At 42.3% G+C, this 144179-nt stretch overlaps 1 long non-coding RNA gene across 1 annotated transcript; it reads right to left on the bottom strand.

Moving 5' to 3' along the window:
• Nucleotides 1–24728: 24728 nt before the first annotated feature.
• Nucleotides 24729–93483, bottom strand: LOC145540904 (uncharacterized). Its single transcript, XR_014078625.1, has 6 exons — nucleotides 93374–93483; nucleotides 91808–91900; nucleotides 88194–88352; nucleotides 87547–87669; nucleotides 74437–74522; nucleotides 24729–25060 (listed from the first exon to the last, which is right to left on the bottom strand). It is a non-coding gene; the product is annotated as an uncharacterized LOC145540904 (long non-coding RNA).
• Nucleotides 93484–144179: the final 50696 nt, after the last annotated feature.

Below are 144179 nucleotides of genomic sequence, written 5' to 3' on the forward strand. Positions count from 1 at the left end.
AATGGCTGTCACTTAGTAGGGTTATTCATGAACATCCCTCTCCTGACTTCTGGCCCTGCTCCCCAGTCATTCCTGACAAGCCTCAGGCATGGTCAGTAAAAGGGTTTGCTGGCAAATCTGAACAGCCATCCTGGCCGACTGGATGACTGACTTCACAGAGTTGGAAAAGTCACTGGAACCTCCAGAGCATGCAACATAGCCACAGAGAAGGCTGAGCTTGCCATCTGTCAACATCTCAAGACCCACTCCTTGCCCCCTCCCCCAAGCCTTGTGCTAATAATGGCAAATATAATGAATTCTGTGATGACCTAGAGGGGTGGGATGCAGGGGTGGGAGGGAAGTTCAAGAGAGAGGGTACATATATTTAGAGTTAAGACTGATGCGTTGTCGTACAGCAGAAACCAACACAACATTGTAAAGAAATTAAAATAATAAAGACAAATACATTCCCACTTTCATCTGAATATGGCATTTCCACTGGGTCATCATCCCAGTGTGTCACCTTGCTCTGAGGATAAAATTTAGATCTTTGTCTCTGAAACTTACCATTAATTCATCTGTCTGTCAACACTAAAAGAAAGGGGACACAGAGAGGCCTTCTATAAAGAAAACATTTGCACTTCCTCCTCTCCCTGTCTTCCCAATTTTTCTTTCCCTTCTCCTGTCACCTTTTTTATCTTCCTCTGGGGAGATAATTTCCCCTCCAGGCAGTTGCCATTAGCTCCCAGGCAGTTGTGAGGATCAGCCAGCTACTGGTCTGTGAACTGGCTGATTCACAGTAGAACCGGGGCTTCCTCCTCGCTCCCATAGGCCTCCAAAACCTCCTCTCTGGACCTGGTTGTCACTGAAGTCCAGGGGAAGCTTTGTGTGCTGACAGACAACAGTAGTAATTCCCCAAATGTCTGCTACTGCACCCCACCCCACTACACACACAGGCACCACTTCCTTTGGGCCAGCTAATCCACTAGACACTCTGTGAAGTCTCCATATAATCCTCTAAACCACTCTAGGGCCAGGAGAAAAGATCCCACCCGACACCCCTCCACAGGTGAGACCCCAGGGAAGAGACTTGGTCTTTCAGGGAGGGCAGAGTAAGGATGCTGGTCCTGAGAGCTGGGGCTTTGGCAGGGGTGCTCATGCCTCCAATATCTCCCTCTCCTCACAAGGACCTTGGGATCTGCCTGGGATGTCAAATCGATGATGTATAATGACCCGCGCTCTCGGACTTCCAAAGAGCCCTCCCCTGGCCTCTGGCAAGGAGAGAGCGCTGCCTCTTCTGTAAGAGGGAGTGGGGGTTAACAAAAGACAATGGCAGCTCTCCTCAGAAAGAGGGAGTCAGATGGAGCCCCTAAGAGCGTGCTAAGAGTTAACACAAAACAAGGGCAGCTCTCCTCAAGAAGATGGAGCCAGATGGAACCCCTGAAAGCAAGTTACTGCTTAAAAATCCAGTGTCAAATGACAGTGTAGCCAGCAATCTGAGCAGTAATTGGCATTAAGAGAGGCTTGGAACTGCAAACCAGTGATTTTCAGTTGATATAAAAAAAGGTAATTGACATTAAGTGCTGTTTGGAGCGGCAAACTAGTGATTTGCAAATGACATTCAGTAAGAAATCATTTACGTCTATTGACATTAAATAGGCGTGAGCTCACAGCACTTGGGCAAAGGAGCAGGGGCTAGAAGGAGCTGGGAGACCATTATGATCACAGAGGCTTCACCCTCAGCGCCCCTTCCTGCGTAGTTGCTCTGTTCCAGGAAGGGTCTATCGGGGACCAGACGGTGATCCCCACATTACAACCCCTTCCCTCCTCACCCATCTCTTCTCAGATGAATTCTGTCACTTCCCCGAGGAGAAAATGCCTCTCCTAGTGGGGAAAATGCCTTCCCCACCAGGCGCCACCCCCACCCCACCGCTGCTCCCTCGGCTTGGAGGCTCCCGCGTGTCACGTGGCGCCGCCCGCCCCAGGAAGCCTCAGGCTTCAGGACCTCGCTCCCGCTCCACCACATCACCCCCTCCAGCTGCCTGGCGACCCTCCAGACGGAGACCCGAGGCCAGGCACACCGCAGTGTGATGAACCAGCGCGTCTGCTGTTCTGGTTGAGGGAGTTCATAAAAGAAAGGGAACAAACGCGCTGTAAATAATCTGGGAACGGAAGGACTTGCCCAGTGACGGTGGGAAGCAGCAGCCTACCCGCCTCCCTCCCACCCCCAACTCGACCCCGACTCCGACCCCGACCCCAACTCTGGCCCCTGAGGGCTGATGTTGTTGCTGACCTTCTGCACAGGCAGAGCAAGAGGCACCAGAGCTGTGATTGCTGGCTGCGGCTGAAGCTGCAGGGAGGAAGCCCCCGTGCTACCCCACCCCCAGCACTGCCTGGGGAAGGCTGCCTTGCTGGTGAGGCTATTCCTGATCTGTTCTGTAATAGATGAAAGTGAGCCTCATAGCTCCCAGAGCTCGATTCTCAGGACATCTGACAGTGCTGGAGCGTACATGGCTTCTGCAGTGCCTGCAACTATACCCTGGATGCATATTAATAGTCACATGATAAATGGGGACTTACATGGCTGGATGGAGTATACCTTAAGTGAAATAAGCACAGAAAAAATGAAGCCTGGGTCCTTCTGTACCTGCAAACCAGCACACTTTATACTTCAGAACAGCCCCTGTTAAACTTGAGACCGTGGACCGTACTGTAAAATAAGTTCTCAGCCCCTTCCTGGGAATCTATGGAGCCTCTCCCACCAGGCACCTGCCTGAGCAGGTTTTGGAAGGAAGGGGTGAGGAGGTAGACAGCTTTTTCTGGCTGCACCACTAAGAAGAGAGAGGGGACACCACTGAGCTGGATCTTGTCTCCAGAATCAGTGTGTAAATAAAACATGACCCCTTTTCAAAAACAAGAAACATGCACACGGGAATGTGCCTCTTCTTCTTGGGAACCTGAATTTCCCAAACAGTGCTCTTTTGGAATCGGTTGAAATTACAGGAAAGGAAAATCAAAATCCCCTTGGTCCAGGGCAAAAATGGAAAAGAAACCTAGGTGGAGTAAACTATAACCCTTATCTCCCTTTCTTTCTTCCCAGGGGCACATATCACCTGGGCCCAGGGTACCAGCTAGCCCATCACTGGCTCAGGTCCTGCCTCCAAGCTAGAGACCTAAAAACCAGAAGGAGGCCCTGGCAGTGACCGACAAAGAGGTAAAGGGCCAGGACCATAGTAGGGCCAAGGGGTGCAGAAGGACCCGCATCAGGTGCATTGTAGAGGTCAGAATTGGAAATGAAATATAGGGAGGAAGATGAAAAATTAAGAAAAAAGGTGAAAAAATGAAAAGGAAAACAGTCATCTTCCTCAAGAAAAATATGAGTTAAGGTCAGGAACAGCAGACTATTAAAACCTCTTTTAAAAGTACCAAGTAATTCAACTGAAATAGTAATAAAGTGAGAGGCACAGTCTTGGAGTGAAAAGAAGCAGAATGATCACTGCTGGCAAAAGATATGCCTTTATGCATGGAAGATCAAAGAGAATTGACGGGAAACCACAGACTCAGCCAAAGACTTGAATTAAGTGGCTGGTTAAACGATAAATATACACAATTGCTTATAAATTGAGTGTTCTTTTAAACAATAGTAAAATTAGAAATGGAATAAAACATATGAAAAACAGAAGCCATGCACAGCAGCAAACCAACCCATAACATGTCTAGAGATAACCTTAAAAATAATGTGCCAGCCTGTCTGAAGAATGCCATGCATGCATGCATGCTAAGTCACTTCAGTGGTATCCAACTATTCACAACCTTATGGACCATAACCCACCAGGCTCCTCTGTCCAGGGGATTCTCCAGGCAAGAATACTGGAGTGGGTTGCTGTGCCCTCCTCCAGGGAATCTTCCCAATCCAGATATCAAACCTGAGTCTGTTACGCATCTCCTGCATTGGCAGGTGGGTTCTTTACCACTAGCGCCACCTGGGAAGCCATTAAGAATGCCCTAACATCCTGCTAAGGACAGAAATGGTTTGAGTAGGTGTGCAAACCCACCTTGATCCAGGACTGTAAAACTGAATACTATAGACATGTCAATTTTCCTTAAATTAGCAAGTTAAAGCCAAATTAAAACTTTTATGGGTTTCTTAAAAATTGATTTTCTTGAGCTAGACAAAGTAATTCACTTGGATAATTAACATTAAAGAAAATATGAAGAAAAAGAAGGACTTGCCTAATTAAAACATTTTATAAAATTAAAGTAATGATATAATTTTTATTATTTTAGGAGAAAATTTTTATTATTTTTGAGAAGAATAATATAATATGTATTATCAGGTTGGAGAAGAATTCTATAAACATATCACTATAACAAAATAAAACAAAAATATAGCAGAATTTATTAAATAATGGCTTTATCATTTCATATGAGGAGCTAAAGATAGACCATTTAACACATGATGTTGCAAGTGAAATGAATGTGAAAGTCACTCAATCGTGTCCTAATCTTTGCAACCTCATGGACTATACAGTCCATGAAATTCTCCAAGCCAGAATAGTGGAGTGGGTAGCCTTTCCCTTCTCCAGGGGATCTTCCCAACCCAGGGATCGAACCCAGGTCTCCCACATTGCAGGAGGATTCTTTACCAACTGAACTATGTTAGGAGCACCAAAAACCATTTTTTAAAACACAAAGTTGGAACTTCCCTCCAGTTGCTTATTACAACAATACTAATCACAGATTTACAATGAAAATAAAAATAGAGGGAGGCATGGTGAGAGAAGAGAAAAGGGAAATAAAGACACTAGATATACTAAAACTATATGGACTTTAGTTTAAAATGTTGGAGTTGGGAAGGTCTTCTTTAAAATAACACCTAGGTATCACCTTGCACAGGACCAAGTCCCAGAAGATACTTGATAGAGATTGGACTCAATTCCAGCCTAGTATCCCTTGCTTCCCTAGGTGGGTCTCTGGAATGCCTCAATTTCAGATCAACAGGATGTCTAGAGATTTCGGCAGATTTGATAGGCATCGAATGCCATTCTGAAGAGTCTTGCCTTTAGTGTGAGCACCCAGGCCAGGGAGCTGGGACATTGAAAGGGCATGGGCAGTCCAGATGCAGATTATTCTGATGGCCACAGTCTGGGGGGACTGTGTGTGTGTGTGTGTGTGTGTGTGTGTGCGCGCACACGCGCACACACACATAAGGATGAAAGATGTATAAATGGAGAGAGATTGACAAATTTCTCCAGGTTAGAGCTAAGGCAGAGAATAGCAGGTCCTGAAAATACTCAAATCTATGGATGTGATAGGACTCTGTGGATAGTATCATATGATGCCCTAAAGCCCTCAACAAAAACTCCCTGTACTTTACATGGCCAGAAAGCAGAGAATCACCATATGCAAGGGGCTCCTTAAGTGTGGTCAAAGGGCATGTCACTGGTAAACACATAGGTGGAGGAGTGGACAGTTTTCCTGATCATACCACATAACCTGGGAGTATAGAGCCCCAAGAAAGACTGAGGTTGAATTTCCTGCCTTCCTGGCAGAGATTGAGTAGATCTGAATTTGATTAAAGCAAATAAAGAAATGTGACATCTCTTTTTGCATCCCAGAGACTGGGAGTAAGATCCTTAGCGTCTATAGATGTATCACAATTTATTTGACCACTTTACCATTGATATCTTTAGCTGTCTCATTTTTCTCCATCAGAAATAATTATTTTACACAATTTTATTCATAAAGCTTTTCATTTCTGATTAATTATTTAAACCAAATTCCTAGAGGTATAATTACTAGATCAAAGGCACAAAGTTCTGAGGTCATAAGTGTGGGTCTCTGAAAGCTATAGAATTAATGTGCTTCTAAGAGGAGACAGGGGCTTCCCTTGTGGATGAGCTGGTAAAGAATCTGCCTGCAATGCGAGAGACTTGGGTTCGATCCTGGGTTGGGAAGATCCCCTGGAGAAGGGAAAGGCTACCCACTCCAGTATTCCCTGATAACTCAGTTGGTAAAGAATCTGCCTGCAATGCAGGAGACCTCGATTTGATTCCTGGGTCAGGAAGATCTGCTAGAAAAGGGAAAGGCTACCCACTCCAGTATTCTGGCCTGGAGATTTCCATGGACTTGTATAGTCCATGGGGTTGCAAAGAGTCAGATATGACTGAGTGACTTTCACTTTCACTTTCAAGAGGAGACAGAAGAGAGCTCATCCCTTCCACCTCCACCTCCAACAAGGTCTCATCAAAAGGCCATGTGTGAACATAGTAAGAGGTGACCATCTTTAAAACTTCCTACAAGCTAATCAAACTCTGGTACTGGCCTAAGATTAGACATATAGATCAGTAGGAAAGTATTTAGAGTCCAGAAATAAGCCATTACATTTATGGTCAATTGAATTTTGACAAGGATGCCAAGACACTTCAATGGGGAGCAAATAACCTTTTCAACAAATGATGCTGGATTTTCTGGATGCCCATATGCAAAAGAATGAAGTTGGACTTCCTCCTCATAGCATCCACAAAATCTAACTCTAATGCATCCTTTACTTAAGGATAAGAGCTAAAACTATAAAACTCTTAAAAGAAAACATAGGAGCAAATCTTCATGACCTTGAGTTAAGCAAAGCATTCTTAGATGACACCAAAAGCACAAGTAACAAAAGAAGGAAAGTAGAGAAGTTGAACTTCGTCAAAATCGAAAACTTTTGTGATTTAAAAGATACTACCAAGAAAGTAAAAAGATAATCCTCCACAGAATAAGAGGAGCATTTTGCAAATAATTTATCTGATGAAGGACTTTTATCTAAAATATATAAAGAACACTTACTATTGAATTAGAGATGATAAGTGACCCAATTAAAATATGGGATAAGGACCATACTTTATAATACATAAAAGGACAATTCTCCAAAGATGTTCAAATGACCAATAGCACATAAAAACATGTTCCAAAGCACCAACTATCATGGAAATGCAAATCATAACTAAAATTTGATACCACTTTATTCACACCAGGATGGCTATAATGATAGTGTTCTTAAAAGAAAAAATAACAACTGCTGAAAAGGATGTGAAGAAATTGGAATTCTCATATATCACTGGTGAGAAGGTAAAATGTTTCAGCCACTATGGAAAACAGTGTGGCACTTCCTAAAAATGCTGAATATAGAAATTCCACTCCTGGCTATATACCCAGATCCAAATAGGTCCACACAAAAACTTGTATACCAATGTTCATAATAGCATTACTCATAATTGCCAAAGTGTGGAAACAACCCAAATGCATAGCAAATGATGAATGGATAAATAAAATGTGATATATCCATACAGTAAAATAGTATCTGATCATTAAAAAGGAGTGAAATATTTATACATTCAGTTCAGCTCAGTTCAGTTGTTCAGTCATGTCTGACTCTTTGCAGCCAGGCTTCCCTGTCCATTGCCAACTCCCAGAGCTTGCTCAAACTCATGTCCATCGAGTCAGTGATGCCATCCAACCATCTCATCTTCAGTCATCCCCTTCTCTGCCCCCGTCAATCTTTCCCAGCATCAGGGTCTTTTCCAGTGAGTCAATTCTTCACATCAGGTGGCCAAAGTATTCGAGCTTCAGCTTCAGCATACGTCCTTCCAATGAATATTCAAAACTGATTTCCTTCAGGAGTGACTGGTTTGAACTTCTTGCAGTCCAAGGGGCTCTCAAGAGTCTTTTCCAACACCACAGCTAAAAAGCATCAATTCTTCAGAGCTCAGCTTTCTTTATAGCTCAACTTGCACATTCATACATGACTACTGGAAAAACCATAGCTTTAACTAGATGGACCTTTGTTGGCAAAGTAATGTCCTTGTTTTTTAATATGCTGTCTAGGTTGGTCATAGCTTTTCTTCCAAGGAGAAAGCATCTTTGAATTTCATGGCTGCAGTCACCATCTGCAGTGATTTTGAAACCCAAGAAAATAAAGTCAGCCACTTTACAAAGTCAGTTTCCATTGTTACCTCATCTATTTGCTTTGAAGTGATGGGACCAGATGCCACAATCTTTGTTTTTTGAATGTTGAGTTTTAAGCCAGCTTTTTCACTCTCCTCTTTCACCTTCATCAATAGACTCTTTAGTTCTTCTTCACTTTCTGTCATAAGGGTGATGTCATCTGCATATCTGAGGTTATTAATATTTCTCCTGGCAACCTTGATTCCAGCTTGTGCTTCATCCAGCCTGGCATTTTGCATGAAGTACTCTGCATATGGAGAAGGAAATGGCAACCAACTCCAGTATTCTTGCTTGGAGAATTCCATGGACAGAGGAGCCTGGTGGGCTATAGTCTATGGAGTCTCAAAGAGTCAGCCACAACTGAGCAACTGAACACACACACTCTGCATATAAGTTAAATAAGCAGGGTGACAGTATACAGCCTCAATATACTCCTTTCCCAATTTGGAACCAGTCCATTGTTCCATGTCTGGTTCTAAGTGTTGCTTCTTGACCTGCATACAGACTTCTCAAGAGGCAGGTAAGGTTGTCTGGTATTCCCATCTCTTTCAGAATTTTCCACAGTTTGTTGTGATCCACACAAAGGCTTTAGTGTAGTCAATGAAGCAGAAGTAGATGTTTTTCTGAAACTGTTTTGCTTTTCCTATCATCCAATGGATGTCCATAATTTAATATCTTGTTCCTCTGCTACAACGCTGATGAACCTTAAAATGAAAGAAACCAGGAACAAGCAACCATGTATTATATAATTTTGTTTATATAAAATATCCTAAAGAGATTAATCTATAGAGACAAAAAGTAGGTTATTGGTTGCCTAGGACTCAGGGAGGAAGGAAATGGAGAATAAATCCTGATGGGTATGAAATTTCTCTTTGAGCTGATAAAAATGTTTTAATATGCTTTTGATGATAGTTACCCAGCTGTGTGAAAGTATCAAAACTATTGAATTGTACTTTTATGTGCACAAATTGTATGGTGTATGAATTATATATCAATAAGACTGTTATTTTTTTAATGAGATAGGCATGCGATGGCCAGCTATTCAGTTCTTCACCCATGCACAAATAGGATTTTTTTTCTACTGTGCAATATCTATTTACATTATGTCAGTGAACTAATTTGTCTTAATATGTTTGAAATTATTCAGATATAACATATATAAAGGCAACAATTAAGCTGTAAAAGCAAGGACTCTACAGTCTATATAATTTAAAAGAAAATACACAACAAAAAAACTCATTGACTTCACTGTATTTCACCAGCACTGAGTAACTTTTTCATTGTTGTTGTCTAAACCACTGTCATTCTACTATTTAAAAAAATAATAATAACTTGTTTTTTAAATTTTTGTAATTTTTTAGTAGTGAATGAAAACATTTCTTCCAAGTGTCTATTAATAGGTTGTTTAAATGTCTTTTTCCCAATTTGAAATGCTGCCACCATAGATGTTTTCTCATTTCTTTGTATTAATAGCTTCACTCTTACCGTATTTTTAATTTTGCTTCTTGTTTTTAAAATCTTAATAACTCAACATAAAGATTATTTTTGTATGTAACTTCAAGTAAACTTAATTTTAACAACTGTGTGATAGCCTTTTAGTGGCTGTAAAGTGATTCACTGATTTCCTTGATGCTGAAAATTTAGATTATTTCTTTGCTTTCTCATACATTCGCTCACATACATGCACACACAACGGCAATACCAATAAAACCCTTGGTGTGAAACCATGTCAAAATTTAGGTTATTTATGTGGAAAGATGTCTAGAAATAGAAATGCTGTTTGTTAAAATGTGAGCCATCTTTTGGTACTTGACAAAACTTTACAAAGTCTTTATGAAAGACTTATATTAATCTACATTCATTCCTCTATTTCTCCAGAACTTTGAGTGCTTTTGTGTATTATCTGCTAAAAGGAAAAACCTATACCTGCTTTTAATGCTCAAGAAAACTAGCTATTCTGAAAAACTTTCTGCCGAAGAGGCTGCACCACTCTGTTCAGCATGACCACTGGACGGCTTGTGTTTTCACACCGTGTCTTTGGTTGGTTTAGAATCTGCACACATGCTCTTCACACTACATTGCATTGACCCCAAATTTAACAGCATGTTACCTGGAAACCACCAGTCCAAGGACACAGTGTGCTGTCTTGTGGGGTGCTGTTTCTGGACACCCACAGCAGATATTCTAAACAGGAGTATATATTCCCAATGGTACTTTGGGCTGGATGCATAATATGTCCTGGTATTGCCAGTTCCTGATCTGCATGTTTTATACAAATTGAAAGTTAGAGACAAGGGATCTCCTTCCAGATTATTCTTAAATCTGTACTTGACATTTTCTGCCACATCCCCCACAGTGATCTTCACATGTCAAGGAACAGGAAGAGAAAGAAAAATTCAACCACACATTTCACTGCAGGACACCCTTGTATGGGCCCTGGAGACTGGGTCAAAGCAACGTCAGTAAAAAGGAAACAGCCTGTTTCCCAGAAAGTATCCTGGGGGAGAGCTGCTCACCCCATTTTCTGCAAATTAGAGTGATGTTGCCTGCAAATGTGCTAGAGAGCATCTTCAAATGAAAGAGCAGCACAGCTGAACACCATGCACAGCTTAATTGAAAGAGTATTTTGGGAGGAGAGCACCATATGCTTTATATTTGCACCTAGACTATAAATATCCCAGTAACAACTTGAGTCCATAAGTACTATATTCAGAATGCTTGGCTGGAAATATCTTTCACTACTCACAGTCATCTGTTTACCAGTGTGATTGTTCATTGCCCTCCCCGTTGTACAGAATTATCCTCACGATCAGGGTCATGTTGGGAAACAAGTGGGTGCCCACAGATCCAGGAATGGCTGGGTGGCCTATCTTCTGCACGCTGTGCTCTGAAACTGGCTCTCAGACCACCTCAAGCCTGAAAGGGACAGATGGCACTTCTTTAGCTAAATCTTGGGAAGAAAGACATGGAATCTTTAACAAAACTTTAAAAAGACTTCAGTAAAAGAAGAGCCCTGTGCATTTGCAAAATCAACCTTTATCCAGCGTGTTCCATGTGACAAGAACTTTTTATTTCTCATTTTCACCACAAATTTCTGTTGCTGATATTACCTGTATTCCACCAATAGGAAAGCCAAGGCTTGGCAATCACACTAATCACCGTGTGATCAGTCAGGGTTCTAACCAGAAGTTTACTAATACCAAGCCTTACTATAACTAGGGAAAAACAGACAGCCCCAAAGCACTACCATCTCTATGTGCCAAAGGATTAGAAATGACCACTTCGGCTTTCTGAAAGCTGAGCAAGCACATTTACACAGTGAGTTAACATGCACACTCTTATTTTCCACTTAGCATTCTCCAAAAAAATATTTAGAAAAAGTGTTAGTGTCTCCATTTGCCAGGCAAGAGAAGTGATGCTCAGAGAGGGAAAGTGAGGGGACAGGGGCAAATGAGTTGCATGACCTGAATTTTGCTTTCCCAATATCATACTGTCCTATCCTAGGACACAGTGTGATAGCAGTGGGATAGTTCTCCCCTATAGCTGAGCATCTTAAGACCAGGCCCACTGTCCTCCACATTCTCTCCTACCCTGCCTGACTACTCTCTAACAATCTCAGCAGGGAGTTTCTCTGATAAAGAGCCTCTCTCTTCTCATGTCCCAACCCAACCATTCCTCAGAGTCCAAAATGTCCCAGGATGAGTTAAAATGGCAAATCTGGAAAGCTAACATCAGGAAGCTTGAAAGATGCTGATTGACATCAGCCAAAATCAAGGGGAAATGGATAGATATCCTTAGGAAATTTTAGGAAGCAAAAATGTTGGGATGGTTGATAATATGTGCCTGTTGAGAATGAAAGCCCACCATGGGCCTGGCAATCCTGCAGTCTTACCAAGAGTGCCTGGCTGCCTGGCAGGTCAGTCTGTATGATGAGAGATTTCTGAGGCACCTAAGCAGGTTAAAGTAGCCATGGAATGACCTATCATGCAACTACTGTCTGCTGCAACGTTTGCTATTTGCTCAGAAAGCCACAGGCTTTTGGCCAAGGTTCCTCAGCTGCACTAACCACAAACTCACTATGTGTGTGGCATGGATCTGTGCCCATTACAGCCTCTGTGTGCTTGGGGACAAAGAACATAGCATAACTATGCTGACACAATGGCTACTGCTATTACTGTAATAGTCTTTCATCTCTGGTCCAAGTGTCTGGTTTTTCTGTTAGTGTTCATGCAACTAACCTGTTAGCTTGTAAGTGAGATAGAACCTCAGACCTTCACAAGGAGCAACCCTCCCAACTACACTCTGTATCTTTTGAAAGAGCCCAGAGGACATTCCTATCACTGAGGCTAATTGGAGAGGAGAGAATTAGAGTCCTTGGAAGGCTCTGTCTTGGTTCTTCTCTGCAGAACAGGAACAGATAGGAGGGGGGCCAAGGAGTAGGTCCCTGATTTAAATGGAGTTGGCAAGATGCAAGCATGGCAGGGCCACATGGGAGCACAGATATGTCAGAGGCAAGGAAGGCATGAGACTGTAATAAGTAACGGGATTTGTAGGGGCATCAGGAAGGTCTGCCTCTAAGTTAATCAATCTATTTGGATCCAAATAGATCCATTAGCCAATAAGTTTGCATAAAACTTATTTTTATAAGTTTTAATGCCCTCCAGGTTCATTTAAAAAGAGTCACAATTGAACCCCAATCAAAGTTATAGCTCTTAACTCAAATCTCAGACCTGAGCCCACTTCTCACCCACTCTCAGATGTGAGTTGGTAACCCATCCCTAGTCCTGAGTCTGCTCACCCACCTCTGCAGCCCTGAGTCTGTCACCTAACTCCAGACCTGAGTCTGTCACCCACCCCTAGACCCAAGTCTGTTACCTACATGCCAAAATCAGTTTACTGCTCATCCATGTCCCAGAACTGAGTCTTCTAAGTGGGCATTTAGAAAACAGTATAGTTATCACCAGGAGGCAAGGTCAATATGAACTGTATGCCAGCCTCTTCTCTCATTCATCTTTATAGTGTCACTGTGCTGGTACATGTCCATTCATTCCTTCTGTCTCTATGTGCAGAAATTCTTGCAGTTTCTGGAACTACAGAGGCAAACAAATCATCCTTTCTCCTACAGGAGTCATAATTCTAGTTGGAAATTAAAAAATTAGAATTATCAGATTTATGGTAGGGATAATTACACTTACCACAGGGCCTGTAGCCTGCTAAATACTGAAGACTCTAGGACTGGGCCACATCAGGCCAAATTACAGGGAAGAAGCACAGCCCCAACCATCAGCAGAAAATTGGAATAAAATTGACTGTGCATGGAAGTACCCACCAAAGCAAGACCCAGCTTTCCCACAGCCAATATTTCTCATCAGGGAGCTTGCAAAAGCCTCTTATGCTTATCCATTAGAGGGCAGACAGAATGAAAACCACAATCACAGAAAACTAACCAAAATGATCACATGGATCATAGCCTTCTATAATCCAATGAAACTAGGAGTCATGCCATGTAGGGCTACAAAAGATGGACGGGTCATGGTGGAAAGTTTTAACAAAACATGGTCCTCTGGAGAAGAGAACAGCAAACCACTTCAGCATTTTTGCCTTGAGAACCCCATAAGCAGTATGAAAAGGCAAAAAGATACCACACTGAAAGATGAATTCTCCAGGTCATTAAGTGTCAAATATGCTACTGGGGAAGAGGAGAGAAATAGCTCCAGAAGGAATGATGAGGCTGAGCCAAAGCGGAAATGATGCCCAGTTGTGTATCTGCCTGGTGATGAAAGTAATGTCTGGTGCTGTAAAGAACAATATTGCATAGGAATCTGGAATGTTAGCTCCATGAACCAAAGTAAATTGGAAGTGGTCAACAAGAGATGGCAAGAGTGAACATTGACATTTTAGGAATCAGTGAACTAAAATTGATAGGGATAGGCAAATTTAATTCAAATGACCATTATATCTACTACTGTGGGCAAGAATTCCATAGAAAAATGGGGTAGCCTTCATAATCAACAAAGGAGTCCAAACTGTGATATTTGGGTGCAACCTCAAAAATGATAGAATTACCTCATTTCATTTCCAAGGCAAACCATTCAACATCACAGCAATCCAAGTCTATGCTCTAATGCCAAAGAAGATGAAGCTGAATAGTTTTATGTATACCTATAAGACCTTCTAGAACTAACACCAAAAGAAAATATCCTTTTCATCATAGAGGACTAGACTACAATGGCAGGAAGTCAAGGGATACCTGGGTTAACAGGCAAGTTTGGCCTTGGAAAATGAAGCAGGGCAAAGGCTAACAGAGTTTTGCCAAGAGAATGAACAGATCATAGTAAACACCCTCTTTCAACAACACAAAAAATGACTCTGCACATGGACATCACCAGATGGTCAATACTGAAATTAGACTGATAACATTCTTTGTAGCTAAAGGTGAAGAAGCTCTATGCAGTCAGCAAAAACAAGACCGGGAGCTGACTGAGGCTCAGATCATGAACTCCTTATTGCAAAATTCAGACTTAAAATGAAGAAAGTAGGGAAAACCATTAGGCCATTTAGGTATGACCTAAATCCCTTATGATTGTACAGTGGAAGTGACAAATATATTCAAAGGATTAGATCTCATAGAGTGCCTGAATAACTAGGGACAGAGGTTTGTGACATTGTACAGGAGGCAGTGGTCAAAAGCATCCCCAAGAAACAGAAATGCAACAAAGCAAAGTGGTTGTCTGAAGAGGCCTTACAAATATCTGAGAAAAGAAGAGTGAAAGGCAAAGGAGAAAGGGAAAGATATACCCATCTGAATGCAGAACTCCAAAGAACAGCAAGGAGAGATAAGAAAGCCTTCCTAAGTGCACAAGGCAAAGAAATAGAGGAAAACACTAGAATGGGAAAGACTAGAGATCTCTTCAAGAAAATTAGAGATACCAAGGGAACATTTCATGAAAAGATGGGCACAATAAAGGAGAGAAACAGTATGGACCTAACAGAAGCAGAAGATATTAAGAAGAGGTGGCAAGAATACACAGAAGAACTATACAAAAAAGATCTTAATGACTTGGATAACCATGATGGTGTTATCACTCGCTTAGAGCCAGACATCCTGGAGTGAAGTCAAGTAGGTCTTAGGAAGCCTGACTATAAACAAAGTTAGTGGAGATGATGGAATTCTTTTTGAGCTATTTCAAATCCTACAAGATGATGCTGTGAAAGTGCTGCACACAACATACCAGAAAATTTGGAAAACTCAGCAGTGGCCACAGGACAGGAAAAGGTCAGTTTTCATTCCAACCCAAAGAAAGGCAATGGCAAAGAATGCTCAAACTACTGCTCAAATGGGCACATGCTAGCAAGGTAATGCTCAAAATCCTCCAAGCTCAGCTTCAACATTCTGTGAACCAGATGTACAAGCTGGATTTAGAAAAGGCAGAGGAACCAGAGATCAAATTGCCAACATCCAGTTGATCTTAGAAAAAGCAAGGGAATTCCAGAAATACATCTGTTTCATTGACTTCACTAAAACCTTTGACTGTGTGGATCACAAACCGTGGAATGTTCTTAATGAGATGGAAATACCAGACCACCTGTCTTCTGAGAAATCGGTATGCAGGTCAAGAAGCAACAGTTAGAACCAGATGTGAAACAATGGACTGGATCAAAATTAGAAAAGGAGTACGTCAAGGCTGTATATTGTCACCCTGTTTATTTAACTTGTGTGCAGAGCACATCATGCAAAATGCCAGGCTAGATAAAGCACAAACTGGAATCAAGATTGCTCAGAGAAATGTCAGTAACCTCAGATATGCAAATGACATCACCCTTATGGCAGAAAGTGAAGAGGAACGAAAGAACGTATTGATGAAGGTGAAAAAGGAGAGTGAAAAATCTGGCTTAAAACTCAACATTCAAAAAACAAAGATCATGGCATCCAGTTCCATCACTTCATGGCAAATAGATGGGGAAACTATGGAAACAGTGACAAACTTTATTTTTCTTGGGCTCCAAAATCACTGCAGTTTTTGAGTGCAACCTTGAAACTTGAAGACACTTGTTCCTTGGAAGAAAAGCTATCACCAACCTAGAGAGCACATCAGCAACCAGAGACATTACTTGCTGACAAAGGTCCACCCAGTCAAGGCTATGGTGTTTCCAGTGGTCATTTATGGATGTCAGATTTGGACCATAAAGAAGGCTGAGCACCGAAGAATTGATCCTTTCAAACTGTGGTGCTGGACAGGACTCTTGAGAGTCCATTGGACAGCAAGGAGATCAAATCAGTTAATCCTAAAAGAAATCAACCCTGAATATTCATTGGAAAGTTTGATGCTGAAGCTGAAGCTGCAGTACTTTGGCCACCTGGTGTGAAGAGTTAACTTTTTGAAAAAAAACCTTGATGTTGGGAAAGATTGAGGGCAGGAGGAGAAGGGGGTGACAGAGGATGAGATGGTTGGATAGCATCATCAAGTCAATGGCCATGTATTTGAGCAAACTCCAGGAGATAGTAAAGGACAGGGAAGACTGGCATGCTGCTGTCCATGGGGTCACAATGAGTCAGATATGACTGAGGAACTGAACAGCAACATAAAATTAGAATTATTTGCCATTGGCTTTGTCTTGGTATTTCAAAATTTTGGCAAAAGCTTCAAGTTGAGGCAATGGGTTATAAGTATTCCTATATTCCAGTTATATGTTAGGTACTGCTGATCCTGGTCTTCTTGACTCATCACTCATCTCTAACTTGAAAGAGTCCATGTGGGCATACTTCTTTGAAGATTATAGAAAGAGAGGATTTTTTGGTCTGCCTCTACCTCAAGCCAGGTCAAATGAGAGCCCCTCTTTCAAAGAATTGTTTTAGTGTTTGGGGCTCCCCAGTACAGGAACACTGAATTCAGGATGAGTGCTGAGATCAAATCTTGTGCATCCCATACTGTCTTAGGAGAGAGCCCCCAACAGTCCTTGTGAGAGGGTGTCAGTTCTCCCCTGGACTGTGGGAGAGTACACAGCTGGAATAAAGGCAGGAGGCAGTGACTGGGCACTTCTATTAGGGTCAAGTGGGAAAAGAATGCAGGAATTTTCTTGGCCTCATTCTTAGTGAGGTTGGTGAGGATCAGAGTGGTCTGGGTTCCACCTGTGTTAACCACCCCCTGCCAAGAGGGTTGCAGCCTAAGGTGAGAAGATTCCTGGACAGGGTTCTGCTTTAGGGCATGGGAAGTGCAGAGAGCCCTGCCAGTAGTTTTGAAAGAACCTTTTTATTCGTGAGCCCCATGAAGGACCAAAGCTGCTTCCTAAGACCAAGGGCTTTGGCAAGAAAGAACTCCGCAGAGAGCCAACCAAGTCAAAAGCCTTCCATTTCTTTACTTCTGATCCCTCTGAGCTGCCCCCAACCCTAAAAGAACTATAAAGAGGTGAGGGCAAGGAGAAGGTAAAGACAAAGAATTATACAGATGGCACATTAACTGTGCACTGCTAAGCCTCACCCCAGGTCAGCCTATAGGAATGAGGGATGAGGCTTTAAGTTTGTCGTGTGATCACAATTTCAATTTAAGCTCAACCAAATGGCTTCCTTCCTCAAAGTCATCAGAAATTTATAGAATGTGAAATGCCAGTGAGTGGTAAGGAAGGGAGGAGTTATGTGTTTGAGGGCCAGTAGGAGAGAATGAAACTCTTTCTTAGCTGCCATCTAGCAAATGTAGTTCATTGAGTAAACCAGTGTTGCAGAAAATATAATGTCATATAATATGAAATGATTGAGATGGCACAATGCCAGATATATCTAGTGCTTTGAACCAGTCAAAAGCAGGATAAGGGAGAGTGGAGCATGGTGGGGAAGGGGAGGAGGGGGCTCCAGGCAGAGACTCTCTGCAAACCTGAATGAGGGAGCCTGCCATCAAGAAGACCAAGAGAAGAGTTCTCCATGCTAAGCATCTTTTGAATCCACTCTCTCTCCAGAACTACTCTCATTTAAGTCACCTTCATTGCCAACCTGGACAACAGGCAGGACTTCCCAATTGGCTTCCCTGGTTACCATCTTGCAATCCATCCTCTACCCTGCTGTGATCCTTCAGAAACCAGCCTGTGCATGCACACCTCTACTTAAACCCTTCAGAAGCCTCCATTCAACCTTAGAATAAAATCTCTAAATCACTGGTGAGGTGTCAGTGGTCCCCAAGTATTCTCCCCTGGACTGACTTCCTCTTGACCTCCTTCTTACTTCTTCTCTGTTCCCTGCTCTGGTCAAATATCTTTCAGGTTCTTGAAAAGCCCAAGCTCTCTTTTACTTTCAAGACTTTGCTCATCCTTCATTTAAGTATAGGACAATTTTTCCACCATCTTCACAAAGCCAACTATTTCTCATCCTCCAGAACTTGTCTGAAGACATCAATACATCAGAGAAGTCTTCCTGGGCCATTGGACAAAGGTATTTGTTCCTATGGCATCATGCAAAACTTTCTCACTCTTTATTGCAATTGCATCTCTAGGACCTGAGTCCCTGGCACCACTGGTTCCTCAGGCTAGGGGCAGTGTTTACCTGGTCACCTGCTCATCTTCTGGTGGCCAACATACAGCAACACTTACAGAATATTTGTTGAACAAATCACTGAGTAAAGAGATGGATGTAAACCATCAGAGACAGGGACACACCCAGGTGAAGACTCCAGGTAAGAAGATTCACAGGCTGAGGAGAGAGTCTCTACTTGGTGATCAGGAAAAGAGCCCCCATTTCCTTGTGGTTACCACAGTCAGTGGGGGTCAGGGCCTCTACCACATGGCCTCTTTGAGCTCTGCTTCATCATGACATGGAGGGTGAATGTCAGTCCCCACTTCTCCTCAGAAGGGCCCAGGACAGCGCCTTAGTGACAGAGACAGGCACCCTTGGAGCTCTGCCTGGGCCAAGATGAGGCGTGAGTAGCAGGAGGGCTGCTGAGGGGCCTGGATTTAAAGTAGAGGTACACAGATTGAGACTTTTCCTGGATTGGCCTCCTTTGCCATTTTTGAGCTTGTTTGAGCATTAATTTTGAGAATTAAAGGACCTAGATATCTTAAGTCATGTAATCAGTGTATAAGAAATTGAACCAAACTGTCAAGTATCAAAAGTAAACTCTTAACCTGGTGTAAAGATGACCAGAACTAGTCCTTGGACTTATAGTGCTGACTCTGACTCCCAGCTGCAATTCCTAACATCAGCCTCAGTTTTGCCAATGAAAACGCACTAAGTTCTACAAGACCCCAAGAAGTTCAAGAAGGATGAGTGACTTTTGGTTTCTATTCTAACATGTAGAGTCTGGAGATCATCACTCTTGTCCTTAAAACAAATAAAAGCTAGGCAAAGTAAAAATTAACAACTTTTTAAAGAATCATCACAGAGCCAAGGTTGCAAGACTGTCACTCCAAAATATTTGGGAACAGGTACGTCCAGGAAGAAAGAACTGAGATCATCTTATCCAAATGGAGCAAAATCTACTGGAGTCATAAAGTGGTGGGAACACTAAAAGGGTAATTTTGATGAATTACTGGAGGCTGGGTGTGGACTAACATGAAAGGGAGAAATTTCTAGGGGCCACAGTCTTAAAGATGACCCTATTTACTTTCGGCCTTTATATTTGGAGACCCTACTATGTTCTCATGGTGAAGATCCTAGAAAGACTCATCTCCTAACTTTGGCAGGGGGAAGAAAAGAGTAACTATAATGAAATATGCCCAGAGCCTTCTTCATAACAAAGGTCTACTATCCAGGAGACCACATTAGATAAGACCATATCATTATCTCAGTTGGGAAAAGGAAATTTCTGCCACTTAACCTTCTCCAGCTTCTTGCATCATCTAAGGAAGGGTGAGGAACATAGCCCACAGGACTAAGGGTTTCAAGAATATAAATTGTAAACACTGTATCCAATGAAAAGACAAGGGTGAAGGTGGGGAGAAAGGGGTAAAATGTGTTCCAAAGTAATATACTAATTACTTCAAAGACACAGGCTCACCCAAGAAAAATAGATGACTTGAATAACTAGCTACCAAAATTTGAATCAACTATTTAAAACCTTCACAAAAAAAAAGTAGCAAGTCCAGGTGTATTCACTGATGAATTCTGAAAATATTTAGGAAGAAATAATACTAATTCCTCACACTATCTTCCAGATAGAGAAACAGAAGAAATACTTGGTCATCTATGAGACTCAGTACAGTTCAGTCACTCAGCCGAGACCAACCCTTTGTGACCCATGGACTGTAGCACGCCAGGCTTCCCTGTCCATCACCATCTCCCTGAGCTTGCTCAAATTCATGTCCATCGAATCGGTAAAGCCGTCCAACCATCTCATCCTCTGTAGTCCCCTTCTCCTGCCTTCAATCTTTCCCAGCATCAGGGTCTTTTCCAGTGGTCATTTCTTCACATCAAGTGGTCAAATATTGGAGCTTCAGCTTCAGCATCAGTCCTTCCAATGAATATTCAGGACTGATTACCTTTAGGATTGACTGGCTTAATCTCCTTGAAGTCTAAGGAACTCTCAAGAGTATTCTCCAACACTACAGTTCAAAAGCATCAATACTTTGGTGCTCAGCTTTCTTTATGGCCCAACTCTCACATCCATAATGACTACTGGAGAAACCATAGCTTTGACTAGATGGATCTTTGTTGGCAAAGTAAAGTCTCTACTTTTTAATACACTATCTAGGTTTGTTACAGTTTTTCTTCCAAGGAGCAAGCATCTCTTAATTTCATGGCTGTAGTCACCATCTGCAGTGATTTTGGATCCCAAAAAAATACAGTCTCTCACTGTCTTTATTGTTTTCATATCTATTTGCCATGGGGTAATGGGACCGAATGCCAAGATCTTCGTTTTTTGAATGTTGAGTTTTAAACCAGCTTTTTCACTCTGGCTTTTTAGTTCCTCTTCACTTTCTGCCATAAGTGTGGTGTCATCTACATATCTGAGGTTATTGATATTTCTCCCGTCAATCTGGATTCCAGCTTGTGCTTCATCCAGTCCAGCATTTTGCATGATGTACTCTATATAGAAGTTAAATAAGCAAGGTGGCAATATACAACCTCGACATATTCATTTCCCAATTGGGAACCAGTCCCGTTGTTCCATGTCCTGTTCTAACTGTGGCTTCTTGACCTGCATACAGATTTCTCAGGAGGCAGATAAAGTGGCCCAGTATTCCCATCTCTTTAAGACTTTTCCACAGTTTTTTGTGATCCACACAGTCAAAGGCTTTGGCATAGTCAATGAAGCAGAAGTAGAGGTTTTTCTGGAACTCTCTTGCTTTCTCCATGATCCAACAGATATTGGCAGTTTGATCTCTGGTTCCTCTGCCCCTTCTAAATCCAGCTTGAACATCTGGAAGTCCTCAGTTCACGTACTGTTGAAGCCTTGCTTGGACAATTTTGAGCACTACCTTGCCAGCGTGTGAGATGAGTGCAATTGTGCAGTAGTTTGAACATTCTTTGGCATTGCTTTTCTTTGGGATTGGAATAAAAACTGACCTTTTCCAGTACTGTGGCCACTGCTGAGTTTTCCTAATTTACCGCATATTGATTGTAGCACTTTAACAGCATCATCTTTTAGGATTTGAAATAGCTGAACAAGAATTCCATGACCTCCCCTAGTTTTATTCGTACAGATGCTTCCTAAGGCATCACATTCCAGGATATGACTTCACATTCCAGGATGTCTGGCTCTAGGTGAGTGATCACACTATTGTGGTTACCTGGTTCATTAAGATCTTTTTCGTATAGTTCTTTTGTGTATTCTTGCCACCTCTTCTTAATATCTTCTGCTTCTGTTAGGTCCATACCATTTCTGTCCTTTATTGAGCCCATCTTTGCATGAAATGTTCCCTTGTTATCTCTAATTTTCTTGAAGAGATCTCTACTCTTTCCCATTCTGCTGTTTCCTTCTATTTCTTTGCATTGATCACTGAGGAAGGCTGTCTTATCTGTTCTTGCTATTCTTCGGAACTCTGCATTCAGATGGGTGTATCTTTCCTCTTCTGCTTTTCCTTTTGCTTCTCTTCTTTTCTCCGCTACTTGTGAGGCCTCCTCAGACAACCATTTTGCCTTTTTGTATTTCTCTTTCTTGGGGATGGTCTATCTCCTATACAATGTCACGAACCTCCACTCATAGCTCTTCAGGCACTCTATCAGATCAAATCCCTTAAATCTATTTATCACTTCCATTATATAATCATAAAGGATTTGATTTAGGTCATACCTGAATGGTCTAGTATTTTTCCCTACTTTCTTCAATTTAAGTCTGAATTTGGCAATAATGAGTTCATGATCTGAGTCATAGCTCCCAGTCTTGTTTTGGCTGACTGTGTAGACCTTCCCCATCTTCAGCTCAAAGATTATAATCAATCTGATTTTGGTATTGACTGTCTGGTGATGTCCGTGTTTAGAGTCATCTCTTGTGTTGTTGGAAGAGGGTGTTTGCTATGACCAGTGTGTTCTCTTGGCAAAATTCTGTTAGCCTTTGCCCTGCCTCATTTTGTAATCCAAGGCCAGACTTGCCTGTTACTCCTGGTATCTCTTAACTTCCTACATTTGCATTCCTGTCCCTTATGATGAACAGGACATCTTTCTTTGGTGTTAGTTCTAAAAGGTCTTTTAGGTCATCATAGAACTCTTCAACTTGAACTTCTTCGGCATTAGTGGTTGGGGCATAGACTTGGATTATTGTGATTTTGAATGGTTTGCCTTGGAAAAGAACAGAGATCATTATGTCATTTTTGAGATTGCACCAAAATACTGAATTTTGGACTATTTTGTTGACCATGAGGTCTACTCCATTTCTTCTAAGGGATTTTTGCCCACACTAGTAGATATAATGGTCATCTGAATTAAATTTTCCCATTCCCATCCACTTTGTTACTCTGCTTATTTAACTTATATGCAGAGTACACCATGAGAAACACTGGGTTGGAGGAAGCACAAGCTAGAATCAAGACCGGGAGAATTATCAACAACCTCAGATATGCAGATGACACCACCTTTATGGCAGAAAGTGAAGAACTAAAGAGCGTCTTGATGAAGGTGAAAGAGGAGAGTGAAAAAGTTGGTTTAAAGCTCAACATTCAGAAAACTAAGATCATGGTATCCGGTCCCATCACTTCATGGCAAATAGATGGGGAAACAATGGAAACAGTGGCTGACTTTATTTGGGGAGGCTCCAAAATCACTGCAGATGGTGACTGCAGCGATGAAGTTAAAAGACGCTTACTCCTGGAAGAAGAGTTATGACCAATCTAGATAGCGTATTAAAAAGCAGAGACATTATTTTGCCAACAAAAGTCCATCTCATCAAGGCTCTGGTTTTTCCAGTAGTCATGTATGGATGTGAGAGTTGGATGGTGAAGAAAGCTGAGCGCCAAAGAATTGATGCTTTTGAACAGTGGTGTTGGAGAAGACTCTTGAGAGTCCCTTGGACTGCAAAAAGATCCAACCAGTCAATCCTAAAGATCAGTCCTGAGTATACATTGGAGGGACTGATGTTGAAGCTGAAACGCCAATACTTTGGCCACTTGATGTGAAGAACTGACTCATTGGAGAAGACCCTGATGCTGGGAAAGATTGAAGGCAGGAGGAGAAGGGGATGGCAAAGGATGAGATGGTTGGATGACATCACCGACTCAATGAACATGAGTTTGAGTAAACTCAAGGAGTTGGTGATAGACAGGGAGGCCTGGCATGCTGCTGCCCATGGGATGGCAGAGTCGAACAGGACTGAGTGACTGAGCTGAACTGAACTGAATCCGTTTTATTCACTGATTCCTAAAATGTCAGAGTTCACCTTTGTCATCTACTGTTTGACCACTTCCATGTTAGATTCATGGACCTAACATTTCAGGTTCCTACGTAGTATTGTTCTTTACAGCACTGGATTTTACCTCCATCACCAGTCACATCCACAACTGGGAGTTGTTTTCACTTTGGCTCCATCTCTTCATTCTTTCTGGAGTTATTTTCCACTCTTCTCCAGTTGCATATTGGGCACCTACCAACCTGGGGGATTCATCTTTCAGTGTCATATCTTTTTGCCTTTTCATACTATTTATGGGGTTCCAAAGGCAAGAATACTGAAGTTGTTTGCCATTCCCTTCTCCAGCAGACCACATTTTGTCAGAACTCCACCATGACCCATCCATCTTAGGTGGCCCTACACGGCATGGCTCATAGTTTCATTGAGTTAGACAAGGCTGTGATCCATGCGATCAATTTGGTTAGTTCTTTGGATTGTGGTTTTCATTCTGTCTGCCCTCTGATAGATAAATATAAGAGGCTTATGTAAGGTTCCTAATGGGAGATACTGACTTGGGGGAATCTGAGTCTTGTTCTGATGGGCGGGGCCATGCTCAGTAAATTTTTAATCCAGTTGTCTGTTCATGGGTGGGGCTGTGAGGCTAGCACTATCCTAATATGAAAAACAGAAAATGACTTAACAAGAAAAAAAAATTAAAATCACATCTCTCATTTATTTGCAAATAAACTTAAACATCCTCCACAAAATATTAGCAAATAAAATGCAATCATGAATAAAGTTTGTAAACCATAACCAAGTGAGATTTATTTTAGGTTTGCAAGGCTGGTTCAACATTCAAAAGTTAGTTAATGTAATTTACCATATCTCAGTCTAAAGGAGAAAAGTAATATAATCATTGAATGACAGCCATAGACAAAAGTCAGCATGCATGATTAAAAAAAAAAAAAAAACCCTGTGGAGAAAACCAAGATAACAGATGATTAGATGGACATGGAGTACATCTCTCTTCAAGGATGCATTAGAAATACATCTATAGATACATCAGTTCTCACAGAACACTGAATGAATACTTGTAGGGGTCCTTGACTTCAAATCCATGGAAATTGGTTGGAACAGAAGAGAAGTATTAGAAGCTATTGGAGGAGGGTGAAGCAGATGATCTGTGACAGTTTGAATAGAATGAGAAACACACAGACAATCTGTACCATGACCATATGTGCCCCAGACTGGGACACGGGTCCACTGGTGTGCACAGGGCTCAGAGCTGGAGCACGGAGATTGGAGAGTAATCCTGGGATGAGGACTGCTGTTGACTGCAGGGAGATGGCCTGAGGGGAAGAAAGAAGGAAATCTGAAAGAGAGAATGCCTTTGGAGAGAAACCAGGTGGCAATGGAAGCAGGGTGCTACTGCTGAGTCATGCGCAGTGAGTGGAACCACCACTATAGCCCCTTTCTCCCCTCATGCTGGCCCTGACAGTTGTGTAATAGAGAAGGACCAGCCAGGGCTGCCCTTTGAGTGCCTGCTGTGCCAAGCAATAGAGAAGGACCAGTAAGGGAGATCCTTTGAGTGCCAGCTGCCAAAGCCTTAAAAAAATATTTAATAGAGCCATATCTTATGCACCCATGGATGCTGGCTTCCCTGAATACTCGGCACTGCTGAAGTCTCTGTGATACAAGCAGCCATGCCAACTCCATGCCCAGTCCTCAACAGGGATGTCCCAAGTCCTTCAGGGCAACCCCAAGAGCAGACTTCTGTGGGTAGTCCACACTCAGAGATTGGAATATAACCACCTTGAGCTCCAGAGGCAGAGCAACTAAAGAAGAGCAACTCAAAAACGTTTCCATGAGCTGCACAACCTGAAGATTAAATCTACACAATCAACTAGGTATACTCTATGTCTGTGGAATATATAAAAAAAAACAATGAGTGTTTCCACAAAAGGAAATGCTCTAGCTCTGGCAGATATGGACACTGGAGGCAAGCACACACGGGAGCAGGGCCAGATTAGAGTCTGAGCTGCCTCTACAGCATGTTCAGACCAACCTTCCTCAGTATTGGAGGGCCTCCTAGGAATTTAGAGGTGGGTTCACAGCTATGCAAAGGATGCTAACAGCTGAGACATTAGGAAAACATTTTTTATTATTTTTCTGTTCTGTTGTTGGCTTTGATCTTTCTTTTTTCTTTGTTATTGTGGTTGTTGTTTTTATTATTATTAGGCATTGGGGTTTTTTTAAATCATATTTTTTATTTCTTTTATATATTTCTACTTCTATGTTGACTTTATGCCATTCTCTTTCTTTCTTTTTTTTTTTGGTTCTTTTGTTGTTGTTTTAATTTACATACACAGATCTTTTTTCATGTTTCTGTTTAAACTTAGATTTTCTCCTTTTTTTTTTATTTACTATTTTTGTCTGTCTTGTTTTCCATGCTTTATTCCCCAGTTGGCACTCTACTTGGTTTTGTTTTCTGTTTTGTGCTTTAGTTAACTTTGTTTTTAATTGGTTGGTTTCATTTTTGGTTTCATTTGTTCATCAGGTTATTCTCCTGTAATTTCTTTTTTTTAAGTCTGTATTGGTTTCTCCTGGGTGTGTGTGTTCCTTTTTTGGGGGGGGTTGTTTCCAGTTATCTGATATTTCTTTTACCATCTGTCTGGGTATGATTTTCTGCTTTTGTTTTGGGAGGGTTTTATTGTTATGACAGTAAAGTCTAAGGTTAACAGCTGAACTTTCAGCAGAAACTCTGCAGGCTGGAAGGGAATGCAGAATAAATTTAAAGTAATGAAAAGGAAAAATCTACAACCAAGATTACTCTACCCAGCAAGGATCTCATTCAGAATCAATGGAGGGGATAGAAAGAGACATTTGATACAGGTAAAAAATCAAAACAAAGTCAAAGTTGTAAATCTCATATTAGACAGAATAGACTTTAAGGACTACTACAAGAGACAAGGTAGGAGACTACATAATGATCAAGAGTTCAGTCCAAGATACAACAATCATAAATATTAATGCACCAGACAGAGGTGAACCTCAATACATAAAGCTAATGCAAATAGACATAAAAGGGGAAACTAACAGTAACACAATTTTAAAACCCCCTTATACCAATGGATAGATCATCCAGACAGAAAATTAACAAGGAAATGAATGTCTTAAATGACACATTGGAACAAATGGACCTAGTTGATATTTAAAGTCCATTTCAACCAAAAGGAACAGAATACACCTTCTCCTCAAGTATGTGTAGAACATTCTTCAGGATAGATCACTTTTTGGGTCACAAATCAAGCCTTGGTAAGTTTAAGAAAATTTAAACTGCAACAACGCTGAGATTAGATAACAGTTCAGTTCAGTCGCTCAGTCGTGTCCGACTCTTTGCGACCCCATGAATCACAGCACGCCAGGCCTCCCTGTCCATCACCAACTCCCGGAGTCTACCCAAACCCACGTCCATCGAGTTGGTGATGCCATCCAACCATCTCATCCTCTGTCATCCCCTTCTCCTTCTGCCCCCAATCCTTCCCAGCATTAGGGTCATTTCCAATGAGTCAACTCTTCGCATGAGGTGGCCAAAGTATTGGAGTTTCAGCTTCAACATCAGTCCTTCCAATGAACACCCAGGACTAATCTCCTTTAGGATGGACTGGTTGGATCTTCTTGCAGTCCAAGGAACTCTCAAGAGTCTTCTCCAACACCACAGTTCAAAAGCATCAATTCTTCGGCACTCAGCTTTCTTTATACTCCAACTCTCACATCCATACATGACCACTGGAAAAACCATAGCCTTGACTAGACGGATTTTTGTTGCCAAAGCAATGTCTCTGCTTTTAAATATGCTATCTAGGGTGGTCATAACCTCCCTTCCAAGGAGTAAGAGTCTTCTAATTTCGTGGCTGCAATCACCATCAGGAGTGATTTTGGAGCCCCCCAAAAATAAAATCTGACACTGTTTCCACTGTTTCCCAATCTATTTCCCATGAAGTGATGGGACCAAATGCCATGATCTTAGTGTTCTGAACGTTGAGCTTTAAGCCAACTTTTTCACTCTTCTCTTTCACTTTCATCAAGAGGCTCTTTAGTTCTTCTTCACTTTCTGCCATAAGGGTGGTGTCATCTGCATATCTGAGGTTATTGATATTTCTCCCAGCAATCTTGATTCCAGCTTGTGCTTCTTCCAGCCCAGCGTTTCTCATGATGTACTCTGCATATAAGTTAAATAAGCAGGGTGACAATATACAGCCTTGACGGACTCCTTTTCCTATTTGGAACCAGTCTGTTGTTCCATGTCCAGTTCTAACTGCTGCTTCCTGACCTGCATACAGGTTTCTCAAGAGACAGGTCAGATGGTCTGGTATTCCCATCTCTTTCAGAATTTTCCACAGTTTATTGTGATCCACACAGTCCAAGGCTTTGGCATAGTCAATAAAGCAGAAATAGATGTTTTTCTGGAATTCTCTTGCTTTTTCGATGATCCATCAGATGTTGGCAATTTGACCTCTGGTTCCTCTGCCTTTTCTAAATCCAGCTTGAACATCTTGAAGTTCACGGTTCACGTATTGCTGAAGCCTGGCTTGGAAAATTTTGAGCATTACTTTTCTAATGTGTGAGATGAGTGCAAATGTGCTGTAGTTCGAGCATTCTTTGGCATTGCCTTTCTTTAGGATTGTAATGAAAACTGACTTTTTCCAGTCCTGTTGCCACTGCTGAGTTTTCCAGATTTGCTGCCATATTGAGTGCAGACTTTCACAGCATCATCTTTTAGGGTTTGAAATAGCTTAACTGGAATTCCATCATCTCCACTAGCTTTGTTCGTAGTGATGCTTTCTAAGGCCCACTTGACTTCACATTCCAGAATGTCTGGCTCTAGGTGAGTGATCACAGCATCATGATTATCTGGGTCGTGAAGATCTTTTTTGTACAGTTACGGGGGGGGGGGAAACCTAAAAATCACAAATGTATGGAGGCTAAACAATACTGTTCTAAAAAACCAAATAATTACTGAAAAAATCAAAAAGGAAATTAAAAAATACCAAGAAACAAATGATAATAATTACACAGCAACCCAAAGCCTATGGGATGGACTGAAAGCATTCTAAGATGGAATTTTATAGCAATACAATCTTAGCTCAAGAAATGAGAAAAACTCAAATATATAATCTAATCTTATACCTAAAGCAGCTAGAAAAAAGAAAAAAAACATCCAAGGTTAGTAAAGGGAAAGAAATCATAAAGATCAAAGCAGAAATAAATGAAAAAGAGATGAAGGAAATCAAAGCAAAGATCTATAAAAGTAAAAGTTGGTTCTTTGAGAAGATTAACAAAATTGATAAACCATTATCCATACTCATCATGGAAAAAAGGAAGAAGATGAAAACCAGTAAAATTAGAAATGAGAAAGGAAAAGTTATACCAGATAATACAGAATAACACAGGATCATAAGAGACTCTTATGAATAACTATACGCCAATTAAATGGACAACCTGGAGAAATGAACTAATTCTTAGAAAAATACAACCTTTCAAGTCAGAACCAGAAAGAAATCGAAAATATGAGGAAAACAATAACAAACACTGAAATCAAAACTGTGAATAAAAATTTTACAAAAAATAAAACCACATGGCCAGATGGCTTCATAGGCGAATTCTATTAAATGTTTAGAGAAGAAGTAACATCTCAAATTCTTTCAAGAAAATTCAGAGGAAGGAAGACTCCAAAACTCATTCTATGAGGCTACCATCACCCTGATACCAAAACTAGACAAAGATACCTCAAAAAAAAAAAAAAAAAGAAAAGAAAAGAAAATATAGGCCAATATCACTGATGAACTTAGAGGCAAAAATCCTCAATAAAATACTAGCACACAGAATCCAACAACACATTAAAAGGATTATGTATCATGATAAGTGGAATTAATCCCAGGGATTCAAAGATTCTTCAATATACACAGATTGAAAAATATGTTACACCATAATAACAAACAGAAAGATAAAATCCATATGATTATCTCAATAGATGTATAAAAATCTTTTGACAAAATTTACAATAAAAACTCTACAGAAACCGGGCATAGAAGGAACCTATCCCAGCATAATAAAGGCCTTATAAGACAAATCCATGGCAAACATTGTTCTCAATGATGAAACACTGAAAGCTTTCCTCTAAGATCAAGAACAAGACAAGGGTGTCCATTCTCACTATTATTATTTAATATAATTCTGAAAGTCCTAGCCTTGGCTATTAGAGAAGAAAAAGAAATAAAAGAAATCAAGATTGGAAAAGAAGAAGTAAAACTCTCACTGTTTGCAGATCATATGATACTATATACATGGAAAAACCTACAGATGCCACCAGAAAATTACCACAGCTAATCGATGAATTTAGTAAAGCCACAGGATACAAAATCAATACACAAAAATCCCTTGCATTCTTACACATAAACAATGAAAAACCAGAAAGAGAAATTAAAGAAATAATCCCATTCACCATCACAACAAAAAGAATAAAATACCTAGGAATAAACCTATCTAAGGAGACAAAAGACATATATGCAGAAAACTGTAAGACACTGATGAAAGAAATCAAAGACAACACCAACAGATGGAGAGATATATCATGTTCTTGCACTGGAAGAATCAGTATTGTAAAAATGACTATACTATCCAAAGTAATCTACAGATTCAACACCATCCCTATCAAATTATCAATGATCTTTATCACAGAACTAGAGCAAAGATATTTACAATTTGTATAGAAACACAAAAGACCTCAAATAGCCAAAGCAATCTTCAGAAAGAAAAACAGAGCTTTGGGAATCAGACTTCCTGACTTCAGACTATACTACAAAGCTACAATTTCAAGAAAGTATGGTACTAGCACAAAAAAGACATAGGGATCAATGGAAAAGGTAAAAAGCCAAGAGATAGACCCATGCATCTATGGGCACCTTATCTTTGACAAAGGAGGCAAGAATATACAACGGAGAAAAGGCAGCCTCTTCAATGAATGGTGCTAGTAAACCTTGACAACCACATGTAAAAAAAATGAAATTAGAACACTTCCTAACACCACACACAAAACTAAATTCAAAATGGATGAAAGACCTAAACTATGGGCCAGAAACTATAAAACTCTTAAGGGAAAACATACGCAGAACACTCTTTGGTATAAATCACAGCAAGATCCTCTTTGACCTACCTCCTGGAGCAATGGAAAACAAACAAAAATAAATAACTTAGAGCTAATTAAACTTAAAAGCTTTTTACACAACAAAGGAAACTATAAACAAGGTAAAAAGACAACTTTCAGATTGGGAGAATATAACTGCAAATGAAGCAACTGACAAAGGACTAACCTCTAAAATACACAAGCAGTTCATCCAAATATTAAAATAGCAGAAAAAAAAACAAAACAATCAAAAAAAATGGGCAGAAGATCTAAACAGACATTTCTCTAAAGACATACAGATGGCCAACAAACACATGAAAAGATACTCAACATCGCTCATTATTAGAGAAATGCAAATCAAAATAACAATGAGCTATCACCTCACACCGAACCAAATATCCATCATCAAAATATCTACAAGCAATAAATGCTGGAGAGGATGTGGAGAAAAGCAAACCCTCTGTATAGGTCTGTATAGTCAAAGCTATGGTTTTTTTAGTAGTCACATACGGATGTGAGAGTTGGACCGTAAAGAGGGCTGAGCACCAAAGAACTGATGCTTTCAATTTGTGGTGCTGGGGAAGACTCTTGAGAGTCCCTTGGACAGCAAAGACATCAAACCAGTCTATCCTAAAGGAAATCAACCCTGAATATTCATTGGAAGGACTGATGTTGAAACTGAAGCTCCAATATTTTGGCCACCTGATGTGGAGAGCAGACTCACTGAAAAAGACCCTGCTGCTGGGAAAGATTGAGGGCAAGAGGAGAAGGGGGCAGCCAAGGATGAGATGGTTGGATGGCATCACTGACTCAATGGACATGAATTTGGGCAAACTCCTGGAGATAGTGAAGGACAGGGAAGACTGGTGTGCTGCAGTCCAAGGAGTTGTAAAGAGTCAGACACAACTTAGCGATTGAACAGTAATAACAACTTGAACTGTTGGTGGGAATGTAAACTGATACAGCCACTATGGATAACAGTATGGAGATTCTGTCAAAAAAAAAAAAAAAAACTAGGAGCAAATCTACTATATGACCCAGCAATTCCACTACTGCATATACCCTGAGAAAGTTCAGTTCAGTCACTCAGTCATGTCACACCGACCACAATTCAGAAAAACATATGTACCCCATTCATTGCAGCAGTACTTACAATAACAGGATATGGAAGCAACCTAAGTGTCCATCAGCAGATAAATGGACAAGGAAGTTGTGGTACATATATACAATGGAATATTACTCAGCCATTAAAAGGGAATGGATTTGTGTCAGTTGAAGTAAGGTGGATGAACATAGAGCCTGTTATACAGAGTGAAGTAAGTCAGAAAGAGGAAAACGAATATCATATATTAACACATATATATGGAATCTAGAAAAAATTATCCTTATGAACCTATTCACAGGGCAGGAATAGAGGTACAGACATAGAGAACAGACTTGTGGTCACAGCAAGGGAATAAAAGGATGAGACAAATTAAAAGAGTAGTATTTTGCCAGATGTAAAAAAGATAGCTAGCAGGAAGTAGCTCTACAGCACAGGGAACTCAGCTCAGTGCTCTGTGATGACCTAGAGGTATTGGATGGGGGGAGGGGTAAGGAGGTTCAATAAAGAGGGGATAATATGTATATTCATAACTGATTCACGTCATTGTGTAGCAGAAACTAACACAACATTGTAAACCAATTAGCCTCCATTAGAAATTAATTTTAAAAAATTAAAATTTTAAAAACCATAAGAAAGCTAGTAATAGAACGAAACTCATTGACATGATAAATAACATTCACCGAAAAAGTACTATAGCCAACATCATAGGTAACCGCACTCTAAGATTAAGAACAAATCTCACCAATCTTATTCAACATCACACAGAAATCCTAGCTAGTGCAATAAGACTAAAGATAAGAATAATGATGAAGAGGAGGAGAAGGAAATAGTAAGAAAGAAGAAAAGGGAAAGAGGGGAAAAGGGAGGAAGAGAGGGAGAAGAGGTATATTGATTAAAAAGGAAAAGAGAAAAGCATCTTTATTCACAAATGACATTACTATCAACACAGAAATTCCCAAAGAATCTACAAAAATATTACTTAAACTAGTAAGTCAGTATAGCAAGATCACAAAATATAAAGTCAATATAAAAAACCAATTGCTTCCCTTTGAATAATCAATGAATAATGGAAGTTTGAAAAAAAATTTTAATGCCATTTAAAATAACACCTAAAAGCAAGATATTTAGATATAAATATACAAAGATTCCAAGGCAAACCATTCAATATCACAGTAATCCAAGTCTATGCCCCGACCAGGAACGCCGAAGAAGCTGAAGTTGAACGGTTCTATGAAGACCTACAAGACCTTCTAGAACTAACACCCAAAAAAGATGTCCTTTTCATTATAGGGGACTGGAATGCAAAAGTAGGAAGTCAAGAAACACCTGGTGTAACAGGCAAATTTGGCCTCGGAGTACAGAATGAAGCAGGGCAAAGGCTAATAGAGTTTTGCCAAGAGAACGCATTGATCATAGCAAACACCCTCTTCCAACAACACAAGAGAAGACTCTACACGTGGACATCACCAGATGGTCAACACCAAAATCAGATTGATTATATTCTTTGCAGCCAAAGATGGAGAAGCTCTATACGGGCAGCAAAAACAAGACCAGGAGCAGACTGTGGCTCAGATCATGAACTGCTTATTGCCAAACTCAGACTTAAATTGAAGAAAGTAGGGAAAACCACTAGTCCATTCAGGTATGACCTAGATCAAATCCCTTATGAGTATACAGTAGAAGTGACAAATAGATTTAAGGGACTAGATCTGATAGACAAAGTGCCTGATGAACTATGGACAGAGGTTCGTGACATTGTATAGGAGACAGGGATCAAGACAATCCCCATAGAAAAGAAATGCAAAAAAGCAAAATGGCTCTCTGAGGAGGCCTTACAGATAGCTGGGAAGAGAAGAGAAGCGAAAAGCAAAGGAGAAAAGGAAAGATATTCCCATCTGAATGCAGAGTTGCAAAGAATCGCAAGGAGAGATTAGAAAGCCTTCCTCAGCGATCAGTGCAAAGAAATAAAGGAAAACAACAGATTGGGAAAGACTAGAGATCTCTTCAAGAAAATTAGAGATACCAAAGGAATATTTCATGCAAAGATAGGCTCGATAAAGGACAGAAATGGTATGGACCTAACAGAAGCAGAAGATATTAAGAAGAGGTGGCAAGAATACACAGAAGAACTGTACAAAAAAGATCTTCATGACTGAGATAATCACGATGGTGTGATCACTCACCTAGAGACAGACATCCTGGAATATGAAGTCAAGTGGGCCTAAGAAAGCATCACTACAAACAAAGCTGGTGGAGGTGATGGAATTCCAGTTGAGCGGTTTCAAATCCTCAAAAATGGTACTGTGAAAGTGCAGCACTTGACATGCCAGCAAATTGGAAAACTCAGCAGTGGCCACAGGACTGGAAAAGGTCAGTTTTCGTCCCAATCTCAAAGAAAGGCAATGCCAAAGAATGCTCAAACTACCGCACAATTGCACTCATCTCACATGCTAGTAAAATAATGCTCGAAAAAGCAAGAGAGTTCCAGAAAAACATCTATTTCTGCTTTATTGACTCTGCCAAAGCCTTTGACTGTGTGGATCACAATAAACTGTGGAAAATTCTGAAAGAGATGGGAATACCAGACCATCTGACCTGTCTCTTGAGAAACCTGTATGCAGATCAAGAAGCAACAGTTAGAACTGGACATAGAACAACAGATTGGTTCCAAATAGGAAAAGGAGTACGTCAAGGCTGTATATTGTGTCCCTGCTTATTTAATTTATATGCAGAGTACATTATGAGAAATGCTGGGCTGGAAGAAACACAAGCTGAAATCAAGATTGCCGGGAGAAATATCAATAACCTCAGATATGCAGATGACACCACCCTTATGGCAGAAAGTGAAGAAGAACTAAAGAGCCTCTTGATGAAAGTGAAAGAGGAGAGTGAAAAAGTTGGCTTAAAGCTCAACGTTCAGAAAACTAAGATCATGGCATCTGGTCCCACTTCATGGGAAATAGATGGGGAAACAGTGGAAACAGTGTCAAACTTTATTTTTGGGGGCTCCAAAATCACTGCTGATGGTGATTGCAGCCATGAAATTAAAAGACCCTTACCCCTTGGAAGAAAGGTTATGGCCAACCTAGATAGCATATTTAAAAGCAGAAACATTGCTTTGCTAACAAAAGTTCATCTAGTCAAGGCTATGGTTTTTCCAGTGGTCATGTATAGATGTGAGAGTTGGATGGTGAAGAAAGCTGAGCACCGCAGAATTGATGCTTTTGAACTGTGGTGTTGGAGAAGACTTTTGAGAGTCCCTTGGACTGCAAGGATATCCAATCAATCCATCCTAAAGGAGATCAATCCTGGGTGTTCATTGGAAGGACTGATGTTGAAGCTGAAACTCCAATACTTTGGCCACCTCATGTGAAGAGTTGACTCATTGGAAAAGACCCTAATGCTGGGTAGGACTGGGGGCAAGAGGAGAAGGGGACGACCGAGGATGAGATGGTTGGATGGCATCACCGACTCGATGGACATGAAGTTGGGTAGACTCCAGGAGTTGGTGATGGACAGAGAGGCCTGGCGTGCTGCAATTCATGGGGTTGCAAAGAGTCAGACACGACTGAGCGACTGAACTGAACTGAACTGATGCAAAGATTCAGGCTTCCCTGGGAGCTCAGGTGGTAAAGAATCCACCTGCAATGAGAAGACCCCAGTTTGATTCCTAGGTTGGGAAGATTCCCTGGAAAGGGATAAACTACCCACTCCAGTATTCTAGGGCTTCCCTGGTGGCTCCAACAGTAAAGAATCCACCTGCAATTCAGGAGACCTGGGTTTGATCCCTGGTCCTGTGTTGGGAAGATCCCCTGGAGGAGAGCATGGCAACCCACTCCAGTAGTCTTGCCTGGAAAATCCCCATGGACAGAAGAGCCTGACAGGCTACAGTCCATAGGGTCTCAAAAAGTCAGACACTACTGCACTACAAAACATAGCACATGCACAGACTCTATATGGGGAAAACTATAAACACTGATGAAAGAAGTATAAAATATGTAAATAAATGGTTATTTCATGTTCATTGATTTTAAGATTCAATGCTGACATCAAGTCTTCCGAATTTCATATATAGATTCCATATAATCCCATTAGCTATTTGTAGATATCCACAAACTAATTCTAAAACTTATATAGAAGTCCAAAAGACCTGAAATATACATCACAATATGGAGAAGATTAAATTGGAGAATTTTATATTACCTGATTTCAAGATATACAATAAAGGTAAGGTAATCAAGACAATGTATTATTGGTGAAAGAAATACATAGATCAATGGAATAGAATTAGAAGCCCAAAAAAGACCCACAAAAATGTAGTCAACTGATCATTTACAAAGGCACAAAGGTCATTGAGAGAAGACAATCTTTTCAAAACTACTACTCAAAAATTTAGATGTCCATATGCAAAAAAAAAAAAAAAAAAAAGAACCTTGACAAAGACCTTACACTTCCACAAAGAATAACTAAAAATGGATCATAGAAATAAATATAAATGAAAACTTATAAAACTTCTAGAGTAAAACACAATAGAGAATCAACATGACACTGGGTTTAGAGATAAGTTTTTGATATAACATCCTACATGATCCACAAAAGAAAGAAAATGATAAGCTGGGCTTCATTAAAATTAAAAGCTATACAAAAATTTTAAATTTCTGTTTTATGAATACACTTAAGAGAAGAAAAATACAAGTCACAGACTGGGAAAAATTTTTGCAAAGCACATATAATGAAGGACTTGTATTTATAATGTTCAATGAACTGTTAAAGCTTAACAATAGGAAAGCAAATACCCAATTAATAAATAGACAAAATACCTAAGCAGACATCTCATAAAGAAGGTGTACAGACAACAAACAAGTATGTAAAAAGGTGTTCAAAGTCATTTATCCTAAGCAAAATCCACTTCAAAACAACAATGAGGTATCATTACATGCCTACTAGGATGGCCAAAGTCAAACACTATTAATACCAATTGCTTCTGAAGATGTAGAGCAATAGCAACTCTCATTTCATTGCTTCTGAAAATGCAAAATGGCCCTGTTACTTTAGAAGACAGTTTGTCACTTTCTTACAAACTGTACATAATCTTTCATATGGTCCAGCAATCTCACTTCTAGATATTTACCCAAATGATTTGAAAACTTATGTCCACACAAAAACCTACATGGGATATTACAAGAGCTTTTCATAATCTCCAAAAACTTGAAGAAACCAAAATATCATTCAATAAAATGAGTGGGTAAAAAAGAGTGAGTACATTCATATACTGCAAAATTATTGAGCACTAAAAGAGCATAAACTGTCAAGTCACATAAAGCCATGAGTGAATCTTAAATGAATATTGCAAAATAAAAACAGCCAAGCTGAAAATGGCACATTCTGTATGGTTCAATTTATATAACATTATGGAAAAGGTAAAACTGTATATACAAAATTATAAACAGAGAAGTGTTTGCTAGGAGTTCAGCAGGGGTAGAGCAGAGTGTTGAATAGGTAAAGTACAACCGATTTTGGGGGTGGTAAAGCTAGTCTGCTTGATGTGATGGTAGATACATGACACTATGCATTCATCGAAATCCATGGAATTTTTCAATATAAACAGTAAACTTTAATGACTGCAAAATTTTTAAAAATTGTTTAGGTCAGTGGACACAAATTAATGCATTATGTTATGAAAGAATCCAATTGTAGTACAAATGTATGAGACCACCTCATGAAAGTGGTTTCCTCCTCATGAAGGTAAAAAAGGTGTTGATCTAAGTAACTCTGGAAATGAGAATGGTCTGTGAGATCAAAGGCAGAAAGAACTGTACAAAAGCACTGTACTCTAGATGATGAAGCTGTTTTCTTAAAAACTAAGTATCAATAAATGGATAGTGTATGGTGGAAACCAGGTTTCTCACTTCTGGAGCTGGAAAGTATGGCGTAGCAAGGGGAGAGAGCTAGAATGATTCATATAATAAAGTATTAAAGATAGAGACATTAATATGATCTCATATCTATCTTAACATACAGATATATATATCAAAAATATATAGATGTGTATATATACAAAAGTGTGGTGTATATAAGCATGCTCCACACTATTTTTGTGACTTATCTGTAAATCTAAAACTATTATTAAGGTAAATAATTTAGTGAGAGAAAAAAGGACTAAAGTCCCCACCCCCAGAGCATTTCCTCTCAATTATTTTCCAGTATTAAACAAAGTTTTATAGTATTAACACAGCAGCAGGACAGAACTGCTAATGCATATAAGTTCAGGAATGTTTATCTAGGAAATGAGATTTCCTGGAGCCAAGAACCTGGTGTCCAGACTCGCTCCATATCCCAACCCTGCTCTTGCCCACCATAAAAGGCTTACTTTTCCTTTGGCTTAAAGCTGAGTCTGCTGTTACAGTGCTCCTAACACAAAAATCTCAAGCTGCTGGAAAAGATCACAGAAGACAGCGTGAGGCATAAAGTTTCTTGGCTTGAGTGACTGTGATCCCATAGAATGGTTTGAAATCTTTGAGAAGCTGCCTCACTTCTTTGAGGGTGATTTGCTCATCTGAGAACCAATGAAAAAGAGACTTAAATTGCTGGGTAGTTGTGATGATGAAATGAAAGAACAAGCATAAAAGTAACCAGCACAACATAGATACTGAACACTGTCATTATTATCCAAAAACTCATCATAACTAATGCTGAGGGGCCAGGAAACACACTGAGGGGGCCACACGGTGTTGTTGTAAGATGGAGGCTATCATGTACAGTCTTTGTGCTCCATGACCAAGGTCATAGTGAAGAAGGATCCTGCTTCTGTGCTGTCCTCTGTCCTCTGGGATCTAGTGGGTGGGGACTGGCTATGGAACCAAGTAAGAGAGGAGAAGTCACCTTGTAAAACAGGGGTTTAGGGCCAGTATCAACCTATCCTAGTTTCCACCTGTAGTACTCAGAGTCCTCAAAAGACAGAGAGAGATTTTAAAGAGTTGACGTATGGGATTGTGGAGGCTGGCAAGTGCAAAATCTGCTCCGGTAGGCAGGCAAGCTGGAGACCAGGTGAATAGTTGATGTTGCAGTTTAATTCTAAAGGCAATGAGCCACAATATCACTCATTATTAGAGAAATGCAAATCAAAACCACAATGAGGTACCATTTCACACCAGTCAGAATGGCTGCTATCCAAAAGTCTACAAGCAATAAATGCTGGAGAGGGTGTGGAGAAAAGGGAACCCTCTTACACTGTTGGTGGGAATGCAAACTAGTACAGCCACTATGGAGAACAGTGTGGAGATTCCTTAAAAAACTGGGAATAGAACTGCCATATGACCCAGAAATCCCACTGCTGGCCATACACACCGAGGAAACCAGAATTGAAAGAGACGCGTGTACCCCAATGTTCATCGCAGCACTGTTTACAATAGCCAGGATATGGAAGCAACCTAGATGTCCATCAGCATACGAATGGACAAGGAAGCTGTGGTACATATACACAATGGAATATTACTCAGCCATTAAAAAAATACATTTGATTCGGTTCTATTGAGATGGATGAAACTGGAGCCCATTATACAGAGTGAAGTAAGCCAGAAAGAAAAACACCAATACAGTATACTAATGCATATATATGGAATTTGAAAGATGGTAACAATAACCCTATATGCGAGACAGAATAAGAGACACAGATGCATAGAACAGTCTTATGGACTCTGAGGGAGAAGGTGAGGGTGGGACGTTCTGGGACAATAGCATTGAAACATGTATATTATCATATGCGAACCAGAACACCATTCCATGTTCGATGCATGAGACAAATGCTCAGGGCTGGGGCAATGGGATGACCCAGAGGGATGGGATGGGGAGGGAGGTGGGAAGGGCGTTCAGGATGGGGAACACATGTAAACCCAAGGCTGATTCATGTCAATGTATGGCAAAAACTACCACAATATTGTAAAGTAGTTAGCCCCCAACTAAAATAAATAAATTTATTTAAAAAATTATAAATAAATAAATAAATAAAGGCAGTGAGCCAAAAGAACTTTTTCTTACTCAAGGAAGGTCTCACTATTTGCCTTTAAGGCCTTCAACTGATTCGACAAGGCCCACCACATTACAAAGAGTCAGTCATTTTGCTCAAAGTCCACCAATTGAAATGTTAATATCATCTAAAAAACACCCTCACAGCAACATCTAGACACATTAGACCAGATGTTTGGCTGTCATGGAACATCCAAGCAGACATAAAGTTAACTATGACACAGTTGCCAGGTTAGCTCCCCACTGAGTATCCAGAAGGAAAAAGGATGAGCCAGAAGACCGGCAGCCATGTCCTCCTCTGGGGGGCTTAGTTTATTGTCTCAGAATGCATAAAAGTAAGTTTAAAATAAGAGCTACAAAATAAGTTTGAATTATTATTAGAGATGTCACCTTTGAGCTCCAAAGAAAGTCACTAGAGATGGAAGGGAGAGGATCCCAGGCCCCTGGGAATCATGTCACAGCCTGTGTAGAGCCTGGGTCTGCAGATGCCTGCCCAGGGCAAGGATCCCGCCTGCTGTAGTGGACAGATCTGAGCAGAAGTAAGCATCTTTGGGATTTCTCCTCTCAGACTTCAGGGTGTATCTGTCTTAATAATACAAAGATGTTCTAGGCAGGCAGTAAAAAAATGCCAGATGACTGGAAGGAGAAACATGCAGAAGAATGAACTAAAAAAGGAGCCTTGGTAATCCCAGTAAAATAGGGACTGAAGCTGAAATCCACTCTCCACGCTTCTACACCCATCATTTGCTTCAAACACATAGAAATGATAAACAAAAATTGGCACACTTGGACAAGCTTAAGCATGGCTCACAAATGGGTATGAAGCACAGCATCAATGCTGAACCTGCATCAAAGTGACCTGCACACAGGAATGTAAGGCCATCTCTTAGAGTGGAGTTCTGACACCCTTGCATGGTAGGAAGCATCACATCTGGCATAGAGCAGGGCCTGAGTTTCCAGGATGCATCTGGCCACAAGGAAAGGGAAACAGGAGCTGCGGGGCCCCAGGGCACATGCACATTCATGAGGTAATTGATGCCTTACCCTATGACCTGTGATGCCCCTCTCTGGGTTGGTGGGGGCGTAGGATTTATTCTAAGAATCAGAGACCACATTCTTATAATCTTCAACCTTCTAAAGAGAGTAAAAGAAGTTCAAGGCAGAAAGAGAGACATGGGAGTGGGATAAGGGTGTGGGGCAAAGGCCTGGAAGAGTCAGAAATATGCAAGGTAGGAATACGCAAACAATCTACTCTCTCAGGAGGCAGCCTGGGCAGAACATAGATCCCAAGGTGTGTGATGGGGATGCTACCAACACCCACGTTGGAGCCTGAATTTCTCCTGTAAATAAAAAAGGCTTTTTTATTGCTCATCATTTATTTTTAACATCCTCAGAGTCTAGAATGTTGCTGCCTGGAATATAGTAGGCATTCAGTATTTGTGAAATAGAAGGAAAGAAGGAAATAAGGAAGGCATGAACGAACAAACAAATGAACTAATGAATGAGGAGAGAGAGAAAGAAAAAGAAAAAAGAAAGGAAGAAAAGAAAGAGGGAGAAAGAGAAGGAGGGAGGGGCTGATTTGAGTCCCCTCCTGGAAGCTTCCAGGATTCCATCAGCTATTCCCACTTTACTCACCTCCTAAAGGTTGCTACTGAGCATCTGCCACATCTGACTGTGAGGAAACCTACAGGCACAGTGGTTACAGGCTCCAGCCCTGGTGTACTGGCTCCCCACACCCAGTTGAATGGACAAGTCACTCAATCTCCCTGAACCTTAGTTTATTCACCTAGAACATGAGAAAATGACAGAGTTGCCAGAAAGTAAAATAGGATAATATGTGGCTTTAAAAAGGCTTAAAAGTTAAAGATTATGAATCCCCTTCTGCCCTCCTCCATGAAATCACGAGCATCTTATGATGAGTGCCCAAGTTCTACCCAGATCTGAGAATCTAAGACCTGGCACAGAAGAGAACATAGATGTAGCAGGTGTTTGATGAATGAATATCTGAAGGTGCAGCTGACTAGAGGAGGGTCTCTACAGCTGATTAACTGACTCCTGCACACATGAGGAAACCCAGAGACCACCCACCCCCTCCCATAGGAGGCTCCAGAGATACAGTTTTACGTAGAGACAGTCAATAAGTCAGCTCTATCCAAGAATCCCAGACAGAACTAAGGAAGCCAGGTTATTAGATACAGACTCTTTCCTCCTTGCAGAGAGGTTGCTGCCCTGCATGTGGGCCACTGAGGCCTGTCATGTGCCTGGAGATGCTTGGTGTGGATCTGGAGCACATCAGGCTTAGCAACCTTAAACAGAATCTCTCAGAGACTTAACTAGCTGTGGGTGGCTAGTGTGGACAGAGAACACTCCCTCCATCGCAGTCTTATTGATAAAAACTTATTGATAAACACACTCAAGGACACAGTTCAGGAGGTGGCAATCCCTGGAAGACTTGTTTACCCTAGGACCAAACAAAAGACCTAAAACAATGGAAGGATGAGTTGGGACTGATAGTAGGCTTACTCTGGAACTGAAACAGGAGGGAAGCAAACAGGGAACAATCTTAAAAGAGTAACACAGCCATGAGGATATGATATAAACTAGTTAGAACCTACTGGGTCCAAGATGGCAGAACTTTCAACTTCCAGTTGAACTTGAGTCTCCAAACTGTGGAAATTTCTTAAAGAGATGGGAATACCAGATCACCCGACCTGTTTCCTGAGAAATCTGTATGTAGGTCAAGAAGCAACAGTTAGAACTGGACATGGAACAACAGACTGGTTCCAAATTGGGAAAGGACTACGTCATGGCTGTACATCGTCACCCTGTTTATTTAACTTATATGCAGAGTACATCATGAGAAATGCCAGGCTGGAGGAAGCACAAGATGGAATCAAGATTTCCGGGAGAAATATCAATAACCTCAGATATGCAGATGACACCACCCTTATGGCAGAAAGCGAAGAGGAACTAAAGGGCCTTTTGATGAAAGTGAAAGAGGAGAGTGAAAAAGTTGGCTTAAAGCTCAACATTCGGAAAACTAAGATCATGGCATCCAGTCCCATCACTTCATGGAAAATAGATGGGGAAGCAATAGAAACAGTGACAGATTTTACTTTTCTGGGCTCAAAAATCACTGCAGATGGTGACTGCAGCCATGAAATTAAAAGATGCTTGCTTCTTGGAAGAAAAGCTATGTTCAACCTAGATAGCATATTAAAAAGCAGAGACATTACTTTGCTAACAAAGGTCCATCTAATCAAAGCTGTGGTTTTTCGAGTAGTCATGTATGGATGTGAGAGTTGGACTATAAAGAAAGCTGAGTGCCAAAGAATTGATGTTTTTGAACTGTGGTGTTGGAGAAGACTCTTGAGAGTCCCTTGGACTGCAAGGAGTTCCAACCAGTCCATCCTAAAGGAAATCAGTCCTGAATATTCATTGTAAGGACTGATGCTAAAGCTAAAGCCCCAATAATTTGGCCACCTGATTGAAAGTACTAACTCATTGGAAAAGACCCTGATGCTGGGAAAGATTGAAGGCAGAAGGAGAAGGGGATGACAGAGGATGAGATGGTTGGATGGCATCACGTACTCTATGGACATGAGTTTGAGTAAGCTCCGGGAGTTGGTGATTGACAGGGAAGCCTGCTGTGCTGCATTCCATGGGGCCACAAAGAGCTGGACACAACTGAGTGACTGAACTGAATTGAACTGATACGTTCATTGTAATACATCAGCTAAATGATACACCCACAGGCACCAAGACAGTTCTGAGGCCAACCATAAAAAGCCAAAACATAGGGGTGGCCCAGTTCCTGAAAATTTCCACCTCTTCCACAAAATATTTGGAATAACATTCCCACTCATTAGCCCATACACTTATCCAGTGCATAAAAACTAACAATATCACACTTCCGCACTCTGTCTGAAGAGTGTGTTTCCCCCAAGGCCTCTGTCACCTTTTTGGATAGACTATATTCTGTCTATGGAATGTGTATCTTTCTAAATAAATCTACTTCTTAACTATAACTTTTTGTCTCTCACTGAATCTTTTTGTGCTGAGCCATAAAGAATCCTCTGAGCTTCAGTAACTCCTAAGACCAGGTGTGTGATATCAATTAAAAGACTGGATTCAAGTTCCAAACTGGGTTGTGTAGTTTCTGCATGAGTCCTATATTTGGTTCATATGCATTTATTCTCCTCATTAAGCACTGTGAGAGCCATTAGCCCATCTGACCAAGGGGTCTGCCACTGTCTGTCATAGTCAGGATTTGCCCCTTGTATGATCTGATTCACATGGATCCCAGTTGTACTCAGTCATGTCTGACTCTCTGCGACCCCATGGACTGTAGCCTGCCAAGCTCTTCTGTCCATGGAGTTCTCCAGGCAAGAATACTTGAGTGGGTAGCCATTCCCTTCTCCAGGGCATCTTCCAAACCCAGGGATCGAACCCAGGTCTTCTGCATTGCAGGCAGATTCTTTACCAGCTGAGCCACCAGGGAAGCCCCAGGTCAAGTTTAAGGAGTCCACAAAAGAGCCCAGCAGTGAAGACACTAGCTTTTCACAGTGTCCAGATGAAGACACAACAGAGGGATGACAGAGTCCCTTGATGTCTGATATCCCCAGAAAGCCCCCTGCCCTGTCCTGGCCAGACTCTACTCCAGTCACTGAATTCAAGAGACCCTGGGGCCATAGCAGCAGCTTTGGGACAAGAAATATCAGGGCCACAAGACTGTCAATCCCACCTAGTCCCCTTGAAGGAGCAGAGATGCCTGGGGGCCTGATAGAGATGGTTGTGGTGGGGAAGGGATGCACAGGGAGGCTTCTGCTCATGCAGAATAGCATGAGGCAGCTATATTCAGTTCAAGGAAGCTGAGTACACGTCTGTGGGCAGTGGTTATGACATTCTATTGCCATTTAATACTAATTCTAACCACTACCACTTGCTTTATTTTCTTTTCTTTTTCCTCCCTTGTACTTAGACATTTTTTCTTTCTACAGTCACTAAACTTTTCTAATTATAGAAAATGGGAAACAAACCACATCCCACAGTTGGAGATGCATTTTGTTCATAATTAATTAGAACTAATTGATTAGATACATTTCCTAATGTGCGGTTTTATGGTCAGGTTGATATATAACCCCAATCCACCCTAGCACAACTCCCTGGGTCCAGAGGAGATACTGCTCATAGCGAACCATGAACAAGGGTGTCGGGCAGCCTTGCCACAGCAGCCAGGACTGCAGCGGTGACCCTTGCCTCGCCCAGTCTGACCCCTTCCTGCCTGCCCCACTCTGGCAAAAGGACCCAAGGCTGCAGCTCCCACTTCTATTCCTTCATTCAGTGAACCCTATCTGCCTCTGGCATTGGCATTCTGAAGCAGACATCATGGCCTCCACAGGGTCAGGGTCTGATTAAGGAGATGACAAAGTCAGCAAATAAACACAAAGATGTGCTGAAACAGGGGGGACTCCAACCAAATCCCTGAACCTCCAGGGCCATCCCCTCCAGCACTGCCCAGATTTTTCCAGCCTCTTCTGTGGCTGATTCTGCTGTCCTCTCTTCATAGACAGCACATAGCTAGACAGGCATCTAACCATTCCCCTTAAGTTGCTTCTGCAGAAGAGAAAACAGCTGCCACCTGAGGTGGGTTTGACCTTCGGAGATGAAGCCAGAGGAAGCCCCTGACCTGTTGCAGCACAGGGGACAGTCTGTACAGCTTTGGCTTTCAAACTCCAGATAGGTTGGATTGGTTTGTTTTTCACCAAAGGAGACTGTTCTTTCACATCATATTTGTCTTATATTTTTTTTTTTTGACTTCCTCTTAGAAATGAGGAAACAGAAGCAGACAGGATTTGGCCCTCACTAGTGGCCCCAGAACAAGCTGTGTCACCTCCTGGATCTATACTTGCTGACCCCAGTCCACCGCTAGCTCTAGTCCTTGTGGGACTGCCTTTCCCTATGGCCGCCTTCTAGAGGGCTGGAGAGTGTTCTGGAGAAGTCCGCCCCAGCCCCCACTCTTCCTCATCCTCCCTGAAGTCAGAAGGCCAGCAAAAGTTTCCTTTTTCTCTCTGTAAATGTCAGGCCAATCTTTTACTCAAATACAGTAGAAGTGATTGTAGAACCAAAATAAATGAGTGTTTATATCAGTTTCAGTTGAGAAACTGGCTGAAACAATAAAGGATTCATAGTCTTTCAAAATGCAAAGGCCTGTGGGAAGAGGGGGTTTCCACGCTGAACCAAATCTCTGCTTCTCAGCTCTCTCCCTTACCTCCCCCAGCCCTCCTGTGCTGGCTGTTTGCCCAGGCTGGCTTTCTTCCTGGTCATAAGAGAGTCACCAGCATACTGGGCCTAGAATAGCCTTCCCTCTACCACCAAACTCAAGTCCCAATGCTGACCCTGCCCATTCAGGTCGGTGGGCAAGGGAACACCTTGTGAGGTTGACTTGGGCCTGGGAGAGTAGACACATGGCCAGGGTGGAGAGGGGTAGGGTTACAGGAAGAAAGCCACCACATACACTACACCACTACCTTGGCTGATTTTCTGTGATTTTATAAAGGCTGACTTAAAAAATAATAATAATAAAAAATTTTTAAAAAGGCTGACTTATTTTCCTGATTATGCCTGCATGTGTGGTAAGTCACTTTAGTCATGCTTGACTCTGCAACCCCATGGACTGTAGCCCACCAGGATTCTCCAAGCAAGAATATTGGAGTGGGTTGCCATGCTCTCCTCCAGCAGATCCTCCCAACCAAGGTATCAAACCTGTGTCTCTTACATCTCCTGCACTGGCAGGCAGGTTCTTTACCACTAGTGCCACCTGGGCCCACCAACCCCCTATATCAAGAGGTTACTGCCATATAAATACTTGTGCATTTTCTCCCTTTCTTTTTAGGTTGAAATTTGATCCCCAGGATTCTTTCTCCCTTTTCCAACAGTAGTCCCAATTTTTAGCAGGAGGTGTCCCTCCTCCCAGTTTCCCTAGTGATTCCATGATAAAGAATCTGCTTGCCAATGCAGGAGACACAGGTTGGATCCCCGGGTTGGGAAGACTGCCTGGACTAAGAAATGGCAACCCACTCCAGTATTTTTGCCTGGAAAATTCCATGGACAGAGGAGCCTAGCAGGCTACCTTTCACAGGCTCGCAAAAAGTCATACATGACTGAGCCACTGAGTACCAACACACATCCCTCCGTCAATGGGTCCATGTGTGGGTGCGGCTTCCCCCAGGCTACAAGCAAAAGCCACAGGCCCAGCTCAGGGGCAGGGGGACAGCCTTCTCAGGGGTGGTCATGTGACCCCTGCCCCATCCGGTCAGAAAGAGCTTCCAAGGGGCCTTGCCTTGCTGAAGGAAGTCAGGAAAATTTTCACTGTTTGCTTCCCTGTGAACCCTAGGAACTACTTTCAACCAGAGTCCTACCTTGGATCAGAATCAAAACAGAAGTAACACTGAGGGGTGTAAACATAGGAACAGATCCTGATCACTTTTTGGGGGCCCTGTACAAAGCTGTTCCTGAGCACAGTGCACCCCCAAAGGTGTGGGCCCAAAGTCTCCTTGCCTCTGCTAATCGGGCTGTATTTTCCACCAGGTGCATAAATTCTAGCATATCTTTTCAACATGTAGATGTTGGTCATATATTATTAACGTAAATCTACCCTCATCCCTAATTATTTCCTTAGACTATTTTCCCAGGCTTGAAACCGTTAAGTCATGTGCTTTATTTTCAAGGCTTTTGTATACATATTGTCAAACTGCCCTCCAGAAGTGTTGGACTATTTATTCGCTCACACAGTGTGGGAGTGATTTTCTCACCACTTAATCAATAGGTAAAGATGATGTTTTGAAAGGCTTTTTACTTTGGTAAGTGAGCTAATTTCACATTCAAATATATGTATCATGTCTACTTTACAATCAGACTCATAGCCCCGGGGCACACTGCAAGGCTCATTCTTACCCAGGTGTCCAGTGGTGGTGTGGGCCTTGGGAGCTACACCCATCTGGCTCCTCCCTGTGCCAACTGCAGACCTACCTAAAGTGGAAATGTGCCACTTGAGGATGCTCAGCAACAGCTAAACCCCACTTATGAGACCAGTTGAGTGACTGAGTGCACTCCAGGTGCAGAACTGGAGATCAAAGGATCATTGATTTACCCCAAGCACTTATCTGGGGTGAGAGCAGTGACCACAGGCCAATCTCATGGGGGATCCAGAGTGAGCAGCAGCACTCAGCTTCTGGAGAGAGTGGCGTGCCTCATGGGGCCCAGGACCCGCGTGGGCGTGCCATGGTATACAGGTAAAGAGGCAGCAGCCACACTAGCAGAGGACCTGCTGCTTCACAGTGGGCCCTGCTGTGGTCCTGACGTCCAGCCTCCCTCATCCCAGCCCATGTGCCAGACCTCGTTCTCCAGTACTCATGGTGATTCTGTGAGTTCCCCAGATTTTTAAAATAAATCCCTTTCCTGATTAAATAACCAGCCTATTTCTTTTGCCTATGATCAAGAGCCCTGACTGGTATGGTTACAGAATCTCTCAAAATGTAGGTTTCCAAATCTTGAAGTGGGCAAGCCACAGCCCATCTGAGGAAAAGCCTGATGGCAGGTCCTGCTGAACAGACAGAGCCTGGGGAGGGAAAGAAGGAGGCAAAAAAGAAGGACTGACAGACTGTGAGAGGGTAGTGAAAGTCCCCTCCTTCCAGATTCTGCATCAGTTTCACTCCCTCATGGAAGGCTTCAGGACTCCAACTGATCCAAGCCCCAGTTTTTTCCCTTGATAACAAATTCAAAATTTGAATGTAACTAGAGGTTTCTCAACTATTCAAAAGTAGAATGTTCCTGTGAAATCTTTCACAAGCTGAAATGGAGAAAAGCAAAGCAGCAGTTACCTTAGGACACATCTTGCTGACAAAGTGAATCGAGATAAACACAGAGGCTCACAGACATAGTTCTAAGCTGTGGGTGCTTGATGCTGAGATGCTGAGTGTAGTTCCAGGGAAGGAGTTTGGTGGAATCACTCTTGCTGCTCCTTGAGGAGTACTGCCTATATGACAGTTGCCTGCAAAGCCAGTGCTGTTTTTCACTTTTGCCTTTTATTTTTGTAAAAGCAAACTTCCTCTTCAGATTTTGTTTTAGTTAACAAAAACAGGTACTGATGTGATGTGGATTTTTCACAAAAGTGAAGTGGCATAAATTGATTTTTTGAAAAGTGGGGATACCTGTATTTACTTGTTAAAATATTTGTTCTATGTCTGGTCCCCACAAGGATGACATGTCAGCAATGATAATAATCAGGTTCACTCCTGATAATAACGTCGGATAATAACATCCGTTCACTCTTGTGTTGCAGTATCTGGAGTGGTGCTCAGTGAAGATATGTTAATGAATATTGTAATGCAGATTCCTGATTCCTTCAAAAAGAGTTTGTTGTCATTTTGAGTCTCTTTTGTTATCACCCACCTCTTGTTACTTGAAAAGTGAATTTTGTTCTATTCCCCCCATATCTCATTACCTTGAATTTCATTGGATGAAATGACCTTTCTCTTGATCTCAAGTGGCCTCAGCCTGAAGAGGTTTGAAGCAGGGTTTCAGTTCCCAGTCAGAGACTGAGGTCAGGTTGTGGCAGTGAGAGTGCTGAACCCTAACTGCTAGACCAGCAGTCAGTGACATGGCCCTGGCCCTTCGGCTTTGAAGAAAGGATAAAGACAGAAAGTAGTGAAACAAGTAAAGTATTAATTAGGAGGCAAAATAGTACATTATGTGTGGATAAATACACAGGCAAACTAAGAGAGTCACACCATTGTAGTAGTTTGAATCACTTTTATGGAGCATTTGTTCCATGTTTCCTTTGGCCTATCATTTTGATTTGCCTGGTTCTGAGTCCATATTTATTTTATCTTAAGGTCTTCCTCCTATGTGCACATGCATCCCTCAGCCAAGATGGATTCCAGTGAAAAGGCCAATGGGTAGCTTTAACATCACTCCCATTTGACCTCCAAGGAACTTTCTAGTCAAGAAGGTCTCTTTGACATCAAGAATGAGAAATACGTGGTCTCTTGTCTTTTATTTAGGCAGGGCTCAGCCTCCTCTCTAGATTTTCCTGCTGTTGCTATGTTGGAATTTCTGTTCACAGGGAATGAACTCCAATGCTCACCCTCGGAGGGGTGGCATCTATCTCCTGCTCACTCACTTTGAGCAATCTAGTTCTTCCATTGCCCCTCCCATTCCTTTAATTACTGTGGTTATATAATAGATCAGGTCCCAACGCTTTAGTAAAATAATTGATGTTCTCTCTGTTCACAGCTTGCAGGAGACTGACTGCCACTGCATCATGTATGAAACATGCCAGAGCTCCAGTGCACGTTCGCATAATCTTGGGAATGCATCTGTTTCTTCATAACAAACCACCCCAAAGACAATAATGAACTTTCATTTGGCCACGGGGACATTTGTCTCTGTTACCCCCTAGTATAAGCCATCAGTTGATGGGGACTCAGAGGCTGGGCTGGAACCCCTGAAGTCCCACTGTGTCCCATATGTTGTGGTCAGAGCAGCCCAAATGGGGTTGGAGCTGGAGCATGGAAAGTGGCCTCCCACGTGGCTCCTTAGCTTTCTCACACTGTGGTAACTGGGTCTTTGGTGAGCTGCCCAAGGCAAAGACTGTCCTATATCACCTCATAGGACCTATCCAAGGAAATTCAATAGTGTCACTGTGGCCATAGGCCCTCTAGGTCCACGAGGAAGGGGATCTGCGTCACTGTAGGGAGCACATCTGGGGGGGGGGAATACATCAAGGATCTATAGGATACACTTACTTCCTGCCACACAGGTTGTCACCCTAGGATGGGAAGGGCTAGGAGCCAGCAGTAGGTGCACAGGTAGAACTGGACAGACATGATTCTTGTCATATTAGATTACATTTGGCCACCTGACCTTAGATGTACTTTTCAGTTGTGTTACATAAAAGTCTTAAGATCTCTGTTGGTGTCCAGAGACACCAATTCTCTGCTTGGAGAGTTATACCAAAACGTAATGACTTGAAACAACATACAGTTATTATCTCATGGCTTCCATGGGTGAATAATCTGGGCACAGCCCAGCTGGGTACACCTCAGGGTCTGTCACAGGCTACAGTCAGGGGCTGCAGTCCCATCTCAAGGTGGGACGGGGAAGGCTGCTTCTAAAACCACTCATCTGACTTGGTCCTCATTGGCTATAGAGCCGAGGGCCTCACTCTCTTGCTGGCTGCTAGACAGAGGCCACCCTCAGCTCCTTCCACATAGAACTTTCCAGGAGGGCAACTTGCTTCATAAAGTGTAAAAGCCTAGAGGCATAAAGAGAATACCATCCTGGTCAGAGATATGCCCTCTTTTCTCCATATGCTAAGGGTTAGAATTGAGTCTGGGTCCAGTTCACTTGCCAGGGAGAGTGGACCACTAGGGGCCTTGTCAGACACTGCCCACCACAGGGTCCCAAGAAGCTTTTCCCATCCCTGACCAGGTATCCTCAATGCATACTTCAATTGATGATGAAATAGATGTGAATAAATTATAGGAACACTTCAAACACTCTTTGGATTGAATTATGATGGTGGGCCAAGAGTCTGGATGAATGAATTATGTGAAATTTTACACAGTTTAGTTTGTGGAGCTCTTTAAAAACCTGATACACTATGATTATCCTCATTTCAGTTGAATTTTAACCCTAATCTCTTCCAATTCAATATTTTAAAATTTACCAACCATATTATAACATGCACAAAATAGAAATGTGAGTACCAAACATGTTCATGACTGCAAGTCTTATTTTAAGACTTTAGACATCTCTATTTACATATTGCATTAGATGTATTTCTTAGACATCACTTCTTACTATGAGATTATTTCTATTCCTTAGATATGCATCACCTGTTTCCTCCTTTGCTTGGTAATTCTGCAGACCTCTTTAATGTAACATTTGTTCTTCAAAATCTATAAACAGCATTCTAAGCAGTTTCTTGTCCAGAGCTTTCTTGACTTGGGCCTGACCTGCTCCTTGGTTCTGTTTCACAGGGGAGGGTTCAGGGGTGTGAACGGGGGTTTCCTCACACCACAGTAGTGTCAGGGCCTAGTGAACAGGAAGTGCTCTCAGGCTAGGGGACAAGCCCACTCTGGCCAGCAGCTACCTGGAAGCATCCCAGCTGAAGCACCAGTTTCTCCCTGCTGCCCTGGCTTCCCTGCATCCTCCCTGTGGCCCTGTGTATTCTTACTCCCAGTGCAAGCCCAGATTCTCCTTATCTCTAAAGCACGGGCCTTCTTCTGATGTCACCCTTCTCTCCTCCACTGTTTTCCTGACTCACACTTACGCGTGGTTGGACATCCTTAGGTCTATGTTTATATCATGCTTTCAAATTTTCAAAACACTTCCAATTTAAAAAAAAACAACAACTGATAATTGTGAGCTCCTTTGTCTCCAGATTTCTATAGCCTCAGCACTGTGTTGGAGAGAAATTCCTGTTGTCTTACTCAGTCCTTGTTTTCTTTTTTTTCAACTTTTGATGTTTAAAATAATCACAGATGTTTAGGAAGTTGCAAAACCAGAATGGAGAAGATTTTCAAGAGTGCAGAGGAGTAAGATGTGGATATCATCTTTATCCTCACAAATACATCAAAAATACATCAGCATGTGGAACAACTCCTACAGAACACCTACTTAATTCTGGCAGAAGACCTCAGACTTCCAAAAAGGCAAGTTAATCTCCACATAATTGGAGATGAGAAATTAGATTAGGCAAAAAAGAAATAAGAAACAGAAAAAGGAGAAAGGAATTGAGACGGGAGCTGTGAAGGAGTAAAAGTTTCTGCACATGTGGAAACCCCTTCACAGGCAGGGGCGGGGAGGAGCTTTGAAATTTCAAAAAGGTGTGGAGCAACAGGTGCACAGAAGGCAAAGAGGAGAGAATTCAGCACAGAGATCAGTGCCATCCAGCACTTCCCAGCCTGAGACACTTGTCTGCATGCCCACAGCAGATCCAGAGACCTTTGTAGAAATATTGGAGGTCACACTGAGAAGGCAAATTCGCTGGAGCTCATTGAGTAGCAAGGACACTGACAGCTCAGGCCACAGGAAAATATTCTTACAACCACTCTCCCTCTCTATATGTATTTTTTTGTCTTTTTTCCCTTTTAATTTTGTTCTATGGTCATTCTTTTCTATTAATAATTTCATTTTTTTGTATTTTTACTTCTTCCTTTTTCAATGCTTTTATTTTTAAATATATTTCTTTTATTTTTTCCTACTTCTACAGTACTTTTTCATTATCTTACATTTTCCCCATGTTTTTGGTTTTGTATTGTTAGTCTAGTTTTTAGTGTTTGTTTTCATTTATGGACTTATTAGTTTTATTGCTCTCTTCTTCTTGGTTCCTCTTTTATTTTTTATTTTTTATGTTTTCTCTTTTCTCTTCATTGTGTGAGTGTGAGTGTATGAGTTTCTTTGTCTGTTCTTGTCTCTTTAGTGTTGCTTTTACTATTTGCCTTGGGGTTTTATCTGTCCTTTTTTTGTTAGTATGCTAGTATTTAATATATGTTTTACATTACTTTATTTTTCTCTTCTGTGCTCTGTGGATTGTGGAGTCTGGTGTTCCAGCGAGGGGTCAGGCCTGAATATCTGAGGTACACGACCCAAATCCAGGACGTTGGACCACTAGAGAACATGTGACTCTGTGGAATACTAGTTGGCAGGAGCTCTTCCAAAGGCATCCATCTAAACACTAAGACCCATGCAAAGGCCAGCAAGCTCGTGTCGGACACCTCAAGCCAACAACTAACAAAGTTAGTCACTCAGTCATGTCCAACTCTATGTGAAACATGAACCATAACCCCCTAGGCTCCTCTGTCCATGGAATTGTGCAGGCAAGAATACTCGAGTGGGTAGGTATTCTGTTCTTCATAGCATTTTCCCAACCCAAGGATTGAATCTGGGTCTCCTACATTGCAGGCAGATTCTTTACCATCTGAACTACCAGAGAAGCCCAACAACTAGCAAAACAGAAACACAACCATACCCTTTAGCGGACAGACTGCCCTGCCCAAAGATATACCAAGCTCACAGATAATCAACACACTACTAGACATAGCAGTGCCCTTCACAGTGACAAGATCCAACTTCACCCACCAGAACACAGGCACCAGTCCCCCTGCCCCAGCAGGAAACCTTCAGAAGACACTGGTCCAAACTCACCCACTGGAGACAGACTTCAAAAGTAAGAGGATCTATAATCTTTTGGCCTACAAAAAGGATACCCCAAACACAGTAAATTAAACAAAATGAAAAGATGGAGAAACATGCAGATGAAGGAGCATGGTAAAAAAAACCCACAAGACCAAATAAATGAAGAGAAAATGGGCAGTCTACCTGAAAAAGAATTCAGAGTAATGATAGTAAAGATGATCCAAAATCTTGGAAATAAAACGGAGCACAGATAAATAGACTGGAGGCATGGAACAAGAAGATACAAGCCATGTTTAACAAGAACCTAGAAGAAATAAAAAACAGACAACCATCAATAAGCAGCACAATAACTGAAATAAAAAAAACAATTGACAAAGAATTAGTCTCCAAAATATACAAGCAGCTCATGAAGCTCAATACCAGAAAAACATACAACCCAATAAAAAAACTGGGCCAAAGGACTAAACAGACATTTCTCCAAAGAAGACATACAGATGGCTAATAAACACATGAAAAGATGCTCAACATCACTCATTAAGAGAGAAATGCAAATCAAAACCACAATGAGGCATCATCTCACACCAGTCAGAATGGCTGCCATCAAAAAGTCTACAAACAATAAATGCTGCAGAGGGTGTGGAGAAAAGGGAACCCTCTTACACTGTTGGTTGGAATGCAAACTGGTACAGCCACTATGGAGAACAGTGTGGAAATTCCTTAAAAAACTGTAAATAGAGCTGCCATATGACCCAGCAATCTGCTGCTGGGCATGAACACCAAGGAAACAAGAACTGAAAGAGATACATGTACCCCAATGGGTTTACAATAGCCAGGACATGGAAGCAACCTAGATGTCCATCAGCAGATGAATAGATAAGGAAGTTATGGTACATATACACAATGGAATGTTACTCAGCTGTAATAAGGAATGTATTTGAGTCCATTCTAATGAGGTAGATGAAACTGGAGCCTATTATACTGAGTGAAGTAAGTCAGAAAGAGAAACACCAATTCTGTATATTAACGTATATTTATGGAATTTAGAAAGATGGTAACAACAAGCCTATGTGCAAGGCAGTAAAAGAGAAACAGATATAAAGAACAGACTTTTGGACTCTCTGGGAGAAGATGAGGGTGGGACAATTTGAGAGAGTAGCATTGAAACATGTATGTTACCATATGTAAAATAGATGACCAGTGCAAATTCAATGCATGAAGCAGGGAACTCAAAGTGGTGCTCTGGGACAACCCAGAGAGATGGGGTGAGGAGGAAGGTGGTTGGGGGGGTCAGGGAAGGGGGACACATGTGTACCCATGGCTGATTTATGTTGATATATAGCAAAAACCATCACAATGTTGTAAAGTAATTATCCTCCAACTAAAATTAATTAATTAAAAAATGCACTTGAGGGAACCAATAGCAGAAAAACTGAGGCAGAAGAATGGAAAAGTGGGCTGGAAGATAGAAAGGTGGAAATAACTGAAGCAGAGAAAAATAAAGAAAAAGAATGAAAAGAAATGAGGACAAACTCAAGAGATCTCTGGGACAACATTAAATGCAACAACATTTGAATTATAGGGGTCCTAGAAGAAAAAGAGTAAAAAAAAAAAAAAGAGAAGAGAATATGAGAAAATATTTGAGGAGCTTATAGTTGAAAACTTCCCTAACATGAAAAAGGAAAAAGCCACTCAAGTCCAAGAAGCCTAGAGAGTCCCATATAGGATAACCCAAAGAAAAACATGCTAAGATATATAGTAATCAAACTAACAAAAAATAAACACAAGCAAAAAATATTAAAAACAGCAAGGGAAAAGCAACAAATATCATAAAAGAGAATATCCGTAAGGCAAACAGCTGATCTTTCAACAGAAACTCTTCAAGCCAAAAGGGAACATCAGGATATATTTAAAAAGATGAAAGGAGAAACCTACAACCAAGATTACTCTACCCAGCAAGGATCTCATTCAGCTTCAACAGAGAAATCAAAAGCTTTGCATATAAGCAAAAGTTAAGCAAATTCAGCACCAACAAAGCAGTTTTACAACAAATGCTAAAGGAACTTCTCTAGACAGGAAACACAGGAGAAAGAAAAGACCTAAAAAAACAAACACAAAACATTAAAGTAAATGATAATAGGATCATAAATATCAATAATTACCTTAAAGGTAAATGGATTAAATGCCCCAACTAAAAGACAAAGACTAGCTGAATGGATACAAAAACAAGACCAAGTATGTGCTATCTACAAGAGACCCACCTCAGAACTAGGGACACATATAGACTGAAACTGGGGGAATGGAAAAAGATATTCCATGCAAATGGAAATCAAAAGAAACTGGGAGTCATAATTCTCATAACTGATAAAACAGACTTAAAATAAAGACCATTACAAGAGACAAAGAGGGACACTACATAATGATCAGGGATTAATCCAAGAAGAAGGCATAACAAATAAAAATATATGCACCCAACATAGGAGCACCTCAATACATAAGCAAATGCTAGCAAATATAAAAGGGGAAATCAACATTAACACAATAATAGTGGGGGACATTAACATCCTACTCACACACATGGATAGATCATCCAGACATAAAATTAATAAGAAAACACAATCATCAAATGACACATGGATCAGATGAACCTAAGTAATACCTATAGGACATTCCATCCAAAAATAGTAGACAAGAGTTTTTTCTCAAGGATACAAGGAACATTCTCTGGGATAGATCACATCTTGGGTCACAAATCAAGGCTTGGTAAATTTAAGAAAGCTAAAATTGTATCAAGCATTTTTTTTTCTTACCACAACACTACAATATTAGATATTAATTACAGAAAAAAAAACTGTAAAATCACAAACATATTCAGACTAAACAATACACTTCTAAATAACGAAAAAGTCACTGAAGTAATCAGAGGAAATTTTAAAAAAATACCTAGAAACAAATGATAATAATAACATTACAACCCTAAACTTATGGGATATAGTAAAAGCAGTTCTAATGGGGGAGTTTGTAGCAATAAAAGCCTACCTGAAGAAATGAGAATAACGCCAAATAAACAACCTAAACTTAACCCTGAAGCAACTAGAAAAAGAACCAAAAAAGAATCCAAACTGAGTAGAAGGAAAGAAATCATAAAGATCACAGCCGAAATAAAATGAAAGAGAAATGAAAGAAACAATAGCAAATATCGATGAAAACTAAAAGCTGCTTCTTTGAAAAGGTAAAAAAAAAAAAAAAGAAAGAAAACTTGCAAAACAGACTCATAAAGCAAAAGAGAGAGAAGCTCTGAATCAAAATTTAGAAATGAAAAAGAAGTTGCAGCAGACGACACAGAAAAACAAAAGACTGTAAAAGACTAATTTAAATAGCTATAAGCCAATAAAATGGGCAGTCTGGAAGAAATGAACAAATTTTTAGAGAAGCACAATATTCTAAAACTGAACCAGGAAGCAATAGAAAATATGAATGGATCAATCACAATCACTGAAATTGAAACTGTATTTAAAAATATTGCAAAACACAAAAGCACAGAGCCAGATGGCTTCACAGGTGAATTCCATCAAGCATTTAGAGGACAACTAAGACCTATCTTACTAAACTCTTCCAAAAAAAATGCAGAAGAGGAAAAGCTCCCAAACTCATTCTACGAGACCAGCAACACCCTAATAAAAAAAACAGAAGTTCAGTTGAGTTCAGTCGCTCAATTGTGTTCAACTCATGACAACCCCATGGACTGTACCATGCCAGTCTTCCCTGACATGGGAACTCCCGGAGCTTACTCAAACTCATGCCCATCGAGTCGGTGATGCCATCCACCATCTCATCTTCTGTCACGCGCTTCTCCTCCTGCCTTCAATCTTTCCATCATCAGGATTTTTTCCAATGAGTCAGTTCTTCACATCAGGTGGCCAAAGTATTGGATTTTCAGGTTCAGCATCAGTCCTTCCAGTGAAGATTTAGGACTGATTTCCTTTAGGATCTGCAAGGTGGTATCTCTTTCCAGTCCAAGGGACTCTCAAGAATCTTCTTCAACACCACAGTTCAAAAGCAGCAATTCTTCGACACAGAGCCTACTTTATAGTCCAACTCTCACATCCATACATGACTACTGGAAAAACCATAGCTTTGACTAGACGAAACTTTCTTGGCAAAGTAAAGTCTCTACTTTTTAATATGCTGTCTACGCTGGTCATAGCTTTTCCTGAAGGAGAAAGTGCCTTTTAATTTCATGGCTTCAGTCACCATCTGCAGTGATTTTAGAAGCCAAAAAAAAATAAAACCTGTCACTGTTTCCATTTTTTCCTGATCTATTGGCCATGAAGTGATGGGACTGGATGCCATGATCTTAGTTTTCTGAATGTTGAGTTTTAAGCCAACTGTTTCACTTTCCTCTTTCACTTTTTCATCAAGAGGCTCTTTAGTTCCTCTTCACTTTCTGCCATAAGGGTGGTGTCATCTGCATATCTGAGGTTATTGACATTTCTCTCAGCAATCTTGATTCCAGCTTGTGCTTCATCCAGTCCAGCATTTCTCATGATGTATTCTGCATATAAGTTAAATAAATAGGGTGACAATATACAGATTTCATGTACTCCTTTCCCGACTTGCAGCCAGTCTGATGTTCCATGTCCAGTTCTAACTGTTGCTTCTTGATTTGCATGCAGATTTCTCAGTAGGCAGGTAAGGTGGTCTGGTATTCTCATTTCTTTAAGAATTTTCCACAGTTTGTTGTGATCCACAAAGTCAAAGGCGTTGGCATAGTCAATAAAGCAGAAATAGATGTTTCCCTGGAACTCTCTCACTTTCTCAATGTCACAACAAATGCTGGCAATTTTCTCTGGTTCCTCTGCTTTTTCTAAATCCAGCTTGAACATCTAGAAGTTCAAAGTTCACATACTGTTGAAGCCTGGCTTGGAGAATTTTGAACATTAATTTTTTAGTGTGTGAGATTAGTGAAATTTTGTAGTAGGTTGTGCATTCTTTGGCATTGCCTTTCTTTGGGATTGCAATGAAAACTGACATTTTCCAGTCCTGTGGCCACTGCTGAGTTTTCCAAATTTACTGGCATATTGAGCACAGCACTTTCAAAGCATCATCTTTTAGGATTTAAAAAGCTCAACTGGAATTCCATCACCTCCACTAGCTTTGTTCATAGTGATGCTTCCTAAGGCCTTCTTGACTTCACATTCCAGGATGTTTGGCTCTAGGTGAGTGATCACACCATCGTGGTTACCTGGGCCATTCATATCTTTTTTTGTATAGTTCTTCTGTGTATTCTTGCCACCTCTTCTTAATATATTGTGCTTCTGTTAGGTCCATAACGTTTCTATCCTTTATTGTGTCCATCTTTGCATGAAATGTTCCCTTGGTATCTCTAATTTTCTTGAAGAGATCTCTATTCTTTCCAATTCTATTGTTTTCGTCTATTTCTTTGCATTGTTAACTGAGGAAGGCTTTCTTATCTCTCCTTGCTATTCTTTGGAACTCTGCATTCAAATGGGAATATCTTTCCTTTTCTCCTTTGCCTTTAGCTTCTCTTCTTTTCTCAGTTATTTGTAAGGCCTCCTAAGACAGCCATTTTGCCTTTTTGCATTTCTTTTCCATGGGGATGGTCTTGATCCCTGTCTCCTGTACAATGTCACGAACCTCCTTCCATACTTCTTCAGGCACTCGGTCTATCAGATCTCATCCCTTGAATCTATTTGTCACTTCCAGTGTATAATCGCAAGGGATTTGATTTAGGTCATACCTGAATGATCCAGTGGTTTTCCCTATTTTCTTCAACTGAAATATGAATTTGGCAATAAGGAGTTCATGATCTGAGCTACAGTCAGCTCCCAGTCTTGTTTTTGCTTACTTTATAGAGCTTCTCCATCTTTGGCTGCAAAAAATACAATCAATCTGATTTCAGTATTGACCATCTGGTGATGTTCATGTGTAGAGTCTTCTCTTGTGTTGTTGGTAGAGGGTGTTTGCTATGACCAGTGCGTTCTCTTGCAAAACTCTGTTATCCTTTGCCCTACTTCACTCAGTACTCCAAGGCCAAATTCGCCTGTTACTCCAGGTATCTCTTGACTTCCTACTTTTGCATTCCAGTCCCCTATAATGTAAAGGACATCTTTTAGTGGTGTTAGTTCTAGAAGGTCTTGTAGGTCTTCATAGAACTATTCAACTTCCGCTTCTTCAGCATTACTGTTCGGGGCATAGACTTGGATTACTGTGATATTCAATGGTTTTCCTTGGAAACGAACAAAGATTTTTCTATTGTTTTTGAGATTGCCTCCATGTACTGCATTTTGGACTCTTTTGTTGACTATGATGGCTACTCTATTTCTTCTAAGGGATTCTTGCTCACAGTAGATATAATGGTCATCTGAGTTAAATTCACCCATTCCAGTCCATTTTAGTTCGCTGATTTCTAAAATGTTGATGTTCACTCTTGCCATCTCCTGTTTGAGCACTTCCAATTTGCCTTGATGCCTGAACCTAACATTCCAGGTTCCTATGCAATATTCCTCTTTATAGCATCGGACTTTACTTCTATCACCAGTCACATCCTCAACTGGATGTTGTTTGTCCTTTGGCTCCATCTCTTCATTCTTTCTGGAGTTATTTTTCCACTGATCTCGAGTAGCATATTGGGCACCTACCGACCTGGGGAGTTCACCTTTCAGTGTCCTATCTTTTCGTCTTTTCATACTGTTCATGGGGTTCTCAAGTCACGAATACTGAAGTGGTTTGCTATTCTCTTCTCCAGTGGACCATATTTTGTCAGAATTCTCCACCATGGTCAGTCTTGAGTGGCGCTACATGGCATGGCTCTTACTTTCCTTGAGTTAGACAAGGCTGTGGCCCATGTGATCAGATTGGTTAGTTTTCCGTGATTGTGGTTTTCAGTCTGTCTGCCCTCTGATGGAGAAGGATAAGAGGCTTTTTGAAGCTTCCTGATGGGAGAGACTGACTGAGGGGAAACTGGGTCTTGGTCTGATGGGCAGAGTCATGCTCAGTAAATCTTTAATCCATATTTCTGTTGATGGGAAGGGGTGTGTTCCCCCCCCCCATGATATTTGATCTGAGGCCAAACTAATGGTGGAGGTAATGAAGATAATGGTGACCTCTTTCAAAAGGTCCCATCCATGCACTGCCACACTCAGCACCCTCAACCCTGCAGCAGACCACTGCCGACCTACATCTCTGCAGGAGACTCCTGGACACTCACAGGCAAGTCTGGGTCAGTCTCTTGTGGGGTCACTGATCCTTTCTCCTGGGTCCTGGTGTGCACAAGGTTTTGTTTGTGCCCTCAAAGAGTCTGTTTCCCCAGTCCTGTGTAAGTTCTGGTGGCTCTATTGTGGGGTTAACAGCGACTTTCTCTAAGAGGACTTATGCCATACCCAGGTCTGCTGCACCCAGAGCCCCTGCCCCTGTCGCAGTCCACTGCTGACCCATACCTCCTCAGGAGACACTTAAACACAGTTCTGTCTCAGCCTCTGTGGTGTCTCTGGGTCCTGGTGTGCACAAGGTATCTTTGAGCCCTCTGAGCGTCTCTGGAGGGTATGGGGTTTGATTCCAAACATGATTTCGCTCCCACTACTGTCTTGCTTGGACTTCTCCTTTGCCCTTGGATGTGGGGTACCCCCTCAAAGTCACTCCAGTGCCACATAGCCGCTGCTCTAGCACCACCAGCCACCTCTCCAGTGCTGTACATCCACTGCTCCAGCATCTACCATCTTGCTGGGGCTTCTCTGCCCTTGGATATGGGGTGTCTCCTCACAGTTGCTCCAACGCCATGCAGCCACCACTCCATCACTGCGGGACTTCTTAGTCTCCATAATTGCATTAATCAATCTCCCATAATAAATCTCTATCTATCTATCTCTCCTATTGGTTCTATTTCATTGTAGAACCTCAACTAATACAAGGATAAACCCAAATAAACTCATGCCAAGATACATTATAATCAACCCTTGAAAACTAAAGATGAAGAAAAGAATATTTAAAATAGTAAGAAAGAAAGAACTCTTCATTTAAAGTAGGGGAAAAACAGAAAGATGGTAGATTTCTCATCAGAAACTATGTAGATCAGAAGGAATTGGTACATGTTTTACATGCAGAAAGAACTGTCAACCCCACATCTTGTTACCAGTAAAAATCACCAATAGGAATAAAGAGGAAGTTGAGACATTCTCAGATGAGGAAAAGCAAAGAGATTCTGCACCAGCAAACCTACCCTAAAAGAATGACTAAAGAGAGTTATTTAAACAGAAATGAAAAGATGTAATACAAAATATGGAACACTGGGGAAAAAGAAAGAACAACTAAAAGAGAAAAAAATATAAGTAAATACAATAGTCTTCTCAGATTTCAGATTCTAAATTTGACGATTGAAGCAAAATTAAAACATCCCCTGATATCATTCTCAAAGTATGTAGAGAAAATATTTAAGATAATTATAAATGGAATAAGATGAAAGGATTTAAGTGAGGGTAAAGTTTTTACATTTCATCCAAACTGGTAAAATATTGACACCATTAGACTGTGACAAGTTATTTATGTATAATTTAATTCAACATGTAGTATATATATACAGTATTTAATAATTAAATATAATTTAGTAATTAAATGGGCAACCGTAAAATGTCTATCCAAATATAGACACTCAAAGTACTTCACTGATATATCAAGATGGAATTTTAAAGAAAGCACAAACAACTCACAAGAAAGTAGGATAAAGGAAATAAAGAAGGAAAGAAACAGAAAATAAAAATTAAAATAACACACTTTAGTGTTAACATTTAACAACTACATTAAGTGTAAATGGTCTAAATATACCAATTAAGTGACAGAGATTGACAAAGTGGACTTAAAAATGATCCAAATATGCCATTTACAAGAAATTCATTTCAAATACAATGATATAGGAAGATAGAAAGCAAAGGCTGGAAGATACACCATGCAAATTTTGACCCAAAGAAAATATGCATAAAATTAATAAGGTATAAGAATATATAGTACAACACAGAGAATAAAGTCAACATTTTATAATCACTATGTTGTATACCTGAAACTTATATAATGTAGTACATCAACTATATCTCAATAAAAAAAGTATAAATGACTATATTTATATCAGATAAAGTAACTCCAGAGCAAAGAAAATTACTAGAGACAGAGACAGACATTACATATTGATATACAGATCAATCCATCAAGAAGCTATAGCAAACCTAAATGCGTAATGTATCAAACAACAAAGCTAAGAAATATGTGAAGCAAAAATTATAGATTTGAGAAAAGAAATACAAATCCTTGACTGTAGTTGGGAGACTCAGTACTCTTCTTTCAAAAATTGATAGAATATGATGACAGAAAAGTAAGTACATAGAATATTTCAGCAACACCATCAGTCAATAGAATCTAACTGATATTTATATGATATTTCATTCATTAACAAAAGAATGCACATTCTCCTCAAGCGTTCATGGAACATTCACAGACTATTTCATATCCAGGGCCAAATAAACTTTAACAAATTTCAAGTATTATATAGTGTGCATTATCTGACCACATGGGAGTCAAACTAGAAATGAGTAACAGAAAAGTTACAGGAAAATATCTAAACACTTGGAAACTAAGCAAGACAATTTAAAATAGATCACTGATCAAAGGCAAATAAAAAATACGTCAAACTGCATGAAATAGAAATACAACATATCAAAATTCATAGGACAAAGTGAAAAGAGAGCTGAGGGGAAAAACTTAAAACATTAAATATTTGAATTAGAAGAAAGGAAATAGATTAGTATCCTAAGTTTTCACCTTTTAAAGCATAGGAAAAAAGAGCTGTATAAATCAAAGAAAGTATAAAGAAGGAAACAATAGAGATAAGAGCAGCAATCAATGTAAGTGAAAACCGAAAAAAAAAGGAAGGGGGGAATTAAAGCAACAAAAATCTGGTTTCTTGAAAAGTTCAATAAAATTGACAAACTCTAACAAGACTCTATCATCCTGCTTACTTAACTTACATGCAGAGTACATCATGCAAAATGCAAGGCTGGATGAAGCACAAGATGGAATCAAGATTGCCAGGAGAAATATCAATAACCTCAGATATGCAGATGACACCACCCTTATGGCAGAAAGCAAAAAAAGAACTAAAGAGATGCTTGATGAAGGTGAAAGAGGAGAGTGAAAAAGTTAGCTTAAAACTCAACATTCAAAAAACTAAGATCATGGCATCCGTTTCCATCACTTCATGGCAAATAGATGGGGAAACAATGGAAACAGTGACAGGCTTTATTTTCTTGAGCTCCAAAATCACTGTAAATGGTGACTGCAGCCATGAAATTAAAAGATACTTTATATGACCAACCTAGACAGCATATTAAAAAGCAGAGACATTTCTTTGCCAACAAAGGTCCATCTAGTCAAAGCTATGGTTTTTCCAACAGTCACGTATGGATGTGAGAGTTGGACTCTCACACAGCTGAGAGCCGAAGAATTGATGTTTTTGAACTGTGGTGCTGCGGAAGACTCTTGAGAGTCCCTTGAACTGCAAGGAGATCCAGCCAGTCCATTCTAAAGGAGTTCAGTCCTGAATATTCATCAGAAGGACTGATGTTGAAGCTGAAACTGCAATACTTTGGCCACCCGATGTGAAGAACTGACTCATTGGAAAAGACCCTGATGCTGGGAAAGATTGAAGGCAGGAAGAGAAGGGGATGACAGAGGATGAGATGGTTGGATGGCATCACCGACTCAATGGACATGAGTTTGAGGAAACTCTGGGAGTTGGTGATGGACAGGGAGGCCTGGCGTGCTGCAGTCCATGGGGTTGCAAACATTTGGACACGACTGAGCAACTGAACTGAACTGATTGAAAATAACTCAAAAAAACGAAGAAAATAGGAAGAGTCAGTCAATTTGATTTAAAAATTTTTATGCTATGGTAATCAAGACAACATGTTATTGGTCCAAGGATGAACACAGATCAATGGAAGCGAATAGAGAACCCAGAAACAGCTCCACACAAGTATAGCAAGTTGATTTTGACAAAGGCACACAAAATGTTCAATGAAAGAAGATAATCTTTTCAATAAATAGTGCTAGAGAAATTATCATAGCAAAAAAAAAAAAAGGAACTTAATGAAAAAATTAGTTGTTAATGGATCCTAGAAATAAATGTAAACTGTGAAACTATCACACTCGTAGTAGAAGATCTTTGGGACTTCAACTTCAGTGAGAAGTTTTCAGACATGAAGAATCAGTAACTCAGGCTGTATCAAAATTAAAAGCTTTTGCTCTGTGACTAACCATGTTAAGGAGGATGAAAGGACAAGCTACAGAATGAGGGGGAAAAAAGAAACAACTTGCAAGCCACAGAACTGACAAATGATTTGTGTCCAGAATACTTAAAGAATTCTCAAAACTTGACATTAAAAAAGCAAACAATCCAATTAGAAAATGGGCAAAAAACAACATGTAGAGACAATTGACTGAAGAGCATATATAGATGGCAAATAAGCACAAGAAAAGAAGTTTAGCATCACTGGACACTAGAGAAATGCAACGTAAGACCACATTATGATGAGATCTAATTCCTCTTCTGTGCCCTGCTACTGAAACAGATGAAATAATTTAAAAAAATAATAATAATGACAATACCAAATGCTTGTAAAGATGTGAGGATACTACATCTCTCATAATTGCTGTGAGAATGTGAAAAGGTTCAGCTACTCTGGAAAACAATTTGGCAGCTTTTTTAAGAAAACTGTGTCTAACTTACACAGTAATCATTTGGGGGCATTTATCCCAGACAAAAAATCACACACTCCCAGTGAAACAAAGACATTCCTGTTGGGTATGGCAGAATGACCTCCCAGAATCCAGGACAAATGCCAGGCATCTCTTTAGCCGAAAAGGAGAAACTCTATGCAGTCAGGAAAAAACAAGATCTAGAGCTGACTGTGACTCAGATCATAAGCTCCCTATTGCAAAATTCAAGCTTAAATTGAAGAAGCTAGAGAAAATCACTAGATCATTTGACCTAAATCAAATCCCTTATGATTATACAGGCGAAGTGATGAGTCAGTTCAAGGAATAGCTCTGGTAGACAGAGTGCCTGAAGAATTACAGACAGAGGTTCATAACATTATATAGGAGGCAGTGACCAAAACCATTCCAAAGGGGGCGAAAAAATGAAAGAAGGCAAAGTGATTGTCTGAGGAGGCTTTACAAATAGCTGAGGAAAGGAGAGAAGTGAAAGGCAAAGGAGAAAGGGAAAGATATACCCAACTGAATGCAGAGTTCCTGAGAATAGCAAGGAGAGATAAGATGGCCTTCTTCAACAAACACTGCAAAGAAATAGAGGAAATAATAGAATGGTAAAGATTAGAGATATCATCAAGAAAATTAGCGATACCAGGGGAAAATTTCATGCAAAGATGGACACAATAAAGGATAGAAATGGTATGAACCTAACAGAAGGAGAAGATATTAAGAAGAGACGGCAAGAACACACAGAAGAACTATACAAAACAGATCTTAATGAACTGAATAACCATGATGGTGTGTGATCACTCACCTAGAGGCAGACATCCTGGAGTGCCAAGTCAAGTGGGCCTTAGGGAGCTAGAGGAGGCGATGCAATTCCAGATGAACTATTTTAAATCCTAAAAGATGATGCTGTTAAAGTGCTACAATAAGTTCAGTTCAGTCATTCAATCATGTCCAATTCTTTGCGGCCCCAGGGACTGCAGCATGCCAAGTTTGGAAGCGTTGACGTTTGAGCTGAGCTCTAAAGACGGGGGAGGGTTTAAGTGAGTGGACTTGAAGAGCAAGGTAGTTCTAGACAGGCTATGGGGTTGAGCAAGAGCTGCACTTGGAATAGATCAGCATCAGCCTGCTAGGGAGGCAGAGCAATGTAGCTGCTGATCCAGCACTGCCCCTTTGTGTTGTGCAGTCTTAAGCAAGTCACCTAATCTCTCTGATTCCCAGAGACATCCTTTCTCCTGAATAGGAACAATTTTAATAAAAATATCTTTCTCGATGTATTTTTGGAAGGACTCCATGAGATTTTGACTGTAGAAGCATTTAGTGCAATGTCTAAAAAGTTTCCCAGAAGATCTAGATGCCTAAGTAGGGCTTTGAAGAATGAATAATTTTTCAGATGAACGAAGGATAGGAAGATATCTCAGAACATGGGGAAAAGAACAAAGCATAGAGGCATGAAGCAGCCCTGGATGGCTGCTTACTAACCGGAACAGTGAGTTACACCACCAGGAAGAAGTTCACCAAGATGCATTTCCATCACACTGAGACTAAGAACTGTGTGGGCCAGAAAAGTTTTGGTGAAGACAATGGTGGTGGTGATGATGGCAACAGAAGAAGAAAGGGAGGAGGAGAGCTCAAGAAGCAGAAAGAGAAGGAGACGTGATGGGAAGAGAATTAAAGGAAAAGGAAATAACAGTTTCTCTGCCAGGTCTGCTCCCACCTCAAAACCTTCACACATGCTGTTTCCCCTGCCAGGTGGGCTGTTTCTGCAGGTAACCATGTGAATTCTTCATGAAGTTCCCCAGGCTTCTATTAAAAGTCTTCTGACCAGTCTTTTGCCCAATGTATCCAAAATAGCATCATCCCTATGTTTATAGCTTTCTTCTCTGTTGTTTTTTTCCCTAAAATCCCTACTCCCATATGACATAGTTCACATTTATTCATTTATTTGGTTGTATCAATCTCACTCCCCCAGAATATGAGCTCCATGAAGTCAGCATCTGTATTATTTTATTCACAAGGATCTTTATAAGCAACGATCTTAATCAGTGTCTACCATGAAGAGCGTTCTTAATAATTTGCTCCATAAATGGAAGAAGATAGAAAAAGAAGAGACAGAATAGAGAAGTTAATAGAAGGTTGAGGAGGATAAAGAGGAAGAGGAGGAGGAAGAACCACTCCATCACTGTCATCCAGCAGCCAGGTTGTGAAAATGTGGTGAAGTGAAGTGAAGTGAAAGTCGCTCAGTCATGTTTTACAACTCCATAGTCTATACAGCCCATGGAATTCTCCAGGCCAAAATACTGGAGTGGGTAGCCTTTCCCTTCTCCAAGGGATCTTCCCAACCCACGGATCAAACCCAGATCTCAGACATGAGTGATGGCAAAAAACAAACAAACAAAAAACCACACATAAGATAATGCAGGGTACTAAACCTCTGGGAGTGGCTCTCAATTTCAACTAAACACCAGAATCACTAGGAGTGTCTGTAAAAATGCCAGTGTCAGGGCCCCACTCCAACCAGCTGTGTTTGCAGCACTCAGGGGTTAAGGATGAGGGGTTGGGGAAATGAATCTATTTTGCCAAGCTTCCCAGGGATCTTGTTGGGCAATCAAGATTCAAAACATGGACCCAGGAAGGGAGGGGACAGGCAGACAGAGAAAAGGGCAGGAGGACAGGCTGGGTCTTCTGCTTGCAGGGCTGCCCCAGGGAATGGGAGAGACATTCCTGCCTCTCTGCTCTTGAGCCTCTCTTCCCTTCTTCACAGGATAGAGACCTCTACTGTCCATACACTTTTCCATTAGGGAGGAAAGAAGCTTGTCCAGGGACTGTTGAAATTGTGTCCCTTTCCCCACTATCAGCACCACAGGACCATCATCTGGGACATGGTTAATGCATCATCTTGACTGGGTTATTGTTGTTCAGTCACTCAGTCATGTCTGATTCTTTGTGACCCCATGGACTGTAGCATGCCAGTCTTCCCTATCCTTTACTATTTCCCAGAACTTGCTCAAACTCATGCCCATTGAGTCAGTGATGCCATCCAACTATTTCATTCTCTGTCGTCCCCTTCTGCTCCTGCCCTCAGTCCTTCCCAGCATCAGGGTCTTTTCCAATGAGTCAGCCCTTGCCCTCAGGTGGACAAAGTATTGGAGCTTCAGCTTCAGTATCAGTTCTTTCACTGAATATTCAGGATTGATTTCTTTTAGGATCGACTGGTTTGATCTCTGTGCAGTCGAAGGGAGTCTCAAGAATCTTCTCCAGCACCACAGTTTGAAAGCATCAATTCTTCGGTGCTCAGTCTTCTTTACGGACCAACTCTCACATCCATACATGACTACTAGAAAAAACATAGCTTTGACTATATGGACCTTTGTCGGCAAAGTAATATCTATGCTTTTTAATATGCTGTCTAAGTTTGTCATAGCTTTTCTTCCAAAGAGCAAGCATCTTTTAATTTCATGGCTGCAGTCACCATCTGCAGTGATTCTGGAGCCAAAAGAATAAAGTCTGTCACTGTTTCCATTGTTTTCCTCTATTTGCCATGAAGTGTTGGGACCAGAGGCCATGATCCTCATTTTGTGAATGTTCAGATTTAAGCTAGTTTTTTCACTCTCTTCTTTCACCTTTATCAAAGGGCTCTTTAGTTTTTCACTTTCTGCCATAAGAATGGTGTAATCTGCATATTTGAGGTTATTGATATTTCTCCCAGCAATCTTGATTCCAGGTTGTTCCATGTACAATTCAAACTGTTGCTTCTTGACCTGCATACAGGTTTCTCCGGAGGCAGGTAAAGTGGTCTGTTGTTCCCATCTCTTTAAATTTTTTTTACAGTTTGTTGTGATCCACACAAAAGCTTTAGTGTAGTAGAGACAGAAGTAGATGTCTTTCTGGAGTTCTGTTTCTTTTTTTCAAGATCTAACAAATGTTGGAAATTTGATCTCTGGTTCCTCTGCCTTTTCTAAATCCAGCTTGTATAACTGGAAGTTCTCATTTCACGTACTGCAGAGTACATCATGAGAAACGCTGGGCTGGAGGAAACACAAGCTGGAATCAAGATTGCTGGGAGAAATATCAATAACCTCAGATATGTGGATGACACCACCCTTATGGCAGAAAGTGAAGAAGAACTAAAGAGCCTCTTGATGAAAGTGAAAGAGAAGAGTAAAAAAGTTGGCTTGAAGCTCAACGTTCAGAAAACTAAGATCATGGCATCTGGTCCCATCACTTCATGGGAAATAGATGGGGAAACAGTGGAAACAGTGTCAGACTTTATTTTGGGGGGCTCCAAAATCACTGCTGATGGTGATTGCAGCCATGAAATTAAAAGATGCTTACTCCTTGGAAGGAGGGTTATGGCCAACCTAGATAGCATATTTAAAAGCAGAAACATTACTTTGCCAACAAAAGTCTGTCTAGTCAAGGCTATGGTTTTTCCAGTGGTCATGTATGGATGTGAGAGTTGGACAGTGAAGAAAGCTGAGCGCCACAGAATTGATGCTTTTGAACTGTGGTGTTGGAGAAGACTCTTGAGAGTCCCTTGGACTGCAAGGAGATCCAATCAATCCATCCTAAAGGAGATCAATCCTGGGTGTTCATTGGAAGGACTGATGTCGAAGCTGAAACTCCAATAATTTGGCCACCTCATGTGAAGAGTTGACTCATTGGAAAAGACTCTAATGCTGGGTAGGATTGGGGGCAAGAGGAGAAGGGGACGACAGAGGATGAGATGGTTGGATGGCATCACTGACTCGATGGACATGGGTTTGGGTAGACTCTGGGAGTTGGTGATGGACAGAGAGGCCTGGCGTGCTACAATTCATGGGGTTGCAAAGAGTCGGACACGACTGAGCGACTGAACTGAACTGAACTGAAGCCTAGCTTGAAGGGTTTTGAACGTGACCTTGCTAGCATGTGAAATGAGTGCAATTTTGTGGTAGTTTGACCATTCTTTGACACTACCCTTCTTTGGGATTGGAATGAAAACAGACCTTTTCCAGTCCTGTGGCCACTGCTAAGTTTTCCAAATTTGCTGACATATTGAGTGCAGCACTTTCACAGAATTATCTTTTAGGATTTGAAATAGATCAGCTGAAATTTCATCACCTCTACTGCTTTGTTCGTAGTGATGCTTCCTAAGGTCCACTTGATTTTGCACTCTAGGATGTCTGGCTGTAGGTGAGTGATCACACCATTGTGATTATCTGGGTGATTAAGATCTTTTTTGTATCGTTCTTCTGTGTATTCTTGTCTCCTCTTCTTAATATCTTCTGCTTCTGTTAGGTCCATACAATTTCTGTCCTTTATTGTGCCCATCTTTGCATGAAATGTTCCCTTGGTATCTCTAATTTTTTTGAAGAGATCTCTAGTCTTTCCCATTCTATTGTTTTCCTCTGTTTCTTTGCATTGTTCACTTAGGAAGACTTTCTTGTCTCTCCTTGCTATTCTTTGGAACTCTGCTTTCAGGTGGGTGTATCTTTCCTTTTCTCCTTTGCCTTTCACTTCTCTCCTTTTCTCAGCTATCTGTAAGGCCTCCTCAGACAACAATTTTGCCTTTTTGCATTTCTTTTTCTTGGGGATGATTTTGATCACTGCCTTCTATACAATGTTACGAACCTCTATCCGTAGTTCTTCAGGCACACTGACTGAGCTGAGGGATACCTAGATTATTTCCCATGTGTATCTGGGAAGGTGTTTCCAGAAGCGACTAGCATTTGAATGCTTAAAGCAGATGTCTCTCCCAAACATGAGAGGGCATCACCCAATCCAGTAAGAAAGGAACAAGAAGATTGGAAGGGGAGTGAATTTGCTCTCTTTCTGCTGAGCTGAGACCTCCATCTTCTCCTTCCCTCCAGGACGGCAGTGCTCCAGACTCTCAGGCTTTTGGAGTCAGGTTGCAACTTGTACCATCAGCTTCTCCTTCAAATTCTCAGGCCCTGGGACTCAGACTAAATTACTTCCAGTCTCCAGAACCACATGCATTTAATCCCTATAGTAAATCTCCTCTTTATATCTAGATTGGAGTAGATATAGACAGACTATTTCTTCTGCTCCTCTAGAAAACCCCAACGAAGGTCAGAGACTCTGGATGAAGGATGCACCAGCCCCAGGGAGAGGTCACCTAAGGTCTTCAGGCAAGGCAGGCTGGAGTTAAGCTTGTCAGTGAAAATGAAACAGGAAGGAAGGGGGCAGGGCACAGTCTTTGAAAGAATGACTAGCCTGAGGACACAACATAAACTGATTAGAATCAAATGGGTCCAAGATGGCAGACCAGTCAACTCCAACTAGAACTTGATCTTCAGTATATGCTCATTGTAACACATCAGCAAGCTAAGTACCATGACAGTTCCAGGGCAGACTATCAAAGACCAAAAAGTGGGCAGTGGCCCAATTCCTAGAAATCTCCGACCCTTCCCCAAAATACTTGGAATAATCCTACTCATTAGCCTATGAAATGATCCAACCCATAAAATCTAACCATATCACATTTTGAGGTTGCACTTACCCTCTGAGAGTCTGTAGAATACGTTTCTCTCTAAGTAAATCCACTTCATACTGTCTACTACAAATTGGCCCCTGCCAAGAGCATTGCCAGGGACTGAACAACAACAATGGCATTTGCCATCTGCTTCTGTGGAGACTGAACCCTGTGTTACTGTGCAGCTGTGCAGCTGCTGACCTTCAATACCTCCTGAGGAGAATTCAGGGTGGAGAGTGAGGCACTCTGCTCCAGGGAAACTGGTGGAACTGGTCTTTAGATAGTTGGATATTTTCAGGAACTGATTTCCTGATCCCAATCCTTGCATCTCTTCATACCTAGAAAATCACTAAGTCCCTTCATGGTGATATCAGCTCCTCATGACTAGCAAAAAATCTTTTATATAGTAAGTGCTTGAGTGCACTGAACTCCCTCTTCACTGAAATCTTATATATTGACCTTCCACTACTGCCTCTTTGGAGTAGTCTCTCAGAGCTGTCTGAGGTGCTGTCTCCTGGGGTGCAATCCTCATTTTGCCCCAAATAAAACTTAACTTGCAACTCTCACATTGTGCAGCTTTTTAATCAATATTACCTATCACTGTCTCTCACTGAATTCTTTCAGTGATGAGACATTAAGAGCCAGAGCTTCATTAGGTCCTAAAACCATGTCTGTGATCTCAGTTGGAAGACTGTGGATTTTGGCTGAGTTTGAGTCCCAGCCATGTGGGTTGGAGTCCCAAACTGGGTTTTGGCCAGGTTTGAGTCCCAGCCACACGGGTGCAAGTCACAAACAGAGTTTTGGCCAGGTTCAAGTCCCAAGCAGGGTTTTGGCTGGGTTCAAGTCTGGCCTCATGGTTTTGAGTCCCAAACTGAGTTTTCACTTGTATCAAGTCCTAGCATGTGGGTTCAATTCTTAATCTGAGGTAAATGGTTTCAAAGCCAGACCACAGGACCCTGTGGAGCTCCTGGGCATAGGAGCCTTTCTGTTCAGTCTTCATGACCTTCCCTGAGGTCCAAAGGGCAGGTTTGAACAGTTCCTAATCAAAGAAGAGAAGGTGTGACAATGGAGGGGTAGCCAAGAAACAATAGTGCAGCCTTGGAGCAGGGTCCTGGTTCCCCCTCAAGGGATACACGTGACAATATCTTTTGAGCTCTTTATTGAGCTAAGCCCAACAAATAGAAGATGTTTGCATTCTTCATATCAGAGAATTATCTCTTAAGACTAGATTAAAGGAGTACAGGCCCTGCACACACCCTGATCCTTATCAGTAAGGATCTTGAACTTGCCATTGAACTATTACTATAAAATTCCTCACCAAATCCTTCCACATTGGGACACACAGCTTTTGAGGTACAAGAGCTCACTATGTGCCTGGCAAAATAATAAAGCTATCCTTTTCTACTCTACACAAAACTGTCTCTGATATTCAATTCAGCACTGGTGCACAGAGGCTAGGTTTTCAGCATCACAGGTACACCTGCTGACATTCAAAGCAGAAGCACCCCTCTCTCAGTCTGTTGGTACCTTCCCAGCTGCCCTCCCCTGAGAAAAGGAGAAGCGGAGGCTGTTTTTCTTGGCCTTATCTGGCTCATTATAGTAGAAAATGAGGAATGAGCATGACTTAGCCTGGGTGGGGCACAGAGGCTCAGGAAATGGCTGAAGAAAAAGAACAGTTTGGGCCCCAGTAGTTCAGGAGGGCTTTCCAAGGGAGGTGACCCATTCACTGTGATAAGAAAGGACAGAGAGGGTGACTCCCTGCCTGCACTGCATCCTTGAATTGAGCCTAACTCATGCCTAATGCAAGCTATCCCTTGATCTCCCTCCCACGGGTGAGTGAGGAAAGAGGAGGGACCTCCTCTGTGGGTGAGCAGAGATCTTCTTGCTGTCCACCTTCAGAGTACACCCTTGTCTATGATGGGGGGCCACTGCCCACAATAGCTCTTACCTTGCTATTTCCATGGTGCTGCCCTTGCGAAGTGTAGACAGGTTCCAGCTGGTGGAGGCTCTCTTTGTCAGAGATCAGTGGCCCACCTGCCAACAGCCATGATCCACTTTCTGTCAGGTTGGTTTGATGTGTTTTTTAAAAAGTAAATGAAAAGTTTTCTTCTTTTTTTTTTTTTAAGCAAAAAAGCTTTAACTTTACCCCTTCATGTACATGAGTGGCCTGTATTCCTGTGCAAAGAGAGAAGATGAGAAGTCTCGGGAATTTCCTGCTCATTGGAACCATGTGACAGTGCTGGAGGCTCCCCACTTCAGGTGGGCTGAACCTAGAGATGGATTTTGAGGGCAGATTATGAAGCCCTTCTCTTAAAGCCCACCTAGAGCTCTACCTGTGAAATGGAGTATTTTCTGACATATTACTAAACAAGCCATCAGGGATTCCAGCCCTCCAAATGTGAATTTCTGAGCCCAGGCAGAACAATGCCTGGTATCCAACAAGCTGCTGCCACTCCCTACAGCGAACAAGGAACTAAGGATGTGAATAATCAAATCACAGCATGCTGGCCCCAGGCAGCTGAGATACATATGAAAAGAATGATTTCAGTAAGCCCAGACTCTTGCATCTTCCCATATATAGAAAAATGTTAAATTCCTTAACTTGAAATATCTGGTTTTTCTTAGTTAACAATTTTTAATGTTCAGACTACCCACCCCTTGCTGCAAGTTTCTATATGACTCCTCCCTCTCCTGAGTCAGTTCTCTCGGAGTCACTTGAGATGCTGTCTCCTGGGAGCTTGAAGTCCTAAAAATTCCCACCAAATAAAACATAGCCCTCAACTTCTAGGTTGTGACTACTTTTTTAAGTCAACAGATTTGGCGACCACCACGAAGGGACTCAGAGTAGATTCCTCTCCTCTGCCTGAACTCTGTGAGGATACGGGGCCTTGGAACCAGCAAGGGCCCCATGCTTGTTCTCAGTTCATATCCTCTAGGTCAGACACTTCCTTCTAAAACAAAAACATTTTAGTTAGAGGTAGTGATGTACTCAGCTGAAAATAACATCCCAACCTATAGGGATGATGCTTTCTCAACAGCCAGTAAGAGGTAGGCAAAAGTCCTGAGGTAGTCACCCTTCCTCAATTAAACATCAATAATAACAACAATATAACCTTCTCTCTCTTTTGAAAAATGTGAGGCCTAGAGGAGCAGCAGCCATCTTGTGATCATGAGGCAACATGCTTGCGGTCACAAACCACATGCAGAGGACAAAGAGCAAAAGGAAAGAGAGAGCCTGCCTCCCAGGGCAAGGCTGAGCCAAGCACCAATCGTGGACTCCCTGTTGTTGGACCGCTTGCTGCTTGAGACAAGCAAACTCTTCCCTAGTCCTGCCACTCTCATCATTTCCCTGAAACTTTCAATCTGATATGGATCACTGACATGATTCTCTGCCACATTGGTGAGCCTTAAGGCTCTTTTTCTCCCTGGTGCTCTTTCCTTCTAGCAGCATCACAGATCTTTATCATTCTTCCTGTCACTCCTCTCCCTCATTTGCCCTTTAAATCATTGCTCCATCAAAAGTGTCATGTTCTTTCCTGCCACAGGGCCTTTGAATAAGCTGTTCCCTCTGTCTGAACTTCTTCCCTTTCTTGTCTAGGTTAAGCTCTGATTTGTTTTTCGGATTTTAGAAAAGCTTCAAGAGGCCCCCAGTTAAGTCAAACACCCATCATACAATCCCATAATGAACACAACTTTCCTCAGCAACATTGCCATGCTCACAGTTCAGTGCTGCTTCCCGAGGGATCAGAAGTCCTTGGACAAGGGGACCAGGCTTTTGTGTCCCATGCTATGTCCCAGCATCAAGTACAGGTCCCAGCACATAGCAGATGTTCAATAAACTACTGTTGGGACTTCCCTGATAGTCCAAGGGTTAAGAATCTGCCTTCCAATGCAGGGGACATGGGTTCAATCCCTCGTAGGGGAACCAAAATCCCACATGCCTTGGAGCAACTAAGCCCTCACGCTGCAACTAGAGAGACTGCATATCACAACTACTGAGCCCACACACTCTAAAGCCCATGCTCCACAAGAGAAGCCTGTGCACCACAGCTAGAGAAACCCTCACTGCCATGTATAGAAGAAGCCCGCACATTGCAACAAACAGCCTCCACTCTGCAACAAAGACTCAGAGGAGCAAAAAAAAAGAGAACTTTTAATGGCATTTGAAAAAATTAATTAAAAAATAAATTACTATTGAATGAATCAACAACCATGCCATCACACACTGTGATGGAAACACACAGTGTGATGGAGCCCCTAACACGCTCACCTGCAGGGGAGGCTTAGCCTGGAGGGAAGGTGGGCTCTGAGAGGCCACAGGGTTGAGGGCAGAAAAAGAATGTCAGATCAACAGGAAGACACAGAACACCCAAAGGCTATACAAGGAGGGTGGTTTGGTTGACAACAGAAAATGAGTGGAAGGTGGTATGGATCAGGTGGTAAGACCAGGCTACACAGGCCTTGGGGACCTGGCCAGCCAGCTGGTGGTTCTGGAGATAGTAGAGAGCAGCTTATAGTATGTTATGCTGACCCAGTGACCTCAGCATGTCTGTTTTCAAAGCTTCCCTCTGCCCTCAGTGTGGGAATGTTGAAGTATTTAGAGGGGACATGCAGACCCCCAGGCTGTCCCCTACAGTAACCCAAGTGCAAGCATGGGAGACACCTCTGCTTTGTTCCAAGAGTTTTGCATGTATCAGGTCATTTCACCACCAACAATCCTAGGGCAGAGGAAACCGAGGCATGGGCAGTTTAGAACCTATTCAGGTCATATGGCTAGATAGTGGGTGAGCCTGGATTGGACTGTGCCTCAGGGTGGCTGTGACACAGGGTCCTGGTCTCTATGGCAGGGGCAACGGCATGATAGAGAATATTACAGAGGAAATGAATTAGATGGGACTGTGAGAAGGGACGGAGAAGGCAATGGCACCCCACTCCAGTACTCTTTTGCCTGGAAAATCCCATGGATGGAGGAGCCTGGAAGGCTTCAGTCCATGGGGTCGCTAAGAGTCGGACACGACTGAGCTACTTCACTTTCGCTTTTCCCTTTCATGCACTGGAGAAGGAAATGGCAACCCACTCCAGTATTCTTGCCTGGAGAATCCCAGGGATGGCAGAGCCTGGTGGGCTGCCATCTATGGGGTTGCACAGAGTCGGACACGACTGAAGCGACTTAGCAGCAGTAGCAGCAGTGACAAGGGAGCATCTTAAAAGAAAATCTGAACCAAATAAGGAACAATGCTAAGATTTACTAAAACTGGATATCACTACCACACATGTTTTCCATGCCTGAAACATTATGTGTGTGTGTGTACGTGTGTGAAGGTGTGTACAGACACACAACATTGTTGCTCCCTGGAGGTCATCAGGGGATCTTGGGAACAGTTGTTTCCATATCTTGCTGGAGCCAGATACCAGATGAGAGCAGGCTGAGGAATGTGTGAGGCTGAGAGTATGGAGACAGAAAGTCTAGACTATTCTTTGGAGAAATTTAACTCTAAAAGGGAGGAGAGAAAAAGGTCAGTGGCTAGTGATATGCATAGAGTGGAGATTTTCTTTTAATTTTAAGGAATTAGACACTACAGACAGACTTGAGTCTCGGGTGAACCTCTCCTCAACCTCTTCCTCATCCTCAAAGGTATCACTGTCTGGAACTTACTGTTTGTCACTGTCCTGCATATAGGTATAAGGGAAGTAACATTCACAGCAAGTTCAAGAATCTCAAAACTGAAGTATGATGACAGAAAATCAGTGGATGAAATGAGGAAAACAGAATTCTTCAGTTGCTATTTTACTTTTTTCTTGTCATTCTAGGAAAATGGTCTCAGGAGTAAAGGAGTAGAAAGCCAGACAGAAACAGGTGTCAGATGTGGGACAGCTGTGACTAGTCTCTCTTTTAATGGATAACTCGTGAAGATGGCCTGGGGGAGGTTTCTCAAGTGTGCCTCTAGGCTCTATCCTTTACCTTGTCTTCACAGTCACTGAATCTGCAATGACTTGTGTGAAGTCATGTGAAAATTGCTTTCAGGTAGTGTGCAGAGTATGACGTGGGACATGAGCTGAGGCTTGAGTCTAAGTAGGTAAGCACAAAGGGAAGAGGAGTTATAAGACTAGAAAGTGGACCTTGGAAGACAGATGAACTTCAGAGGACCACAAGTCAGCTGGACTGGTCCAGGGCTCCATGAAGACAACTGGGGGAAGTCTTCATGACAAGTCTCCTTTGACAAAGTCCCTGCGGAAGTGGACAATGCAAGGAGAAAATCAGAAAAGAATAATCTAGGAGTTGTTGGGGAGATAATAGGAATGAGAGGAGGGTGAATTGTCAGGAGTGTGAGCTAAAGAGCTCTCCAGCTGTGAGCATGGCACGCCAGCCAAGAGCTGGGGTCAGGGCAGGCTTCCACAGACACTGATGTTTTGAAGAGGGTGGTACAGGATTGATTGGAAAAACCCAAGCTAGATCTCCAGGTCCTCTAGATCTGACATTTGCTAACACCCACAGATGTACAGAAGCTACAGGGAGGAAAGCATATGATAGAAGACATACCCAAGTTGCAAAATGGTAGATGAGCTGGAGAAATAGACTAGATCCAGTTAGCACAGCAGTTCATAATGATAAGCATCAGGGGTCCTTGGGGCTAAAATCCATCATCTGAGTAGAAGATCGGGAAGATACTGCTTAACAATGGCATGTTTGACAAGTTGGGCTTTTATTCATGTAGTCAGCAAAAATAGCGATTCTGTAAAGGCTAATCCAAACCTGGGTTACACTCTCCAAGGTTAGTATCTGGCACAATTAGGTCTTTGTAGACTCAGCACAGATCAGCCCACACCTGGGGAATGAGTTTCAATTCATGGAGTCCCACTTGTAGAAGAATTTGAGCAGACACCTGGTGGCAAGGACAACTTGTCAGGTTAAAAAAAAGTGAAAATACTGGGGAGATTTCACCTGGAGACAAGAAGACTCAAGAAAGGATTTAAGACCTATGTGTGTGTGCTCAGTTGTATCTGACTCTTTTCAACCCCATGCACCCTAGCCTGCCAGGCTTCTCTGTCCGTGGAATTTTCCAGGCAAGAATACTGGAGTGGATTGCCATTTCCTACTCCAAGGGGTCTTCCTGACCCAGGGATTGAAACTACATCTCTTGTGTCTCCCGCGTTGCCAGGCGAATTCTTTACCACCACTGTACTTGGGAAGCCCAATCTTCACATAAATGAAGGCAATAAGGATCCAGACTAACAAGTCCTAATCCGATAACTAGCATTAGGACCAAAGGGTGGGAGTCAGAGGATAGACTTTTCAGGTCTAAGAAAGAAACCCCTAGGACCACTCAGTGCTGCTTGAAAGGGAAAAACTGTCTCAGTATACATTGTGTTCCCTGGAAAAGGACAATTTTGCAGGAGATGAGGCAGAGGGAAAAAGATAGGGCTAAACCAGAGTAATGACCAATTAACCTCCAAATCCAAAGGCAGATTTTAGTATTCTGAAAAATTCTTTCCAAATATTTAAAGATGATATTCATTCCCTGATGACAACAGACAAATGAGGCTACATTGTTAATACTGATGAGTTAAGACAAATGTCATTTAAGAGAATTTTCATTTACCCATTTAAATAGGTGTCAGAAAACAGAGGAGAAATAAAATATGCTTTTTCATGTCAGGTGCTGTGGCTATATGTATTTATTATCTTTAAATTAATCCTAAACATGTGTCCCCCATCCCTGTTTCATGATCTATTTCACATATGATAATATACATGTTTCAATGCTATTCTCTCAAATCATCCCACCCTCACCTTCTCCCACAGAGTCCAAAAGTCTGTTCGTTATATCTTTTGTCTCTTTTGCTGTCTCTCATATAGACACATGTACACCCGTGGCTGATTCATGGCAATGTGTGGCAAAAACCACCACAATATTGTAAAATAACTAGCCTCCAATTAAAATAAATAATTTTAAAAATTAATCCTAAACATCCCTATGAAATAAATATTTTTATGTGCCTTTAATAGATCAGAGAACTGTGGCTCACAGAGGTTACATACTTTGAAATGAGATTGGATAGACCATAAATGAGAAATCAAAAACTTAAAATGAACTTCATGGGAATTCAAGCTTCTGATTAGGATATTAAGAAACTGGAAGAAGCATTGCTCTCACTTCGCAACCAAAAAATTCTGGATAATTTGCAAAAGTCATGATTTTTCCTGAATAAGTAAGAGGGCTGAGATTGTGGAACAAAACAATTAACCCAAAATCTAAGGGAAAGCAAGCACCTCCAGTGAGAGATAGGGCACAAGCACTTATTTGCATCAGACAATGGACACAATATAAAATGGTAAGAACTCATCTAAATTTTTTAATGAATATCTAAAGGTTTCTGTGTGTACTCAATCACGTCGGACTCATTGTGGCCCCATGGACTGTAGCCCGTCAGGCTCCTCTGCCTATGAAATTTTCCAGGCAGTAAATATCAGAGTGAGGTGCCATTTCCTTCTCCAGCGGATTTTCCTGACCCAGGGATTGAACCTGTATCTCTTGTAAAAACTGTGCATTCCCAATACAAGAGGGCCCAGGTTCAATCCCTGGTCAGGGAACTAGATCCCACATGCCACAACTAAGAGGTCACACGCTGCAACTAAAAGATTCCACGTGCCACAGCTAAGACCTGGTGCAGCCAAATCAATAAATACATGTTGTTTAAAATCTTGATGGAAACTAAAGAGTAGGGAAAATACTACATACAGAGGAACAAATAAAAGAAATACAGAAAAAAAAAAAAAAAAGAAATACAGAAAACATTTCACCAGAAATGATATGAGCCAGAAGGCAATAGAGTGACATATTTAAAGGGCTGAAAAAAAAAAATGTCAGTTATAAATCCAATATAGTATCTTTTTAAAACAAAGGAGAAATAGAAACATATTCATCAAACAAAACAAAACTAAAAAGATATTGCCAGGACAACTACTCTAAAAGAAACATAAAAGAAAATTCCTCAGATAGAAAAAATGTGATACAAAAACCTAGATCTACACAAAGAAATCAAAGTGCTGGGAATATCATTAATAAAATGTTATATAAATTATACTGCTCTAAAAACTAGCTTATATATGAACCAGAGTCCATAAAATTTTTCTGTAAAGGATCAAATAGTAAATGTGTTATACTTTGTGAATCACACATGGTCTCTTTCATGTATTCTTTATTTTTTGCTATTATTTTTGTTTATTAGGTTTTGTTATTTTTTTTCCAGAGTAGTTTAATACGTACAAACCATTGTTAACTTGCAGACCATACAAACAGAGCTTTCAGGGAAGATGAAATAAACAAATGCCTCTCTATTCTCCAAATATTTCTCTGCTAAGTACACTAAAACCCCTGGATGCTATGTATAAAATAAATAGTAGAAGACTCTGAAAGGTGGGGAGAAGAAAAAAGATGAGCTGAGTGTGTCCTGTCATGTAGATTTGGTTTCAGTAGAATATATCCACCAGGAAATTGCTAAAGTCAATTCTTAAAAGAGTTTAGGTCCCTCCAAAAAACACTTGGAGAGGCTACTACAGCCCCAGACATCAAAATGGATATGAATGCTTTTTTTACAAAATAGTGGTCCTACAGTGCCAGGCCTAATTTTCAGCAAAAAGAGATCATGAACAGGAAAGAAACAATGCCTCAATTTTGTAAAATGTAGTTTTTAACATGTGCATTGGTTTTATTTTTTGTTGAAGTATAGTTGATATACAATATTCTATAGGTATACAATGCAGTGATTCACAATCTTTAAAAGTTATGATCCATATATAGTTATATAAAGTATTGGTTATATTCCCTATGTTGTACACTATATCCTTGCAGCTTATTTTATACTTGATAGTTTGTACTTCTTAACCCTCTATCTCTACATTGCCCCTTCTCCCTTCTCTCTCTCCTCTTGTAACCACTAGTTTGTTCTCTGTATCTGTGAGTCTGTTTCTTTTTGTTACAGTCAATAGTTATATTTTTTTGGATTTCACATATAGGTGATATCATAGCATATTTGTCTTTCTCTGACTTGTTTCACTAAACAGACTTGTGCATTCGTTTTAAATTCTGGGATGGCTTTTGCACTCTGTTGAGTTACTCTGGAAATCAGAAAAGCAAATCCTCCCCTGAAAGGGAATATGCAGTCTGTAGTGCCTGGAATGATGGTGCAGGAGCTCACTCCTCAGTGTCCATTCAGACCATGGAGCCTTAGAAATACAGGTTAGGGTGGCTTCAAGGGTCTTATGGTCCAGGTTCACTCACTCAACTGACCAATGGGGAAGTATGAGCACACTGTTACTCAAAGTGTGCATCTGAGCATCTCCTCATAAACTATCTTCTTCTCTCCTTGCTGGGTATCATACTGGGCAACTCCAGCTCCAAGAGATGCCTTAAATTTGGGATACACCAGGCCCTGTAGGGGGCTCCCAGATAGCTCTGCTAGTAAAGAATCCGCCTGCAATGCAGGAGACCCCAGTTCAATTCCTGGGTAGGGAATTTCGCCTGGAGAAGGGATAGGCTCGGCAGCTGCAGTGGCACACCAAGCGTGGCCGAGAGGAGCTACCCCGCACCAGAGGTCAGGGGAGGCGGCCAAGAGGAGCTATCCCATGTCCGAGGTAAGGGACAGCATCTGTGCTTTGTTGGAGCAGCTGTGAAGATAGAACCCGCATCCAAGGTAAGAGAAACCCAGGTGAGATGGTGGACACTGAGAGAGGGGATCAGGGGGGCAGACAGGCTGCAACTACAGTCATGGACAACTAGACAATCTGATCACACGGACCACAGCCTTGTCTAACTCAATGAAACTAAGCCATGCTGTGTGGGGCCACCCAAGACGGACAGGTCATGGTGGAGAGGTCTGACAGAATGTGGTCCACTGGAGAACGGAATGGCAAACCACTTCAGTATTCTTGCCTTGAGAACTTCATGAACAGTATGAAAATGCAAAAAGATAGGACACTGAAAGATGAACTCCCCAGGTCAGTAGGTGCCCGATATGCTACTGGAGATCAGTGGAGAAATAACTACAGAAAGAATGAAGGGATGGAGCCAAAGCAAAAACAACACCCAGTTGTGACTGGGACTGGTGATAGAAGCAAGATTCGATGCTGTAAAGAGCAATATTGCATAGGAACCTGGAATGTTAGGTCCATGAATCAAGGCAAATTGGAAGTGGTCAGACAGGAGATAACAAGAGTGAACATTGACATTCTAGGAATCAGCAAACTAAGATGGACAGGAATGGGAGAATTTAACTCAGATGACCATTATATCTACTACTGTGGGCAAGAATCCCTTAGAAGAAATGGAGTAGCCATCATAGTCAGCAAAAGAGTCTGAAATGCAGTACTTGGATGTAATCTCAAAAACGACAGAATGATCTCTGTTCGTTTCCAAGGCAAACCATTCAATATCACGGTAATTCAAGTCTATGCCTCAACCAGTAACACTGAAGAAGCTGAAGTTTAGCAGTTCTATGAAGACCTACAAGGCCTTCTAGAACTAACACCCAAAAAAAGATGTCCTTTTCAGTATAGGGGACTGGAATGCAAAAGTAGGAAGTCAAGAAACACCTGGCGTAACAGGCAAATTTGGCCTTGGAGTACAGAATGAAGCAGGACAAAAGCTAATAGAGTTCTGCCAAGAGAACGCACTGGTCATAGCAAACACCCTCTTCCAACAACACAAGAGAAGACTCTACACATGGACATCACCATATAATCGACACCCAAATCAGATTGATTATATTCTTTGCAGCCAAAGATCAGAAGCTCTATACAGTCAGTAAAAACAAGACCAGGAGCTGACTGTGGGTCAGATCATGAATTCCTTATTGCCAAATTCAGACTGAAATTGAAGAAAGTGGAGAAAACCACTAAACCATTCAGGTATAACCTAAATCAAATCCTTTATGACTATACAGTATAAGTGAGAAATAGATTTAAAGGACTAGATCTGATAGACAGAATGCCTGATGAACTATGGATGGAGGTTTGTGACATTATACAGGAGGCAGGAATCAAGACCATCCTCAAGAAAAAGAAATGCAAAAAAGCAAAATGTGTGTCTGAGGAGGCATTACAAATAGCTGTGAAAAGATGGGAAGCAAAAAGCAAAGGAGAAAAGGAAAGATATACCTATTTGAATGCAGAGTTCCAAAGAATAGCAAGGAGAGACAAGAAAGCCTTCCTCAGGGATCAATGCAAAGAAATAGAGGAAAACAATCGAATGGGAAAGACGAGAGATCTTTTCAAGAAAATTAGAGATACCAAGGGAATATTTCATGCAAAGATGGGCTCAATAAAGGACAGAAAAGTAGGGACCTAACAGAAGCAGAAAATATTAAGAAGAGGTGGCAAGAATACACAGAAGAATTGTACAAAAAAGATCTTCATGACCCAGATAATCATGATGGTATGATCACTCACCTAGAGCTAGACATCCTAGAATGTGAAGTAAAGTGGGCCTTAGGAAGGATCACTATGAACAAAGCTGATGATGATGGAATTCCAGTTGAGCTATTTCAAATCCTGAAAGATGATGATGTAAAAGTGCTGTACTCAATATGCCAGCAAATCTGGAAAACTCAGCCGTGGCCACAGGACTGGAAAAGGTCAGTTTTCGTTCCAATCCCAAAGAAAGGCAATGCCAAAAAATGCTCAAACTACCGCACAATTGCACTCATCTCACACGCTAGTAAAGTAATGCTTAAGATTCTCCAAGCCAGGCTTCAGCAATACGTGAACCATGAACTTCCAGATGTTCAAGCTGGTTTTAGAAAAGGCAGAGGAACCAAAGATCAAATTGCCAACATCCGATGAATCATTGAAAAAGCAAGAGAGTTCCAGAAAAACATTTATTTCTGCTTTATTGACTATGCCAAAGCCTTTGACTGTGTGAATCAAAATCAACTGTGGACAATTCTGAAAGAGATGGGAATAGCAGACCACCTGACCTGCCTCTTGAGAAATCTGTATGCAGGTCAGGAAGCAACAGTTAGAACTGGACGTGGAACAACAGACTGGTTCCAAATAAGAAAAGGAGTACGTCAAGGCTGTATATTGTCACCCTGCTTATTTAACTTATATGCAGAGTACATCATGAGAAATGCTGGGCTGGGTGAAGCACAAGCTGGAATCAAGATTGCTGGGAGAAATATCAATAACCTCAGATATGCAGATGACACCACCCTTATGGCAGAAAGTGAAGAAGAACAAAAGAGCCTCTTGATGAATGTGAAAGAGGAAAGTGAAAGAGTTGGCTTAAAGCTCAACATTCAGAAAACTAAGATCATGGCATCTGGTTCCATCATTTCCTGGCAGATAGATGGGCAAACAGTGGCTAACTTTATTTTTCTGGGCTCCAAAATGGCTGTAGATGGTGAGTGCAGCCATGAAATTAAAAGATGCTTACTGCTTGGAAGGAAAGTTATGACCAACTTAGATAGCATATTAAAAAGCGGAGACATTACTTTGCCAACAAAGTTCCGTCTAGTCAGGGCTATGGTTTTTCCAGTGGTCATGTATGGATGTGAGAGTTGGACTATAAAGAAAACTGAGTCCCAAAGAATTGATGCTTTTGAACTGTGGTGTTGGAGAAGACTCTTGAGAGTTCCTTGGACTGCAAGGAGATCCAACTACTCCATCCTAAAGGAGATCAGTCCTGGGTGTTCATTGGAAGGACTGATGTTGAAGCTGAAACTGCAATACTTTGGCCACCTGATGTGAAGACCTGACTCATTGGAAAAGACTGTGATGCTGGGAAAGATTGAGGGCAGGAGCAGAAGGAGACGACAGAGGATGAGATGGCTGGATGGCATCACCAACTCGATGGACACGAGTTTTGGTAAACTCCAGGAGCTGGTGATGGACAGGGCGGCCTGGCGTGCTGCGATTCATGGGGTGGCAAAGAGTCAGACACGACTGAGCGACTGAACTGTACTAAACCCAATTCAATATTCTTGGGTTTCCCTGGTGGCTCAAACTATTAAAGAATCCACCCTCAATGAGGGAAATTAGGTTCAATCCCTGGAGTGGGAAGATTCCCTGGAGGAGGGAATGGCAATCCACTTCATCATTCTTGCCTGGAGAATCTCCATGGACAGAGGAGCCTGGCGGGCTGCCATTCATGGGATCGCAAAGAGTTGGACATGACTGAACAACTAAGCACAGCACAGCACAGGCCCTGTAGGAGGCAGAGAGGAGGAAGTAAGCTGGAGCCCCAATCTCACAAAACCAGGCTCTGAGATGGAGACAGGGGCTGCAAACATGACAGAGAAAACCATGTACAGTTATCTTCCTGCAGTAGAATCAGTGCTGGAGCTGACCCTGGACAACAGGGGCTCTGGGAAACCAGGCCAGTGGAGCCCACAGTGACTGCTGCACAAGTGTGGTGGCTTTACCTGGGGACCGGTCAGTCACTGCTTTGTGGGCAGGCTGAATTCCAGCACCATCACTTAGTAGCTGGTGATGCTAACTACAAATTACTTCCTATTGCCTCAGTGTCCTCATCTATAAATCAGGGATTGCCGTGGGAGACTCAACATGGTAGTAACCACATCAGAACCATTAAATGAGTACAAAAGCACACAGAGTGAGTCAGAAAGCCCAGCCCCTCACCAGGCCTGAAATTCCCCCATCAGCCTCATTCCTTAAGGGCCTGTGGGAGTCACAGGCATTTAATTCCAAGAATTGGGATCCCCTGAGAAGAGGGCTCCTACATTTGATGAATCAGCCCACAGCTCCCTGAGGGCACTGCTCAAATCAGATCGTAAATGGGATGTCTGGCCTCCACAGAGACCAAGGAGAGTCAGAGAGGACTCCTGTGGGCCAAGCAATCAGGCCTGGATAGGCCCAGTTCAAAGACTGGCAGAACAGCCAAGGCCTGCAGGCTTGGTGGCCTTGAGAGGAGAGGCAGGAGAAGAGGGGTCCACCCACTCCTTCCAACTCTCCTGCATACAGTTACTGAGAGCAGGATGCAGTGCCACTGAAAATTCCATTTTCCACGCCACCCATGGCTTTGGGGGGTGGGGAATTTACCTTGACTTCTGCTGTTATTCTGCTACTTGCTGTGCGTGCTACTGCTTTTCTGCATCTCTGCAAGGCTGGGCTTCTTCTTCTGTAGAATGAGGAGCGTCATCCTCACCTCTTCTCAGGTGCTGACTGGGTTAAATGATGTGAGTTCAGAGTAAAGGGATCCAGTGCAGGTCTGGGACAGAGCAGAGCTGGGTGTTTCTTGTTAAATGAGCAGAGGGAGAAAGAGCACACACTCCATCCCAGTCATTCCTGACCTCCTTGTCCTCCCCTCCCATCCAGCTAGGCCCCAGACCCCCAGCCTAGGCCCTCTTCCATGTGACCTCCAGATCTGACCATGGCACTCCTCTGCTCAAACTCCCTCAGTGGCTCCTAAGTACCATGAGATAGGACCTAGGCACCTAACACTGAATAATCAGCCCTTCTGGGAGAGAGTCCTGCCACACTCAACCAGCGCATTCCACCCAATCCTGGCTGACCCCCTGCAACCCAGATCTTGAGCACTGTGTGCGCCTCCCCAAAGTCCCTCCCTCCCAGTCCACCTGGAGACAGACACATCCCAGGCTCAGCTCACGGGTATCTTATCTTCTGAGCCTACCTGGGGTCTGCTAGATCCTTCCCCCTTAGTGCCCCCACTGCAGCCAAGTAAATACCTGCCTCCATCAGAGCATTTAGAGCTTCTTGTCAGAAGCACATCTTTTCAAGTCTGTGTCACACTCAGGTCAGGAGCAATTTGGTATCAAGCTTTATGTCTTCTTTATGTAATCTCAGCCAGAGCAGAGCTCTGTGCTTTTGTGTTGCAGGAGTGTTCCCTGGATATTTGTGGAAGGGAGGAAGGGATGGAGGGAGAGAAGGAAGGAGGAAGGAAGGAGAAAGTTAGCTAGTTAGTTTGATTGCTGAAATGTAACCAAAGAGGCCCATTTGACCCACGGGAGTAGAACCAAATTTGACTTTGTGAGCCTGAGCTTGAGCAAACGAATCACAGCCTGAGAAGCAAGTTCTTGCTTGGCCATGATGCGAAGAAATGAAAGGGCTCCATACATCTTGTGCCTCTCTTTTGTTATCCAAATTATAACATGAAAAGCAGAAGCAGCATATGGAGGCCCTGTGCATTCTTGGAGGGGGAGGGGAGAGTAGGAAACAAAGACCTCAACATTCCAAGAAGGAGGCTTCCTCATTTTCTAGGCAGCCCTGGCTTCCTTTCAAAGCAAGAAAGGAGCACAAATCTACTGCCATGGCAACCACTCCTAAGCCATCCTGGGAGGTGACAACTTACTGTAAGTGCTCCAGAAACCAGGTTCCCCCAATTTCCAGGCTACACAAGAACAGGCACCCTTTAAGAGGAATGACAGATCAGACCTTTCAATCCCCAGTCCATACATAATGATGAATGGGAACCCCTCTGTCCTCACCCACCACCTGCTCCACTATGGAATATAATTTCCCTGCCCTGAACTCCAATTTGAAAGCAGCCTGGAGCTATAAACCCAAAGAGCTCTTAATAAAGACTTACACATAAATAGACAAAAGCAGACATCACCTCTTAGCACACACTGACCATTGAACTGTGACTAGCAGGAGGAGGCAGGAGATGCAGGCTTGTCTGGGTCCTCCCCAGGAGCCAATGTTCACTCAGCAGTTACTGGGGCCCATGGGGGCCAGGTCTAGTATAGACATGGGGCCAATGACCTTGGTCAAAGTTTCCTTGGCACTGTAGCAAGTGGAAGTGTGACAGTGTTAGTTACTCAGTCGTGTCTGGCTCTTTTCGACCCCAAGGACTGTAGTCCATCAGGCTCCTCTGTCCAGGGAATTCTCCAGGCAAGAATACTGGAGTGGGTAGTCTTTCCCTTCTCCAGGGGATTTTCCCAATGCTGGGATCGAACTCAGGTCTCCTGCATTGCAGGCAGATAAGAATCCTATGTATATTCTCATTTACTCATTGCCATGACCCTACCAAGAAGGTGTCATAAATGAGTTGTGTACATTGCAAAACTGCTGTCACAGAAATAGCTATGGGTCCACCAGAATCCATTCTTCCCTTCCTTTTTAATAATAGAACTGTAGCCTACCACATAGCTAAAGCTGGGTAGCAACATAACATACCAGGGGTCTCCTATACTCAGGCAGGGCCCAAAGAGAGTAGAAGAGGTGAGGCCACTTGTGAGCCAAAACCCTTGTAACAAAGGGCTTGCCTCCTACACAGTCTCATTCCTCTTCCTACAAACCTTAGCCTAGGAGGACTTAGGACCCAGCCTGGATCATACAGATGAGGAACCCAGGCAGTCATGTGACAGGTGGATGGACTCTGTCTTAGTTAAGCCTGAGCCTCTGGGGTCTAGTTGATGCAGCAGCAGGAGTTACAGGAGTGGCAAGGTCCGAACCACACGTAATTTCATCTAGCTTCAAAGCACACAGCTTATGCTGGTTATATCACCCAGTGTCCAGTCTGATGAACAGAAAGAGAATTTAGTGTGAAGCATCACTTACAAAAGTATAGGAAGCCTGGAGAATGAGGAAGGAGAAATTGAGGTCCCTCAGAGGCTATTAACCATGGGAAGTTGCCAGAGCTACAGAAATAAGAGAAAAGACAGTGCAGCTTGGAGGTGAAATGCCTCCCAGGAGCACATGCTGCCTCCACTGCCACTGTCAGAACCCTGGTCCCCACCACTTAGCAGCAAAGGAGAGGTCCTTACTTCCTAGGACAGCACAGGAGCCAGAGCCCGTGAGCTAGCCTGCCACAGCTGAAACCTGTCCACCTTCCAAAATCTGGAGCCTATTACAACTGCCAGAAGCAGCAGTAGACCAAAGAAGAAAAATGATGGTTTCTCTATGCCTCTGCCTTCCTGTCTCTTGCCAGGGCCTCCCACAGACAGGACTGAACTGATGGCAGCTAGCAAGTCATTCTGGGCAATGTAGTTTGCAGGCTTCCAGCCCCACTGTGACACAGAGGAGAGTGTGGAAGGATGTGACTGGGCCTGGGAGCCAGGGACAAAGATCCAGCACACGGGTCTAAGAAAGGTCTAGTACCAGGTGGGCAAAAGTCCCAGGTTCCAGATCTCAAGTCCCTTCTGACTGATGGACAGTAGCTTTCCATGATGCTACAATGACGATGGCTTTCACTGACAGCAAGAAGTTCTTTGTCCAGGCCTGGGCTCAGTAGGAAGCAGGCTGTTAAGCTGTTAACAGCACCTGGAAGGTGACCTGGAGGGTGGTAGAGTGTGCATTTTCTATTTGTCACCTCCACTGCAGCTTGAAAGCTTCCAGTGCATGGACCCACATAATCTGATAAAGGTCCACATGGCATCAAATCAGTGTTTCATCAATGTAGTCACAGGAACCACTCTCTGCTGAACAGCTCCTGAATGCCAGACATCAAGCCGCATGTTCCTCACTTAATCCTCCTGATGGTCCCATTCAAGAGGCACTTGTGACCCGTTTTACAATTAATGACATTGAAATATATGAGGTGGTGTAAATTTGTTCAAGAAGAAGAAATAAAAAATTGGATCCCAAATACAACTCGACCCTTACAGGTTTTTCCTTAGGAATCCCCCTTCCACCAATCCCCACGGCAACTTTCCCAGTTCAGGCTCCATCCACATTCAGGGAGACTGGGGGCCTGCACCCTTGGTGTTTTCTCTGCTTCTAACCACGGGATTCCCTAAGTCAGGCTCATCTCCTGTCACTCCCCACACTTAATACAAATGCAGTCACTAATCACTTCATGCCTTTCTAGGCACTTCCTGCTTTGCTCCAGAGATTCTGACTCAGCAAATCTTTGAGAGCATCTATATAAATCTGTCATTTTGAAATTTCCCAGGGAGCTCTGGAGATCCCAGGGCTGGGGGCCACATGGCATCCGAAGCCCTCTGATCCCGTCTCCTGCCCCTACAGCCTCCCAGCTCAGCCGGCTCAGCCTTTCCAGCCTAGAAGGTGGGGCCCAAGTAAACCTCAACAGCCCTCTGCTCCCAGGACACATGTCTTCTCTCACAGGGGCCCCCTCCTCACTTCTTTCCCTCCCATGGCCCCTCTTCCTTGTTCTGCAAGACTCAGACCCCACCAGGCCCTTTGAGGGAATAGCAGCTCTGCTCTGTGCTCTCAAAATCCCACACTATCCTTTCCTGCAGCAATGTCCTGTCTGTCTCCCTCCCATCAGCACACTGCAAGACCCTCAGGCTGACCGTAGCCTGCTGGTCAGTGTCCCCAGCACCACACACAGGATCTAGCACCAAGAAAAGCTTAAAAATAGAGGCAAGACTGGGCTCACCTAGAAAATGCAGACAATGTGCTCTGATGCACAGGATGGCAGTGAGAATAAAGGGCTGTGGCTTATGTAAAGCATCACGCACTCAGGGGGCCTCTGTGAATGGAAGATATTTCATGAGTTGTGTCTCTGCCTCTGAAAATGACCTAAATCCCTCCCCACTCCTCCCAGCTTCCCCTTTCTGAGAACTTCTTTATCCAGCACTTGGCATTTTGCCAAAGTGAGGCATGACTCACAGGGGTCTGTGTATGAGATAAGACAGCCCCACAGGACTTGTAAACAGGGACGAGGGATACAGAAGAGTAATTGAGGCTCAGATGGGCAGAGGCCCCATTTCTCCTGACTCCGTGACCCATGCCATTGCTTTCATCACAGAGTTTTCAACGGTAACTCAATATAAGCCTTTACCAACAAATGGTTTCCTTGGTAAACCCCATAAAACACAGAGGGAGAGTGAAAGAGAGACTTGCTCTCTCCACCCACAGATTGTCTTGGGCAGAAGGCATTGGTGTGAAAAGTCACTGCACATAGACACCTGTGTCTCCCATGCAGACGGATGTGGGACAGGTGTGGACCAGCTTCCAGCTTCCTGCTACTGCTGGGCACCTGGAACCTGGTGGTAGTAGACTTCGTGTGATGATATCACTGCATTTATTCACCAGGACTGTGAAGGAGAGAATGTTGACCCTAGACACAGCTGGAATATTCTAGCCAGGCCTCCTTCAGGCTCTGACTTGGACCTGGGATCTCAGGGAATCTCTTCTCTGAGCATAGCCTTCTTCTTCAATCTGCAGAGGGAGTCTGCCCATCCCTGGCTGATTTTGCAGGTAACCTGCCTACTCAGCCTGGGAAATAGCTTTGCCCTGTGACAAAAATTCATTCCTTGATCACATTGTGCTCAGACTACCCTGAGCTTTTCCATGAGGCTCACTTCTGTGTTCCTCTTTGCATTGCTCAATTTTAGCAAGAATCCTGCTAAGTCAGGATTAATACTCGATGTGAACCCTCTCCATATTTAAGAGTTCCTCATCCCTCACCATAGCCCAGCTTGTGTCTGATCACCCTGGCTTGTCTTACCCTTAAAGTTCCCACTGCAGTAATTTCCCACCACTGACCTGCACTATGCTCCTTGGCTATAATTCCTACGTGCCCAGGCTGTATTTGGAGCTGAGTCCCACCTCTCTCCCCCACTGCCAGACCCCATTGCAGTGATCCCTACACCCACCACTTAGGCCCCCATCTAGTAAAGTCTGATTACTGTCTCTGGCAAGCGTCATGAATATTTTCCCCTTCAATATCTGCACGGGGCATAGAAAGAACATGGCCTTGACCTCAGGCATTCCTGCACTAGGGTCTTCAGGTCACAGAGAAGCCAAGACTCGGCCCCCAATCTCCTCCCAGCTGCTTTATGCCTCATCACAGATCTGCAAAGGGCTTGGGTGAGGGGAGGGGATGGAAAGCTGAGGGTGAGCTATTGGCCAAATCCAGTACCACCCCAGCCCGGCTCACATGCTGGGACCTAGTCCTGTGACCCCTGATGTTAAATCTGTGATCATGACTGTAACTCACGGTGCATCAGAGAAGACTACATGTGAGTCCACAAGATCAGTACACTTGCTGTACAGTCCAGGCCCTGACAAGCACCCAGGAGGCAGGGTACATGGAAACCCCACCACCACAGATCCCAGGAGGGCAGGGCTGACATCACAAAGCCTGAAAGGTTTGTGACTTGCCCAAGATCCCTTGCTAGGACATGGCAGATGCAGCATTCAAGCAGTTGTCTGAAATGCCATGCAGGGGCCAAGGCATTGGATGAAAGGATAAAGGACTGTCCAGTTGTAAGATGTTACCATCCTAATCTCAAGTCATAGAGTCACGTGCTAGGCATCCTGTTAGGAGCTGTCAGGCCTTGTCTGAGCTATCATCTTATACTCGAGAACCAATATGTGGGTGCTGTTTATTACTAAGTCCTTTGTAAAGCTCAGTGACAGGGCATTTTGATTGCCTCCAACCCGCCATGAAAAGCTGTGTTCCTCAGCTCTCCACTCTGGGCCATGGCTTTCATTTATTGTCAAATTACTGTAACTGATCTATACCTGCCAACTCTCTGGAAATGCCCATGACAGCTCTAAATTTTAAAGATTACTTGCCCATTAAACCAAAAATTCTAACTAAATAGGAAATAAAATTGCATGAGTTTCCTATTGTACCTTTAATAAATGACCACAAACTTGGTGGCTTAAAACAATACTAGTTTATCATCTTACAGTTCTGGAGGCCAAAAGTCTAAAGTGAGTCTCCCTAAGCTAAAGCCAAGGTGCCAGTGAGAATGCACTCCTTCTGGAGGCTCTGGGAAAGAATTATTTTCTTGCCTCTTCCAGCTTCTAGAGGCCATGGGCATCGGGTCACGGCCCCTTCTCTGTCTTCAAATCAACAATGGTGGGCTGATTCTTCCTCATGCTTCATGTCTCTGACTCATAGCCCTGCCTCCCTCTTCCACTTATAAGGATTCTAGTGAGGAGTCCTTTGGGCTCCCCAGATAATCCAGGACAATCTCCCTATTTCACAGTCAGCTAATCAGCAACCTTAACTCCACCTGCAACCTTGGCTTCCCTTTACTGTGCAACATATTCCTAGGTCCCAGAAATTAGGATGTGAGTATCTTTGGAAGTCATTATTCAGCCATTCATTCAACCACAGAGATGAATACAAATGCTTGATCTGTGAAAGCTTTTATGGATATTTGGTCCAGTCATCTCACAAACCCAAAAACTCCTTCCCCAGTATCACCAGTGAGTAATTATGAAATCTCTGCTTGAAAACATCCAGCAACAGCATACTCACTACCAAAGGCCAATTCAGCAGCTCTCTGGGTACTCCTAAACCAGAGCCTGTCTCTTGCAACCAGATCCAAGCTCTGTGCTTCAGGAGGCATCAGCATGCATCACACTTCCACCTCTCCTCTGCAAGCACATTGGGTGAGGCGACCCAGGGGGACCTCCCCACCTCCTACCATTCCAGGCATCCTTCTATTGCTCCACTTCCACAGACAATATCCTACCTTAAACATGGCAGCAGAAGAAACAAAACAGTATAGATGTTACTAAGTTCCTACTCTGTGCCTACGCTATGCTTCAAGTGACATCATTTGGAGCCTATGAGGCTGACACTGACAGACAGATAGAGAGAGGTGGAGACATTCAACCACGATCATTCTGCTAAGCCACTGAGCGGGGACTGCATCTGGATTTGCTCTGACCTCAAGCTTGTGTCTGTCCATTCCATCTCATCACCCCTGCCCTTAGCCCATACTTGTGGTTAGAAAGAGCACTGGAAGTTGAGACTAGAGATCTGGGTTTCATTCCCAGTGTAACTTGTATTCCATTTTCTTTAGTATGAATGGGACTGCCAATAACTTTGCAGGGTAGGGGCCATGTTCAGACAGACCAGCAGGGAAAGCTTGCGAACCTATTAGGGGTCCAGGGAAGAATCTGGATCCTTGCTATAGTAGCAGTACATCTTGTGCCCCATTTGCACCAGTTCTCTGGCAGCCTTATCTTGCTTCTGGCATCTATAGACCTAGTTGTTCCTGAAAACCCCAAAGTCATTCAATCCAATGCTCATCCATCCAGCATCGAAAGGTCCATCACTGACAGGTCTCCAAAAATACTTGACACTCACAGGGAGGGATTCAGTTTCTGGGAATCCAGTCCAAAAGTTTCCAACATTTTTGGCCTTTGAATATCCTATTTCCACCCAGCAAACTCGATTTGTACCCAAGCACTGTGCAGGTACCAGAAAACTAGAAGTGATAGAGGCCACTGCCTCCTCTAAGGATCAAGACAAGTGTGTAAACAGCTTATACCAACAGAGTGCTGATCACAAAGGAATCTGGGAACAGGGAGAAGGGCCCTTCACCCTGACAGTGGGGACCTAAGAAGATGCAGAGGAGAAACATCTGAGTGGGGCCACCTAAAGAACAGCAGCACCATGCATGCCAGTCTGGAGAAACAGTCCATAGATGAGTTCTGCCTGCACCTAAGACCTGAGCTGGGAAATGGCCTGAGACAGCAGCGCCAAGGCAAGGGTGGGACTCAGGGTTTCAGAAGGAGATTTTGCCTTTGATGAAAGGACTTTCCCAGTGAGAAGCCTTCTTCTCAGGTCACCAGAGGACTGTCCCTGCAGATGCTGGAGTTTACTGTGAATCTCAGAAACTACAGAATGACACAAAACCTTGATCTTCATATGAAATACACTTAAATCAGTCTCAAAATGGGATTTCCTTTTGTCCCAAATGAACTGAAGGAAATCAATTCATATTTTCATCAATAAGCCAATGTATTTCTCCCTAGGCTCTTATAGAAAGCTCTCCAGATTCAGGTTTGAGTCCATGGTAAGTAGATGCTGTGACTGCTGCTTTTTCCTTCTCTCTGACACCTGGCATCATTGGAACTGAAGCTGAGAGGTAATGGTGACCCCATCAGTCAGTCATTTCAGTCGCTCAGTCCTGTCCAACTCTGTGACACCATGGACTGTAGCACCCCAGGCTTCCATGTCCATCACCAGCTCCCAGAGCCTGCACAAACTTATGTCCACCAAGTTGGTGATGCCATCCAACCATCTCATCCTCTGTTGTTGCCTTCTCCTTCTGCCTTCAATCTTTCCCAACATCAGGGTCTTTTCCAGTGAGTTCTTTGCATCAGGTGGCCAAATATTGGAGTCTCAGCTTCAGCATCAGTCCTTCCAATGAATAGTCAAGACTGATTTCCTTTAGGATTGACTGGTTTGATATCCTTGCAGTCCAAGGGACTCTCAAGAGTCTTCTCCAACACCACAGTTCAAAAGCTTCAATGCTTTGGCGCTCAGCTTTCTTTATGGTCCAACTCTCAAATCCATACATGACTACTGGAAAAACCATAGCTTTGACTAGACTGATCTTTGGCAGCAAAGTAACGTCTCTGCTTTTTAATATACTGTCTAGGTTCATCATAGCTTTTCTTCCAAGGAGCAAACATCTTTTAATTTCATGGCTGCAGTAACCATCTCTAGTGACTTAAAATTTAACATCCAAAAAACTAATATCATGGCATCCGGTCCCATCACTTCATGGAAAATAGATGGGGAAACAATGGAAATAGTGACAGACTTTATTTTCTTGGGTTTCAAAATCACTGCAGATGGTCAACTTGGAACCAGTCTGTTGTTCCATGTCCAGTTCTAACTGTTGCTTCTTGATCTGCATACAGATTTCTCAGGAGGCAGGCAAAGTGGTCTGGTAGTCCCATCTCTTGAAGAATTTTCCAATTTGTTGTGATCTACACAATCAAAAGCTTTGATGTAATCAATAAAGCAAAAGTAGATGTCTTTCTGGAGTTCTCTTGCTTTTTCTATGATCCAACAGATGTTGGCAATTTGATCTCTGGTTCCTCTGCCTTTCCTAAATCCACCTTGAACATCTGAACATCCACGGATCACATACTGTTGAAGCATGGCTTTGAGAATTTTGAGCATGAGATGAGTGCAATTGTGTGGTAGTTTGAACATTCTTTGGCATTGCCCTTCTTTGAGACTGGAATGAAAACTGACTTTTTCCAGTGACCTGTGGCCACTGCTTAGTTTTCCAAATTTGCTGGCATATTGAGTGCAGCACTTTAACAGCATCGTCTTTTAGGATTTGAGACCCCATGGGGTGAGGCAAAATTGTATATGAGGGGAGGGAAGAAGCTTGAGGTGCTCTGCATTTCCTTCCCATCTAACCATTGTGAATAAAACTTCATCGAAGACTTCACAAGAAAATATTAAAAGAAAAAAGCAATAGCTAGTACATAACAATACCAGATGAGAGTTCCAATTGTCTTACCCCTCCCCCACAAAAGAACAAGCACTGGCTTTTCTGTTCACCACTGCAAAGAACCAGGGAGAGTCTGCCTCTGGAGGGGAAGGCGATGGGAACTGAGGGAAATTCTGACTGTGCTTCTACAAACTAGCGAAAAACAATTTGAAATTAAAATACATTGGGTTGGCCAAAAAGTTTGTTTATGTTTTCTGTATTATGTTGCAGAAAATTCAAATGAACTTTTTGGCCATCCCAATACATTTTAAACATTTTTTAAAATACCATTTTTCAAAGTATTAAAAAATGTCAAATACTTAGGGGTAGATCTAACAAAACAAGTGTAAAATTTGTATGCTGAAAATCCCCAGATATTGGTGAGAGCAATTAAAGAAGATCTAAAACTACAGAGAAATATAATATGTATGGTTTGGAAGACTCAACATTGTTAAGATGACAGTTCTTCCCAGATTGATCTGGATTCAAGGCAAAGCTATTAAGAGTGTGTATAGGCTTTTATGCAGAAATTAACAAGCTGATTCTAAAACTTATATTGAAAGATCCTGAGTAACCAAAGTAATTTTGAAAAAAAAAAAAAGTTGGAGGAATCTGACAACTAGCCTAAATATTTGCTATAAAGCTCCTATAATCAAGACAGTGTGGTAGAGGCATATAGGTAGATGCAGAGAGCAACAGAAGAGAATTGAGAGCCCAACCACTGACCCATCAGTCGATTTTCAACCAACACAGCAAGCAATTCAATGGGGAAAGGAGAGTCTTTTCAACAAACATTGCTGGAACAATTGGACATCCTTATTTTTTTTTAATGTATCATGATTCTTTCACCATATACCAAAAAAGGCATAAAGCTAAAATGAAGCTAAACCAAACAATGAAACTCATTTAAAAAGAAAAAAGAAACAAGAGAAAAATGTCTGTGTTCCTGGATTAGGCAAAAAATGTTTTAAGTAACACCTAAAAACTCATAGACCATAAATGAAAAAAAAATTATGAATTAGACTTTCACAAAATTGAAACCTGGTTTTAAAAGACACTGCTTTTAAAATATGAAAGTAAAGCTACAGACTGGGAGAAAATATTTTCAAAACATTTATCTGATAAAAGACATTTCCAGAATACATAAAGAATGCTTATAACTTCTTAATAAGAACAACAACTCAATTTTTTAATGGGCAAAATATTTGAACAGGCACATTACCAAAAACAGATATATGAATACCAAACAAGCACACAAAAATGCACAATGTCATTACTCATTAGAGAAGTGTGTCAGTCTTCTGAGCTGCCATAACAAGTAACAGATCAGGTGGCTTGAACCACAGAAATGTGTTTGCTTACAATTCTGGAGACTGGAAGTCCAAGATCAGGGCACCAGAAGAGTTAGTGTCTCTGGAGAAGCTCTCCTGGGTGGTCACTTGCAGTAGCTCCCTCTTCACTGTGTCCTCACACTGGCTTTTTCTCTGTGTATGCATCTCCCTGGTATCTTTCTTTCTTCCTTCCTTTTTTAAAATTTTTTGAGGCATAATTGACGTTTAACACTATATTAGTTTCATTTGGTTACATTGTGAACTGAACACCACAAAAAATCTATTTAACATTTATCACTTTACATAATTACAAGCATGGGTTTTTTTCTGTAATGAGAACTTTTAAAATCTACTCTCTTAGCAACTTTCAAATATGCAATATGGTCTTATTAACTATAGTTATCATGCTGTACCTTACATGCCTAGTACTTATTTATCTTGTAACGGAAAGTTTGTAACTTTGACCTCTTTCAGCCATATCTCCCTCCTCTAACCCCCACCCCATCCCTGATAGCCAACAAGTTTGGTGTGTTTTTTGGGGGGAGGGATGGTTCTTTTATTTTCTGTCTCACAAATAATGAGATCATGTCATATTTGTCTTTCTCTGGCTTATTTCACTTAGCATAATGTGCTTAATGGCCATCCTTGTTGTCACAAATAGTAAGATTTCGTTCTTATTTATGGTTCAACCACATTCCATTATGTGTATGTGTGTGTGTGACATTTTCTTTATTCTATTTTTTATTCTATTTTTGGACATTGATTGCTTTCATATGTTGGCTATCATACATGATGCATTGAAAATGGGATGCATATATCTCTTAAAGTTAGTGTTTTCATGTTCCTAGATAAACACCCAGAAGTGAAGTTGCTGGTTCATATGGTAGTTCTATTTTTAATCTTTTGAGGAATCTCCATACTGTTTTTCCATAATGGCTACACCAATTTACATTCCCAACAAGAGTACACTCCACATCCTCACCAACACTTGTTATATCTTGTCTTTTCTTTTTTAAGATATTTTTCCCCTTTTTTGGCCACACCACAGCACATGGGATCTTAGTTCACTGGCTGGGATCAAACCCATGCAGTGGAAGCACAAAGTCCTAGCCACTGGATGCCCCCAAATTCTCTTCTTCTCTTTTTGATAAAAGCCATCCTAACAGAGGAAACAGAGATCATATTGCCAACGTCCAGATTATAGAAAAAGCAAGAGAGTTCCAGAGAAACATCTACTTCTGCTTTATTGACTATTCCAAAGACTTGACTGTGTGGATCACAACAAACTCTGGAAAATTCTGAGAGATGGGAATACCACCTGACCTGCCTCTTGAGAAATCTGTATGCAGGTCAGGAAGCAACAGTTAGAACTGGACATGGAACAACAGACTGGTTGCAAATAGGGGAAGGAGTACGTCAAGGCCATTTATTGTCACCTTGCTTGTTTAACTTATATGCAGAGTACATCATGAGAAATGCTGGGCTGGATGAAGCACAAGCTGGAATCAAGATTTCTGGGAGAAATATCAATAACCTCAGATATGCAGATGACACCACCCTTATGGCAGAAAGTAAAAAGGAACTAAAGAGCCTCTTGATGAAAGTGAAAGAGGAGAGTGAAAATGTTGACTTAAAACTCCACGTTCAAAAAACTAAGATCATGGCATCTGGTCCCATCCCTTCATGGCAAATAGATGGGGAAATGATGAAAACAGTGACAGACTTTATTTTCTTGGGCTTCAAAATCACTGCAGATGGTGAGTGCAGCCGTGAAATTAAAAGACACTTTCTCCTTAGAAGAAAAGCTATGACCAACCTAGACAGCATATTAAAAAGCAGAGACATTTTTTGCCAACAAAGGTCCATCTAGTCAAAGCTATGGTTTTTCCAGCAGTCAGGTATGGATGTGAAATCTGGACCATAAAGAAAGCTGAATGACAAAGAATTGATGCTCTTGAATTGTGGTGTTGAAGAAGACTCTTAAGAGTCTTTTGGAGTGCAAGGAGATCAAACCAGTCAATCCTAAAGGAAATCAGTCCTGAATATTCATTGGAAGGACTGATGCTGAAGCTGAAACTCTGATATTTGGCCACCTGATGCTAAGAACTGACTCATTGGAAAAGACCCTGATGCTGGGAAAGATTGAAGGCAGGAGGAGAAGGGGATGACAGAAGGTAAGATGGTTGGATGGCATCACCAGCGTGATGGACATGAGTGTGAGCAAGCTCTGGGAGTTGGTGAATGGACATGGAAACCTGGCATGCTGCAGTCCATGGGGTTGCAAAGTATCAGACAGAACTGAGCAACTGAACTGAACTGAACAGATGTGAGATTGTCAACTTTAAAAAAAAAATACACAACGTGAGAGTTGAAGTTAAGTTTTATTTGGGGGCAATATGAGGATTGCAGCCTGGGAGATAGCACTTCAGATAGCTCTGAGAAACTCTTCCAAAGAGGTAGAGGGGAAGGACAATATATATATATGATTTTGGTAAAGGGTGAGTACATGCAATCAAGCACATTTATTTTTTAGAAAGTTTCCTCTTGTCTCATGAACTTCTGCTAGTCATGAGAAATAGTTGTCACCATGAAGGGTTTTAGTGCTTTTCTAAATATAAAATATAAGAACTGGGCTTATGAAACCAGCTCCTGAGGCTATCTACCTATCTGAAGACCTGTCCTGCCAGTTTTCTGGGAGCACAGAGTGCCTCATTTCTGTTCTCTCCTTCAGGGTGTGTTGGAGATGAGCAACGTCACATGATTTAATCCTTGTAGAGGTAGATGGCAAATACTCGTGGCAAGTGACAGTTTGTGGTTGATAGGGCTCCCTCATAGTAATAAATTCAGCCATACTTTGGGAGACATTTCATCCTGCATTGCTAGAAAGACACATTCCCAGGTCTCACAAAGATTTCTCAGACATGTCACTGAGTGTGCTATTATTGGACTAGGTTTTACCAACAGGAATCAAAGGGCTCTGACTAAACTCTCTCACTTAAACTGTTATAGTTCAGGAAAAATTCTCTCTTGTTGTATCTTCCCATATCTAGAGTTGCATCATTATAATCATTGGTTACGTAGAGAACTATGTATTTGATCAACTGCTTCACATTGCCTAGTCATCATTATTTTTGTTGGAGGTTCAGTCACACATTTGGTAACGCAAGAAACAACAATCTTGTAAAACAGGCAAAGTACAAATAGCACAGCAATATTATTAAAGCCATAAGTAAGAATTAAGCTGAGAAATTTGATTAGATTTTCCCAGTCTATTCTCAGGTCATCTGACTTAGTCTATTTTGTACCAATCTTTATCTTTCAGGGGAATTATATTGGCACTGTCCATAAGGTTCCCAGTCCAACTTCCTAGTGTTACTATGCTGGTTATTTTTAATATAATTTAATTATTCCCAAGATAAAAGTGGACTTTAAATCTTAAATGACCACAGCCTGGTGTTAACCACATAAATTACATCACATAATTGTGGGAGGTTTTATTCCTTGGCTGAATTTTTGCTTGCTGCTCTGATTGAGCCTGAGTAACTTAGAGGAAAACTCATATTATAGCCATGGTCAGAGCAGGCATTATTAATTGGCCAGATGAGAGGATCCCACTTAGTAATATTAAAGGTAGCCTGAACAGGACTGAACTTTCTTTCTTTTAAAATAAAAATTTTTGAGTCATCCAATTAGAGTCTTGGAGTGGAGAAATCCACCAAGGTAATCTAGAAGTACTAGACACAGGTCATTGGCCACAACCCAACAATTGGATTGATTTTTTAAACTAGCAAATTATTGTGTCCATGATAGAAAAGAATTTGATTTATATGCAAAGGTCTAAGAAGTCAAGAGAAGGAAATGGCAACCCACTCCAGTATTCTTGCCTGGAGAATCCCATGTACAGAGGAGCCTGGCAGGCTATAGTCTATGGAGTCACAAGAGTCACACACAACTTAGCGACTAAATCAACCAACCAACCAAGAAGTCAAGAAAACATTACAAATGCTCACATGAATCAGGTCCAGAATCTTGGGTAAGCTCTCTACTTCTGATAGTCTTCTTCTTGTCCTTGTGTAGGTGTAGTGTCCTGTGTTTGAGCATTGTTTTAAGGTGAGTTTGAGGCCAGAGGCCCTCATTAGAGACTAGTCCAGTGTAGGGGCCTTTAGAAGCTGGAATTAGTCCAAGAGTCAGTTTCCATATCAGTCAAGAGTACCTGATAAGAAGTCCTTCCATCCAGGTTAGAGAGAATCCTTTAAAATGGATCCTTTCCTATATGCAGATTATGGGGCATATGATCTTCTTCCAACGATAACTGAGGAAGAAAGCCACAGCTGAAATCCCAAGCAGCCCTGGTGCTGCCCTGTCCCACCGTCTCATCTCTCCCCCCTCGTGCTGTCTAGATGGAGAAGCCTTGAGGCTACTGTAAGAATAAGACTGAAAACCAGAGGCAGGAGGCTTAAGTCCAAATCCTGAGAACACCAGAGAACTCCTGACTCCAGGAAACATTAATGGAAAGGAGCTCATTGAATGCCTCCATACCTACACTGAAACCAAGCACCACCCAAGAGCCAACAAGATCCAGAACAAGACATACCATGCAAATTCTCCAGCAATGCTGGAACATAGCCCTGAGCTTCAATATACAGGCTGCCCAAAGTCACATCAAACCCACAGACATCTCAAAACTCACTAATGGACACTTCATTGCACTCCAGAGAGAAGAAATCTAGCCCCACCCAAGAGAACACCGACTCAAACTTCCCTAACCAGGAAACTTTGACAAGTCATCCGTCCAACCCCACCCACAGTGAGAAACCTCTACAATAAAGAGGAACCACAAACTGCCAGAATACAGAAAGGCCACCCCAAACACAGCAATATAAACAAGATGAAAAGGCAGAGAAATACTCAGCAGGTAAAGGAACAGGATAAATGTCCACCAAACCAAACAAAAGAGGAGGAGATGGGGAGTCTAACTGAAAAAGAATTCAGAATAATGATAATAAAAATGATCCAAAATCTTGAAAACAAAATGGAGTTACAGATAAATAGCCTGGAGACAAGGATTGAGAGGATGCAAGAAATATTTAACAAGGACCTAGAAGAAATAAAAAAGACTCAATATATAATGAATAATGCAATAAATGAGATCAAAAACACTCTGGAGGGAACCAACAGTAGAATAACAGAGGCAGAAGGTAGGATAAGTGAGGTAGAAGATAGAATGATAGAAATAAATGAAGCAAAGAGGAAAACAGAAAAAAGAATTAAAAGAAATGAGGAAAACCTCAGAGACCTCTGGGACAATGTTAAATGACCCAACATTAGAATCATAGGAGTCCCAGAAGAAGAAGACAAAAAAAGAAATGCTGGAGTCCAGATCCAGAAGCCAGGGAAACGCCTTGAAGGGATGAATGGGGTCAGCAAATGAATGATGCAGCCTCTCACTCAAAGCACTGAACTGCATGTTTATTTTAAGCATCAGGTTTTCTTTTATACTTTTACAAAAGCATTAGGTCAGAGGTATGACATCTTCAGTTTCCCCTCACCCGGATTTACTGTCTCCATAAATCATTGTTGTACTTCAGAGTTCCCTCTTAAGTGTACTTGTGATTACATTGTAACTCAAGTTTGTCTCTGGGCTGTGTGCCACATTCCTCAGTTTATTTCTTATCTTTCTAAATCCTGCTATCCCCTAGTAACTTAAGCTCATTATCTCCTATAGAGGCTTTTAGCTATTAGTATCTCTAAAGTTCCTAGTTTCTATAAGCTGTAGTAAAATATGCCAACACTACAACATACCTCCATTCTTCATTATTCCTAAATCCTAAACTCAGCAAACTACTTTTGCCATAAACATTTCCCTTACAGGCAGGTTTCAGATAACAATGTTTCCCATGGCCTCAAGCTGTGGCCTATGTGCTCATCCTGGAACATTCTTTGTAAAGGTCCTTGAACAAATGTAACTTTATGGATTATTTCCTGGGGAACTGCAAAAGGCTTTGTGCTTTCTCATGCAAGAACAATAAGCACCTTGACATACTTTCCAGCCAACTCAACGAAGGAAGGAAAGGACAAGTCAGAATCACAAGACCTAACTCCTTCATCCCGGGACCGTGCCTGTGGGATGAGGAGAAGGGGTTGGGGCCATGCCTCCATTTTGTCACTAATGCCTAACGCAGCTACCAACAAAGAAAGGGCATGAGAAAATACTTGAGGAGATAATAGTTGAAAACTTCCCTAAAATGGGGAAGGAAATAGTCACCCAAGTCCAAGAAACCCAGAGAGTCCCAAACAAGATAAACCCAAGGCAAAACACACCAAGACACATATTAATCAAATTAACAAAGATCAAACACAAAGAACAAATATTAAAAGCAGCAAAGGAAAAACAACAAATAACACACAAAGGGATTCCCATAAGGATAACAGCTGATCTTTCAACAGAAACTCTTCAGGCCAGAAAGGAATGGCAGGACATACTTAAAGTGATGAAAGAGAAAAACCTACAACCAAGATTACTGTACCCACCAAGGATCTCATTCAAATATGAAGGAGAAATCAAAAGCTTTACACACAAGCAAAAGCTGAGAGAATTCAGCACCACCAAACCAGCTCTTCAACAAATGCTAAAGGATCTTCTCTAGACAGGAAACACAGGAAGGGTGTATAAACTCGAACCCAAAACAATAAAGTGAATGGCAACAGGATCATACTTTTCAATAATTACCTTAAATATAAATGAGTTGAATGCCCCAACCAAGACAAAGACTGGCTGAATGGATACAAAAACAAGACCCCTATATATGATGTCTACAAGAGACCCACCTCAAAACAAGGAACACATACAGACTGAAAGTGAAGGGCTGGAAAAAAATATTTCATGTAAATAGAGACCAAAAGAAAGCAGGAGTAGCAATACTCAGATCAGATAAAATAGACTTTAAAATAAAGGCTGTGAAAAGAGACAAAGAAGTACACGACATAATGATCAAAGGATGAATCCAAGAAGAAGATATAACAAATCATAAATATATATGCACCTAACATAGGAGCATCGCAATATGTAAGGCAAATGCTAACAAGTATGAAAGGGGAAATTAACAATAACACTAATAGTGGGAGACTTTAATACCCCACTCACACCTATGGATAGATCAGCTAAACAGAAAATTAACAAGGAAACACAAACATTAAATGATACAATGGATCAGTTAGACCTAATAGATATCTATAGGACATTTCACTCCAAAACAATGAATTTCACCTTTTTCTCAAGTGCACATGGAACTTTCTCCAGGAGAGATCACATCCTGGGCCATAAATCTAGCCTTGGTAAATTCAAAAAAGTTGAAATCATCCCAAGCATCTTTTCTGACCATAATGCAGTAAGACGAGATGTCATTTATAGGAAAAAAACTATTAAAAATTCCAACATATGGAGGCTGAAAGACACACTGCTGAATAACCAACAAATCACAAAAGAAATCAAAGAATAAATCAAAATATGCATAGAAATGAATGAAAATGAAAACACAACAATCCAAAACCTACGGGACACTAAAAGCAGTGCTAAGGGGAAGGTTCATAGCAATACAGGCTTACCTCAAGAAACAAGAAAAAAGTCAAACAAATAACCTAACTCTACACCTAAAGCAACCAGAAAAGGAACAAATGAAGAACCACAGGATTAGTAGAAGGAAAGAAATCTTAAAAATTAGGGCAGAAATAAATGCAAAAGAAACGAAAGTGATCATAGCAAAAATCAACAAAGCTAAAAGCTGGTTCATTGAGAAGATAAATAAAATTGACAAACCGTTAGCCAGACTCATCAAGAAACAAAGGGAGAAGAATCAAATCAACAAAATTAGAAATGAAAATGGAGATATCACAACAGACAACACAGAAATACAAAGGATCATAGGAGACTACTATCAGCAACTATATGCCAATAAAATGGACAATTTGGAAGAAATGGACAAATGCTTAAAAAAGTACAACTTTCCAAAACTGAACCAGGAAGAAATAGAAAACCTTAACAGACACATCACAAGCATGGAAATTGAAACTGTAATCAGTAATCTTCCAGCAAACAAAAGCCCAGCACCAGACAGCTTCACAGCTGAATTCTACCAAAAATTTAGAGAAGAGCTAACAGCTATCTTAATCAAACTCTTCCAGAAAATTGCAGAGGAAGGTAAACTTCCAAACTCATTCTTTGAGGCCACCATCACCCTAATACCAAAACCAGACAAAGATGCCACAAAAAAAGAAAACTACAGGCCAATATCACTGATGAACATAGACGCAAAAATCCTTAACAAAATTCTTACCAACAGAATTCAACAACATATTAAAAAGATCATACATCATGACCAAGTGGGCTTTATCCCAGGGATGCAAGGATTCTTCAATATCCACAAATCAAACAATGTAATACATCACATTAACAAATTGAAAGATAAAACCCATATGATTATCTCAATAGGTGCAGAGAAAGCCTTTGACAAAATTCAGCATCCATTTATGATAAAAACCCCTCCAGGAAGCAGGAATAGAAGGAACATACCTCAACATAATAACAGCTATATATGACAAACCCACAGCAAACATTATCCTCAATGGTGAAAAATTGAAAGCATTTCCCCTAAAGTCAGGAACAAGACAAGGGTACCCACCCTCACCACTACTATTCAACATAGTTTTGGAAGTTTTGGCCACAGCAATCAGAGCTGAAAAAGAAATAAAAGGAATCCAGATTGGAAAAAAAGTAAAACTCTCACTGTTTGCAGATGACACAAACCTCTACATAGAAAACCCTAAAGACTCCACCAGAAAATTACTAGAGCTAGTCAATGAATATAGTACAGTTGCAGGATATAAAATTAGCACACAGAAAATCCCTTGCATTCCTATACACTAACAATGAGAAAACAGAAGAGAAATTAAGGAAACCATTCCATTCATCATTGCAACAAAAAGAATAAAATACTTAGGAATATATCTACCTAAAGAAACAAAAGACCTATATATAGAAAACTATAAAACACTGATGAAAGAAACCAAAGAGGACACAAATAGATGGAGAAATATACCATGTTCATGGATTGGAAGAATCAATATAGTGAAAATGAGTATAATACCCAAAGCAATCTATAGATTCAGTGCAATCCCTATTAAGCTACCAACGGTATTTTTCACAGAACTAGAACAAATAATTTCACAATTTGTATGGAAATACAAAAAACCTTGAATAGCCAACGCAGTCTTGAGAAAGAATGGAACTGGAGGAATCAACCTGCCTGACTTCAGGCTATACTACAAAGCCACAGTCATCAAGACAGTATGGTACTGGGACAAAGACAGAAATATAGATCAATGGAACAAAATAGAAAACCCAGAGATAAATCCTAGCACCTATGGACACCTTATCTTTCACAAAGGGGGCAAGAATTTACAATGGAGAAAAGTGGTGCTGGGAAAACTGGTAAACCACTTGTAAACTTGTAAAACTGTAAAACCACTTGTAAAAGAATGAAACTAGAACACTTTCCAACACCATACACAAAAATAAACTCAAAATTGATTAAAGATCTAATCATAAGACCAGAAACTACAAAACTCCTAGAGGAAAACATAGGCAAAACACTCTCTGACATAAATCACAGCAGGATCCTCTATGACCCACCTTCCAGAGTAATGTAAATAAAGGCAAAAATAAACAAATGGGACCTAATTAAACTCAAAAGCTTTTGCACAACAAAGGAAACTATAAGCAAGGTGAAAAGACAGCCTTCAGAATGGGAGAAAATAATAGCAAACGAAGCAACTGACAAAGAATTAATCTCAAAAATATACAAGTAACTCCTGCAGCTCAATTCCAGAAAAATAAGTGACCCAATCAAAAAAATGGGCCAAAGAACTAAACAGACATTTATTTAAAGAAGACATACCGATGGATAACAAACACATGAAAAGATTCTCAACGTCACTCATTATCAGAGAAATGCAAATCAAAACCACAATGAGGTACCATCTCACACCAGTCAGAATGGCTGCTATCCAAAAGTCTACAAGCAATAAATGCTGGAGAGGGTGTGGAGAAAAGGGAACCCTCTTACACTGTTGGTGGGAATGCAAACTAGTACAGCCACTATGGAGAACAGTGTAGAGATTTCTTAAAAAACTGGAAATAGGACTGCAATATGACCCAGCAATCCCACTGCTGGGCATACACACCGAGGAAACCAGAATTGAAAGAGACACGTGTACCCCAATATTCATCACAGCACTGTTTATAATAGCCAAGACATGGAAGCAACCTAGATGTCCATCAGCAGGCGAATGGATAAGGAAGCTGTGGTACATATATACAATGGAATATTACTCAGCCATTAAAAAGAATACATTTGAATCAGTTCTAATGAGGTGGATGAAACTTCAGCCTATTATACAGAGTAAGTCAGAAAGAAAAACACTAATACAGTATACTATCACATATATATGGAATTTAGAAAGATGGTTAACGATAACCCTATATGCGAGACAGCAAAAGAGACACAGATGTATAGAACAGTCTTTTGGACTGTGGGAGAAGACGAGGGTGGGATGATTTGAGAGAACAGCATTGAAACATGTGTATTATGATATGTGAAACAGATCACCAGTTAGGTTTGATGCATGAGACAGGGTGCTCAGGGCTGATGCACTGGGATAACCCAGAGGGATGGGATGGGGAGGGAGGTGGGAGGCGGGCTCAGGATGGGGAACACATGTACACCCATGGCTGATTCATGTCGATGTATGGCAAAACCACTACAATACTGCAAAGTAATTAGCCTCCAGTTAAAATAAATAAATTTAAAAAAACAAAATTAAAAAAAACAAAGATAACTGAGATAAGCTTCAGAAACAAAGCTTAGAGCACACTTTTTATGATTCCATTAACTTGACATTAATAGGGCATCACAGCAAAGAACAATCTGGAAAGTGAGTCAGTAAATACATGCCTCCATTCACAAAATTGAGTTTTAACATTCATTGAAACAATCTTTTTCTCTCTCAAATTACACTCATTTCCACCAAATATATTCAAATTAACACTAATTTGTTACAAACTAAGCTGGTCTCAAAAAAAATCCTTGGACTATAATGTATATAACCATAACTGATCATAGATCATTTTTGCTTTGCTGAAACTTTTTTAAAGAGTCTCATACTGAACTTTAAAAAAATAAAAAACTTCTCCAAACTAGGAAAGTTATGGCAAAGGCTTATCACAGGTTTAGCCTAATGGGTCTACGTGAATTCCTTCCTTCTCAAGGTCCTCAAAATACCTGGAGATTTCTGTACTGATGAAGTAAGCCTTCTTTCCTAAGTTATCTGATAAAGTTGCTGGAAACCTAAGAGTTTATAGTCTCTGGAAGGAGTTTTCTCTGATAGAGAAAAAATGACAAATGTTTCTGTTTACAAAAATTTAATTTACCAAATTGCTATTAAGTCATAATTAGCTTGAAGGGAAGGTTTCCTTATACCTGTAAAACATAGATTCAAACTAGCAATTTTTCAGACAAAAACCATAAAAATTATAAGCATATTCACTAGCTCATTCAGTCCTTCTGTTAATCTTTGTGAAACCATCAGATTTCCCATTAGAATCCTTTAATTTCTTACCCAGTTCAGCATTATGGTCTGAAAGTCAGAAACTTGTATTTATCCAAAAGTCCTTTCTATAAATTTTCCTGAAGAGCAAGCATTTTTACAAACGCCCATCAAAATAAAACCATAACTCTCTGTAATGACAAAAGACTTAAGACATGTTTAAAATCTGAAACTTTGCTACTGCTGTGACAACACTTTATGTTAGTAACTAGAATTATGACTGATAACATTTTATCAGAATATATCAGGATTTTAGGAACTCCATATAATTTCTAGGATATCTATATTAGTAACATTTACCATACTATATAACCTGAGGAGACTTATTACTCATTTGACAATACTTTCCATGCAATTCAACATACCAAATGAATCTAATTAGTTTAATACCTCTCTTTGGGATGTTTCAGAGGCCCTTTGAAGCATCCCAGAGTCAGAGTTCAAAAAGATTTCATTAGAACGTGATTTTTAGGAAGTTTTGTTAAAGAATATTGAAAGGATTTAGAACACTCAGGCAGCTAGGATCATATGTCACTTGTGAAACAATAGTTATTCAGTTAGCCAAAGTAGCAATAAAAGATTTCAAAGGCAAATACAGAACAGATCATTTAAGAGGTAAAGAGACTTAAAATCTATTATCATAGGCAGCTCCACATCTGAAGAAAGCTTGTACCATTTACAAATAGAAAAGTCAAATTCAAGTTTTGCGCCAGTTTACTTTTAAATTCATTTGCTCAGTTAAATTTAGTTTAATCTTAGTAAAAACTGACCATGCACAAAACTCATTTTCTCAGGATCCACTTTCCACAAAATTTTTATCACTTTCTTCATTTATAATTTTGTTTTCCCATTCAGAAAAAGACACCTGTAAATCAGACCTACTTCCTTTTCCCTTAACAAAATATAATTTCATTCCTCATACCTTCTTTTCTAAAAACACACATCCTACTTCCTTGAGCAACCATGAACTGTCCTTTATATTAGCATTCGGTAGACTGGTGAACATAAATACCAGTGGCAATTTCTAAAAACATTTGCTTTCCTATAGAGAACATCTCAGGATGGCACCAAATATTATTCATTAATAGCTCAAAATCTCTTTAGTTTCTCTGTAAGAGGAAGCTAGCGTTCAGTAATTAATGTTTCAGAATCTTATTTTATTTGGAATGACCTATCTATTCAATGAACTTCCATTACTCAGTTTAGAACAACCCTTAGAAATTCAAGTTACCCAAATCTGGAGAGACTATTTTAGACAGACATTCCTAAAGTATCAGTTCAGTTCAGTCGCTCAGTCGTGTCCGACTCTTTGCAACCCCATGAATCGCAGCACGCCAGGCCTCTCTGTCCATCACCAACTCCCGGAGTTTACCCAAACCCATGTCCATCGAGTCAGTGATGGCATCCAACCATCTCATCCTTTGTCGTCCCCTTCTTCTCCTGGCCCCAATCCTTCCCAGCATTAGGATCTTTTCCAATGAGTCAGCTCTTCTCATGAGGTGGCCAAAGTATTGGAGTTTCAGCTTCGACATCAGTCCTTCCAATGAACACCCAGGACTGATCTCCTTTAGGATGGACTGGTTGGATCTTTTTGCAGTCCAAGGGACTCTCAAGAGTCTTCTCCAACACCACAGTTCAAAAGCATCAATTCTTCGGCGCTCAGCTTTGTTCACCATCCAACTCTCACATCCATACATAACCACTGGAAAAACCATAGCCTTGACTAGACAGACCTTTGTTGGCAAAGTAATGTCTCTGCTTTTAAATATCCTATCTAGGTTGGTCATAATCTTCCTTCCAAGGAGTGAGCGTCTTTTAACTTCATGGCTGCAATCACCATCAGCAGTGATTTTGGAGCCCAAAAAAATAAAGTCTGACACTGTTTCCACTGTTCCCCCATCTATTTCCCATGAAGTGATGGGACCAGATGCCATGATCTTAGTTTTCTGAATGTTGAGCTTTAAGCCAACTTTTTCACTCTCCTCTTTCACTTTCATCAAGAGGCTCTTTAGCTCTTCTTCGCTTCTGCCATAAGGGTGGTGTCATCTGCATATCTGAGGTTATTGATATTTATACTTAATAGAGTTTATCTAAAAGCTCCTATCTCATTTACATTTTCTTTCCTTAAAAGTTTCTTCACTCAAGTTAATTTCCTTGCTGAAAAACTTGTAACAGATATAACATATTAAACCTAGGCACAATGAAAATGTTATGCTTAATATTAATGACTCTTAGAGGTGTCTACATTAAGTAAATCAACAAACGTTAAATACCAGGCATTTAATACTGAACATTTCCCAGTTCATGTGAACCTGAAATTAATTTAGGTTGATTTCTCTTGTATTTAGAATTGTTGGATTTGTAAGCTCACTTAGTCTTCTTAGCTCATTTACGAATTAACCTCTGTAATATATTACAAACACAAAGACACACACTGAAAGTGAAAGTGAAAGTCGCTCAGTCGCTTCCCACTCTTTGCGACCCCATGGACTGTATAGTCCCTGGAATTCTCTCTGCCAGAATACTGGAATGGGTAGCCTTTCCCTTCTCCAGGGGATATTCCCAACCAAGGAATCGAACCCAGGTCTCCCACATGCAGGCGGATTCTTTACCAGCTGAGCCACAAGGGAAGCCCTAGAATACTGGAAAGGGGAACCTATCCCTTCTCCAGCAGATCTTCCCGACCCAGGAATCGAACCGAGGTCTCCTGCATTGCAGGCAGATTTTTTACCAACTGATCTATGAGGGAAGTTCTTTTAGCCTTTCCCTTCTCCAGGGGATCTTCTCAACCCAGGGATTGAACCCAGGTCTCCCACATAGACATACACGTATCCAGACAGAATGTGAGAATTAGCTTCGTTTTCTACACTTAGCCATGAATCAGATATCACAGTATAAAATATACTTATTGTAAATCACAGTTGGAATAAATTTAAAAGGCTTCATTCTCGTTTTATTTCCTTCTATTTCAGGGATTCAGTTCAGTTCAGTTCAGTTGCTCAGTCATGTCTGACTCTTTGCGATCCCATGGACTGCAGCACGCCAAGCTTCTCTGTCCATTACTAGCTCTCAGAACTTGCTCAAACTCATGTCCATCGAGTCGGTGATGCCATACAACCATCTCATCCTCTGCCATCCCCTTCTCCTCCAGCCTTCAATCTTTCCCAGAATCAGGATCTTTTCCAATGAGTCAGTTCTTCTCACTAGGTGGCCAAATATTGGAGTTTCAGCTTCAACATCAGTCCTTTCAATGAATATTCAAGACTGATTTCCTTTAGGATAGACTGGTTTGATATCCTTGCAGTCCAAGACACTCTCAAGAGTCTTCTTCAGCACCACAGTTCAAAAGAATCAATTCTTCGGTGCTCAGCTTTCTTTATAGTCCAACTCTCACGTCCATACATGGCTACTGGAAAAAATCATAGCTTTGACTAGATGGACCTTTGCTAACAAAGTAATGTCTCTGCTTTTTGATATGATGTCTAGTTGGTCATAGCTTTTCTTCTAAGGAGCAAGTGTCTTTTAATTTCATGGCTGCACTCACCATCTGCAGTGATTTTGAAGCCCAAGAAAATAAAGTCAGTCACTGTTTCCATTGTTCCGCCATCTATTTGCCATGAAGGGATGGGACTGGATGCTATAATCTTTGTTTTTTGAATGTTGAGTTTTAAGCCAACTTTTTCATTCTGCTTTTTCACGTTCATCAAGAGGCTCTTTAGTTCTTCTTCGCTTTCTGCCATAAGGGTGATGTTATCTGCGTATCTGAGGTTATTAATATTTCTCCCGTAATCTTGATTCCAGCTTGTGCTTCATCCAGCCCAGCGTTTCTCATGATGTACTCTGCATATAAGTTAAATAAGCAGGGTGACAATATACAGCCTTGACGTACTCCTTTTCCTATTTGGAACCAGTCTGTTGTTCCATGTCCAGTTTTAATTGTTGCTTCCCGACCTGCATACAGGTTTCTCAAGAAACAGGTCAGGTGGTCTGGTATTCCCATCTCTTGAAGAATTTCCCAGTTTGTTGTGATCCACACAAAGGCTTTTGTGTAGTCAATAAAGCAGAAGTAGATATTTCTCTGGAATTCTCTTGCTTTTTCTATGATCCAACGGATGTTGGCAATTTGATCTCTGGTTCTTCTGAATCCAGCTTAAACATCTGGAAGCTTATGGTTCGCGTACTGCTGAAGCCTGGCTTGGAGAATTTTGGATTTTCAGAAATTAGCTGGTCTAGATAAGATAAGTGATCCTGAGAGATCTGGTCTCAAGGCATAGTGAGTAACAGTCAGGTTCTCCTAGTAGGAGTTATTCCCTCAGGGCAAGAATTCTAAAGAGTTTTTTTTTCTTTTTTCTCTGAGCTTTCTTAGACTGAGATACCAAAGTAACCATTCCATGAATGGAATCTGTTTCATCTGACAGCCAGCTTTTTCTATTAATAAATGTGTTCACAAAAATATCAATTTTGGAATATCAAAGGAACACCAATTTGGTGATTTTAGATTGAGATCCCCTTTAGTATAATTTCCCCCAATAAGTAGGTACTTGCAAGTATAAATTTTGTATGTACATAACCATGGCTGGAGTGCTAGAGGCTGCTTTCTGATTTCCCTTGTTTCTGTGTTTGAGAGGATCTATTTCCCATTTTGGGTTTCCCTGGTGGCTCAGAGGGTAAAGCGTCCGCCTGAAATGAGGGAGAGCCAGGTTCGATCCCTGGGTCAAGAAGATCCACCACAGAAGGTAATGGCAACCCACTCCAGTACTCTTGCCTGGAAAATTCCATGGATGGAGGAGCCTGGTAAGCTATACAGTTCATGGGATTGCAAAGAGTCACACACGACTGAGCAACTTCACTTCTCATTTCGCATTTTAGAGCTTCCTGGTAGCTCAGGTGGTAAAGAATCCACCTGCAATGCAGGAGACCCCGTTTCAATTCCTGGGTTGGGAAGATCAGCTAGAGAAGGGATAGTCTGCCCACTCCAGTATTCTTGGGCTTCCCTGGTGACTCAGTTGGCAAAGAATTGAGAGCATAACAGGCAGGAAGGCTAGGGGTCTCCAAATGGAGGAAACAGGTTGCAAGTGTCAGATGTTTTTTATCTCTCTCTTAAGCAGCAGGAAGAAACAAACTACAAGTGTCAGAATTTTTCCCTTCTCTATACAAAATTAAAAGCAGGTTTCTCTTACAATTCTTTGTTGCCGTGATGACACCTGGTACCACCTAACCTTAACTTTTCTCAAACCTTGAGCTAACCAATTCATTTTTCTTATGGAAATGTTTTTCTTAAGCTATGTTAATGAACTGTGTATTACCCTAGACTCTGTCTTTCTTCAAGTTGGTTGGGCCTAAGACTCAGAACCAACCTGACAAACCAATATGTTTTATTCATACAATTGTTCTCCTATACTATGTTAGTGAAACTATGTATTTTCTTGGAAACCTGCCTTTCTTCAAGATCCATGTCAATCGTTTTATGGCCTGAGACAACTCACCTTGTGCCAATGTTATCTCAAAATGCATATTGTGTGTGAGGGGCCAGATAGGAGTCTCTGAGTTTTAAGACTTTCCCTTTCACTAATTAGCACCCTGCTAGTAGCTATATAACATCAGGCTAAAGACTAGCAGGGGGGACACTCTTTCTGCCCCCTTCTGATGTCTGTGTCAGAAGCTTTCCCTATCTGTTTTATACGTTAATAAAATTTTAATACGCAAAAGCTCTGAGTGATCAAGCCTCATCACTGGCCCCAGATTGAATTCCTCTCCCCTGGAGGCCAAGAATCCTGGCATCTTTCATGGCTCAGCAACAACAATTCAGAATCCACCTGCAATGTGGGAGACCTGTGTTCAATCCCTGGGTTGGGAAGATCCCCTGGAGAAGGGTATGGCAACCCACTCCAGTATTCTCGCCTGGAGAATCCCCGTGGACAGAGGAGCCTGGCAGGGCTGTAGTTCATGGGTTGCAAAGAGTGGGACATAACTGAGTGACTAAGCACATACATTTCCTATTTTAAGTCAAATTTCCCATGGATAAAATTCACCCTTCACTTTTATCCCGACAAATTCTATTAAGGCAGCCAAATTGAGGGAAAGTATTATATCAGCCTCTTACATAACTACTCAGCACAGACAACTTAGTTTCCTACAACTGAGCAAACTTGGTGTTTCTCAACTGAGCCAGTGACAGTGAGTGACACTGAGTGAGTGGGTATGCCTTGGTATATTTCAGCTGGGCCCCCACAGTGTCTTTCAACTGGGACTGGGCAGGTAACCTGCTCCACTGCCAAATAAAATTCAGGATTTCAACCAATATAGGAGATCCAAGAACCAGAAGAGACTTACCCAAATTCATCTGCACTCCCTGAGAAGGCAGATGGACACAGGGGCTGCTGCTGGTACCAAAGCTCTGGTTCCTCGTAGAGTTGGTGAAGGAGGGAAGACTACTCTGAGACACTTCATCAGTTGCCATAACTGCTGACTTTTAAAAAATGCACAAAGTGAGAGTTGCAAGTTAAGTTTTATTTGGGGCAATAGCAGGACTGAAGTCTGGGAGACAGGATCTCAAATAGCTCTGAGAAGCTGTTCCAAAGAGGTAGGAGGAAGGACAGTATATATGTGATTTTGGTAAAGGGAGAGTATATGCAATCAAGCACATTTATTTTTTAGAAAATGTCTGCTGGTCTTGTGAAGCTTCTGCTAATCATGAGAGATAGTCATCACCATGGATTTTAGTGCTTTTCTAGATGATAGGAGGAGATACAAGAATGGGCTCATAAAGCTCCTGATAATATCTACCTATCTAAAGACCTGTCCAGCCAATTTTCTGGGAGCAGAGATTGCCTCATTTCTGCAAGTCACCCTGAACTCCTTCAGGGGGTGTTGGAGGTCAGCAGCAGCACATGATTTAACCCTTGTAGAGGCAAATGGCAAGCACTTGTGGCAAGTGTCAGTTTATGGTTGACAAGATGATAACCTCATTGTGGTTTTGATTTGCATTTCTCTAGTGATTAGCTGGAGAAGGAAATGGCAACCCACTCCAGTGTTCTTGCCTGGAGAATCCCGGGGACGGAGGAGCCTGGTGGGCTGCCGTCTGTGGGGTCGCACAGAGTCGGACACGACTGAAGTGACTTAGCAGCAGTGATTAGCAATGTTGAACATCTTTTCATATGCCTATTGGCCATCTGTATGTCCTCTTTGGACCTTGTGTCTCTTTATGTGTCCAAATTTCCTCTTCTTACAACGGCATCAGTGAGACTGGATTTGGGCCAAATCACTTCTGTGATTACTTTAAAGGTTCATCACCAAATGCAATCACATTCTGAAGTACTGGAAGTTAGGAATTTAACATACGAATTGTGTGTGAGGAGGGTGCATGCAATTCCATTCATAACAGGAAATGAAATTAAAACTACGATGAAATATCATGCTGCTACTGCTGCTGCTAAGTCGCGTCAGTCGTGTCCGACTCTGTGCGACCCCATAGATGGCAGCCCACCAGGCTCCTCCATCCATGGGGTTTCCCAGGCAAGAGTACTGGAGTGGGGTGCCATTGCCTTCTCCGGAAATATCATGACATACCCACTAAATGGCTGAAATTACAAGGAATAATCAAATCAAATTCTAGCAAGAATGAGGAGCAGCAACTGGAACTCTCATACAGTGTCCCCCCTCTTCCCCCGCCCCGGTGTGTTCGGGGGAATGCAAAATGGTACAGCCACCTTGGAAAAGAGTTTGACAGCTATTTATAATGTTATACATACCCTTAGCATACAACCCAGCATTTCCACTTCATTTCACTGCATTCACTCAAAAGTAAGAAAAGCATATGTCCACACAAAGGTTATTCATAACAGCCCAAATGAAAGCTTTCCAAATGTCCAGTAACTAATGAAACAAACATTTGTGATGCAGGCAAACGATGGAATACTATGCATCAATATAAATGAATAAAATATTGGATGGCAATGACATGGTTGGATCTCACTAATGTTTTTAGTGAAATTATAAATGAAATCTATAAATGAAAGGAATGAAAAGCAAAGTGATAGTACTGTAAGTTTACTTTTAAATGACTTTCTAGAAAAGGTAAAATATAGGGAATAAATCAGGTCAATGGTTGTCAGGGGCTGGAGCAGGAGGAGGGAACTGATTGCAAAAGGCTGTAAAGGAACTTTGCGGAGGGTGATAGAAATGTTCTAGATTTTGTTTGTGGTAGTGGTTATATGACTGTATATACTTGTCAAAACTCAGTGAAGTATACACTTTAAAGCGATGGACTTTAAGGAAACTATATATCAATTACTCTGATTTCTGAGAATAAGGAAGTAAGTTGAAGTAAGATACATTTGGTACGTTATATTTGCATGAATAATAATAATAGCTACAAATTTAACTAGTCAGATGTCCAACCAACAAGGTTAGAAAAATAATGGCAAAATGTAACCAAAAAGAAGAAAGGAAATAACAGCAGTAAGTACAAAATTAGTGCAATAGAAAATAAATATAAAACCCAAAAGTTGTTTCATTGAAAGAGCTAATAAAATAGACAAATTTCTGCCAAGCAAAATAAAACTTTTTTAAAGAAGACATAAATAAAATTAGGATTGAGCATAACATAACTACAAATAGAGCAAAAATCTAAAAATAGAAAAGCAAATTAATAATTTACAAAGTCTTAGACAAATAAAACTTACCGAACAGACTTAAAAAGAATAAAAAACCCAAAGAAAACCTGCATCACTAAAAAAATTAAAATACTAGTTTAAAATCTTATCTAGAAAAAACCAGCAGGCCCAGATGATCATAAAGTGTCCCCAACACAAAATTCAGGTGAAGCCCCTGCATCATGAAGAGGCAGCAGTATGCAGAGTTGGGGGAGGTGGGGGGAGTTTGCACAGGGTCCCCCAGGCAGCTGGGCCCGGGGGTGGTGCTCATGTGGCTGGGGCTGGGTGGAAATGTGTCCCCACCACCCCTCCGGCCTCAGTAAGAATTCTGGTCTTACAATCAAAAAATGGGCCAAAGAACTAAACAGACATTTCTCCAAAGAAGACATACAGATGGCTAACAAACACATGAAAAGATGCTCAACATCACTCATTATTAGAGAAATGCAAATCAAAACCACAATGAGGTACCATCTTACACCAGTCAGAATGGCTGCTATCCAAACGTCTACAAGCAACAAATGCTGGAGAGGGTGTGGAGAAAAGGGAACCCTCTTACACTGTTGGTGGGAATGCAAACTAGTACAGCCACTATGGAGAACAGTGTGGAGATTCCTTAAAAAACTGGAAACAGAACTGCCATATGACCCAGCAATCCCACTGCTGAGCATACACACCGAGGAAACCAGAATTGAAAGAGACGCGTGTACCCCAATGTTCATCACAGCACTATTTACAATAGCCAGGACATGGAAGCAACCTAGATGTCCATCAGCAGACGAATGGATAAGGAAGCTGTGGTACATATACACAATGGAATATTACTCAGCCATTAAAAAGAATACATTTGAATCGGTTCTATTCAGATGGATGAAACTGGAGCCCATTATACAGAGTTAAGTAAGCCAGAAAGAAAAACACCAATACAGTATACTAGTGCACATATATAGAATTTTAAAGATGGTAACGATAACCCTATATGCGAGACAGAATAAGAGACACAGATGCATAGAACAGTCTTATGGACTCTAAGGGAGAAGGTAAGGGTGGGACGTTCTGAGAGAATAGCATTGAAACATGTATATTATCATATGTGAAACAGAACACCATTCCAGGTTCGATGCATGAGACAAATGCTCAGGGCTGGGGCAATGGGATGACCCAGAGGGATGGGATGGGGAGGGAGGTGGGAGAGGGGTTCAGGATGGGGAACACATGTAAACCCAAGGCTGATTCATGTCAATGTATGGCAAAAACCACTACAATATTGTAAAGTAATTAGCCCCCAACTAAAATAAATAAATTTATTAAAAAAAAAAAAAAGAAGAAGAATTCTAGTCTTGTCCCTGGGACCGAGACCACAGATATCTTTAAAGAGGATGAGATGCTCAGATGATGGTTTGGTGACTGGTAGGAGAGTGACTGGGCCAGACGAGGGTGAAGACAGGGGCAGGTCAATCAAAGGACTGGTGCTGACCTGGCCAGAGGCAGCAGTGCAGTGAGCAGTGGACAGAGGGGCCCAATGCCCCCTCCCTCCCCTGAAAGGTCCACCAGCAGGGATACCAAGGGTCCAAAACCAGGTGAACTAGGAGGAAGAGTGAGTATGGCTAACGGAAAAAACTGGACCACTAAGGAATGTCTTCCAGTAGAGGCATGAGCACCAAAGATGTCCTCTGCACAGAGTGAACCCACAGGAAGTGCAGCTTCTGCCTGCTGGTATAGGGCAAGTGGGAGAGGTCTGTCCCACCTAGGGGCAGATCCAGCTACAATCAACCCTGAGCTTAACACAAGGCTTAAAACACAAGAAACTCAACTATGAGAAGACAATCTACTTTCCTTTATGCCTGCTCTGGGCTCAGAATGTATGATTAGGAATGCATTCCTCTAATATGCATCTGAGTACTCATTCCCAAAAGTGACCCATTTTCCAGGTGACAAAAATTAAATCTCAGAGATGTTCAGTGACTTGTCCAAGTGTCTCAAGTGCTAAATAGAGGAGTTGGATGTCTAATGTGTCCAAAGCTCCTCCCATAATATCACATATGACACCAAGCTTCTCTCCAGAGAATCAGAACCAATAGGCAGTATATAGAGAGAGATACAGAAGGAGAGAGATTTATTATAAACAATTAATTCATGATTATGGGGGCTTCCCTCATAGCTCAGTTGGTAAAGAATCTTCCTGCAATGCAGGAGACCCTGGTTCAATTCCCAGGTCGGGAAGATTCACTGGAGAAAGGATAGGCTACCCACTCCAGTATTCTTGGGCTTCCCTTGTGGCTCATCTGGTAAAGAATCCACCTGCAATGCCGGAGACCTGAGTTTTATCCCTGGGTTGGAAATATCCCCTGGAGAAGGGAAAGGCTACCCACTTCAGTATTCTGGCCTGGAGAATTCCATGGACTGTATAGTCCATGGGGTTGCAAAGAGTCAGACATGACTGAGTGACTTTCACTTTCACGTTCATGATTATGGAGGCTATCAAGTCCAAAATCTGCAGCGTGAAAACTGCTAAAGAACCAAGAAAAGGTGATGTTCCAATTCCATGGCTACCAGGCAGGGAGAATTCTCTTTTGGAAGGGAGGGTCGACATTTTGTTCTATTCAGGCCTTCAGCTGAATGCACAAGGCCCATGTGCATTATGGGGAAGGAAACGGCAGCCACTCCAGTATTGTCTGGAAAATCCCATGTACAAAGAAGCCTGGCGGGTTATAGTCACAAAGAGTCAGACATGACTAAGCACACACACATGCACACACACGCATGTGCATTACAGAGGGGATGTGTGTGTGTGAGTGTGTGTGTGTGTGTGTGTGTGTATGCTAAATTGCTTCGGTAGCATCTAACTCTTTGCAACCCTATGGACCATAGCCTGCCAGGCTCCTCTGTCCATGGGATTCTCCAGGCAAGATTACTAGACTAAGTTGCCATGCCCTCTTCCGGGGATCTTCCTGACCCAGGGGTCGAGCCCACATCTCTATGTCTCCTGCATTGGCAGGCAGGTTCTTTACCACTGCTGCCACCTGGGAAGCCCTATTACAGAGGTCAATCTGCTTTAATTTCATCCAAACACACCCTCAACAGAAACACAGAATTGTATTTTACCAAATATCTAGGTACTTCTATGTCCCAGCCAAGTTGACATAAACTTATCCATCACACATAACTTCTCAAAAACAATCTTAAATGAACACGTGAAGACTTGCTTATTTGGAAAATAGTTAACACAATTTGAAAAGCTGCATTTTTTCTCAAAGAACCAAATTTTTCAGTCTTACAATTCCTTCCTTGAAACCTTCACTTAGTCAGATTCTGAAAAATTTAGAAATCAAATAATAATCCCACAAAATCTGGACAGTAGCCTCCCATTGCTCAATCCATGAAGAGAGCTTCTACTCCAGAGGGAAATAAAAAGACAGTTTCCAAGGCCTTTGGCAGCATCAACAAAGAACCTGCTAATTACAAGCTATTCATGCAGTCAACTGAAGGCAGTAGGGTTGTGATAATAGTTAGCTTTCCTTGCCATGTATGTGACCCCCTTGGAGACAGGGTGCCAGTCTCCCTGGGCTGACGCCTGCTTGATGCTCGGAAGACAGTTCTTGCTCTGAACATCCCAGAAAACTGTATTGTTCAGTATCCATAGTAAACCAGACTGGCTCTTCTTCTGGGGAATTCTGTGAACTCTGCGAAAGTCCCTGTTGTTTTTCACTCAGACATGTCCGACTCTGCGATCCCATGGACTGAAGCAAGCAAGGCTTCCCTGTCTTTCACTATATCCTGGAGTTTGCTCAAATTTATGTCCATTGAGTCAGTAATGCCACCCAACCATCTCGTCCTCTGTCATCCCCTTCTCCTTCTGCCTTGAATCTTTTCCAGCCTCAGTCTTTTCTGAGTCAGCCCATCATATCAGGTGGCCAAAGTATTGGAGCTTCAGCATCAGTTCAGTTCAGTTCAGTCACTTAGTCATGTCCGACTCTTTGCGACCCCATGAATTGCAGCACGCCAGGCCTCTCTGTCCATCACCAGCTCCCGGAATCTACACAAACCCATGTCCATCGAGTCAGTGATGCCATCCAACCATCTCATCCTCTGTCGCCCCCTTCTCCTCCTACCCCTAATCCTACCCAGCATTAGGGTCTTTTCCAATGAGTCAACTCTTCGCATGAGGTGGCCAAAGTATTGGAGTTTCAGCTTCAACATCAGTCCTTCCAATGAACACCCAGGACTAATCTCCTTTAGGATGGATTGATTGGATCTCCTTGCAGTCCAAGGGACTCTCAAGAGTCTTCTCCAACACCACAGTTCAAAAGCATCAATTCTTCGGCGCTCAGCTTTTTTCACCGTCCAACTCTCACGTTCATACATGACCACTGGAAAAACCATAGCCTTGACTAGACGGACTTTCGTTGGCAAAGTAATGTCTCTGCTTTTAAATATGCTATCTAGGTTGGCCAAAACCTTCCTTCCAAGGAGTAAGTGTCTTTTAATTTCATGGCTGCAATCACCATCAGCAGTGATTTTGGACCCCCCCCAAAAAAGTCTGACACTGTTTCCACTGTTCCCCCATCTATTTTCCATGAAGTGATGGGACCAGATGCCATGATCTTAGTTTTCTGAATGTTGAGCTTTAAGCCAACTTTTTCACTCTCCTCTTTCACTTTCATCAAGAGGCTCTTTAGTTTTTCTTCACTTTCTGCCATAAGGGTGATGTCATCTGCATATCTGAGGTTATTGATATTTCTCCCAGCAGTCTTGATTCCAGCTTGTGTTTCTTCCAGCCCAGCATTTCTCATGATGTACTCTGCATATAAGTTAAATAAGCAGAGTGACAATATACAGCCTTGATGTACTCCTTTTCCTATTTGGAACCAGTCTGTTCTTCCATGTCCAGTTCGAACTGTTGCTTCCTGATCTGCATACAGATTTCTCAAGAGACAGGTCAGGTAGTCTGGTATTCCCATCTCTATCAGAATTTCTCAGTTTATTGTGTAGACAGTCAAAGACTTTGGCATAGTAAATAAAGCATAAATAGATGTTTTCCTGGAACTCTCTTGCGTTTTCGATGATCCAGCGGATATTGGCAATTTGATCTCTGGTTCCTCTGCCTTTTCTAAAACCAGCTTGAACATCTGGAAGTTCATGGTTCACATATTGCTGAAGCCTGGCTTGGAGAATTTTGAGCATTACTTTACTAGCATGTGAGATGAGCGCAATTGTGCAGTAGTTTGAGCATTCTTTGGCATTGCCTTTCTTTGAGATTGGAATGAAAACTGACTTTTTCCAGTCCTGTGGCCACTGCTGAGTTTTCCAAATTTGCTGGCATATTGAGTTCAGCACTTTCACAGCACCATCTTTGAGGATTTGAAATCGCTCAACTGGAATTCCATCACCTCCACTAGCTTTGTTCATAGTGATGCTTTCTAAGGCCCACTTGACTTCACATTCCAGGATGTCTGGCTCTAGGTGAGTGATCACACCATCATGATTATCTGGGTCGTGAAGATCTTTTTGGTACAGTTCTTCTGTGTATTCTTGCCAACTCTTCTTAATATCTTCTGCTTCTTTTAGGTCCATCCCATTTCTGTCCTTTATCGAGCCCATCTTTGCATGAAATGTTCCTTTGGTATCTCTAATTTTCTTGAAGAGATCTCTAGTCTTTCCCAATCTGTTGTTTTCCTCTATTTCTTTGCACTGATCGCTGAGGAAGGCTTTCTTATCTCTCCTTGCTATTCTTTGGAACTCTGCATTCAGATGAGAATATCTTTCCTTTTCTCCTTTGCTTTTCACTTCTCTTCTCTTCCCAGCTATCTGTAAGGCCTCCTCAGAGAGCCATTTTGCTTTTTTGCATTTCTTTTCCATGGGGATTGTCTTGATCCCTGTCTCCTGTACAATGTCATGAACCTCTGTCCATAGTTCATCAGGCACTTTGTCTATCAGATCTAGTCCCTTAAATCTATTTGTCACTTCTACTGTATACTCATAAGGGATTTGATCTAGGTCATACCTGAATGGACTAGTGGTTTTCCCTACTTTCTTCAATTTAAGTCTGAATTTGGCAATAAGCAGTTCATGATCTGAGCCACAGTCTGCTCCCAGTCTTGTTTTTGCTGCCCGTATAGAGCTTCTCCATCTTTGGCTGCAAAGAATATAATCAATCTGATTTCGGTGTTGACCATCTGGTGATGTCCACGTGTAGAGTCTTCTCTTGTGTTGTTGGAAGAGGTTGTTTGCTATGACCAGTGCGTTCTCTTGGCAAAACTCCAATGAATATTCAGCATCCATTAGGATTCCTTTAGGATTGACAGAGGTCCCAAAGGGGTCCCTGTGACCACTGAGAAATACTGCAGAAGAGAGAGCATGAATTCTAGAAGGAAATAGAGTTGTGTCTGCCCATGGCCCATCTAGGGAGGTGAAACTCAACTGGCATGTTGAGCAAGGTCTTAATCAGTTAAGATCGTGGACACTGAGCTGTGAAGGAAGAGGGCAAAGGGGTGGGCTTAAAGGACAGAATCCTCAGTAGGAGCTGGCAGCCCATGGGAGGAAGCAAGGCAGGCTGTCAGAAAGCAAAGGTCTATCATTAGGATAATTATTATTATTTATTAAACATCTAGAAAGTGCCAGCCATGTGCCAGCTCTTATCATAGCTCAAATCGTAAAATTAGATTCAAGGCCTCCAGAAAATCTCCCTATCCAACTGGGCAGGATGAAAACCATCCATGTTACTGTGCTCCAGGATTGTGTGGGGAGGCAAGGACACATCACTGGAGTAGAACTAAGCCTCACACACCCAGAGAGTATTCTCTCTCCAGGGACTTGGAGGTTGGTCACATGGGGCTGTCTCTTCTCATCTTTGGCCAAGGTCCTCACCAGGCCTTGGCCACAGGCACTAGGAACACTTGTAATTTTTGTCTTCAGATGACTCACATATGGATGGTTCAAGGTGGCAGCTGGGTGAGGCCATGCCAGCTGCCCAACTCCCTTCAACATCCAGTGGTCAGGGCACAATTCTTGGTCATATCCTTGCCAATGGCAGCGGTTTGAGAAACAGCCAGTCCTTATCTGCAAGAACCATCCAGTTCCGGGGGAAACTTTCCATCTTGATCTATATGTATGCTTGAGTTATAAGTAGAGTTTAAGAAATGACATTGGCCTATGAGAGAAAGTGAAAGTGAAAGTCGCTCAATCCTGTCTGACTCTTTGCAACCCCATGGGCTATACAGTCCTTGGAATTCTCCAGGCCAGAATACTGGAGTGGGTAGCCTTTCCCTTCTCCAGAGGATCTTCCCAACCCAGGGATCAAACCCTAGTTTCCTGCATTGCAGCCAGATTCTTTACCAGCTGAGCCACAATGGAAGCCCAAGAATATTGAAATGGGTAGTCTATCCCTTCTCCAGAGGATCTTCCCAACCCAGGAATCAAAACAGGGTCTCCTGAATTGGCCTGTGAGGGGGGGGCTTCAAAAGGCTGAACACTGCCCTCATCATCCCAGCCTCCCTCCCGCTGTGGTCTCCTGCACAAGCTGAAGGGCCCACAGTATCCAGAGGCTTTAACAGAGGCTCAGGATAACCCCCTCCCCACAAAGAGCAGGCAGCTTGATTGCCAACAGTTTAATGCAGATGATATAGGAAATCTGTAGCTTGGAGGGTACATTAGGTCATTTTCAGCTTTTACTTATAAAACATAAACTGAGTTATGGTGTAGTAGGTCTCAAGCATATTCACACTGGCTTCCATTAAGCCGTATAAGGTTAAGAAATATATGGGATTCCGAGAGCATGCATTCCACTAACCAAAATTACACACTGGCCATTTGTCAAATCTGCAAGTTCAGTTCAGTTAAGTCACTCAGTCGTATCTGACTTTTTCTGATCCCATGGACTGCAGCATGCCAGGCCTCCCTGTCCATCACCAACTCCCAGAGTTTACTCAAACCCATGTCCATTGAGTCGGTGATACCATCCAATCATCTCATCCTCTGTCATCCCCTTCTCCTTCTGCCTTGAATCTTTCCCAGCATCAGGGTCTTTTCAAATGAGTCAGTTCTTTGCATCAGGTGGCCAAAGTATTGCAGTTGCAGCTTCAGCATCAGTCCTTCCAATGAATATTCAGGACTGATTTCCTTTAGGATGGACTGGTTGGATCTCCTTTCAGTCCAAGGGACTCTCAAGAGTCTTTTCCAACACCACATTTCAAAAGTATCAATTCTTTGGCACTCAGCTTTCTTTACAGTCCAACTCTCACATCCATACATGACTACTGGAAAAACTATAGCCTTGACTAGACAGACCTGTGTTGGCAAAGTAATGTCTCTGCTTTTTAATATGCTGTCTAGGTTGGTCATAACTTTTCTTCCAAGGAGTGTCTTTTAATTTCATGGCTGTAGTCACCATCTGCAGTGATTTTGGAGCCCAAAAAAGTAAAGTCTGTCACTGTTTCCACAGCTTCACATTTATTGACTGGACCAGACACCATGATCTTAGTTTTCTGAATGTTGAGTTTTAAGCCAACTTTTTCACTCTCCTCTTCCACTTTTATCAAGAGGCTCTTTAGTTCTTCACTTTCTGCCATAGGTGTGGTGTCATCTGCATATCTGAGGTTATTGATATTTCTCCTGGCAATCTTGATTCCAACTTGTGCTTCATCCAGCCCAGCATTTCTCATGATGTACTCTGCATATATATTAAATAAGCAAGGTGACAATATACAGCCTTGACATACTCCTTTTCTGATTTGGAACCAGTCTGTTGTTCCATGTTCAGTTCTAACTGTTGCTTCTTGACCTGCATACAGATTTCTCAGGAGGCAGATCAGGTGATCTGGTATTCCTATCTCTTTAAGAATTTTCAGGGAAGACTGACTGAAAACCACAATCACAGGAAACTAACCAATCTGATCACATGGACCACAGCCTTGTCTAACTCACTGAAACTATGAGCCATGCCATGTAGGGTGACCCAAGAGGGATGGGTCTGACAAAACGTGGTCCACTGGAGAAGGGAATAGCAAACCACTTCAGTATTCTTGCCTTGAGAACCCCATGAACGGTATGAAAAGGCAAAAAGGACACTGAAAGATGAACTCCCCAAATCTGCAAGGGCATTCCTAAATCAAGGTAAATGCACACTTTGGAATGATCCTATCAGTGTCTTGGTCATGACACAGTTCATCTGGGGCAGGAAGAGGGGGTCTGGAGGGCCGGTGAGATGACCATCTCTGCAGGACAGCACATGCTTAGGTGTCTGTCATGCAGTGGCCGAGCAGCAAATGATCCCCATTACGATAAATCATTTTGTTTAATAGACCAAGCAAATCCCCAGGAACGCAACATTAAAATTGCAAATGTATCCCCTGGAAAAGCAGAAGGGAAGCAGGTTCCCACAGAAAAGGGAAATGCTTGGAAGCTAGAGAGCAGAAGGAGGCCTGCTCCTCCCAGCCATTCAGCAGCACTCAGGATGTATGCAGTCTTGGTCGAAGCCCACTTTCCCAATAAACACACAGATCTTCCAACATCCACACAACAGCGGAAGCAGACCATGCATTCAGAGTGTCAGAGCTGGGAGGGATTGGGGTCCCAGCACCTAGTTTTTTGATTGATACACTGAGGCCTTAGGATAGTAATGTGGGTTCTCAGCCTTCCTCTCAAGGAAAAAGTCACACAAGGTGCCCCCTCTATACATCCCTATTTCCCCTGGAAATCAGTTAGAATGGAGGTTAAGGTGGCTTTGGAAGATATAAACAGTGATAATCAGGAAGACATTCTTCCTATCCAGGAGTAAGGGGAATTGCCTCCACTTCTCTCCTCCTCCTCCCCACCTCCTCTTCCCTCCCCTCCTCCTCCCTCTGCCCTCCTTTCTCTCCTCCTCTCCCTTCTCCTCCTCCTACCTCCCTTCCTCCTGCCACTTGTTGGAAACCGCCCACCCTGGCCAGGCACACTAATGACTGTTTGCATGAGTTGTCTCACAACAAGAAGTCCCAATAAGGAACATGGTGCTGTTGCCAAAAACTAACTGGGAGAATTCAGGAGGGGCCCAAAGAGGAGAGAGACACCAGCCCTGCCAACCTCCCAGAAGCCCTTGCACTGGAATCCTTCTTGGTTGAGAGATGTTCATGTCACCAGGAAGGACCCTGAGTCAGATCAAATACGGGCCAAGCAAGACAACTGGCCAGAGACAACCTGGAAAGTTAACCCCCATTATCCTGAGACTTTGAGCCACATGGCAGAGCAGTTCTCCTGGGTTCTTTACCCTGCTGGTCTGCACCAGGGCACCCCTTCCCAGTAAAGCCATTTGCTTTACTCATTTCTGTGTGTAAGAGCCCGTTCTTGGGCCCTGGGAGGGGTCCCCCTTCTGGCAACACTCAAGCCCAAGGACAAGCAAATGACAAGTACAAGGCAGGGTTGTTTGCCCAGGACAAGACCAGCCCCTTCTGGAAGGGAAGGGGTTTTTTGTTCTCCTATACAAAGAAGCCAGACAACCTCAGGGACACTCTAGTCTCCAATTGGCTCTTCACCACCAAAGCAGAGGGACCAAAAAAGAAGATCTTGCCTGAAACACATTGAGCCTTCTCTGCTTTTGTCCCAGGCATCTGCCTCTCCCATCAGGGTGCTCTTTACAAAGGAGACAGGAGCTAAAAACCAATTGCCAGTACAGTTTGCTTTTACAGGGAGACTGGAATTAACCTCTAGGTGCAACCAACTCTTTGTTCCTAACAAAACCTCTGGGTGGCTCCTTTAGTTATACAAATATGAAGCCAAGGTGGGGAATGCCCACTCCCTGCCTGTAGGAGACTCAATGCAGAGACTGATTCTGAACACAGAAGCCTCAGACTCAACAGTTCAAGAATTCAAGCTGAGTGAGGGGGTGCCTCATAGAGAAGCCGGTGTGTGTGTGTGTGTGTGTGTGTGTGTGTGTGTGTGTCTGTCTGTCTCTGTCTGTCTGTGTGTTTCCATGAGCTTCTCAGTGTCCCACCCCATCTGGGCTCAGTGAGAGCCCTCAGAGTGTTTCTATTCATGATGGAGGACCACCCACACAAAGGGACTGGGACATCTAGCCAGATGTCTCTGCTTCTTTAGGGTCTTGGGACCAAAGAGGCCAGGAGGAGGGGGAAGGGAGCATCATTAACAAGAAGAAAAGGCCCCTCCGCTCTCTTCTCTGGGAAGGGAACGGGGCCAGAAGTTTGTATTTGGGAAGATGAGCACAGGGCAGGTCTGCTCCTCTCTAAGAGAAGGGTTGGTTTGCCTTGGGCTCTAGTGGGCAGAGACCCCTAAGGCAGGGCGAGGAGCCCTTTTGGAGTCAAGCCAGAACAGCTTTTGAAGGCTAAGACACCTCCATATCCTCTTCTTTAAAAATTTTAGTGGACAAAGAAAGGGGGAAAATACAAAGCAATTCTGACATTTTCCTTCTCAAAACCATTTATCTCCATTGTATAATTTTCCCTGATGATTGAATCTTGCCCTAATTAATTAGCACTTTTGCAGTAAGCTAAGCAGTTCTTAGCAAAGAACAAAGAAACTGTGTGTGTGTGTGTGTTTCCCTCCCACTTCCTTGAACCACAAGGGGGATGCAAATTGACTCAACCACTGCTGGACTCCACTTCTGAGAATTGCCGGATGATTAGGGAGGGGAAAGAGGGAGCCTGGTGACCTGGTGAGAACAGGCACAGAACAGAGAAGCAAAGACTTGTCTAATCCTCATTCAGGGGCAGGGAGCAAAAACCCAAGGAGAAAAAGGAAACAAAGAACAGATTTCCCACATGGGGACACAGGCACAGAACTCCCACAATGATTAATGATGCAATCAGACCTCAGAGGCTTCTCAGGTTTCTGCGCAAATGAAGAGAAAATTTTAAAAATGTGGCTGAAACCCAAGCCCCAAATGTCAGTGTAATCTGAGAAGTGTCTGCTGAGAACAGGAGAAAAATGGATCTCTGGGGGCTGTTCCACCTCTGCTCAGACCAAATAGAGAGGTTCACAGTTCAGTGGGGATCCCCACCACGGGAAGGACCCAGGGCAGCTGGAGCAGGGCAGGCTCTAAAATGTTTACTGAGTCACCCTCATCACCATCACCAGAAGGCTAAGGATAGGATGCAGGGGAGCACTCAAATGTGGGAGGGAAAGCATCACATCTTTGTTTTCACTAACTTTAAGCTGAAATTAGTGCTTCCTTCCATGATGAATATGAGCAACAAACCCAAGTAGGCTTAGCAGTTCTGTGACTGTTGCTTTAAAAGATCACAGGTATTTTCTCTGACATCACAGGTGTGGCAGACATCTCAGAATATCCTTTACCTCCTCAGTACTTTGAAATTATGGTAGTCATTAGATCTTGCTTGTCAGTAGAGCTTGCTGTAAAATGTGTTAATGAAGAAACACATATGCTGCTGAATCTCAAACTTGCTTTTTAAGTGTTTTGATAACTATATTTCAAAATAATTAGCTTTCTTTATAACCCTATGGCTTTTGTTTAATGCATTTAAACCATTATTTTGAGAAGGGGGGCTATAGGCTTCAGCAAACTGCCAAAGTACTTAAAAACTTCACAGAGTACACGGAGCCCAGGTTATCTGTGCTTTGTTCTATCTGCCTGATGTATTTCTCCAACAAGATGAGAATAAATGGAGCCTCCCCACCTGCATGGAGCAGGGACACAGATCCTGCTCTCCCTAACCCCGAGGCCAACCCACCTGCACCTACAGAAGCTTCTGGAGTGCAAGACTCACCTGGGGGCCCCTTCTCTCTCCTCCTCTGGGACCATCCACTCTTCTACTCCCCAGGGACTTCTCTGCTTTCCCCCAAGGACTCACACGGACCAGATCCATTCCCAGAGCCAGGAAGTGTGTAGGCTGCATGAGTGGCTAAGGTAGTCTGAGGGTCTTGCTAAGGATTCTTAGCCAGAGGGTCCAGGCAAGATTTGATCTCCATCAGCTAGTAACTTCTGTGGACTTACAGTGACAATGGCTAATGAATGTGTGCTGAAGGAATTCATGAGTGTGTATAGGCTAAAGAGAGAAAGTGTCATCAAAGCTTTTCACCTGCTCTGTGAGAGACGTCGGGTCTTCTACAGAAGGAGAGCCTAGGTCCATTCTTTGAGGTTCTGCTAGTGTAATAACCCTCTAGGACAAAAGAGAGAAAGAGAGAAAGCATGTTAAAATCCCTGGTCAGGTCCCATATCGTGGATTTGAAGCATACTGACCAGAGCCTTTGGAACTGGTGGAGTTTTAACAATGTTCTATGAGGGGGAGATGCTAGTCCGCATGAACCTTGAGCTTTGCCCTGTTTTCTCTCAGTTTTTCCCACTGGACTGCATGCTTCTGGATGTAAGACTCTGTTGTAGTGTTTTCTCTGCTCCCCTAGTGGCTGGCAAGCATCTAGCACACATGAGGAGCTTGGATAATGCAAATGAATGAATGTATGAACTTATGTCATCTGTGGGTGGGAGTAGATTGCATTTCAGTCTTTCCCAGCTCACATTCTCTTCCCTGAGTGTGACTTTGGCACTGAGAAGGTGGAGTCTGTGTTTCCATTGCCTTGAACCTGGGAAGGTCTGTGACTACAGGAAGATGATGCCACATGATTTCCAAGGCTAAGTCATAAAAGGCAATACAACTTCCATCTGGTTCCCTGGGAACCCAGCTGCCACACTGTGAGGAAGCCCAGACCAGCCACTGGGAGAGCCCACATGCCAAGGTGACCACTAGCAGCCCTAGCCAAGACCCCACTCATAGCCTGCATCACACACCAAGCACTTGAGCCTTCAGATGATTTAAGCCCCAGCCTTCAAGTCTTCCTAAGGAGACCCCAGACATGTCCTCCCCACTGTATCCTGTCTGGATTCCTGACCCGTAGAATCATGAGTCTTACTGATGGGGGTCATATGCCACTCAATTTGGGAGGCCTGTGATACAACATGGGTGACTGCCTCAGGTACAGAGGTGGGAGAGATGCCACTCTTACACAAGAACAGCCAGGGGCCCAAGCCTGGAAGGACCACAACAGACGGGGAACACAGAGGGGCCCGAGAGGGCAGCACATGGGGTTTTCTGCCTGGATCCACATGGCCCAATGTCCAGACATGGTGGCTGGGTAGAAGAGAGGAGGAGATGCAGGGTCCAGGGGGCCCCTTTCTATGCTCTCTAGGGCAGGTGCAGGAACCAGAGCCCAGAGAGCCTGTGCAGCTACTCTTTGCCACTCCAGAGCCAGAGAGAAGGCTGGGTGCCTGGGCCCAGGTGACACAGCACTTCCATGGATGGAGGGGTGCTCAGTGCCCAGAGGACCCCCAGAGAGGACCAATGGGGAGCCCAGGTAGGGAGGTCTGCAGCCTCCAGGTCCCTAGTAGGCAGCCCTTACCCTCCAAGGACAGTTCCCAGGACCTTGAAGGGTCAGCAGGGGCCCCTTAGACCAGATCAGGACACTTAGGGAGGGCACTTTGGAAGAGGAAAACCAGAGTCCCTCCTGGCTGGGTTGCCCTGGCCTCTCTGAGTCTCAGAACTTATCAGTAAAGGTGGTGGCACTACCTTGCCAGGACTGGAAAAGACAGTTACACCAAGTAATCTTTGCAGAGCCTGACTAGCACTCCCTAAACAGGCTATTCCCTTATCTTGCTGAGAACCAGAGAAGTCAGAGAAGGGACAAGAAAATCAGCAGCCCAGGAAGTCCTACCTTACCTGATGGGTAGGAATCCTCCAGGACCTCAGGGTCACAACCTCATGGGGCAGGCCATCAGCTGGAAAGACAAGTGTTTACTCAGCAGAGCTGAATGCTGTTAAAGAGAGAAATGACTCCAGCCATCTCTCCACCTCCAGAGAAAGCAGCCTGGTGTGTGGTCGGCCAGGCTGTGTGTTCCTAATGAGAGGCGCATTTCCACAGGCTCATTCTTGGCCCTCCTGCCAGGGAAGGCAGCCCCACAACCCCACACCTCTCTCACACACTCCAGTGCCCTTGGCACTGTTTTTGGCAAGGCGAATTGCCCCGTGTTTCTCCCATCTCAGTGCTATTGTCCAAGACGTGTCTTTGCCCACGAATAGGCATCTGAAATTGTCATCCAATGACCTCTGTCACCCTATGACATCTTGGGGTGTTCATTTTGACTTAACTGTTTTAACATCCCAGCTGCTTGCCTGTGGAAAATGCAGTACTGCTGTAATTAGGGATGAATCAGAGCTACAGTTCCTGGACACAGAGCAGAGGGGGGCACACAAGCTGATGGGAAGAAGGAAGGAGGGAAAAGGCACACAGAGCAGAAGGCCCAAGGCAGGAAGGGCCATAAGTCCTGAAGTCACAAGGCTGAGGAGCCACAGCAGAGTCTCCCAGGGAGCATCCACTGCCATCCATGAGCTCCTAGCAAAGAAACACCTCACTCGCACATAGCTCACCTGGCCAGCCCCACAGGATTAGTGGGAGCAGAGCGCTGCCCCTGATGTTCCCAAGAGCTGCTGGAAGGCAGCAGGGTCAGGACTACAGACCCTAGTTCTCTTTCTGAGACTGACTAGACAGATTACAACTTTGATGCCATTGCCCTCAGGAAAAGGGAACCAGGTCTTCTCACAGAGTTGGATTGTTGTTCAGTTGCTCAGTCATGTCCAACTCTTTGTGACTCCATAGACTGCAGCATGCCAAACTTCCCTGTCCTTTACTACCTCCTGGAGTTTGCTCAAACTCATGTCCATTGAGTCAGTGATGCCATCCAACCATCTCATCCTCTGTTGCCCTCTTCTCCTCCTAACCTCAATCTCCCCCAGCGTCAGGGTCTTTTACAATGAGTCAGCTCTTCACATCAGGTGGCCAAAGTATTGGAGCTTCAGCTTCAGTATCAGCACTTCCAATGAATATTCAGGGTTGGTTTCCTTTAGGATGGATTGGTTTGATGTCTTTGCTGCCCAAGGGACACTCAAGAATCTTCTCCAGCACCACAATTCAAAAGTATCAAGTTGGATTGAGTGATTTTAAAACACATTTCTCTGAAAGAAAAAATAGCTGGTCCTGGGAGATGTTTAACGGTGCTTTCCACCAGGAGGGAAACACCTGCCAACTCTGCCCTAATGCTCAGAACCCATTAGTCAGCCCTTTCATTCACTCATGCCAGTGAAGGCCTAGCCGACGTCCATATCAAGGGCCTCCAGGGAAGGTAACATCTTAACTGATTAACCAGCTGATCCCCTTCAGAGTCTGTCTTTCTTTGCAACATGTATTGGTTTTCTATTGCTGCTTTTGTTGAGGAGTTCTCAGGACTTCCCTCAGTTGACTCACTATAAGAACTCACAGAACTCTGAAAAGCTATTAATATGGCTATGGCTTATCATATTGAAAAAATGCAGATTAAAATCAGCAAAGGAAAAATTTTATATAGGACAAGTCTAGGAGAGACCAGTCAAAAGTTCCAGGTGTCCACTCCCAGTGGAGTCACATTCACAGCAGTTAATTCTCCCAGCTAAGATGTGTGACCACATGTGTGGAGTTTGGCCATCAGGGTGTTCATAAAAGCCAGTCAGACAGGCATGGAGAGCCCATATGGCTGACATTAGCTACTCAGTTTCCAGCCCGTCCCCCTGCCCAAGAAGTCAAACTACATATAGTATTGCCAAGGGTCTAGGCAAAGAAAGATAGGCATTCCTCATTGTCATGGGCTGAATTGTGTCCCTTCCCAAATTCACATGTTGAAATTTTAACACCAGTACCTAGAATGTGACTGTATTGGAAGATATAAACTTTAAAGACATGATTAGGTTAAAATGAGCCTGTTAGTGTGAGCCCTAATCCTATATGACCAGTGTCCTTATAAGAAGAGAAAATTGGGACACACAGAGACCCCAAGGGGACACAGTGAGAAAGCAGCCATCTGTAAGTCAAGGAGAGAGGCCTCAGGAGAAACCAGACCTGCCAACATTCTGATCTTGGACTTCCAACGTCCAGAATGTGAGATGTTGCCTTTCATTTGTTTGGGCCACACAATCTTTGGGTGGCTTGTATGGTTATATAAGCCCTAGCAGACTGAGATAGCCTTAAGTTGCATTGTTGACATAAACTGGCCCAAAGCCTCATATAGCTCCTCTTAGCAGACAGGATATTCCAAGAACTCAGAAGTTATCTCCCAGGATCTGGGCAAGTGCAAGTCCTGAAGCACTTTGGAAAGTGCAGGGCTTGGACAACCTGGGACTGCAGAGAGAATTCTTTACCATATGCTGCCATAACAAATCTCGACAGCTTTAGTGGCTTAAAATAACTCAAAGTAATTATCCTGTAGTTCTGGAGATCAGACATCCCCCTGGCCTGGTATCACAGGACTAAAGTCAAGGTATTGGCAAGGCTGGCTCCTTATTGGATGCTCCAAGGGAAGATCTGATTCCTGTGGTTGTAGGACTGAAGCATTTGTTTTTGGTTTCATTTGGTTTTGATTTTGTTTTGCTAGCTACAACTTCTAGAGACTGCCCACATCCCTTGGTTTTTGGCCCCTTCTTCAAACCAATCTCAAACCCCTATCTTCGAACCAATGACAGCAAGTTGAGTCCTTCTCATAATGTGTCTCTCTGACCTTCTTCCTCTGTCTTTTTTAAGGACTCATAAGATTAGACTGGACCCACCTGGATAATCCAGGGTAATCACCCCATTGCAAAGTCCTTCATTTAACCACATCCACAAAATCCCTTTGCCATGTGAAGGAACATATTCATAGACTCCTGGAATTCAAGTGAGGACGTGTGGGGGAGGGGCATTATTCTCTCTGCCACTCTGTCACCAGCTAATAACAATCTGGGTGAATAGAAGGGGCTGCCAGGGGCAGGTGCCACACCAGCTATGGTCTCCCTAATGCTTAAGTCTACAGAAGACTGGCCTGACCCATGCAAGCTCTGCTGAAGATCTAAAGCCCTCAACATTTCAGGAAACTCTAAGGAGTTTCTCATTCCTAACCTTCAAGAGCTTTGCCTACCTCCTCCCACTGAATTATTTTTCTCATCTCTGGGATTTCTCAATTCTGAGTTTTATAGCTGTCCATGGTCATCATTCTGTAATGATAAATACCAAACTCAGCCCCTTCCCTTGATCTAGACACAGCCCAGTGGGCACATTACCACCAAACACAGGCCCTCTGGGAAACAGGGTTTCTGTCAGTCTGGGAAAACAGGCAGACCCTCATGACAGTACAGAACCCCTTGCCACAACACAGTATCTACTCTTGGACTGAAGTCTTTCAATCAGGCCATGCCAGGCTGAAACTCTTCCCTCCAGTCTCTCCCTTGCCTCCATCCCTCAGGAGACAAAGGCAGAGGAAAAGGGCTTCTGCAAAGTCTTCTCTGCCATCTCCCACATGGCCTCCTATGCTCATCCAGGGACTGACTTGGGACACCTGAGTCCCTTCTACATCTGGCATGGTGGTTGGGGTGGAACAGCTACAGTACACCTGGGTACAAGACACAAAACAGTGATAATCATAGTTTAAAATGTTTATTGTGTTTAGGGCAAGAAGTCTTAAATTGAGTTGTTCGGAGACCCATTCTGTGGCTTCAACACTTCAGGGCTTTGGGCCACTTGGCCTTTTCCTCATGAGAACAGAATGGCTCATTATACCCTCACATAACAGAAGTCAGGAAGAAAGGTAGAGAGTGACAGAAAGAGCCTTCTTCCTATGAGGCTCAATGGTTTTGTTATTGTTGTTTAGTCACTAAGTCATGTCCCACTTGTTTGCGACCCCAGGAACTGTAGGCTGCCAGACTCCTCTGTCCATGGGATTTCCCAGGCAAGAATATTGGAGTGGGTTGCCATTTCCTTCTCCAAGGGATCTTCCCAACCCAGGGATTGAAACCACATCTCCTGCATTGCAGACAGATTCTTTACCTCTGAGCTATCTAGGAAGCCCTCAATGGTTTTATGAGAGAAGAGAACATTTTCCCAGAAGTCCCTAGCTAACTCCCTCAGGCCTCACCCTCCAAAACTGAGTTACATGGCCCCCAACTCCCCATCACCACTAAACCAGCCCCTAACTGAGGAGTGGGATTATTATGATTGATTGGACCAACTGTGATGTACTCATCAGCCTGGGGGCCCACTATCTCCTAAGCACATTGCCTGAGCTGATATCTGAACAAAACAGGAGTGCTTGTAAAGGAAAAATGGCTGCGGTGCAGACAGCCAGCATCTGAAATCAAAGACTCAACAGCCATCTACTGAATAAATATGACCTGTGGTGTCTCCATGGGTCTTTGATCTCAGAGCTGAAAACACTTTATGAGCAAGATGTAGTCCTGGCCACAGCTTGGGGCCATGCAGAGCAAATACATAGCTGAGGGGCTAGAGAGGGCCACAGAAAACACTTAGAAGTCCCCTCATAAACGACAAGGAAGCAGGGACTTCTTAGAGCTAGTTAAGAGGTTACTTCAGCCCAGGTAAGTAGTGATGGTAGATGTGGTAGGAATGAAGGAGAAAAGAGGATATGGAATTCTGGATGAAAAGGGCCTAATAGGATTTGCTGATGGATTGGATGTGAAGTATGAAAGAGAGAGAGACATGGAGAGAAAGAGGCAGTGTCCAGAGAAATCCTCAGAATTCTCCCTGACCAGCAATAAGGGGGGTTTCCCTTTATTGAGCTGGGAGAAAGAGGAGGAAGGTGGGTCAAACCTGAGATGGCCATTAGACATCCAGGTGGAGATGAGACAGGCAGTTAGGTGCTGAGTCCTGGGCTCAGGAGAGAGATCCAGGCCGGAGGGACACTTGTGTCTCCAAACTATGAGCTCAAATGAAGCACTGGAGTGAATGTGAGTGAAGATGGAGGAGAGAAAAGGACCAGGAAACAGCCTCAGGCCCCCACATGTCTGACTTAGGAAGATGACAAGAGACCAGAAGAAAAGACAGTAAAGGGTGGTCATGGAGGGGGGCAGAGAGCTGAAAGGACAGTGACTGGGGAATGACCAACTCTAGCTGTGTCACATACTGCTGAGAACCCAGGGGTCAGGTTGGCATCCATGACAGTCCTCATCTCCTACAAGACTCATAATAATGGCCACTGTCACCTTTTCAGGATTCCTGACCATGGACTTGCATTTCCCAGAAACCTGAGTTTCCAGGGTATCTATGTATCTTATTCTCCAATATGAGTGATCCCAGGACCACCACACATGAAGAAAGCCTAGAAGAAGAGAAAGGCTAACCTAAAAAACAAGGCAGTCTCAAACAAAAGAGCTGGAATTTAATAAACAGATCTCACATGTAACTTTAAGAAGAGAGACATCCAATTAGTACTCTGGGGAGACCTGAAAAGATAAGGACAGAATTCCTAGAACTGGCTGCCATTTAAAAAAAAAATCAGGAAACAAGAAAATACTCTTGAACACTACACACACTATGCCAAAATAAAAAATTTAATAGAAAGACAAATACAAAAAAACTTTCCCAAATTGTAGACAGAAACATTAGCAAAATAATGATAAATCATAGAGAGGATCAACCTAGAAATTCCAAATGATCAATAAACTTTCCCAAAAGGTTCAGTTCGGTTAATTTCAGTTCAGTTGCTCAGTAATATCCGACTCTTTGCAAGCCCATGGACTACAGCACTCCAGGGCTCCCTGTCCATCACCAACTCCCAGAGATTACTCAAACTCATGTCCATCGAGTCAGTGATGCCATCCAACCATCTCATCCTCTGTCACCCCTTTCTGCTCCTGCCCTCAATCTTTCCCGGCATCAGGGTCTTTTCAAATGAGTCAGTTCTTTGCATCAGGTGGCCAAAGTATTGGAGTTTCAGCTTCAGCATCAGTCCTTCCAATGAATATTCAGGACTGATTTCCTTTAGAATGGACTGGTTGGATCTCCTTGCAGTCCAAGGGACTCTCAAGAGTCTTCTCCAACACCACAGGTCAAAAGCATCAATTCTGCGGCGCTGAGCTTTTTTTATATTCCAACTCTCACATCCATACATGACTACTGGAAAAACCATAGCTTTGACTAGACAGACCTTTGTTGGCAAAGTAATGCCTCTACTTTTTAATATGCTGTCTAAGTTGGTCACAACCTTCCTTCCAAGGAGTAAGCATCTTTTAATTTCATGGCTGCAATCACCATCTGCAGTGATTCTGGAGCCCCCAAAAATAAAGTCAGCCACTGTTTCCATTGTTTCCCCATCTATTTGCCATGAAGTTATGGGACCAGATGCCATGATCTTAGTTTTCTGAATGTTGAGCTTTAAGCCAACTTTTTCACTCTCCTCTTTCACTTTTGTCAAGAGGCTCTTTAGTTCTTCTTCACTTTCTGCCATAAGGGTGATGTCATCTGCATATCTGAGGTTATTGATATTTTTCCCAGCAATCTTGATTCCAGCTTGTGCTTCATCCAACCCAGTGTTTCTCATGATGTACTCTGCATATAAGTTAAATAAGCAGGGTGACAATATACAGCCTTGACGGACTCCTTTTCCTATTTGGAACCAGTCTGTTGTTCCATGTACAGTTTTAACTGTTGCTTCCTGACCTCCATACAGATTTCTCAGGAGGCAGGTCAGGTGGTCTGGTATTCCCATGTCTTTCAGAATTTTCCAGTTTGTTGTGATCCACACAGTTAAAGGCTCTGGCATAGTCAATAAAACAGAAAAAGATGTTTTTCTGGAACTCTCTTGCTTTTTTGATGATCCAGCAGATGTTGGCAATTTGATCTCTGGTTCCTCTTCCTTTTCTAAATCCAGATTGAATATCTGGAAGTTCATAATTCATGTACTGTTGAAGCCTGGCTCGGAGAATTTTGAGTATTACTTTGCTAGTATGTGAGATGAGTGCAATTGTGCTGTAGGTTGAGCATTCTTTGGCATTGCCTTTCTTTGGGATTGGAATGAAAACTGACCTTTTCCAGTCCTGTGACCACTGCTGAGTTTTCCAAATTTGCTGGCATATTGAGTGCAACACTTTCACAGCATCATCCTTTAGGATTTGAAATAGCTCGACTGGAATTCCATCACCTCCACTAGCTTTGTTTGTAGTGATGCTTCCTAAGGCCCGCTTGACTTCACATTCCAGGATGTCTGGCTCTAGGTGAGTGATCACACCATCATGATTATCTGGGTCATAAAGATCTTTTTTGTATAGTTCTTCTGTGTATTCTTGCCACCTCTTCTTAATATCTTCTGCTTCTGTTTGGCCCCTGGTGGCTCAGAAGTAAAGTATCTGGCTGCAATGTAGGAGACCCTGGGTTGGGAAGATGCCCTGGTAAGGAAATGGCAATCCACTCTGGTACCCTTGCCTGGAAAATCCCATGGACAGAGAAGCCTGGTAGGCTACAGTCCATGCAGTCGCAAAGAGTTGGATACAACTGAGCAACTTGAGTTTCACTTTCACTTTCCAAAAAGGTAAAGCAAATAAACTAAAGGGAAGAAAGATTATCCAGAAAGTAATACAGAAAAATTTGCTGGAGTCAAAGGAAGATTCAATTCTTTTGGACAAAAGAATATGTCATCCAGAAAGATTCAAACCTCACAGCAACATCAGACACTTGAAACACAGGATCTTGGAGGGCAGTGGAGGGTTCCTGTGAGGTTCTGCGAAGAAATATGCAGCTGTACAAGTCTTTACCTAGAAAAAGTATCAGAAAATGTGAGGGTAAAATAAATATATTCTTAGAACCACAATGCTTAAAAAAAAATTCACTCTAAAATTCACTTTCTTAGGAAGTTTTTCCAACAAAGTGAGAATGAAAACCAAGAAAAACGGAGAAACTAAGGTTCCAACCCAGAGAAAGGTAAAAATGACCCAGGAGAACAGCTGTGCTGCTAGGCTCAGATAGTCAATCTCTCCCCTGTCCTACCCCTCCCCTGTCCTACCCCTACCAGTTACAGAAATGCTGGAGAATCTATACAAGTCTGGAAAATCTTGGGATAAAACACATAATGAAAAAGCTAAAAATGACAACACAATAAGGATAATTTTAAAAAGCTACAAGAATAAACATCTCAGCTGAAAGGCATGGTACAAATATGAAACAAACTAAAACTCACATGGCCTGAGCCATTAGGGAGCAGGGGGGACCTCCTTGAGCAGAGCCGTAGAGGGTCCTGACAAGAACCAGGAAGCAGGAGAACCCACCCCATACCCCAGGTGGCAGAGTCAAAGGGAGGTAAAGTCAGGCATTTGTTCTCAGCTTAGAACCCACTTCTGGACCAAAATCAGCCAGAAATGGGGGCTCAGTGTGGTCCTCATCACAGGCTTGGCTCTTCTCTCCAGAGACTCAGGCAGGCATGCTTGCAGTGCCTCCAATTTACTCACCATCACTGCCCAGCCTGGATACGCCTTCTCCATCACATGCCTTGTCATCCATGCCTGTCACCTCTCAGACCTGAGCTGTCCTCCACGTAACCCAGGAATCAGACTTGATGGCCACATTCCTCTCCCAACCCATCAATAAATCTGGGTGGATCTGTGCTTGGAAGACTGTATACCCAGATCAATCTCTTATCTGAGTTTGCTCTCCATCCTGTCCAAGCCGACCCTTATCTCAGGCCTCCTAACACATTTCCAGACTTCCACCCGCACCCCTTACAGCTTCCCCACAAAGCAGCAGCCAGAGGGACCCTTCTACAGTGTATGTCAGACCACCTTACTCAGAGAAATGACAAAGCCCACAAAGTTATGGCCTCTAAGCACCCCTCTGTCCCCCACCTGCCCCCAGCCTTCATCCCCTCTGGATTGCCCAATGCTCCTCGAACAAGCCAGGAGCAGGCTCAGGCCTCAGGGTTTTGCACTTGCTTTTCCCAGACATCACTCAACTCAAATACACCCCTCAAGGTTCATTTCCATCTCCCTCAGCTGGAAATGTATCACCCATCCATAAGTAGGCATCGGCTCCAATTGATCCTGATGATTTTCTTGAACGGCATTGATTCTAAGGTTGCTTGAAGTTAGTGGATCAAATTCTGTGACAAAATGTGGGAGCATTCACACCTGGGTGTGTCCATACTCACTGGGAAAGCCAGGCCCCAGCTCCCCAAGGACCCATCACCATCCATTTATTTGAAGGGCTATGGTGTGTGTGCTCACAAAGGGCCCAGAAATGCCTCTCTAACAAGCATCCCCCACTCAGAGGGCACCAGGGATTCCTGAAAATCCACTTTTGTTTGAGTGGAGTCTGGTGGGAAGGATGCTCTGTCTAACCTGGAGACTGAAGGTGAAGGCCAAGTTAGGCCAATCACTGTACCATGAGTGCCCACGGAAGCCTGGGACTAAATGCCTCACCAAGAGACACCCTTGCTTCCAATGCGGCCGCACACACCTTGCTTTCATCAGGCCCTCCACACAGTCATTCTCAGCTGATAAAGAGCTGCAGTGACCAGAGGGAGGAAAAAGATGAGAGCGCAGGCTACAGGCTGTCTCATACCTCCCCGGTTCCTCCCCTCCCCGCCGTCCCACACCTCCTCCCACTCAGTCTGCCTTTGGAGTGTCCTCATTTCCTCCTAGCCCCCCACTTTTGTTCTTTGCCCTCTTCTCCTCCTGCTTAATTTCTCAAAATAGAAAAAATTTGAGAGACAAATTACAGACTAATGGTAGTGTCAATTCCCATGAGCTCAGGAAAACAAAGAATTTAGTTTTCAGTCTGAGAGAGCATATTTATGAAGCATTTTTCTCCTTTAACGTCTGTCCATAAGAAGCTTCGGATGCCTGAAGAGCCCTGCCCTGGATGTGCTGATGCCACCTGGCTTTTCGTAAAGCCTCTTCTACTTCCGTGGGTGGCCACAGCCCTCACCCTTGGAGGAGGGGTCACGTGATGCTTTTCCCAGGAGCTCAGGAAGCTCTGAGCTTGAGACGGGAGGAAAGCAGCCCAACAACTTGAAGCCAGAATCCCAATCCAGAACCTTCCTTTCCAGCACGCTGATGTTGGACCGCCTGTTCTGGGAATTTTGCCCCAAAGTGTATAACATCCATTCATTTGCTATT

This window comes from Giraffa tippelskirchi, chromosome 3 (assembly GCF_054371585.1).
Source record: "Giraffa tippelskirchi isolate mGirTip1 chromosome 3, T2T-mGirTip1v1.2.pri, whole genome shotgun sequence".
NCBI classification, from domain to species: Eukaryota; Metazoa; Chordata; class Mammalia; order Artiodactyla; family Giraffidae; genus Giraffa; species Giraffa tippelskirchi.